The sequence below is a fragment of the Eleginops maclovinus genome, chromosome 5, assembly GCF_036324505.1.
Source record: "Eleginops maclovinus isolate JMC-PN-2008 ecotype Puerto Natales chromosome 5, JC_Emac_rtc_rv5, whole genome shotgun sequence".
NCBI lineage: Eukaryota > Metazoa > Chordata > Actinopteri > Perciformes > Eleginopidae > Eleginops > Eleginops maclovinus.
In genome coordinates this window covers 2794786-2916681 of record NC_086353.1, presented here as the reverse complement: position 1 = coordinate 2916681, position 121896 = coordinate 2794786, and the positions used below count along the sequence as shown (strand labels likewise).

General features: G+C 41.3%; 6 protein-coding genes across 8 annotated transcripts; 4 read left to right on the top strand and 2 right to left on the bottom strand.

The window, feature by feature from the left end:
- Positions 1-333: 333 nt before the first annotated feature.
- LOC134864067 (nidogen-1-like) lies at positions 334-39389 on the top strand. Its single transcript, XM_063882814.1, is given in 21 exon segments — positions 334-626; positions 12956-13258; positions 15033-15182; positions 15184-15263; positions 15483-16093; positions 16204-16344; positions 16662-16913; positions 17313-17513; positions 17631-17864; positions 20292-20429; positions 21125-21253; positions 22211-22354; positions 25718-25846; positions 29848-30096; positions 30531-30703; positions 32035-32161; positions 33045-33216; positions 33408-33565; positions 33647-33770; positions 34294-34406; positions 37176-39389. Coding segments are annotated over 21 exon segments (3957 nt in total). The 5' UTR covers positions 334-419; the 3' UTR covers positions 37298-39389.
- A 170-nt stretch (positions 39390-39559) lies between these two features.
- On the bottom strand, positions 39560-48749 carry tbce (tubulin folding cofactor E). The gene is given in 18 exon segments (XM_063882889.1): positions 39560-40411; positions 40915-40976; positions 40979-41005; positions 41090-41149; positions 41276-41344; positions 41968-42106; positions 42208-42360; positions 43065-43129; positions 43506-43570; positions 43832-43924; positions 44604-44680; positions 45409-45511; positions 45723-45822; positions 46502-46587; positions 47000-47164; positions 47509-47593; positions 48415-48528; positions 48616-48749. Coding segments are annotated over 17 exon segments (1551 nt in total). The 5' UTR covers positions 48521-48528; positions 48616-48749; the 3' UTR covers positions 39560-40315.
- A 772-nt stretch (positions 48750-49521) lies between these two features.
- On the top strand, positions 49522-54759 carry rbm34 (RNA binding motif protein 34). 2 transcript variants are annotated; one of them, XM_063882899.1, is made up of 11 exons: positions 49522-49765; positions 50553-50709; positions 51195-51322; positions 51594-51798; positions 52021-52080; positions 52759-52802; positions 53060-53143; positions 53270-53333; positions 53484-53526; positions 53611-53729; positions 53893-54759. In XM_063882899.1, the coding sequence occupies exons 1-11, from the start codon at positions 49743-49745 to the stop codon at positions 54238-54240; spliced, it is 1275 nt and encodes a 424-aa protein (XP_063738969.1). In that variant the 5' UTR covers positions 49522-49742; the 3' UTR covers positions 54241-54759. The 2 variants fall into 2 exon arrangements, with proteins under 2 accessions (XP_063738969.1, XP_063738968.1); XM_063882898.1 differs by having other exon boundaries at positions 50550-50709.
- A 975-nt stretch (positions 54760-55734) lies between these two features.
- tomm20b (translocase of outer mitochondrial membrane 20b) lies at positions 55735-71265 on the bottom strand. The gene is made up of 5 exons (XM_063882922.1): positions 71018-71265; positions 58041-58087; positions 57307-57388; positions 56969-57111; positions 55735-56333 (listed from the first exon to the last, which is right to left on the bottom strand). The coding sequence occupies exons 1-5, from the start codon at positions 71139-71141 to the stop codon at positions 56289-56291; spliced, it is 441 nt and encodes a 146-aa protein (XP_063738992.1). The 5' UTR covers positions 71142-71265; the 3' UTR covers positions 55735-56288.
- Positions 58436-62282, top strand: LOC134864107 (E3 ubiquitin-protein ligase TRIM21-like). Its single transcript, XM_063882881.1, has 2 exons — positions 58436-58638; positions 59403-62282. Exon 2 carries the CDS (start codon positions 59405-59407, stop codon positions 61037-61039), a length of 1635 nt encoding a protein of 544 aa, XP_063738951.1. The 5' UTR covers positions 58436-58638; positions 59403-59404; the 3' UTR covers positions 61040-62282.
- LOC134864108 (E3 ubiquitin-protein ligase TRIM21-like) lies at positions 63859-69739 on the top strand. Of its 2 annotated transcripts, none has more exons than XM_063882882.1 (2): positions 63859-64013; positions 67445-69739. In XM_063882882.1, exon 2 carries the CDS (start codon positions 67447-67449, stop codon positions 69082-69084), a length of 1638 nt encoding a protein of 545 aa, XP_063738952.1. In that variant the 5' UTR covers positions 63859-64013; positions 67445-67446; the 3' UTR covers positions 69085-69739. The 2 variants fall into 2 exon arrangements, with proteins under 2 accessions (XP_063738952.1, XP_063738953.1); XM_063882883.1 differs by lacking the exon at positions 63859-64013 and adding an exon at positions 65203-66511.
- Positions 71266-121896: the final 50631 nt, after the last annotated feature.

Sequence of the window (121896 nt, the reverse complement as noted above, 5' to 3'; positions counted from 1 at the left end):
TTCTGCTTTAAACCGCATAGTTATCAGCTCCTTCTGATTTATAAAACACGATATGCTTGAATGACATAATGCACAAAATCTACTCGGTATTTTTAAAAGTATTTAAATTCGTTTGACAAACTACGATGATTCAACTACTATGTTTTGTTTTTCTTTTACTTTGGTGAAAAAACCGAGTACTTTTGAGACCTTTATTTTGAAAAACAAAGTTGACCGGAAGAAGTAAGTTTGATATTTAAACGCCCCCCCTGGGCTGTTACCCCCGCCGTTCCTCCATCCACCCCTTCCTCCCGTCTAGCATTCCCCTCAGTCTGCCTCAGGCTGGTCCTTGTTACCCGCTCATCGCACCTCATCCCCGGCTTACTTCTTTTAGAAACACCGCTCTTTCTAACTTTATCTGTGGAGCATTTGTGGAGAAAATGGGTCCACGGTACCGGAGCTGGTTGTGGTTCTGGTCGTGCTTATTGAGCCTGAGTGTTTTGACCCAGGCTCTGGAGCTGGAGGAGCTGTTTGAGTTCGGAGAAGAAGCCGGAGACCAGCAGCTGCAGCCCGGATCCGACTCCACCGCAGAGCTGCCCCTCAACGGATCTCTGTACTTCTTCAGCAACACCTTCGACAAAGTTTATGTGAGTCCAACACCCCGCAGACTACGAGTTTAACGACAAAGAGACCGGATTTAATTATGAGGTTCATTCATAAAAGTTGAATAAGTGTGCAAGAACCAGGGGGAAGAGCAGCAGAAAATTGGGGGGAAATCCAAAGTGGTTTAGGCTGGGACAAAGTTGATCAACTCCAGTAAAAACTTAAATCAATGAGCAGAGTTTGCACAAATTATAAACAAGACAATAGGTAAATCAGCAATTCAGAAAAACAAAAACTCCAACTTGAATGAATGAATGCAGGGTTTCTCCTCAGTTAATAATGTTCAACCACTTCATGTTAAAATACAATGCTAATTATGTTCCCATACATTTATTTTGTAAGTGATCTGTTGTCTTCTTAGCATTACAGTAGACATTTCAACTTGTGTGACTTGGAAGCAAACATAACAAAGGAAGATCATTTAAACTTTATATCCCAGAAAATCCTGCCTTCATTTCTGTTATTTAACATTTGTATATAAAGGAAATGTTTTTATTTGAAGGCTTTTTATAAGACGTGTTTGCTTTTTATTCTGTGTCTTTCTCCTCTTCATTCACGCCACATGTAAAGTGAAGGTATTCAGTTATTGATCCAGCTGGCCTGATTGCTCTGTCTGTAAAAAAAATCCCATCTTTACTTTTCTTGTCTCTTGTTTGTCTGTTTGTTTGTTGACACCTCATGAGGCCTTCTGTTTAATCAGCGACTGACACCTCACCTCCTTTTAAATTCTTACACTTCAACTTACACTTCAAGTCCTTTCAGCTCTCACATTTTCACATGAATCACTTCCAAACTTTCAGTCTTCAGTTTCAAATCCTTTCTTTAGTTTTGTAATCGCTATCATCGTTATCAGACCCAACACGAGATGGACTGCGATTTTGCAAGCAAGGATTTTCATAGATGGTTAAAAGGACCAATTTTAAATGTTACTCTTTTAATGGTGTGTTTGTTGTTGAGTCAAAAGTCCAAATGTTGGACATCTTTTTGAAATTTAACAAGCTATTCGTTATGTTTTAGCACAGCGCAGTGAGGCTGAAGTTCATATACTTTAATGTGTACTTATTCATTGCAAGTTATATTGTTTTTTGCAATATTCAACACCGATATTGTCAATTCTTCTCATATCTAGCAGGCTTATTTTTACTGGTATCATCTCTTAGTTAGTTGGCATATTGTTAAACACTGTAACTGGTACTACAGGACTTCCATACAATCTCCAGCTCAGTATTTCTTTTCACTTTAATGATTCTGACACAATTTCAATCTGCTTCTAATTATTCCACTGCTAATTTTCCGACGTCACACGCATGATTGATTAGTTTGATGAGTGAACTGTCTCGTCTCTTCAGCCTTTGAGTCTGCTCTCTCTGTGTGTTTGTTGACACCTGATAAGGTTTTCTATTGGCTCTTAATTACCTCCAAGCATTTTAAAGCTGTTTACAAAATCTGTGTGTGTGTGTGTGTGTGTGTGTGTGTGTGTGTGTGTGTGTGTGTGTGTGTGTGTGTGTTCCCTGCAGTCGTAGCTGCTCCTTTGGTTTTAGACCCACAGCAGTCCTGCAGGAGTGTTTGACTTGTGGTGATTGCAGAGGTGACACGTTGAAGTGTTGGTGGTGTGAACAGACAGGTGGAGTGTGTGTGTGTGTGTGTGTGTGTGGTTTACTGTTTGTTCTGTTTTCTGAGAGACGGAGGTGTTGGATTCTCTGAACAGAGGAACAGAGGCTGGAATGCGAGTCAATTAAAAGCCAACACAAATAAGCCTTTCATCAAGCTGACACACACACACACACACACACACACACACACACACACACACACACACACACACACACACACACACACACACACACACACACAATGCATACCTCAGGTCATGTGACAGATAATCCAGATTGTAGCATCTACACACTCTGCGTGAAACATGTTTCCAACGTGCTCAACTTCTGTAATCTTGTTTTAATTGAGTTAATTTCAACACTTATACTTCCTTAAGGAGTTAAAGAATCAATCTTAATCTCATAAAAACTAGTTTACCAAACTGACAAGTTGAGGCAACTGCTTTGGGGCCCCAGAACCTGAGGGGCCCCTAGAAGCCCCCACGTTTTTTTGGAACTTTGATTTAATGCTAATGGTTGTAATGGAATTCGTAGAATAACAACATAAATGTCTGGCGATATCATCCCCGCTAAGGAGCTTATTATTCTCATCATGGTTTCTTTGTTGACTTGTGTAGCACCTTGATCTTTGAAGTTGTGTGACGGGCTGAAGCGCGGCCACAGAAGACTTACCGTCATTTCCGGACTATTAAGCGCACCTGAATATAAGCCGCACCCACTGAGTTTTTAAAAAATATGTATTTTGTACATAAATAAGCCGCACATGTCTATAAGCCGCAGGTGCCTAACGGTACATTGAAACAAATGAACTTTACACAGGCTTTAACGAAAATAGCAGTAAACAGTAGCCCACCAAGAAAGTCATTGGTCACTATCTTCCTCCTCCTGTGCACTGAAACCACTGAAGTCATCTCCTTCGGTGTCGGAGTTGAATAGCCTCAGAATTGCTTCATCCGATGTTGGATCGTCTTCATTGTCGCTCTCGTCACTTTCATCCGGAGGCAAATTCCCCGCTGAGCTCATGCTGCCCTCTTCAACACGCAGCAGTCCAGCCTTTCGAAACCCGTTGATGATAGTGGATTTTTTGATAATGCTCCACGCTGGCAGGACCCACTGGCAGACTTGACCATAAGTTGCTCTTCGCATGCGGCCCGTTTTAGTGAAGGATTTCTCCCCACTTGTCATCCAAGCCTCCCACTGAACACGGAGCGCCACCTTAAATGCACTTTGCATACTTTGTTGTGCCCCCAGGAATCACAGCTGGAATTGAGTTTGTCCTCTTGATGGCTTCTTTCACAGAATCTGTTATGTGGGCCCTCATGCTGTCCAACACGAGCAAAGCCTGGTTCTTGTGAAAGAATCCTCCCGGTCGCTTGCCGTAACACTCCGTATGCCATTCATGCATTAGGCCCTTCCGTCATCCATCCTTTCTCGTTGACTTTCACAACAATTCCTCTCGAGAATTTTCTTGGCATCGTCATGCGTTTAAAAATCAACATCGGTGGAAGCTTTTCTCCCGATGCCGTGCAGCTCAGAACACAGGTGAAGTGCGTTTTTTCATGCCCAGTTGTTTTCAGCGTGACTGATGATTCGCTTCAACTTGAAAGCTGCATCATACGCATTTCTCCGTGTCTTTGCCATGATGAGGTGACACAATGACTACCGTAATCAGAATGATGGGAAGTTTGAGCACGCTCGATTTACGCCACATTATGTGACGGTAATCAGTTCTTTGTCTTTTTTTTTTCAAAATCCCATTTTGGCGGCATGAAGCTTGTGAAAGCGGGAAAAATCCATCAATTAGCCGCGTCATTGTATAAGCCGCGAGGTTCAAAGCGTGGGAAAAAAGTAGCGGCTTATAGTCCGGAAATTACGGTAAGTCATTTTTCACTTTTGTGAGATAAGGCATTTGGTCCTGGTGGAGGTCTGCGCTCTCTTCGTGTTAACCAATGACTTGGCCATGTTTAGGACAGTTTCCCATTGCCAAATCTATTTTAAAACGTTGGTTATTTAACGTATCTCTAAATGCATTTATGTTGTAGTAATTGTGAAATACAAGATTTGGTTTATGTAGTAATGTTTTATGATACAGCCCCGGAAAAAATAAGAGACCACTTTATTATTTATAGACATGTCTTTGAGTTAAATGACCTTTTGGTATTGTATTCTATAAACTCCTGACAATTTTCTCTGTATTGGAATTCAACAAACACTTGACTGGCTGCCGTACCTGTGGAGATAAAGAGCTGTATATTGGAGCACTGGTTGATTTCTGGATTGGTGATTGCTTCTCGCCAGGTTTGTGCAAAAAACATAAACTGGTTGTGGGCAATCATTCCTTTTTTCATATCTTCCAATTGAGGTTACTTGGATTTAAAGGTAGGCGATCCAGAGTTACCTCACAGAAAAGACAGTTTGTACTTGGTGATATACTGGGTTTTAAGATGTATAACATATATTATATCAAGTTGTGTACCAGTGGAGAACATGCAGACAACTAAATTAATTGCACACATGCAGGTACAAAAGTAACAGAAGGGTTCGAATCAGACCCACAGACCTTTCTTTGCATTTAGTCCTGTATTTGTTAAGCTGTCCATCAAAAGCAGCAGAAAAGGCGAAATGAATAAAGCCAAAGAATACATCTCATAGCATTATCTGCATTATTTAAACAATGACTCTGTGTGTCTGTGCTTGTTGTGACAGTATCACAGCATCATGTAGCGGCAGGCGTTTGGAGAACAAAGACTATTTTCCTTTCTAACTTTTGATTAATTTGCTCAGTAAGGAATTTGCTCCAGCAGCTGAACCTCTTCACCACCCTGAATCCTCCACACACACAGAGAGAGAGAGAGAGGGGTCTTTCCTCTGAGTTTCACATCACCATTTGTTTCTCATGCTGCTGTTAAAACATGCAGACCACACAGATCTCCCTGTGTCTCTACAGGAAGTTACCGGGACATCTCGAAGGTAGTCTTCATGTTTCTCGTTATTTCAGGCGCTGCAGGCAGAATTCAGAGCAGACATTTAGATGAAGACAAAGACGTAGGTTTGTGGTTGGAGGGTAAATGTGTTGAACTGTGTGCACCTACAGGACAGGAAGTGAATGGATGCTGCAGTCCTGTTTGGGTTTAGCAGCAATGATGAATCTCTTTGTCCACCACTTTTACCCACAGACTGTTTCTGGATACTTTTGTCTTTCTGTACTCTCTAAAAAACCTTTACCGTTGAACGAAAAATCCAAATCGATCCAATTGTTAAGTGTTCTGTTAACATCAGAAGTAAAGGTTTAGATTTTTCTGATACAAAAAAGTGTTTAAGGTTAAGACCAGACCATAAAACGCCCTCTTCCAGTATCTGACAGTACAGTGTTTTGTACATTGGACCCCTTTTGGTCAGAGTTTTAGGGTTTTGCTTATATTTAATAACAGCTGGTTGTCAAATTCCATAATACCATACAGTTTTTCATACTTACTTGTAAGAATAGTCAACATTTATGGGCACGAAATCTAATGTCCAGAATCATACTTCGGAGAAAATGAACCCATTTTATTTTGAAATCTGTAATTCCATGATTTTTAAAGTGCCATGCTTCAGTATCTACCATATGGTGTTCAATGAGCGGTTTCTCAGTTGGTAGATTGATTGAATCCCTGGTCCTGCAGTCAACATGTGCTGGCCAAGAAACTAAACCTCACATTTCTCCAATTAGCAACGCTGCTGCTGTGGGTTTGAGGCCAAACAGGAGATTTAATGAAAGTCGGACTGCTCTTTTTAAGTTCAGGTACTTTGTGGGATTCCGCTTCATGGTTCATTGGTGTGAATCCGTTCTGTCATTCTCTGGGTTTCTCTCCTTTGTCCAACACGTTGCTCATTGCAGGATGTGATAAACTAAGGCTGCATGATATCAGAAAAACATGCGATATGCCTCAAAGCTGTTGATTATTGCCTGGACGATATCACTTGCGATATTTAAACACATAGTTAAATATATACGTTCTGCTTCGGTTCACTGCCAACAAAGACCCCAGACAGTAAGTGGAGTTTGCAGAAACTGAAGTAAGTGGTTTTGATCGTTTATTATTTAATAATCAATTAGAAAAAAAGGTCTTAATGCCCTAATTGTTCACAGTTCAAGCGATCTTTGCCAAACTTACACCTCAAAATGGATTTTCGATAAACTGTGCAGCCCTATAACGAACATTTCAGTAGCTTACCCGCTATAGTTCTGCAGGTTCGAACGCCAGAACAACAGAGCATGTGAAATAATGGAGCTTTTCAGAATAAAATGCATCTAAGCCATGTGATTGTCTCACACTGTGAAGCTCTAATTGGTTGCTGTGAGTCTGTAGTCCATACAGTACCCGCCCCCCTCTTAAACGTTTCTCCACCTACCCCCCTAACTTGAGTGACATCCTGCAGGTCCCCAGTAATTATCAGCCCTTCAGCGACGCTCCTCCAGCTTCCTTTTGTACGCTCGATCTGACGTCAGGTAGGAAAACACTGAAGGCTTCATAATAAAATCAGATCTCTTGGCTGGGCTCCAGCTGCTGCGGCTGAGAGGGGTTTATTCCTCCGCAGGAAGTGGAGTGTCCTCTGCAGAGTTGGCACATCTGGAAAACCAGATGGTATAACTGTGTGTTTCCTCCCTCCGCTGTTCTCACACTGATAATGGTGATCTCAGGCGTCCGACATGTGTGATGTCAGCGACGTCCTGGCAAGTTTCCACTGAGGAGTCTGTGTCCTCGAACACTGCGTGTATTATTACTTGTACAAACTGGTGTTTACTGTGGAAAATATGCAGCAGAGAATCCGACATGTAGACTTCAGGAATCTTTTTCATTTGTCTTATTGCATATTTTAAGGCCTGTACAAATTACATCATTTGGGCCGACCATTGTAATCAGGGTTTGATGGAATTTGTTCCCTTCAGGCAGCCATTAGTCTCACTTAATTCCTGACTAAATTGGCACGCTGCAGAGAGGTAATCCATCACAGTCGGTGGTTACATTAGTGCTGTGTAATGCATCCTGGTGGGGGAAAGTGTTGCGTGCATGGTCAATGAATAAGACCCATGCTGGCAGAAAATATTCCAATCTCAAACCTATTCAATTAAAACTGATATAACTTGACAAGAGCTGAACATTACCACGGTTAACAATTAACTTCTCGGATAAGTGTTGCATGCAAACACTGAAGCTAAATGTTTCCCGAGCCCGCCCGCCTTCCTCCTCCTCTTCAACCTGTGAACTTATAAAAGCTGTGGGAGTGTCGTTAGCCATTAGCTTGTTTTCCGCTCGGACAAAAGACTTCCTGTGACGAAGCTCAAGAGTCCTCGGCTCGGCAGGCGTCTTCTTCTAAAGTCAGATACCTGCTGGGAGACGCCGGCCTTTCACCCACATGCTGCTGTCATTCATGCGTTCCTCTGAAGGAAGTCTCCGCGGTGAAAAGCTCCCCTGAAGAGCTGTCTGCGCTGAGCCCCCTCGAGGCTTTACAGGGGCAGCCGAGCAGCACGGCTTTTCCTCTCGGGCTCTTGTTTCATTTTGCAGCTTCATCTCAAACGCACATAGCCTTCTTTCATGTTTTGGGAAAAGCTCTGGCCTTTGACCTCTCTGCTTGTCTGCTTGATGATTTATGTTACCTGCACAGGTGGAGTCATCTCCTCCTGTTGGTAGTTGATTCATACATTTAAAAAAACTGCAGTCAGCAAAGTCGGTCAGGATTACACTGCAGGAATAAGTCCTGAAACCTGGAAATGACCCTAACCCCAACCACTTCCAGTTCCCTCGCCTAGGAGACTATGGTTTTTTGTCGTGTTTGTGGTTAGACGCCTGAAATAAGATCTCACAAGCTGAAGAGACTTTTACATCTTGTTCTACGATACATCAGTAACTACCCCACTCGTGAATGTCATAAACATGATGGTTGCTAACAAGTGACAATAACATATATTTGTTTATGATTTTAGGAGTTGTAGTTGCAGTGCAGTACATCAGTGTTGTCCAGGAGTGCCGATAGTTTAATACTTATTTGAGGAGTTTTGGATTTCTAATGAACTTCATTAATTTGCTTGAACTGTTCCTTTTTAAAGCGTTAGGGTTTAAAGGTTGGATCGTTCCTGAGAGCAGAGAGCTGATATTCCCCTTGCCTAGGAACGTTCAATCAATAATTGTGAACTCTCTCAAAACCAGAAACCAGCACCTCTCAGGTATAAGGAGCTGCTCCACGGATCACAAACGTGAGGCTGATTCTGAGGATCCTCACGTTGATGGTTTTCCCTTATAGAATCCAAATTGGCTTTAGTCCATTGTAGCTTCCTCAGTTACGTAACAGAACATGTTCCCATACACTCAGAACATTCCCATGGCTGTTCTCATTGTCATCTGTAATATATGTCCCGGTTAGTTTTCTATGGAGCCGTTCCAGACATTTCACTTGATGACATCCCAAGAGTGGGAAAGAGACTCGTTCATGTTTGCTTATACTTGTGGATTGACTTTGGAACAACGTGTATGCATTTTCAAGAGGGCGTAGTTCCTCTCTAAAAGCCAAGAAAGAGGAGGTTTGAACAGCTGTTTTCTCTCTCCCAGACTGGATGTACATCGTGAGATAAGCTGCAGGAATGTAAGATATACAGTTTATGTCTGGAGCTGCTGATGAGCCAAACATCAGTACCTCGGAAGATCATTTTCCTCCTGTTCTCCTCCCTTATATGTCTCTCTTACTTCATCTCCAGTACAAACACTGAGGCCTACATCTCAAACAGACGAGATGAAAAAAGTGAAGAGATGACGCAGACTTTTTAAATGCAACACTTTGAAGATGAGCAAAGGCTCTATAGCATTCACTACAGGTACATCTGAGATGATTCACTCAAGAACTAATGACTAAAGCCATGTATACTTCAGCACAAAAACACCCCTCTAGTTAATATGCATATGGTGTGATGCAACACCCTAATTCAGTATTTCGCAGCATGTGGAGAACATTTTCTGTGTGTGTGTTCTTCCAATCAAAGTTAGATTAGCGTCTGATTTGACTGAATTTAGGAGAGAGCGTTTCTCTGCTAAAGTCTCTGTGCTAAGAGAAGATAGCAGACTGTACTTCGGTGCGTTTCCTCTACATTTTTGCCCTTTTTTGTACACAGTTCTGCACAAGTAGATTCATTTCTCAACTTATTTATCTTTCGTGCATGACAATAAGCTTCTTCTTGGGATCTCTGTGGTTCTTTTCGTTTGTGATTTCGCCAATGTGTCTTTTCGGAAAACCTGTGCTCACGGCGAATGGCTCTCGTGTACATTTTGTGTTTCATAGAGGTCCGTCCTCTACTGATGGCTTGCTCTTTGACTTGAGGGGCCTCTTGCACACACATTAACCTGCTGAATATGTGAGTCGTTCCGGGAAACACAGTCCCTTAATCCCATAGTAAATAATAATGAAGCAGCTTGTGTGCAGCTCACTGACTGATCCGTGGTCAACACTGACTGATGGGATATTAATGACAATCTGTTGCACACGAGGCACGTTACACTCGCTAACTGTGGAGGGTATCACCGGTATCATTAACCAGCAGCCATTTGAAAGCCATTAGCATGTTGCTAACAATGTCGTTTTTTTCCGACGGACCTGAGAGCAGCCCGAGGGTTTGAGTGCAGCCTTTGTTTTCTGGTTTGAACTCTCAAATTAGACCTTCTGAAGGGCACTTTTGTGAGATTGCTGCGTTAGTCAACTTAAAATGACAACATCCACCCTAGCTGGAGTTACCCATTAGAGTTGTCTTCCTGTGGCCGCCCAGTGACCCTCATCCTCCCAGTATCAGCGCAACATTTATGACCAAAGTCACCTTGAAGTGGAAGCAGGAACACATCACCAGGATCATTTACTTAATCAAATGAAGGACCATACTCACAGTCTGTCATGCATTCAACATTTTAAACATGGTCGTGGTAAAACAAGAAGTTGAAACCACCAAGATCTTAAAACTTTATTGTTAAAATTTGGCTCAAAAGTACATTTTTGCATTTACAAAGGCAACCAAATGACACGGACCATTACGTTGATTAGAGTTAGATTCCTTTATGTTTCGATCGATTGGTATAAAGTTACACAACTCAACAACATGTAAAATAGGTTTAGTTTACTATAGATCATTTAAGGAAGAAATGGTACGTCATATATCGTCGTGTTTGTGGCGGCAAAACAGTAAAATGTGAATTAAAAACTGAATAAAAAGGGAATTTATGGAGCATGCACATAGGCCGAATGAAACCGACCATTACCTGGATTCAAATTAAACATTCCTAAAGTCAACAGCACATTTAAAATAGCTCCATGGGGAAAACACCAATTCAGAAAAAAGATTCCTATCTATTTCATGTGATAAGAATAGCAATTATTAAATAGATAACAAGGAATTTGCTAAAAGATAATAACTTAATTTACTCACAATGGAAAAATCTAGTAAATGAAATCTATGAGAATTAGAAACCAGCTGCGTGTCTTTGAGGAAAGATGGGAACATGGCTAAAGTATAGAACAGTGTAATGAAGATTTAGAGGATGAATGTCATCGAGGATTTATCCACTGTTATGTAGTTAATTGAGGTACATTTTGTTGTGTATGCTTTGTGAATAATTTCATAAAAAAAGGTCCGTTGGTTTTAGACTTTTTCACGTATAAATGTTCCGTATTCTACCGTGGCGGTCCGCTGTTGGTAATCCAGCCTCGACATCCAAACACTAAACTGAGGATGTGCCGGCGCCTGCAGCCTCCAGCATCGTGTCTCTGTTTGTTGGATGGTTGTCTCTCTGTGTGTGTGTTTGTGTTGCTCCTGAGCTTGTTGGGTGTCGGCCGAGTCTTTGAGCTTCACATTACTGAGATCTCAATCAGGCTGGAGGGGGTGAACTAATTAAACGAGATAACGCACGTCGTTATTACCGCTACAAACCAGGGGAATTAGTCTTGTCATTAATATGGCCTACCTCTGTTAATATTGACTATGGATTTATAGTTTCAACCGTTTTCAAAGCAAAAGTCTGTGACGTTTTATACGCTTTATTGTCAAAACTCTCACGAAATAAAGTAAAAACACATGCAAAGTTCTGATTATATCTCTTAGAACATTTAAATAGCTACACCTTTGAACGATTCATGCTTTGTTATGGTAAAATGTAACTCTGACATGCATGATGCCCTGTATAACCAACACTGATCATGTTTAAAATAAATGCACACCTTCTCATTTGGGCTTGAAAGCTGTGGTGGTAATGAAAGTGACATTCAGGAGAAACAATCCTCCGAGCCGTCATTACATAAAGTCCGTCTGCCTCGGATGGATGCGCTCCGTGGTCACCGCTCACGGTGTTCTGCGCTCAAACAGTTACCGGGGCATTCAATGTAAGGCGGATTTAAGTTAATGAGGTTAAAAAGATCCCTTTTATTCCGAGTGAATGGGGAGTTATTGTGAGGAATTCCTGTGGGCTGACAAAGCGAGCAGAGCTGTAGGAGACTCCAGGATCTGGACGATTACTGGAGGGTTAACTGTTCTCTGCGAAACAGGACAAACCCTGCGTTCACAACCAGACGTATAAACCAAATATTTTCTGGATTTCTTTGTATCTTCTTTCTTTCATGGTCAGGGTCGGATCGGACACGATGCTTTAGGAGTCAATGTCCTTGAAAGCGAGCACAGATTTGGACCCATTTTTCAAAAGCCACATACAGTACCTCCTAAACTTTCTGACACTAAAATGGCATTTTCCAAGGGACACACCAGTAGAATATCAATATGTATGGAGGCCAGTTTGCCTGATTTGTCTGGAGATCTGGCAACACAGAGGATTTGCATTCAAACTCTATCAAATGTTTAGATTTACTTCAACTAACGCCATAGCTTACCAAAATCTATAATGCTAAATATGTTTGTGTGCTCGGTGAATATCTAATGTTGGCTTTATGAAATATAAATACATAAAGTATACAGCTTTGTAAAACCATTGATACGAATTGTAATGTCATCATTGGCCACATCTTGTTTCCAAGGAAAAAAATCACCCAAAAAATGTGTTCAAAATACCCCAAATAATCGTATTATTTCTCTGAGTTGCGAGACATTTGTTATTACTCATAATAGACCTTCAGGAACACTGCATCAGTTCAGGAACCCTGAGTCAGACTGAGTCTTACTTTTAAAACCTACCTCCAGATTTATGAGCTTGTCTAAGTGAGAAAATTCTAAATAATATGTTTAAGATTAGTCATGATTACCAAGTCCTACCTTAGAATAAAATAATTCTCCAGATTTATTTTGTGTGAATATACAGGTTATCTTGAATAAGGCGATTGAGACACACCTTTACCGTTGCCAATAGACCAGTATGCCTTTCTGTTCTTTCCCAGGCGTCACTGAGGGTGTTGACTTTATATTTATTTCTGTAACACAAAGCATCACGTCTCCAAAACACGTTTCACGTTCCCATTACTTCTATAAATCAGTCACTTCTTGACATTGATGAAAGCCAATTGTGACCTTTTTAACTGGAGACAAAAAACATATGTCAATGGGTGTAGTGTTTATTTTTTTAAGACTCCTAACTATAATCATCTAATATTAATAAACAATTAATTTAATGGCCTTAATCGACTTCTGTACAAAGTATATATGATCCACAGGACTGAAATCGTTCTGTCTTCTGTTCCAGATTAACACGAATGGATTTGTGTCCACGGTGGAGCCTGAGGCCGAGGAGGAGTACCTCGGGAAGATGCCCTCCAATTTCAAAATGATTTCAGCCCTTCTGGGAGACCTGGAGGACAGCGACGGACAGGGGAGGGTGCACTACAGGTGGGACAGCAGCCCGGAGATCCTGAATAAATCCGCGGAGCACATCAGGCGAGCTTTCCCCAGAGACGAGGGAGTGGATCCCATCACTGTGTTCATCGTCACCTGGGAAAACATGGCCGCCCGGGGGACGTCTGGACGAGGAGACAGGCTGGACACCAAAGTGAGGGGCTGAGGGTGTTTCTTCTATATCTGAGACCTGAATTAAGTCTTGGAAAATTGTTTTATAGATATGTCGATGTCAAGGAAGTTTTCAGATCCTCTCCCTCAGTAAAAGAATCAAAACCACAGATGAAGAAACTCCACTACGAGTAAAAGTCGTGCAGTTATCCGCAAATCATCAGCAAAATGTACTCGAAATATAAAAAGATGCTGCTATTTTAATGCATTGAATGCTTCTATACTTTAATAATAATAATAATACAAATAATAATAATAATAATAATAATAATAAAAATAAAATAATACAAATAATAATAACAACAATAATAATAATAATAAAATAATAATAATACAAATAAATAATAATACAAATAATAATAATAATAATACAAGTAGTAATAATAATAATAACAACAACAACAATAATAATAATAAAAATAATAATAACAATAATAATACAAATAATAATAACAATAATAATAATAACAATAATAATAATAATAATAATAATAATAGTAAAAATAATAATAATTAAAATAAAAAATAATAATAATTAAAATAAAATAATAATAATTAAAATAAAATAATAATAACAATAATAATAATAATAACAATAATAATAATACAAATAATAATAATAATAATACAAAAATAATAACAATAATAATAATAACAACAATAATAATAATACAAATAATAAAACATTTGATTTATATAGCACACTTTTAAAACCAACGTCATCTCAAGGTGCTTCAAGTCGAGGATATACGTTTTTTAAATGATCTACGAAACATATTTAAAAGTAAAAATAAAAAGCAGGACGTACAAAACTAGGGAGCTTAGTTTAAAAACAGCATACTAACGCTAGGAATACTTTAAACAAAACCTTTAAAAACAATTGCCTATAAATATCTTATTAGAAAAATACTTAAAGTATGAAGAGTGAAATGTACCTTATCAGTGTTTTACTATAAGTGTGCATTTAACTGTTGTTGTTTAACATGCTAATTTAAACTCTGGATATTATATATACGGTTTAATCTACAGCGATGCATCATCTTCTATGAGAAGTAGGACTAACAACATATATTATATACGTAACTATCTTAATTATAGGTTATTTGGATCAAAGTTCCCAAATGCAAAGAATGGGTGTTCCCTTCAGATATACGTGTAATCACACGCTGCAGTTTACTGTCAGGGGATCTAGCAGTAATTACCTCTAGTGTACATCAAGATAAGCAGAGACAGCACTTGATGTAATGAAAATACAAAACAAACAAACACAGGAAACACTATAGTAGGGAAAGATTAAGACCTAATGGTGGGGATTTCCATTTTTTGTGGAGCAGCAGCTCAAAAAAAGACCATTTTATAAAGTATTTAACGCTATAGTCCTTTTGCACATCATGATAGAGGCTCAGAACATCAACATCAGAGTATCAGTGGGTCAATAAGCAAACAGAAATACTAAAAAAGTAAGTCAAGCTACAATTTAGAATAAAGTAGACTGCCATGTGACGTTTTTGAAGACCATTAGTAATGGACTTAAATCTTCCTGTCTCAGTACACCTCGCCTTTTACTAAGACATACATGTTCTACAGGTGGTCATGCTTTTGCTGTCTCTCACACTCTGACCCTTTACCTGCTAAATGTCCTTCACACAATTTTCCAGCTGGTTAATAGTCCTCACGAACACGCAGAGCCCGTGAGGACTCCATATTCATTTTCCTTTAGAGTTCCTGCTCAACAATACCTCCCTTTGTTCTTTCAGAGAAACACTTTCCAGCTGGTCGTGGCCATGATGGATTTGTCCTCCTGCGCCATCCTCTTGTACCCCCAAGGCGGTCTGCAGTTTCTCTCCACGTCAGTAGGGGGCAAGACTGAGCTCCTCGAGGCGGGATTCAATGAAGGACTTGTAGACAGGCTGGTTCTGGAAGACATCGTTGGGAACGTACTTCCGCACCACCACCAATGAAGAGACCTCCATCAGGGAACTCACTGAGTATGAATCTGATGTTATTTTACCTTCTTTAAAAGGCGCATACCCTCCAAGGTGCAGATTTGTCAAGGCTCTGGTCACTTTTGAATGGAAACGGAAGAGGAAACAACTCCTTATAGAGGTGTAGAAGAGGCCTAAAGGATAAACAAAATAGATGCACATGCTATGACAAAGATTTCCTCAACTTGGGACTGATTTTTCTTCTTTCCTTTATCCAACTAGGAAGACCAACGCAGGACAGAAAGGAGTCTGGGTTTACGAGATCGGCTCCTCGCCATTCTTTGTCGCCATTACTGGGGGAGTGACCACCGAGGAAGACGAGGCCACCGAACTTTCCTCGACCGTCCTTCCTAGGCAAACCCAGGTGGAAGAGATCACACCTGCCAATGAGTACCAACCCATATACCCAGAAACTGAGACCCTGACACCAGAGTATGGGGGGCTGGATTATGAGCCAGAATACCCCGAATCTGAGACACCAACAAACACTGACGTTGAGAGGGCTGAACCCAGATACCCCGAACCATCTGAACCCAGATACCCCGAACCATCCGAACCCAGATACCCCGAACCATCTGAACCCAGATACCCCGAACCATCTGAACCCAGATACCCCGAACCATCTGAACCCAGATACCCCGAACCATCTGAACCCAGATACCCCGTCTCCGAGCCTTTGCAACCGAGGTACAGCGTCCCAGAACCCGTTGATCCTAGATATGCTCCAGTCGATCCGAGGTACCCTGAACCAGTCCAACCACTGCCACCCTATCACCGGCCCCAGCAACCCCAGATCGTCGTGGTTGACGAGGACGAAGATCTCAATGTCAACGGTAAATCCCTAAAGCTAAACATGTGTCGATTCCTCCTGTTTTTCCTCTCAAATGTCTTCAGTTATATTGATTAAACACTACTGGTTTCTTCCTCTGGTTGTTTTCCACAGTATTTGCGTACAATTCGGAGACCTGCGCCCACAACCGGAACAAATGCTCGGCCTTCGCTGACTGCCGGGATTACAGCCAAGGGTACTGCTGCCATTGTAGACCTGGGTACTATGGAAATGGGAAGGACTGTGTAGCAGAAGGTGAGAAGCATTTCTGATTTTGATGAAGGGACTGGAAATATGTACCGATTTTTACTCAACAGTCACGACTCTATCGCCGTGGAATCATCGGCTTTCATCTCTGGGGTTTTTCCTTTGCACATTCTAGGCAAAACAAGATCTACTTTTGTTCATATTGGTCCACAGAGAAAGAGATTTCAACAACAATTAGCAATAATAAACAATAATATAAACAAGGAGAGTGTAACCAAACGAAGCCCAACCCAGGAAAAGGCTCTGGTCCTTTACCATCCTTTGAACTTATTCTTTACTAAATCAAGACCCTGTTTTCCTTCCAGGCAAACCTCAGAGAATGAATGGCAAGGTTATCGGTCGAGTGTTCGTCGGGAACTCTGCCACGCCCATTGAGCTCAGTAACAACGACTTGCATTCGTACGTGGTAGCGAATGACGGACGGGCCTACGTGGCCATCAGCAACATCCCTGCCGGCATCGGTCCCTCCCTGCAGCCGCTGTCCTCTCTTGGGGGAGTCATCGGGTGGGCTTTCGCTTTGGAGCAGCCGGGCTACCAGAACGGATTCAGTCTGATCGGTAAGAGGATGTTTTTGTTGGGTAAAAGGCAAGATAGATAGATAGATAGATAGATAGATAGATAGATAGATAGATAGATGGGTAGATAGAGAGGTAGGTATGTAGGTGGATGGATGGATGGATGGATGGATGGATGGATGGATGGATGGATGGATGGATGGATGGATGGATGGATGGATGGATGGATGGATGGATGGATGGATGGATGGATGGATGGATGGATGGATGGATGGATGGATGGATGGATCTATAATATGTGCACTGACCCCAAATTGGATTTTTTTTGTTGAATGAATCACAATGTCCTTTGCTCAAAATTGTTCTAACCCTTTTGTTTCAGGAACTGTATGTTATTGTCTGATATTGAAATACTCATGTTTTTCTTACATGTCTGTACAGGTGGTGTGTTTTTCCGACAAGCCGAGGTGATCTTCCACCCCGGTAACGAGCGCCTGAACATCAGGCAGCAGTTCAAAGGAATCGACGAACACGACCACCTGGTGGTCAGCACCGAGCTGGACGGACGTCTGCCCGCCATCCCACTGGGGTCCTCTGTGCAGATCAGCCCATACAAGGAGGTCTACCAGTACGACAGAAACTGTAAGGATGATGAAGCATTGGTTTTGCATTCAAACAGTTCATTATACAGCTATCTAGACTCTCTATGACTCGTCCTGTCTGGAGAGTGTTTAATGTTTCCATGCTTTCTGCTCCTAGTGATCACTTCCTCCTCCAACCGCGACTACACCATCACCTCGTCTGAAGGCGACGTCCAGACCAGAAGCTACCAGTGGCGTCAGACCATCACCTTCCAGAGCTGCTTGCACGACGAGGCCAGCAGGGCGGCGATGTCCACCCAGCAGCTCAGTGTGGACCAGATTTTTGTGATGTTCGATCCCGATAACAATCTGATCCGCTACGCCATGAGCAACAAGATCGGCTCCGTCCACAGTGAGTCCTAGTTTATCTGCTGTGGCTTTAAAATGTGAAGATGATGTTCTTCACTATAGAGGAAGGAAAAGAAAGCCAAAAACACCCCAAATTAAATACAAAAGAAGACAGAATTGACTTACAATGTAATAGATTTCTATAAACAACCCCTACAAACTGAATATACCCTGAAAACAAATCACTTTCATTAACGTTTTCTCATTTAAAGGCAGCATATTTTCTACAACTTGAGAATGCCAGGTGTTTATTATGAGACATTCAGCCCAAAGCACCAATGTGTCAAAGTAAAACCTGTCTGACCTAGCAGCTAGCAACTAGCATAGCTGGAGCGACTGATCATATCGTCATTATTTGTTGCAAAATAACACAAATCTGTCCTTGTTTTAAAAAAGGATGTTTCAAATTTGATTATTTGTAGCCAACACAATCACACAAAAGTAAGAGCAGCAACATTTTTAAAGCTTCTCAAGGTCATCTGTGTCGTATCACAGCAACATTTGGATGCACATTTTGTGAGGTTTTCTGCTTTTGGGGAAACATTTGTTATTGACAATTGGTAAAAACCAAGAGATATGATTCCTGCTGTAATTGATCTACAACACCAAGGGCTGGTGACGACTACACTAGTGTGTGTGAAGCATTTTTTCTGAATGACAGAAGAGTGTGTCCACATAGGAGCGTGCAGGTTCTTCTAGAAGAGCGTCCGTGTCTCCTGGCTGTCTGTCAGGGACCCTCGTACTACAAAGATGTGTGTTATTACCCTGAGGAATGCACGGAAACACGCCTCCGACAGTTTAGTACCCCGGCGATGTTTGCAGTGAGACATCACAGGAAGACAAACAGTAATCTGAGCCCGGCCTTATTTCCTCAGCTGCAATCAGAGGAGGCTGTAGAGTGTTGGCAGGGGGTGAAGGTCAATGAGATACCAACCTCCACGAGACACAGCAGGGAGAGGAACGGGGGAAGGGTATCAGGAGGGTCCTTTGAGGGGGTTTGGAGGTAAGAGTGTATTCAAGGGGCTGTTGGTGGGATGCTCGGGGGTTCAGAGTTACACAAGCAAACACAACTCAGCCTGGGTTTGTTGGCAGAAAGGGGAACATCTGCGTCGTATTTCCTGTAGGGAGGTGAAGGTCCGGAGCTCCAACGCACAGCTGCATGATGGGAATGAGAGGACACAGCAACACAGTGTTCCTCGGATAATGTATTGACCATTAAAGTCAATTATTAAGCAAACATGTTACTTGATATGTGGTGTTTTATTCAATGACAACTAAAAATCCTTACTTCACATTACGTTTTTGACTGAAAACAAGAACCTTTAATGGACATTTTTTGACGATTTATTGAAGAATTTGGTTAAAAAAGATATAATAATTAGTTTTAAACATAATTACAACTCTCAGACTTTCATTCATCCGACTAAAAATGGGGCATCTGTATCCTAAAACAGTTAATCCTCCACCTCGTAGAGCTCAAAGTCCTCTCCTCTTTCTTGCTTCTCTCCTGGTTTTTCATTGTTGTTTTAAATCTAAGCATGCTCCTGCTGCTTTCACTGTCACTTTGACTGTGATTCTTTGGCTGAGACTCTCAGGAGGTTCTTCTGTTTTCTCTTCAGTCTGTAATCACACTCAAAAGTGAGTAGGGTTTTCCTGAAAAACCATGTATAGACTGGTACAAAAATAATCCCTTGCACCAATCATCCCTCATGGCCCACTTGAACTATATGTCTGCGTTCCCCTGCCAGTTTTAGTGCATTTTAGACGTTTCTTGGTGTCAACCGATAAGAAAATGTAGTATCTAGGTGTCAGATTATAAGCAAGCATCCAAAAGGAAACGACAATGCTGCTAAAATAGTGGACTCTGTGGAGAAAATGTGGACCAAGCTTGTTTCAAAACGAGGGTGGATCTGGGGTTTGATTTCACTCATCGTCGAGCTAACAACGAAACTGACTCACGGTTCCTTTAAGAACTACGGTGATTTTCCACCTCAGTGTATTTCCTGGTGTGGGGGAGTATAGGTTTAAAGCCTTCAGTGTCTCCAGAGGGAGGTGTAGAGTTAGAAAGAAAAGAGCAGACAGCTTTAGTCTGCTTCTTATCTCTGCTACAGGGTCAAGGATAAATTGCATTGTGGGTAATGTAGTTGCCTTGTTTTGACATGGAAGAACAACATGGAATATATCTCTGGTTCTGATGCAAACATTTTAACCCTTCTTTTTTTTGTTACCAATTACCATGACAAGTCCGAGAGTGTTTTCTTAGAGTTAGATTCAGCCGTCCATGGAGCAGAGGCGACTCCTTAAGAAGTTAATTGTTAATTATTTACCAAATACCTACCAGTCACATCATCCGAGTCTGAACACAACCTGGGTCACACTGTAGACATGCCACTTGTTGATTTTAACCTGCAGGGTGTGTGTTACTTTGCAGGTTCTCTTCCCGAGCAGAACCCATGCTTCACCGGCAGACACGGCTGTGACATCAACGCTATGTGCCGACCAGGAGAAGGCCTGCAGTTCACCTGTGATTGTGCCTCTGGTTTCACTGGAGACGGACGCTACTGCCAAGGTAACACATCCTCTGGATGCTTACATATTGATGGGAGGGGTTGAAGAGTAACTGAACAAACTCTGCTTTACAACAATGGAAGTGTAAGCATGCTGCGCAGGTTGAAACATTTTTAAGTCAACTCAAAATGTAATGCAGTACAATGAATCCGTTTGTAAAGATCCTCCTTATCAAACTCCTGCAGCTACAGTCCAACATGAGCCACCTGCAGGCATAGAAAAGCTGCTATATTCAACTCTTCCGCCCCCTACAGGCAACAACTGCTACAGTTTATTGTATTACAGTTCATTTTGCTGATGCTTTAATGATCCAAAGTGATGCATATATTATGCTCAGTTTTGCGCTCGGGTCCACATCGATGTAATACCATTTTTTTGGTAATCCTTCTGATTGAAAGACTATATTATATATTCTCTCTCTTGTTTACACTTTTTGTTTATCTTGACTTTGTTTCAGCCTTTATTCTAGTTAGCTTTAAAGTTACTTATTTAAGTGACGGTGGGATGGAGGATGCGTGAAACCAATTCATCTCTGCATTTTTCTCATGATTTCTGATGCAAATTGAAATTTAAATCAGTGTTTTGGCGTTAAGGCGTTTTTGATGTGCTCGGTGTCTCTAGCCATGCTAACTTGTTACTGTCTTTTAATGAAGTATAAATAAGTGCTTTACTACATATTTTGTGTGTTATTGGCAGATACCGACGAGTGCCGTGAGTCGCCTCAGATCTGTGGAGCTAACGCCGTCTGCAGCAACCAGCCCGGGACCTTCCGCTGCGAGTGTTTCACCGGCTTCGTGTTCGCCAACGACGGACGGACCTGCATTGGTACATTTAACTTTGTGTGTGTGTGTGTGTGTGTGTGTGTGTGTGTGTGTGTGTGTGTGTGTGTGTGTGTGTGTGTGTGTGTGTGTGTGTGTGTGTGTGTGTGTGTGTGTGTGTGTGTGTGTGTGTGAGTGTATTAACAGCTGTGTGGGTGGGTGGAGTGTGTTATTCCTGTGTGTGTCACTGTTTCAGAGAGTCCCTTGTTTTCTATACAGATGTTCTATAAGCCGCCATCAGACAAGAACAATAACGTTTTTGTACAATTGGACTCTCTCCACTCAACACGTAACAAACGCATGTCTTTGTTGAACACAGAACATGTGATTCAACATGAGAATACACACCAGAACTACTATCAGATCTCCAGGGATCAGTGTTGTTGATTTATGTACGGAGGCCCAGAGGTGCCAAAAGAACCAACCATTTTTCAGATGCAAGTTGATGAAAATTTGCAGTGAAAATATTGTGCATTGTCCTAGTTACAAGACTGAGAAAGAGAAAAGCACAAAATAATAAAATAAAGAAACATTTCTTTACAAAGCAAATCACCACGGTGTGTTTTTCAAATTCTTTTTTCACGGTTAAAAGTTTTTTTGTATTTGTTTTTTAAATGTTGTGTTAAGAAAACACACTTTTTAAAATAGAATAGACATCTTTTCTCTTTAACTGTTTAACATCTTTTAAACGTTTTGCTTATTTGTGTATTTATGGTAGACGACATGAAGTTGAAACCCTAATATATCAAGCAACATTTAGATTTAGCTTCATCAGAACCAAGAGTCCCAAACCAGAAAAAAGTTTGTGTCCATATCGTGTTTAAGATTTAGAATCCACTAAATGAGAGAAACATTGAAAAGTTGTTTTAAATGACTAAAAAAATGACTTTCTCTACAGCTATTTTGCAATCCACACATGTTGTCCCTATAACCTCTCTAACATGTCTCCTGTCTCGCCCTGCAGAGGAGAACCGCCCGGTGGATCACTGTCAGAGAGGAACCCACGACTGTGACGCTCCTGAGCGAGCCTCCTGCAGCTACACCGGCGGCTCCGCCTTCATCTGCTCCTGCCTGCCGGGATTGGTGGGCGACGGGCGGGTGTGTCGAGGTGAGTTTATCAGCAGCAGACCACACACTGACGGCTGGCTATCAACAAAGATGCAAGAAAATACCACTGATGCAGGCGGCGGTGGAGGTTATGGGCGACTGTTTTCAAGCTTGTTCAAAGCAGGAGAACAGAAATCTGATTAGTTTTACTTGAAGGTTTCTTTCAGACTTTAATTTTGTCTACTTCCGTACTTTATCAAGTCTGAATTCCCACTGGCTGTATACACACACACACACACACACACACACACACACACACACACACACACACACACACACACACACACACACACACACACACACACACAGTCACAGTTCAGCATCCTTCGGTCACCAAAAGACTGGCTAAAATGTTGTGGACTAACCCACAGAACGAGATATAGAATAGTTGGTCGCAGCTAAAAACTGGAGCCCTGCATCATGAAGGGAGTGAAACACAACATTGTGCTTTCAAATTCAAAGCTGCATGGGTAAATGATCAACAGTGTAGCCATGTTTATGTTTAGAAACGACGACAAAGGAGGATGATTAGAATGAATGGAGGAAGAAAATAAATCTGGATTCAGCTTTTAGAGCATTTTACAACTTTAAGGACCTAATGTTTTTAATAAGGGCTATAAAAGGGTTCATACTGGGGGGTTTATTTGGTTAAAAAATATATTCACCAATTTACAAACAAAGTCTTGCTGGGCGGGGTGACGTCACAGACTGATACAGGAGTTGTAGTACCCGCTGTTTGGCCTGTACGAATATTTTCTCAAAGTCCGGAGCACTTCCTGGGGGCTTGAGGTCTACCTGCTAATCAGATTGAATTAAACAGATTTTAGATGGAAGACGTGTTGAACTGGGATTAGTCCATAATACACTTGTTAATTTGAGCTTTTTGGAAGCATCATTTTGCTCCTGTAACCTGCTCCTATTTAAATCTGCACACATTTCGATGCCAAGCTTCCAGTTCCTTTTATCTGTGACTGCTGATTTCAGAGGTATTTTTTCTCACCTTTAATTTGTCGGAGAAAACTAACCTTTTTAACGCAAAATCGTTTATTCTTAAAGGACTTCCTTCAACCGAAACATCAGACGTATAGATTTGTATTTTGAGACAGGAGAAGCAATCAGCCATAGGGACTGTGTCGCATCAGAAAGTATTTTTCCACGTGAGCGTGCACAGTTTGAGACTCTCTGTTTCTTTACTGTAACAAACTATAAGTCATTGCGTGGGCCCCTCGGACAGGAAATGTTTCAACCTCGACACAAGATGCAGAGCCCTGCCTTACAGCTGTGCAGCTCATCTCTTATATACACACCCCCCCCCCCACACACACACACACACTCTGCAGAGACTGAGCAGAAGAATGTGGAGAGAAAACAGCAGGACAAACCGTCCAGAACATTTCTCTTTCCTTACAAAGTCTGCAGAGGCTCCTGCAGAGAGTTTGGGATGAAGTCTGACCTGTAGAGGAGCTAAAAGATCAGGATGCTGCAGGAAAGGGTTCATCCTCTGGAGAGCAGCGACGGGATCAGGACATCTGCTACCTGCTGCAGATTATGAGATGGAAAAATGTCATAATTTTACCGTAGTAGTGCAAAACAGAGCTAGTGCAATAGTTATTCCTAACAACACATGCAGTATCTTCCTTTTATTGCGGAATTATTTATATTTATAATGTCTGCCATGGAATGAGGTTCACACTCATGGCTGTATATAAAAAGATAGAGGAACCGTCTCCACACACTCCCACTTTACAAAAGTAAAACTGAAATATACTGGGCGTTGGAGCAGCAGAAAATAACTGTGGCTGCGAGGTAGTACGGTTGTCTTTCAATCAGAAGGTTGTGGGTTCGATCCCAGCCCTAGCAGTCAACATGTCGACGTATCCTTGGGCAAGACACCTTACCCCGATTTGCTCCCGATGGCATGGCCAACGGTGTATGAAGTCAACCTTATTGTCAAAATGTCACGTGTGTTATGCATACAGAAAATTGAAATACCGTTTCTGGCAGTCCCACAGTACGAATATAAACAAGAACATATAACATAAAAAGATAAGCGCCTAGAAAAAAAAGGGGGAGTGAAAAGGGGTATACAAAAAAAAGCTAAGTAACATATGTTAGACACCATCAACACAGTTTGACGGTAGTGCAAGTAGTTCTTTAGTGCAAAAAATACTTTGTGCAAAGTACATTTTCAGTAGCAGCGGAGAATAGAAAGTGACTGGTGCTGGATGAGGGAAGGGTGTGTGAGGGAGGGGGATTAATGTCCTGGTACATTTCCATTGGGGCAGAGGGGAAAGGTGGGTGGGACGGAGGGTGGAGAGGTCAGGGGAGAGATGGGAGCGGGGGTAGATGGAGATGAGAGAGGGGGAGCGAGAGGAGAGAGGGAGGGAGAGAGGTAGAGAGAGGAGAGAGGGAGGGAGGGAGGAGAGAGGGAGGGAAGGAGAGGGTTCAGCATCCTGACCGCCTGGAGGAAGAAGCTGTTCCTCAGCCTGGTGGAGCTCGAGCGGAGGCTGCGGAACCTTCTCCCCGAAGGCAGGAGGCTGAAGAGGCTGTTGGAGGGGTGGGTTGGGTCCCCCGCAATGTCGAGTGCATTGCGGGGGAGGCGGGCGCTGTAGATGTCCTGCAGTGTAGGGAGTGAGACCCCGATGATCCTCTGGGCAGAGTTCACGATGCAAGGTAGTGAAAGGTAGTTACCTAGAGCAGAAAGTGTGCCGCTCTGTATGGATGGGTGTGAATGACATGTAGCATGTAAAGCGCTTTGAGGGGTCGAAGAGACTGGATAAAGCGCTATATAAGTACAACTGCATTTACCATTTACCATAAGCAGTTATTTTGACTGCTGTTGCTGTTGCTATAAGATCCACAATATTGGAGGGATTGATTATTATTATTATACAAATATAATAAATGATCTAAAGGATCGGAAAACTCATGTGGATCAGAATCAGAATAATAATTCATCTTGGGTAAATTTAGTTTTGTGACAGTTGCTAATATAAATGAATGAAATATTACAAATTTAATACAAATAATATATTTATATATTAGTAAAAATGTGCAATAATGAGATTAAATACATTTAATTAGACTAAAGACGTTGGAGTAAAACTTCCAATAAAAGATCAATTAAAATAGAATAATATTTAAAATATGAAAAGAGTTAAATGATGCACAATTTAATCAATTATAGGACACACAGTTTATAATATATGCAGTGTTTTATCAGTATAAATAAGATATTCATTCTAAATGGCCCAGTTTTAAAGGGGTTGGGGCTGATGGTGAAGTGAGTCGTTGTGATAATGTTGGAAAGAAACGTCCTGAAAAAATAATAATCCTAATCATTTCTTCCTCTTCTCTCTGTCAGACGTAGACGAGTGTCAGCAGGATCGCTGCCACCAGAACGCGTTCTGCTCCAACACACAGGGATCCTACTCCTGCCAGTGCCATCCTGGTTTCCACGGCGACGGCTTCCAGTGCAGCCCCATTTCTACAGGTAGGTGACACACACACACACACACACACACACACACACACACACACACACACACACACACACACACACACACACACACACACACACACACACACTGAACAGACACACACTTTTGCAAACTCCGGCCTGTTGTCAGTTTTTGGACGATGCATTTTCCACTAGAAGGTTTTTTAAAGACTTTGTCTAACTTACGGAGAAGGACAGTTCTCTCAACATAAAGGAACACTTTTGTCATGATCCTTGTTTTGTGTCTGTTTCCTGTTTTATTTTGAAATGTTTCCCCCTCTTGTGTCATGTTTAGTTTCACTTCCTGTCTGAGTTTCCCTCCTGTGCCTGATTATGTCATTGTGATCACTGTTGCCCTTGTGTTTCTCCTCCCCTCTCCAGCTGTGTCTTGTCTTGTGATTACCCATGTGTATTTGGTCTCTGTTGCCCTTTTGTCTGTTGTTCGGTTGTCGTCGTTTCCAATCTGGTCATGTCCATGTTCTGTGCCTTTACCCGTCTATGTTACCTGCCTGTTCCTGTCCGTCCGTCCGTCTGCTCCTGGTGTCCCTGTATTCCCTGGTTAGTGTAGGTTAGGTTTTTCTTAGTTTTAAAGTACAGCTTTAATTGGAATAAAGCTCGCCTTTTGTTTGGACCCATACCTCTCTCCTTTACTCACACTGCACTTGGGTCCTATTTCCTCAACTCTGACAATTTATTCTTCTGTTCATCGTAAATATTCACAATCAAAACATCTGGAGATGCATAACTTTCCCGGGACAGGAAGGAAACGAAAAGTGAAATATAAAGTAACTAAAGATGCCCGAAACATGTGATCTATTATTGGTATCTCTGATTTGTACTTAAGAACAACACCTGAGAGCCTTAATGATAGAAGCGATTAGCTGCGTGTGTTAGTGTGTGTGGCATCACGTGCAGACCGCAGTGGGTCTTCCAGACATTCAGAGACAAGTGGACGCTGTGTAAACATCCAGCCGAAGTTTCAGCAGGAAGACGAGCTGACGGAGGCTGGAGCATGTTGTTGAGGTGACAAGAGAGTAAACAGATTCCATGTCAGACTCAACAGCTGAGGTGCAGATATATTCAGGGTTAGAAAATAATAATGATAACATATTAAATGTCATCATGTTGCTCGTCTCTGGGCAAGTATTCAGGCCTTTCACTCAAGTACAACTATTCATTCTGCAGTGTGCAAATACCGTGTCAAGTAAGAAGTTCAGATGTTTTGCTTAACCTTCCTATTCTGTCTTGTAAAGTAGCAGAGGATGGAAAAATAAACATACTGCAGAACATTTCTTAAATTGGCCTTAAAATGCTTTCTGGGTGTTTCCTTCCCTGTAGTTTGTCAATTGGACTCCTTTTGTTTACTTCTGTAACATAGTGACATCACTATGTAACACTCACGCTCCTATTGGCTAGCGCTCCGACACATTGTACGTGATAGGCTAAGGGGCGGGACATCTCTAAGCGGTTGAACGATCACAACAGAGCCGGCCAGCTAACCAATCAGAGCAGACTGAGCTCTGGTTTCAGACAGAGGGTGAAAAGAGGAGCTGCAGAACAGGCAGTATGAGAAACATAAAGAGCTTTCTGAACATTAAAGCATGGAGACATGTCCCAGTAGAGACACTGAATACAGATAATAATAAAAAATGAGCAGGATGTGTCCCCTTTAAAGTCAAAAGATCTGATTTATCATTGATTTTCTGATTTATTGATTTAATAACATTTCCTTAATTACTTTACTCAGAAGTGAATTACTAAAATTGCGACATAGGCAGCTGTAATTGAGAGTGTCAGGTTTGTTTGTTTGTTTGTTTGTTTGTTGTTTAGCGGTTTGGCATCGTCCCAGCGCTGCAGACTGCTCAGGTGCTTCCAGCTGTCAGCAGCTGAGAGATAATTACAGCTCGCTCCTCTGCTCTAACATTTTGTCATATTTTCGTCTCTTTTACGACCCGCCGGGCTCCGAGACGCATAATCTTTTTGTCCCCTGTCACAACGTGTCGCAGCGGCTCTCCCGGCTGCTTCCCTTTGTCCGAAGCGTCTTTGATCTTATTCCCTTCATCAGGCAGAGGGGGAGGAAGTTATCTCATTCTGTACTCAAATAACAATACTGATCAACACTGTTCAGTAAAAAGTATGAAAGCATAATCTGAAAGGATTTGACTCTTGTACTTGGTTGAGGTTGAGCTCAATTTGAACTACTAACTAATACTTATTTTATTGTGTATTAAAATGCAGATTATTTTCTCTTTTCATCAGTTGAAGTTTGGGTTTGTAAGTCAGATATACACAGAGCAATACGTGATTGAGAAAACGTAGAAAATATTACGATTATTTAAAGGAAAATTGGCAAATCTTCACATTTGAGAAGCAAGAACCATGAGACGTTTATTTCAGATTAATTTCAGAAAGATCTGACTTGTGTTGAGACATTTCACTTTTAAATCAAACTTCTGAGCATTAAAAGCACAGTATTCCCCTCATGAGTCGTGCAGTAGAAGTAAAAAAGGTGGCGTTAAAAGTAAATACTACAGTAAAGTACAAACGGCTCCATAAGTGCTACAGTTCATGTGCTTTTGGTTCCAGCTCTGCTCTGAAGGGTCCCTACATATTTGTGGTGTTTCTGAGCCGTGATTGTTGTTATCAGAGTCTGTCAGACGGCTGTTTTGACTCTCTGCGGTTCCTCGCTCAGACACCCTTGAGGATAAGAGCGTGCAGAGCGCCGGGGCCCTTCCAGATGTCACCGTGGCCCCTGGATGTGACCGCAGAGATGAAGAGCCTCCTGCTCCTCCTCTTTAGTCTTTATCTGCAGCTCAGTCACATGTTTATCTGCAGCTGCCACGTACTGCACCACCATCTGAACAGAGATTTAAAACTCTGTGAGGGGCTGTGGAAAAACTCTATTTTGAATCCAGGAAAGGCTGATATTTATTTATATTTCAGAGCATACAGTGACAATACAGATATTTTTCTTTATGAGGTTGGGTGTAGAGTACTGTCAGGAATGAGCAGCACAAGTGTAAACCGAAAACTACCTTAATTCAAGGTTATTTGATATTAACCATACAAACAAGACCTCTTTATCGCTAAGAAACGCAAAAAGGACACACAAACACCGACAGACACCAGAACTGAAATTAAAAAATCAAGAAGGCAGCTGGGGAGAGGATGGGAGGGGGGAAACACAAGGGCACCAGGTGAACACAATCAGATAATCAGACAGGAGCGGAAAGTCCTTTCAAAGTAAAACAGGAAACCGACAGACTGGGAAAATCGAGACAAACACTTGATTCTTTGTGCATTGGGAAAATAAAAGCAACGATAAAAAGTCACAATAAAGAAGAGAGTTATATTTTCTTGCTCAAAGTGTTTAAACACTGAGTTTAGTTCAGATTTCCTCTACACTGTTTGTGGCTTCGGACTTAATTAACTCATTGCTTAAATTAGTGAAAAAAGAGAAAAATATTGAACACACAATAAGCAAATATCAAATATAATATACAAAATAAATTGAGCTAATTAAAATGTCAACATTGTGATAAAATATAAACGTTTAAAATAGGTTTAGTTTGACAAAATCTTTCTTTTTTGATGAAAAAAGAAAAATGAAGAACATTGGAATAAAACAAGGGTTATAAATGAAATGTTTGTTTGTAACACAGATCCTTTTTGTGATTATATATGTATTATATATTCAACTTGACATGAAGAACGTGTCATTGCAATCAAAAAAGATGAATATATAAATACATTGACAACTTTGTGTTACATGGCGCTTTTCACAGAGTTCAGAGACGCTTAACAAGTAAATAGAGATAGAAAAGTAAATGTGTCTTAATAATGTGTCTTTGTTTATGTCCATTTTTTTAACCTTAGATTAAAATGACATCAAAAACATTTATGATGAAAAATAAAGAGAACATTTTGTAGACTTTTTCTTTTGTTTGAACACTACATCTATATCTCACTCTGTCTCTTATATTATTTTTTCCCAGAGCGTGAGAAGACGGTGTGTGAGCGTCACAGAGAGAGCGCTCAGTCCTCCTCCTCCTCCTCCTCTGGCTCCGGGATCTTCTCCTTCTTCCGCCCCCGGCCGTCCGTCGGTCAGTACGTCCCTCAGTGCGACCGCCACGGAGCCTACGAGGCCACGCAGTGCCACAGCAGCATCGGGCAGTGCTGGTGTGTGGACGCCGACGGCCAGGAGATCCCCAACACCCGCACCGGGCCCGGCAACACCGCCCTGTGTGAGTCACATCTGTCCTCCAAACATCTGCCTGTGGTGCCTTGTTCATTGTAGAGGGGATGTGCTCTTTCTCTGCCAGCTTTTATCATCCTTAACTTGCAAAAGAAACAGTTTTGAAGCTTTTCAGACAAAAAGGCAGCTGTTTACATCCCCAATTTGTTATAAGTTTATCAAATGGATGCAAATTTGGAAATGTACACAGATTTTTAAAGCTATATAGCACATCATTATCTTTTTTGTTGTATTACTTTTACTACCAGAAGGCTAGAAATGTGTTTTAAAAGGAATTTGAAAAATAATTGACTGTGAATATCTGAAAGCAACATGAGGAGCCAGCAAACACAAAACAGTTTTTTTAAATCCTTTTATTTCACATGAAAACGATCCTCATTAAACGCAAATCTGCCTCCTTGATCCCCCCCCCCCCCCTCTCAGGTATCGACCAGGCGGTGTCTCCCACTCCGGTGGGTCCGACCCCGCGGCCCGACGTTCAACCCGTCGCTCCGGGGACTCACCTGCTGTTCGCTCAGAGCGGGAAGATCGAGCGCGTTCCTCTGGACGGAAACAGCATCAAGATGGAGGAGGCCAAACCGATGCTGCACATCCCCGTAAGAGGATATTTGATCTCTTTTAAAGGTCTTTTATTGTCGAGACGGGGTTGAAACTGGGGCTCACAATATTTCCTTTGCCCCGAAGGAATGTCCCGCAGAGTTTGCACAATATATTACACATTATTTAACTGACGTTTGTGACAAATCACAACATATTTCAATATATCTCCAGGTTTAGAAAGACATGTTTCCTCTGAAATTGAAATCTTGACTTTGTGAACTTGAGTTAAAAACTGTAGATCACAAAGGTTTTTCTAAACAGACATTTGTCATTGAAAGTGCTTCAACTTTTATATTTTGTTTAAGAATAACGATGGACGTTCTTTCATAATTCTTCTATTTAATGTGGGATTGTTTCATGCGCCACCTGCCTCGAGAAAGTCTGTCATCGATCTGCGTCTAAAACAATGCCTGTAGGGTCCTTGAATTTGAGAGAATCGGTTGTGAAAAGTCCTTTAAATGTCTTTAAATATCATATTTGAGAAGGTGTGGAAGCCATGTTGAATATGTACTTCCTGACAGGCAGTCATTGTTCCAGATGTCAGCAAATTAGCTTTTTAATTTAGCCTTCATGACGGAAAAAAAAGTTAATATTTCCTAACACTGTGTCTGAGAATCAGGGCTGGATACCCATCTTTTGGGGCGTTCTTCGAAGATGGGTTTTCTTTCTTTTCTTTTGAAGAAGCTTGGCTAACAGTTTCCCCCTGCTTCCAGTCTTTGTGCTAAGCTAGGCTAACCATTTCCCAGAACTCTCTCTGCTCAGGATGCTCAGAGAGAAAACTTCTGTACTCTAATCTCATAATCTATAGTCTTCCAAAGTATTGTTTCTTGAGTCTTAACCAAAATCTCATCCTCACATCGATGGATAATTCCTTGAAAAATTGACCTTTTTTTGGTAGTTTTTGCCACCATTTTTGTTACGAAAGGATCAGAATTCAAAGTGAGGAGAAATATTCATGTTCCAAACCACATTGAGCTCTTATAGAACAAACATCCAAATGATCTTGACTTTTTGGGGGGATTTCTGATGACGACATTCAGTCTTCATATTGCACAGCTTACACAGTGTCAGTGTTTCTCACAAACGCAGTGAAACCACTTCTGAGCGTTCCTGGTTGCTGTGAAACAATCCTCTTATTGTCCTTAAACATATTTCAGCGTCTCCTTTCTGCTCTCTCATGAAGCACGCAAGTCATCAGCGTTAATGCACTGCAGCCGAACACAAAGCCCCCCGCAGACTCTCTGTCCTCTCCGCACAAAAGGCTCTTTGAAAGTGAAGCTGCTCTCGCTGAATGAAAGCGTCTGTCTGCTCCTGCGTTTCCTCTCAGGACCGGGTGGTGATCGCCATGTCGTTCGACTGCGTGGAGAAGATGGTTTACTGGACCGACATCACCGGGCCGGCCATCAGCAAGGCCCGTCTGAGCGGAGGAGACATCATCCCTGTCGTCACTACAGGTACAGGAAGTCATGAAGTCACAGCAGGACATTTGCTCCTACTGTGATCATCTCTACTGGGCTGAGTGACATGACAAACACCAATCACACTCAGTTTCAGGCCTTTTAAATAATGTTAAATGTGCAGCATCCACAGTTTGAAGAATTAAAATATTTAAAGACCTTTTAGAGTGTTGTATTATTATTATTATTATTATGTAATAATAGTTTTAATGCAAAAAAGAAAAAGTCGACATTTAGAAAAAAAGTCAGATTTTTGGGGAAAAAAGGATAATTTTGAAAAAATAATCAGTATTTCTGAGTGTTGTCAGAACTAGCTAATACAATTTGAACCAATAATAAAAACTTGCAACTTAAGAAAGCTATGAGAAAACATCTACAACAGCCCATCACTGAATGAGAAATCATTTAAATAATTGTTTCTCACATTAAAACAATTTATTTGCCTTAGTTTTTCGTCCTTTTCAGAATCTTCTTTTTAATATTTTAATTCATAATTTTCATTATTATTCAATTTTAATTAGATTTTCTTTGATTTTTATATATTATATATATATAATATATACTATATATTTAAAAATGACAAGAAAGAGATTTTTAATATTATTAAATAAAAGGAACTAGGAGGTTGCTGGATAAAAGTCTTAAATCTACAAAAGAATGAACCTGAAATTGTGTTTTTAAAGTCCGAAACAATTATAGAAATAAAGATGGCGACATTAAATCCATAAGATTAAATAGATCCTGTAGAGAACAGATGATGCAATGCTTACCTTATCCTCTGAGTCACAGGGATAATTCTTAAACGCTCAATCAGAAGTCAAGTCATTACAACTGTAAGCAATGCCCCTCTTGACTGAGGTCTTTTCCTGTCTGTCCTCAGATCTCCAGAGCCCAGAAGGCCTCGCCGTCGACCACGTGTCCCGGCTCCTCTTCTGGACCGACTCCATGCGCGACACGGTGGAGGTTTCCAAGCTGGACGGCAGCCAGCGGCGGGTTCTGTTCGACACGGATCTGATCAACCCGAGACCCATCGCGGTCAACCCGGCGTACGGGTGAGTGCTGCGGAAACAAGAGGAAACCAAGAACGTAATCAGAATTTCAATGAAAAGTGGATTGTCTTAATGAACCGGGTCATGACAGAACTAAGCACGACACAAAAGAGGAAAAGTATTCAATGTGTTGATCCACTGCGCCTTTAAGTTGTAGCAGTATTCGTCTAACTGGTTGTGTCCTGTTGCTGCAGGCGGCTGTACTGGGCAGACTGGAACAGAGACGGGCCCAAAATCGAGATGTCCAACATGGACGGGACGGATCGGACGGTCCTGGTGAGCGATGACCTGGGGCTTCCCAACGCTCTGACCTTTGACATCGAACAACAGGAGCTCTGCTGGGCCGACGCAGGTGAGACTCACCTGAGGCATCATCATGTTGTTTGAACCAATCAGAAGCCAGGTTTATTCTCATTGATTGATTGGTGTGCAGGAACTCATAAGGTGGAGTGTATGGATCCTCACCAACGGCTGAGGAGGCAGATCGTTGAAGGGATCCAGTATCCCTTCGCCATGGTCTCCCTGGGAAAGAACCTTTATTATACCGACTGGAGGAGGTAACACACACATCAACACACACCTGTATTCAGCTGCACTTATAGAGAGGTGCAGGAATGAGTCCTGAACCTGGAAATGAGTCAGCATTTCAAAACTTCTGGGCTCCTTCGTCTCAGTCAATAGTTTTTTGAACGTGTTCATGGGTAGAAGACTAAACTAAAGTCTGGTGTTAACGCGAGCTAAAGAAAGGTCCAAGTTTTGTTCCAGGTCTTTAAATACGTCAGTAAAAATACCCCACTAGCTTTTATGTTTCCCAAAAAATAGTGGTTGCTAACAAGTGGCTAAATTAGACTTCTAAACGTCATCAGGCCCAACATTAGCCGCCTTTAGCTTAGCGGTGGTGACGTGAAGTCATGCATCTCAACGTTAAGCCATTTCTTCTGCTAATTGCATTGACGCTTTATTATATAAGTGGTGTTAATATGTGGAGAATATCCTGCTCTAAAGCGTTACTGTGACCACCAACGTCCCTGAGTGGTCTGTGGTGAATCATTTTGTTTTGTTGTGTGGTTATTTTCTCAGAGAGGCGGTGGTCTCCGTGGACCGCTACGCAGAGAAAGAGACGGAAGAGTTCCTGCCGCAGAAACGCTCCCGACTTTACGGCATCACCACGACACCGACGCAGTGTCCACAAGGTACAGCTTCACTTTGATAACAGGCTACAGGATATTCAGTCAACAAAAAGGAGCATAAGACATGTAGGGGAATTATTTGGTAGCACTAACACTTCTGTGCTTAGGTATTGTGCATATGACGCATCTTTTGATCGTGAAAAATCTGGGGCAGATACGCACGTCACGTTACACTACCAAAACTCCAAATCTTGCCAAGTATATTTGTCTAATATCTAGTCAAAATATGACTTTGTACTTAATATAAGACCTAATGACTTAAGAGGTAACAGTGCAGTAGGATTTAGGGTCTTGTTTTTAGAAAATGCCTCGTTTATTTTTACATTTCTTTTGGAAAATCACCAACTATAACATCAGAAATCAGAAATCCTTTGAGCATTTCTGGCTGATTTTCTATCAAAACATTTCCTGATTCTGTTCAAATGTAGTTGAAAGTAAGTTTTCCCAGCTAATTACAAGATCAAACCTATCTAAATATCCCATCCTAATTCAAGACGTCTTACCGAGCACATTTTCATTTGTTGTATTGGCAGATGTTTGTACTTATTATAAGCGGAAACACCTTGTTTTTGTTTCTGTATTACTTGTTTTTGGAGCAGCATGTGAGACTAAATACCGTCTACAATTTATGATATCACATTTTGTGTCTTTAAAGTACATTTTATATCATTTTTTGGCACTAACCAGTCTGTTTTACCCGTTATATAACTTGCTTTTAGTCATTAAATCATCATCATTCAGTTATTCACCATTCATAACTTTCTCAAAATCGCCCATCCCTATTTTATTTAAATATCTTCCAGTCCTAGTTACCCGAGATTTGCAGGGAACCACGGAAGTAAGAGGGTTAAAGTGTAAGGTGAATAAACATCCATGTTCTATTTATCTGTACTTGTATACGTCTTTGAGCTGCTTTCCCCTCTGCGGATCAATAAAGGTTTATCTTAACTCGAGTCACTCAGTTATAGAGAGCAGCTCGGGGGAGTCCTGATCAGAGGCGTTTAACACCCTGTGAGAGCAGATGTAGCCCGCGACCGCAGTAATTGATTCCAGATGCATATAGTATGTGGATGGATATAGGCGTGGGAACTCCGGGGCAGTGACCTCAGGGGGAAGACAGATGTTAACACGGAGACTCACAGCTGGCTCTGAGCCCTGAGAAACAGACCATCATCCACCTGCTGCAACGCTGACGGGTTTTAGCTGTTCCTCGCTTCCTAAAGCCGCGCTCAGTGTTTCTATTTCACTTGGCAGCATGTTCTCGGATCACTTTCTTTCTGTCGTGTTTTTACAGACGGCGTCACAACCGGCCTTATCTCTTAAAGAGGTCCTATTCTGCTTTTTAGGTTTTCCCCTTTCGTGTTTTGCCTGCACATGGTCTGCAAAGGCTGAAATCCTAAAGTTTCTCTCTCACACAATTCCCCCTTGAACTCCTTTGTTTACTTCTATAACATAGTGACATCACTCACTCTTCTATTGGCTAGCGCTCCAACACATTGTATGTGATAGGCTAAGGGGCGGGACATATCTGAGAGGTCAACCAATCACAACAGCCGGCCAGCTAACCAATCAGAGCAGACTGGGCTCTGGTTTCAGACAGAGGGTGAAAAGAGGTGCTGCAGCACAGGCAGTATGAGAAACATAAAGAGCTTTTTGAACATTAAAGCATGGAGACATGTCACAGGAGAGACACTAAATACAAATATGAACCTGAAGAGAAGCAGAATATGGCCCCTTTAATGTATACAGCAGTGCTGAGGGGCGTTAACTCTTTGGCTCTTTGAGGAATGGGAGGAATTATTTAGCCTTAAGAATTTGGGATGTTTGGTGACGTTTAGACGCAGCTGGTTCTGCCCAGAAAATGCATTTAAACCTCAAAACTGTGGTCTGGGTTTTACTCCCAGCTTATGAGTTCCCCTGGATTCACACCAAATGTTAAAGGCAAGCTGTCAACAGCTGGACCTAGATAATTACATCTTCCATTGTGTGAGTTTTGGAAACATTGGAGAAATCTGACACTCGACTGTAAATCAGAAGCCGTTTCAGAAGTATCTGTTGAGTTACAATGTAATCATGCTTTCCCCAAGAATCTGAACACACAGTTAGCACAACTTACAAAAACATAATATAAAACAACATTGATGATGTGACGGTTTACTTTGATATGTCAAAGAGAGATAATGGATTCTGCTTTTATTCAGGTTTATATTTGTATTTAGTGCCTCTACTGTGACATGTCGCCATGCTTTAATGTTCTGAAACCAGAGCCCAGTCTGCTCTGATTGGTTCTCTGGCCGGCTCTGTTGTGATTGGTCAACCGCTTAGAGATGTCCGGCCCCTGAGCCTATCACTACAATGTGTTGGAGCGCTAGCCAATAGAAGCAGGAGTGTTAGGCTATAAAGTGATGTCACTATGTTCTGGAATTAAACTAAGGACTCCAGTGGAGGCGTCTCAGGCAGGAGAGAGAAACTCCCTCTGGAGGGAACACAGGGATTTTAGCCTCTGCAGACCATTTACATGCACTAAAACCTATAACACACTACAGGAAAGAGAAAACCCCAAAAAGCATAATAGGACCCCTTTAAAAAACGTTGTGGTTTTAAAAACCTTAGTTACTATTATTACTTGTATTACAATTGCTTTGTTTTAATTGAACTTCCTTTGCTTTGTGCAAGTTTCTGACGGATGATTTAACCACATTTGAAGCTCTCTGTATTAATGCCTCCTCTCCCTCCCCCCTCCCCTCTCCCCTCTCCCCTCTCCCCTCTCAGCCTATAACTACTGTGCCAACAATGGCGGCTGCTCTCACCTCTGCCTGCCGCGGCTCGGCGGCTTCACCTGCCGCTGCCCGGACGCCGCCTCCGCCGGTCCGTGCGAGGAGAGGAACCTGTGAGCTGCTGCTGGGACTCACGAAACAAAACACACTTAACTCGACTTTGGTGTTTCCTACATTTCTTACTTGAATTGAACATTTTCCACAATCATTTTTGTGTGTGTTTCTGGCCGTTGGAAGCAGTTCAGACTGTACTGTATTTATGATGTCACACTTCAGGTGAGATGATTTACCTTTTGGATTCAGATGTAGTTGCTGACGTGTTTGTGTTTAGACTCCTGGTTGAAGAGGAGACCAAAGTGACACTAAATCTTAAACTCTGGGAAGACCTAAAAACCCTCTAGTGATGATAATTATTTGAAAAGGTACTGAATGATAAACATAACGTTGTTTTTTATTATATTTTAAAAGTGAAACTCCTTAGTTATTTCTTATAACTGCGTGAACAATCAGATATAATTCAATCAATCTTCAATCAAGGGCCTTTGAAATGTTAGATGTTTAAATGAAATGCCTCAAAAAGGTTTCTGAAAAAGACAAACCTTGACACAAAAACCCTGAAGTAACTTAGCCATGTGTCTGAATACAAACTTTGGGAGGCAGCGCCACCTAGGGGTGAAAGGCAATCACATACACTCAAAGGCTGGTCTTACATTTCACTGAAACCACTCAAGAGTTAGAACCATTTTCACAAAACCGATGCATCATATTTAGGTTAATCCAAACAGATATATATAGTGTATATATATTGTAGCACATTAAGTGAAGACTTGATGAATATGTACTAAGAAACTACCAAAAAGGCGTAAAATATGCTGCAAAATAGTCCGATTTTAGGAAGAATTGCAAGATTTTATTATCCAAAAGGTAAAGTGGCCATGTGATGACACTATATTGTCCACAAGAGTTTATCAAATGTAGCTTAAAGCCAAAAGATAAGAACACAAAACAGACTCCATAAACGCTGATTTACTGCAGTGCATTCTCAACAATCGTACCGGATGTTTCATGTTTGTTTTTAAAGGATGGCAAAATGTTCTGACTCATTTGTAAAATAAAGCAAGCCAAGCCAATCTGAGATTACTCTATATTTTAGCAATCATATATGATCAATTAGAATTGTGTTCCCCTACAGAACTGACTTGTATGTTATTATTATTTTGTGAAGTGGACCACTAATATCCCCACAGTGATCCTGAGGTAAAGGGCTGAAAAACCTTTCACCAGATGTATGGTGTTGTTTGTACTACGACTCAGTGTATTTTTTTATATGAACTTGTAAATAATGACCTGATATGCAGACGGTGTTCTCTGATGTTTTTAATGTTGCCTGAGATCTACCTGAAGACGAATACTGTGAAGGTGTGCGGGAAGTATCCGGAGAACAAGGTGTATGTTTGTGTCATGTAAACGTCCTTTATTTTCTATTGTAGGACCATTAAGGGTTCCTCCTCCTTCTTCTTCTTCTACAATCAAACCGTTTCTAAAGTTATTCAAATGATCTTAAAACCAGGAGAAATACAAGTGTCCAATTTAAATTCTATTTTGAAGAAGCTCCGATATTTTTAAGTCTTCATTTTGGCTTCAATTATATTTTTTCAAACATGAAAAATACATTTTTGATTCAAACCCTTGAAAGACTGTTTTTACCCCAAAAATATCTTAATTTGATTATTTTATTTAATTGTTATTTTGCCCGCCGTAGACTTATATACACAGTTAAAAAAACTACAAAATTTAAAAATATCTCTCATTTGTAAAGTCTGTCTTATTTGATATAAAAACAAATTGCAAATTCTTTTTAAAAAATCCTGAAATTTGGTCGTTATGAGGCGTGGTTCCGCACACAGCTCGTGAAACAGGTCAAAGGTGACTGAATATTTTTACAGCAGCAGGAGAAACGTCTAACTGGTGCAGAAGTTTTAAGAAAGTCCCATGTTTACATGACAGGAACATCACTGTGCTCGTTGTGTTGGAGGTGAAGTGAAGAGCAGGTCAGTGCAACGTTTCTAAAATCAGCTCAGGTTTATTTTGTTGTTGTTGTTGTGGGAACTGATCCCCCATCAGGGAGGTCAACATGGTGTACTGACGATCAGCCAAAGAGGGAACACTAACAACCTGTACAGCCTCAATAAAACATTTCAAAACACAATGTCAGTGTGGAGAGTTCTGTCTCATATCACCGGTCTTCATTAGCTGGTGAGAGGCTGTGTTATTCCAATGCAATTTAGAGAAATTCTCCACTGAAAATGTGTCTCTGAGTTGTGGAACGGCTTAGTTGAATACTCGACTCTGATTGGTCAGTTTAAAGAACTACAAGCGGAAGATGAAACCCTTTTTTTTTGTCACACATACATGCACACAGTGCCATTTAACCCATCCTGGGACCAGGAGCAGTGGGCAGCTATAGTACAGCGCTCGGGGAGCAATGGAGGGGGGGGGGGGTCTGGTGCCTTGCTCATGGGCACCACAGGGGCCGGGAGGAGAACTGGGACCTCTCCATGTAGCGGTCCACACTCCATATTTTTTTAGGTCTGTTTGGGGACTTGTACCTGTGACCTGACTGAGCCAATGAGGTTGTTAATACACCGTTGCTAAGGATAACAAGACCGTTGCTCAGGAAGATCAAGGTACTATGTGCATCTCTTATCCATCGAAAGAAGTCCGGTCAATTGTGGACAACCAAACTTAAGTTTTCGTCGATCAGAAAAACACCATGGACTACTTTCAGAATATTTATTTTAACATTTGTGGAGAGCGTGAAGCTGTGGCTCCCCAGCAGAGGAAAGAAAAGCAGCGCTAAAGAAGGAAAGAGGTTCATTTAGTCGGCTGTCACTTTGACTATTTGATGATTCTGAATGAAGTCCCAGTGGACACGTCGCCATGCGTTTTTCAAAGCAGTGTTTTGACTCGGTGTGCCGTTCAAAGGTCCAGTTGGGGAGTGGTTTTGGAGTGACTCCAGCTCTCAGTGTGAGTCTGTCAGTTTCTCCAAGGGGAGACACACAGTCTGAAGTTCAGCTTCAGTCCCTGGGCTTCTGTTCGGTTCTGTCCGCTGCAGACCGGGCCGGTTCTTCAGCTTCAGGACCAGCGCACCAGCACCTGGTCTCCGTCCTCTATGGAGTAAAACTGCAGGGTCTTCAGGTCGCTGTGGATCTCATACTCGGTCCCCAGTTTCTAACACAAACACAAAAATAGAACGTCTATAAATATATATTTTTTTTCACCCAAATGTTTAAGGAACTTTAATTATTCCTGAAGTCCAAACAAAGGCCCACGGTATATAAACCAATATCCCTGTCTGTTAGTTTGCCATCACTATTAAATCCAGATTTAATCTTTGTTTGTTTGTTTGTTAATTTATTGTTGAATACTCGATTCTGATTGGTCAATTTGGACATTTACGAGGTTGTTAATTCTCGCTAACAGACCGTTGCTATGGAGAACAGACTGTGTGGCTCAGGAGGATCTTTGGACTATGTGCAGTCATATCAATCCGCCGAAAGAAGTCCGGTCGATTTTATGTTTGGTACCCAGTGGAACGGACTATTTTAAAAATGTTTTTATATCTATAAATCATTAAAATCAATAATCGTGAGCCAAATTGTTTTGTTTTTTTTTGCTGCTGGACTCCAAACCTGGCCTACATTTTAACCTCACTTTAATGTTATCGGGGTTACCTTGGGGGTGGTGTAGGTGAGCTTCAGATCTGCAGGAGGAACCTTCAGCAGTCTGTTCAGAGTCCCTTCACCTTCTGAACTTCCATGGAGGCTGCAGAGCACAACATGCATTTCACTCAACAGGAAAACATTTTTTAATTTCAGTTTAATATGTTTATATTTTCTGTTGTTTTACATGGAAGTTTCTTCTCAATCTGCTTCCGGTCGGGGTCGTCAGGAAACACAAATGTAATCTCTGGTGAGGAGTCAAAAGGAAAACAGTGTTCAGTGGTGCTTTTACTCGGTTGTGACGACTGTATGTTTATCAATGGCTTGTAGGGTGTTAGCCAATCAGAGAGCAGATAGCAGAAAGAGGACTTACTCATCAGTTGGTTCTTCAGGGCTAACGGCACCCACTTCTTCAGCATGCCTTCCTCTGGAGCGCCGTACTCTGAAACACAAGATGATCTTCATCACGATCAACATCATCGCTGAAAGGAGACGTCCAAACAATGACTTAATATCTTATGTGCCACAGCGGTGAGATGAATCTCAGGATTTAATTTCCTAAAAGCCACTGAGGGTGGGGAGGAAAAAAACCATTAGAACAGTTCTGATGTCTCGGACCCAATGAGCATGCACACTGCAGTGTCCTTAAGCCCCCCCTCCGATCCACTCAATCATGCTGCTATCTGGATTTGGCTTTTAGTGCAGGTTAAGGATTGAATTAGATCTCCTGTTGTGTTCAGGGTCAAATCAGACCAGTTAAGTACTCTCTTCAGTCATTCATATTTTATTTACATTTGATTGCCTCAACGCCTTATGATTTCCTCAGCAGTACCGGCATTTGAACATAAAATTGGTGATGATTTAAGTTGTTGGTGTTAATGTTAGAGCAGTAAACCAGGTCAAAAACACTAAAAGTAAGGGGGGGGGGGGCTAACAAGACTAATGTTAGTCAATGGGAAGAATTCTTTTTTGGCCCGATGACGTCACGGACTGACACGTAAGTTTTAGTACCAACGTTTGGCCTCTACGAAAACGAACTTTTCCCGGGTGCTCGGTGTGACTCACTCTGAATGAGGCTCAGGTATCGGGGGTGCTGACGGGTGAACTCTCTGCTGGGCTCGCTGCCCCCGCCCGCCTGCAGCCACTCCAACCCAAACATCTTGATGTAGTCCTGCTCCGCCCCCTTCCTTTCGTCAACGAGGATCTGATGGAAACCAAAGAAACGGTCAGCAATTACACACACTCTCTCACACACACACACACACACACACACACACACACACACACACACACACACACACCTACCTCGCAGTGGTTGAGGACCTTCAGTTTTCCCAGTTTGGCTATCAGCAGCTGATTGGCTGTACTGGGGTTTCCGTCGCTGCTCACCAGATGGTTCCCCCGGCAGCAGAAGATCTCCAGACTGCGGAGCTTCCCCAACTCATCGATGACGCCCCACTGTGAGAGAGAGTCGTGCCGATAAAGCTATTTGAATTTAAATCTTGAGCGAGGCAGAGGCTTATTCGTTACACAGATTAGTTGCTTACTCGATTCTGATTGGTCTATTCGGGGCATTTCAGAGGTTATTAATACGGGATAACACACCGCTGCTAAGGAGGATCAAGGGAGAGGGGGAAGAGGTGAAAAGACGGAGCGTTGGACGTCAGACTACAGAAGAACTGTTTCAGTGCCGTCAGTGGAAGCAACACGATTTGATTTTCAAGCCAATAAAGTAATTAAAGTGAATACTGGGAGTCAAGGCGTTAGTTTCTTTAGTATGAGGCGTGTTATTAAGCGAGATAATGTGCGGCACAGGCGGTCGTTATTGAAAAGGAAAACCCGACACGAAGCTCTGCACATTATCTCTTACTTAATCTACAGTTTCAGTTTCATACTTTCAGCCACTTAAACGCTGGATCTTAACCATCCTGTTGTCCTCGGTTCAAATTTGATCCGCTCCCAAATGTTTTTATGTGGGGATATATATATTTTAGTGCCAGAAAAAGAACATGTTGGCTTGTATACTACGTGTTTGACTTTACGATCACTTTCATTAGGTTTATTCAAATGTATGAACGTTGAAAGGAAGGGTTCATCGGTTGTTAACCATCTGTGGTGGAGGTGTTTACAGTGTGTGTGTGTCGGTGCAGATGCACACTGACCTCGGTGATGTTGTTGTAGTCCAGCCTGAGATTCTTCAGCGCCGGGAAGATGTCTGTCTGAGATCCTACAGAGGAAACACTCACCATTACACTCAACAAGCATCAACATGTTATCAAAACCGAGGGCTCCACCAAATCAGAGACCGCTTTATGCCGTGGAGACATGATGAAAACATGCGAGCGATCAGAAGATTAAATCAAATCAAATGTATCCAAAGAAAATATGAATTCTACAAACTGTATTTACTTCTGTACAACGTGTGTCTGTATAAGGATGACTTGAAAATGGTCACAAAAATCATAACAAATAAAACAGATTGCAATAATGAAAAGCAGCTTCAAGAACACAGTGGACGTTAACCAGTCGTGGTTGAAAGTGAACCGCAGTAATTGTTCATGTTAATGTTGTAATTAGTGGTAAAAATGAGGATTTCCTTTTACCAGGAGCAGCATCGTCAAATCTGATGTCCGACAGGCCCGTTTTGGACAAATTTAACTGCTCCAGTCTGCAAAAAACAAACAAACAAACCAACCAACAAACAAACAAACAAACAAACAACAAACCAGAGCACAATTGATTTTTAGGAGCTGCATCCAGTGTTCATGTTGAATAAAAGAAGAGGAACACAAGATCAAAAAACTATGACTGGAACATGTGAATTCAAGAGGGACACATGGGGCATTCCACATTGGTTTTCACTCGAGCAACTTATATTGTTATTTATGTTTTCAAATCAAACAGATCAGAGTCTTCAGTGTGTTGTTACCTGGGCAGAGCAGCTACACTGAGCGCAGTGTTCTGCTCCAAAGGGTTCGAGGAAATGTTGAGATTCTTCAGCGTCTGCAGCACTCCTTCAGGCCTTTAAGGCAAGATCATTTATAAAGCACCTCTCAACACAAGGCAACTCAGAGAGCTTCACAAATTAAAATATAATATAAATGGCCTTAAAAAACAGTCATTAAAAAGCAAAGAGGAGAAAATAAACTGAAAACAAGCTAGTGTAGAAAACAGGTATAAATGAGAGCAACCTGTGACCCAAGTGTTTCATTGCACAACTACACTGCAGCTATAACATCTTTAACGGCAAGAAGTTAAAATAAAAATGATAAAATGAAAGAAATTATTAAACATTAATCTTTTTTACATTTTAAGAAAAAATGATGGTTTTTTTTGTTGTTCCAAATGATATACATTTATTTGTATTTAAGTGAGTTTAACCTTCACTTTAAATCCAAAATGATGATGTAAGTTTGTTTAAAAACACCCAATAAATTGAGCTTTTTGGTAGATTTATTAAACATTAAGACTATAAGACGGCTAAACTCCTGAGCTTGCACTATTTTTATTTGTTTTATATATTTATAGTGCATTGTTGAGGAACCTGTGACCCACGTTTTGCATTGCATAACTACACTAAAGAATACACAGTTTACAATTACTGAATAAATTAGAACACTCTGCGAAACAAATCTACTGAAACAGACAGGAGGGAATACAGAGGTACTGACTGTCAGACTCATTGGGAGGAAGAACGTTACCTCTGCAGCTCTGTGATGTTGTTTTCTTCTAAACTGAGCTCCTCCAGCTGCGGCCACATGGGAGCGCACTCCAGGATCTGAAATCAAATCATATCAAAATATGTTTAAAATTGTAATTGTAAAACGTGATGAAATGTGGGGAGTTAAAATAATAGATTCCAGGTTTTTTTCAATAACTCAACATTTTAACTCAACAATAAAACAAACGTCTACATTTGATTTATTTATACGAAATTAAATATCATTTATTCTTTCTATAAAATATTTAAAACACATTACTTGTTTTAGTAACCCAGAATAAATACTTATATATAATAAATACTAACTAGTCACATAAAATGTTAATATAAATACACATGACTAATAAATAGAATAACAACATTTCCATAAGGCAGATAATAAAACACAGACATAAGAAAATAAATACCAAATATATAAAACTACTACGTGTATAAACATTTCTTTTTCTTTATAAACTGGGACATGATTTTAATTTGGATATTTTCTTAACTTGTATTAACTTAATATACTACATTCCTAATTAAAAAAATGCAATTATAAATGATATATATTGTATAAAGCATTAAATATACATTAATACCAGTCTATAAATATCTATGTTTTTTTTTAGACTTACTTACTTTTATAGAACATGTTAAAAAAATTGTAAAGGGAAATAAAAACTAAGTGAGTACCAATACAAAACACACTTTTCCTCAGACAGTAGAGATCATTTTTGGAATACACACCTTAGTGATTACTTCCACAGAATGGTTTTTGTGCCGTTATGAACAGGAAGGCGTACCTGTGTCCAGGTGAGGTTGCAATTGTTGAGTGCGAGGGCTCTGAGGTTGCAGAAAGCCTGGCAGAGAGCCGGGACGTCAGAGGGCAGACGCAGGCGGTTGTTGCTAAAAAAGTAAAACAAGATCCAGTGACCAAGGTTCAAATTACACGCACGCACGCACGCACGCACGCACGCCACACACACACACACACACACACACACACACACACACACACACACACACACACACACACACACACACACACACACACACACACACACACACACACACACACACACACACACACACACACACACACTCAGATGATCTGTACCTGAGCTGCAGTCCCTCCAGATGTTCCAGCTGCTGAGTGATGGCCGCCACGTCCTCCCAGCAGGACAGCAGAGTGCCGCACAGGTCCAACCACTGCACGTCTGATCACCGCCGTTAAAGACTCACAACCATCACCGACCGCCACAGTCACTAATAATTCAATTTGTGGACTCCTCACACACTTGTTTTATAGATAGGTAAAAAGCGTAACCCTGTCACAGTGCGCAGTAACTAACTAACAAACACTAAAAACACGCCATTAGGGCAGACAAACGTAAACAAGGGTAATAAATAATTAAGAGTTAAAAGCTAAAAAGTGCATATGAGTTAGGTATGTACAGGAGAACTGCACTTAAGACTGACTGTCCGTGGCCCCGGCCGTGGCGCAACTGGCTGGGGCACCTACACCGTACGCCGGCGACCCAGGTTCGATTCCCGGCCCGTGGTCCTTTCCGGATCCCACCCCGACTCTCTCTCCCACTTACCTGTCACTCTCCACTGTCCTATCCGATTAAAGGCAAAAAAGCCCCCAAAAAATATTTACATTCTTTTTTAAAAAGACTGTCTGTCCGTGTTTTCAAACGACTGTATCTCCTACCAGAAGGGCAGGAACAGGTTGTGATCTCCTCTACGAAGAGTTCAGATTTAGTGCGTTTCCCCGTGATCTGACTTGGGTTTAAACTAATTGATGGAGTGAGAATGCGGACAGGGTAATATATATTGATACTACCAAACATGCATTTACATCAGCAGGTGTTTTCTGTACAGAAAAAAAGATACTCGGCGTTGTTTCCCTGATTTCTCCTTCAGCCCCGGCCCCGTTCACTTCACAGCGATTCAGCAACACTGAGGGCAGGTTCTCGTAACTGTGGAGACAAAAACAACCAAATTCAGTATTTAAATGCAGCATGTTTTTAATTAACATCTGTACACTATTGCACAACATCCATGAAATAATGAATACTAGCTCCACAGTTTCATTAAACATCAGCATTAATTATTATTATTGGTGTTTGTTGACAGACATGTGGAGCTTTGTTTTTTTGACTCAATCCTGTCGCCTGGCCTGAGCTCTGATTGATAAATAGGTCAATACAGACGAGCAAACAGTTTCGACTGTAATTTATTTGTGAGTTTTCAGCTTTCAACAAAGCCAGGTCTTATTTTACATGTTGCCATGAGCTACAGGTTCATTATGTAAAGAAAGGCAGCAGCACAATCCTTCAGATAACCTCTGAGGGGAAATTAAAAACCCAGACTGTCTGAGGAGTGTCGTACCTGCGCTCCTTGGCTTTCCCCCAGTTGAATATCTTGGAGAAGATGAAGATCTCCTGACTCAGCACCTCCTCGGTGTCGAAAGTGTACTTCTGTCGCACGACGGTCAGGAAATCCACTCCAAAGCTCACCTTCCCTGGACGGACGAAGGAGCCTCCTGTGGGATGTCTGAGAGAAAACATCAGGGATTACTCGTCTCAGATAATGTTCTTAAAATGGTAAAAATAAATCATTGTTTTTATTGTGGATTGAGACATTCAATCATATTTTATTTGCTAAATCGATGTCAAAAACGAGTCAGTGACTATGTATTTTGTCTAACAACATATCATATTGATTCAACTGTTTAAAATGCCACTTAGCATCCAGAAAATATACACATGTAGCATTTTCATCCAGAGGATCCTCCCCTTCTGGCAAGGGTGAAGCGAAAATGTAGCAATGAAGTAACCCTGGATTTAATGTGAGTGGTTAATAGATTATGTTTAATTAAATTGAAAGCTCAGAATTACCTGCATGTGAAATACTGAACTCCCTCGTGGTTGCCGTCGTGTTTCCCTCTCTCCGGGTTATCCCACTCAACACCATACCACAGCCCTGAACACAACACACACTCTGTTAGTGTGAGTGTTTGAATGTTCCGATAAATAAACAACATAATAAACAAAATAAATGTATGATTTTTGAAGCTAAGCTACAATATAGATCACCACAGCTCGTATCTGATAGTCTCACTACTTTATATAATACTAAGTATAAAGTAGCATAAAAATAAAGTAAAGTGCAAGAGCATTACAAAGTACCTGAACAACTGCTGTACAGCGATTAACCCTAACCACAACTAGTGGAAAGTAACTAAGGACATTTAGTGAAGTATTGTATGTTGTATGTTGTACTGTTTTCACATATTTGTACTTAACTTGAGTATTTCCATTTCATGATCATTTCTACTTCTACTCCGCTACATTTCAGAGGCAAATATTGTACTTATTACCCCACTACATTTAGATAACAATCACAGTTACTTTGTACATATAAACACACACACTATGCTGATATGGTATCTAAATTTGGTCCACATTGACCAACTACAATCCTGAAATGTGTTACATAAACACAGGATATTATAATAACCCTAATAAAACATAATCATTTCACTTTTGATACTTGAAGTACATTTAGCTGTCTTCTGAAACGGGTCATTGTACAGAATGAGTACTTTTTGTATCTTTTGATGCTGATACTTATCATTTCACTTCAGGAACATGAAATCATGGAGTGTTTTAAGGCCATAGTATTTGTACTTTTAGATAAGTAAAGGATTTTAGAAGTTCTTCCAACATAGCTAACAACAACGGTTACATAGGGATAGTCACTGGGGGATATGTCCCTCTGACACACCCCGGTTCTCATCCTACCTGCAGTGGGGGGCACCGGGCCCACATACAGCACCGTGGCCCGCTCCTCGTCGCAGGAGACCCTCCGGCCGACTGCCTCCTCTGGATCCGGGTGGTCCACTCCCATCCCCTGTTCTGGATCATAAAACATGACGTTATCAATAATTCCTTCCCAAGCCACGAGTAGAAACAATAACTGCCAAAAAAAAAATACACAATTACCCGAGGTGTTATAAATGTAGACTTTGAAAGCGTTTAAGCTTCTAAGGTAGTTTGACACAAAAATGCTCTGTAACTAAACCGCCGCTGTTTACAACACAGAACGTCAGACGTATGCAGCTCACCGGAACGGACAGATTTAGAGGTTGCACACATTTGAAGACTTCACAACATTTTTCAAAATAAAAAAAGAATTTATTTTATAAGAATGTTCAAATAATCAGCCTAATCGTTCAGAATAATAACGATAGACAGAAAATGCAATAATATATTGGAAATGCTATGTTTAAAAAGATGTATATGTACAACAAACATTGTATAAACACAAACCGTTCATCAAACTACATACAATTAAAACATATATAGAAATAAAAAAAACATATAAAGAAAATAGTGATAAAATACAATTATTACTATTTTTAATAGTGGAAGCATATTGTTGTAATTATATGTAAAATGGTGCACATTTTGAATTAGAGTTTATTCTTGTGAATGAAAGAAAGGGTATATTTTATGTAACATTTTGAATGAAAACCTCATTATTATTATTATTATTATTATTATTGTTGTTGTTATTATTATTATTATTATTGTTGTTATTATTATTATTATTATTATTATTATTATTATTATTATTATTAGTCTTTACAATTGAGAAAAAAACGATTTCAACAAGCAACATTTATTTCCAATTGAATAATAATGCAATAACAAAAATATAAAAATAAACGTAGCTAGGAAGGAAAGTCCCTCTAGGAAAATTAGAGTTCCTTTATAATACTGGTTTTAAAAAATAAGCATTCCTTTGCATAATTAATTGCAAAGTCCTCTATATTTAACGCTTTCTGGGTGCTTAATTCTGCGGTGTCAAATGATCAAGGAACATCTAACGGAACCAATGTGCCGCTGTGACGTGTTCCCTGTGGGACATATTTCACAATAGGACAAGCAGTGTGCTGGTCGGGAAACGTGTAAACCAAACGTGTGTGTAATATTTCTCGTGTTTTGGAGTTTAGAGTCGTGGAATCGCGAGTAAATGCTGCAATTAACGTGATAAATTACGTGTTTGAATATAAGGATCAAACCGGAAGTCAGTCTTTGAGAGACGCTGGGATAATCCGGTAGAAGCCATGAAGAAGAAACTGCAGAAGAGGTTTGTTTACACATGTTTGATTTCCCAAAAACGTAAAGAAATGTAATTGCAGCACTTGTTTACCCACAGACCAGTAGTTTGAAACTAAAACGCAGTCTGGAAGACATGATTCAGGGCAAAGCGGCTCATGTTATTTATAATATAAGAAATTAAACTCTTAATGCAACAATCATCCAGCAGTGGTGAAGGAGTATTCATACCCTTATCTTTTGTAAAAGTACCATTACCACACACAAACATACACTGTTACAAGTAAAAGTCCGGCATTTAACATTTCATGTGAGTAGAAAAAGTATTTGATATCGTCTGTTGATTATACATATGATATCACTGCCCAAGTCTGTTGAATTGGAGCTCCTTTTCAACTTCAAAATGACAATTATTGTTTGTATAGTGTCATAATCAATTACACAGAGCCCAACGTGACACCTTCACTAAGTTCATTTTCTTCAGAATTATAGCGAATTTATTCCAATTGAAAGAAAGAAATGCTGCAAAACCTTCAAATGTGAGAAGCTGAAACGATTTTCAAAAAAAAAGAAAGAAATACAAGTTAGTTGAGAGAGTGATATATCCGTTCATTATAATTCACTCCACAACATATCTTTAGTGGTGCCACTCTGACCAGTTCTTTTATTAAAGATCCTGTAACCTGATGAAGAATATCCACTTTCTTACCACTGTATCCACAGAGCTGAGCCTTTAGTATTGAGTGTCTCCCTTTTTGAGTTTGTCATCTTTAAAAACTCTGGATGTTCCTTCATCACTTCAATGTTTCTGTCAGCAGTGAAGAGGAGCAGCCGGGGCAACAGCCGGCTGACTACGTGGTTGGTCAGGTGTCAGGAAGTTTGTTCCCGAAGAAATCTGCAGCCTCCGGATCGCTGTCGGCTTTATTCGGGGCTGCTGCGCCCGCTCCACCTGTCCTCTTTCAGCCTGCACCCAAGGTAACTCAAACACAAACATATCGCTTAATTTAAACCAAAACAAAAAGCAAACTATATTCAGAACACAGGAGGAAATTTGGGACTACTTCAGTGGCGGATAAACCCACATTTGGTGCTGTAGTGAGTATTTGTAGTAACTGGATGGTGTGTGTGAGAGTCAAAATAAACTACAGTGTGTGTGTTCATGGCAGTAAAGGAACATGTGAGCCAGGGGAGCGATAAGGTTTAATGCTGTATTTTTATTCACTTTAGACAATACATCAGGCTTAACACACACACATTAATCGTTTATTAAAGGAGCCCTATTATGATTTTGGGGTGTTCCTTTTCCTGTAGTGTGTTATATAGGTTTTTGTGCATGTAAATGGTCTGCAGAGGCTAAACTCCCTGTGTTCCCTCCCTCATGAGTCTTCACATGAGCAAAAATATCACCAGACTTTAACCTGTCCTGTGTGGCTTACTCTCTTTTTTTTTTATCATGACAGCCTGTTCTGAAAACCGTGGAAGAAACAGAGAAGCCAAAGGAAACCCCAGAAGTCGAAGTTCCACTTAGCAAGAAGAAGCAGAAGCAGCTGAAGAATAAAACAAAAGCCGACCTGAAGGTGGAAAACAGGTACGGAGTTTACATACAGTTCATCAATCGATTTCAGTCTTTCTTTCTGGCCTCATCCTTTTAGTTCTCTTGTCTTTCTGATTTTATTCTCAACTATCGTATATAATGCTATCATCAATATTTGTCTTGAGGGTCTGTCCTCTAAATGAGTCTTCCTTTTCCCCGTCATAGAAGAAATATCATCGTAATTCCAACAATTTGTTTTTCCTCTTTGAGTCTGTAACCTCCATCCCTTTCTTCTGTTCCCTCGCTCTTCCTCCGCTGGTTTCAGGGAGCTCAGTCTACAGTGCGCAGACGATGACGAGCAAGGGCCGGCGAAGAAGAAGATAAAGAAAGGGGCCGAGTCGAGCGGAGAGAACGATGCGGAGAAGTGGGTGATAAAGAGACAGAACGTGAGGGCCAGAAAGGAAGAGGAGGTGACAAAGAAGAAGAGGACGGTGTTCGTAGGAAACCTGCCCGTCAGCTGCACCAGGAAGGTACCAAACATTAAATAAATATTACAGAACGATGCTTCAAGATAAGAAAATAACCCCAGAGAGGAAATTCAGGCGGAAAATGAGCACAGATCGGATATTTTAGTGACCAAGCATCTGTTTTTTAAATCTATAAACCTTTTTTTCTCATTGTTTGTTCCTTGGTCGTTCAATAATAAATTTGAGAAAGGAAAATCTTGATGTTTTGGGTTTTTTGTTTTTCAGACCCTGCAGAGCCTCTTCAGGGAGAAAGGATCCATCGAGTCTGTGCGGTTTCGCTCTGTGGTAAAAACACAACACACAACTGCTACTCAGACATATTACTAACTATGAGAGCCTCTTCCTGCGTTTCTATTCTCCTTTCTGTCCTGGCTCAGTACTGTTCTTCAGCTTTATTAAATAGATCGTTAAAGAGTGGTAAAGAAAATGTCCAAAAGTTTACAGTTTACTCAGGACACATGTTTTCTTATCTATATTTTCTACTCTACTTTCTCGATTCTCAAATCCACCAAAGTTGAACTTCATTTATCTCTCTCAGAAAAAAAATACGCGTGATTGTGTAGAGATCTACTGTTGGTGTGATAAAGCCTTCAAGTCAACTTTATTGTCTATCGTTCAGTTTGTGAACAGTCACTTCAGAACGGATGTGGGTGAATATATTACAGTAAAAACGTAGAGTGTGGAAAGTGTCTGGTGCTGGATGTGTGTGTGTCAGTGTGTGTTTTTGGGGTGTTAAAGTCTAGGTCCAATAGGGGCAGAGAGTGCAGCCTCCTGATGGCCTGGTGAAAAAACAGTTTTAAGTCGGTGGGGCTCGACCTGAGGCTCTGTGGGACTCTTTTAACATCTTTTAGGAAATGGGTTTTCGTGTCCACTTCGATACACTCATAGCTCTGTAGCGGCTGCATAGAGTGATATTCAAAATACACTTTACATCTAATGATCTTCTGTGTTTGCTCCCTGCAGGTCAGAGAGGATCCCGCCATGTCCCGCAAAGTAGCAGCTATCCAGTAAGATTTAAAAACTGTGTTTCCGAGCAAAGATCAACAACTAGGCCATTAAAAGTGGTCACCCAAAAACTATAGAAGCATCCAGACAGAAGACTACATTAGAATACATTTTAAGACCAAATAGAACAAGCCTAAATAGAAGTTTAATAACAAAAGCTACAGTGAAGTGTAAGATAAAGATACTTTTTTAGATGTAATGCAATGCTAGTGTCGTTGTCATCGTCTCTTTAAGATAAATGTTGTGTTTTACTCTACAGGCGCAAAGTTCATCCCAAGAAGCAAAGCATGAACGCCTACGTGGTGTTCAAAGACGAGGAGGGAGTCACCAAGGCGTTAGAGAGGTCAGACACACACACACACACACACACACACACACAGACACACACACACACACAGACACACACACACACACACACACACACACACACACACCCGCGCACAGTTTAACTCTGTGTGTCTTCTCACAGGAACGGCATGGAGATCGAGAAAGGCTTTCACATCCGAGTGGACAAAGTGACGGACAGCTCGTCAGTGAGTCTCCGCGTCACGTGATCTGATATGTGATTCGTTTTAGAAACAGCTGCTTATTTTATTCTCTGCGTGTGATTAAAGATGTTCGGCGCTGTATAATGAAAGTTAAATCTGTATCATGATATTCATTACGTCGCTCTCGTCTTGCAGCACGATCACAAACGCTCCGTATTCGTGGGGAACCTTCCGTTTGGTGAGCATCTCTACAGATTTTTTTTAACGTTGAAAGTTGTTGTTGTTTGTCTTGTTGACGTTAACCTGCTATTTGTGTTTTTAGAAATAAACGAGCTGTCTTTCCGGCAGCACTTTGAAGAGTGTGGCCCAGTGGAGGCCGTCCGGCTGGTGAGGGACCAGAACTCCGGACTGGGGAAAGGGTTCGGCTATGTCCTGTTTGAGGTACGACGACACAGATTCCTCTTTTTAAAACAATCTTTCTTCATTTTTGCTGTTTTGCCTTTTATGCCCGGTTCAATCAGTTAGATATGTATTGTCCTAACATCTTAGGGTTATTGCTGTTTTTCCATACCAGATTTGATGATTTGGTATCTTTTTGTCTCAGAGCGCCGACTCGGTGCAGCTGGCTTTGGAGCTGGACGGCTCCAAGCTGGACAGCAGGACCATCCGCGTGAAGAGGTCGGTGAAGAAGGAGAAGCAGAAGAGTAAACCAGACGGCAAAGGAGCTCCAGGGAGGGCCGGAAAGGGACCTGTGAAGGGCTCGGGGCCTGACAGGGGAGGCGCCCGGGGGGGTTTCAAAGCTGAAAAGAAGTTCTCTGGAAACCGACCGACTGCGACTAAAAGCTCCACCTCTTTCAAAGGAGAGATGACGGATCCGAACAAAAAGAGTAAAAAGACAGGACTGAAGAAGAGCAGGAAGCCCAGGAAGCCCAGAAAGACCGTTCACATCTGATTCACATTAAAGATATAAACGTGTGTGTGAGGACAGTGTGTTAGCTTTAACACACTGTCAGGGAGAACAGGAGGAAGGTTCACTGAGATATCTGGAAAATGAAGAACCGGCCTGTTGTACGATAGTCCAAGTTCTTCTCAGTAAATGTTATTTTCCTGTGCTCCAGACTACTTCCAGTTCCATCCACTTTGTAAAACCATCAAGGTGGAGTCTGTGTTTCTGGGTTCAGATTGTAGGGATTTGAATTCTACACCAAAACAACTGCTAACACTTGTGATGGTTAGCATTAGAGCTAACGGTTATTTTCTCAATTAATCGTTTGGTTTGTAAAATATCTATCTTTTATTAGTCGATTTATCAAAAGTCGGTAAGTATTTTCCTGTGGTTGCAACTCTTCCCTTTATTATCCTTTACATACAAGTGCCACACACCACTTAATCACACTCTATGACACACACTGTTTCACCTGTTGTATTGAGTTATATTGTTCCTGTTGTTAAAATAAAATCCTTCATTTTGTGTCCGGTGCAAAATGACTTTCTGCAACAAAACCTAAATCTGTAGTTTTTTGGATAAAAATCTCACACTTCCTTCACATAAATAAGAGAAGCAATGCCCAACTGTAGAATAATCCCAGCAAGTAAAAGTCACGCATTAGAAAACCTTCTAAAAGTACAAAAAGTATAAGCCAGAAATTGTGTAGACAAAAGTGAATCTCAGAGTTCTGTCCTGGTGCTTTCGCGCATACAAGCCGTGTCTCAACTGAACGGCCGCATCCTTCAAAGGCTGCATTTGTAGACCGCTTGCATCACTTCCCCCGAGAGAATGAAAAAAGACAAAGACTCCTCCGAAGGATACATCAGATCAGAGCTATCTATATAGCTCTGCATCTGATGTATCCTCCGCGGTCCACCATATCCCAGGATGCAATGCGCGCTGGTGACGAGTGAGTCAATATTAAAGTTCAAAGTGAGTAGCGGTCAGGTCTCTGCAGCAGGTGGGTTTAAAAGCAGAAAGCGCAGTGTGATGAAAAAGACAGAGTAGATTAAAGGCATGCAGCCGTTCAATTTCTCTGGATTATGAATAATAATACGTGCTAGATTACTTTCAGGAGGTTCGTCACACGAGAGTGGCTTATTGTCATTTAGGTAAACCACTAGGGGAGTGAGGTTGTTCAATTTGACCTGAACTCACAGCTGACTGCAGAAGAGGAGGAGACGATTTTAAAGTTTTGACTGCATGGCTGGTGGGGATTGTGCTGAAGTGTAATTGGTTAAACGATAACACCAATTATGAGCTGTGGAGTGAATGGATGTACATCCAGTCGTCCTGCTTGAACTTGCCCTGAGCTTCATTTGTGTTGAACAGCACCCGATAGGCCACCTTGTTTTTGTTGTCTGTATCTTTTTGGTTTGGGAATTTACCTTTTTGTGTTGCTTCCCTTCCCCCCAACGACGTTCAACGAAATAAAACAAACTCACAAAAACAACGTCCTTGTTTGTTACCAGTTTTTATTGTATTTTCTAAAGAGGGTCGTCCTCTTTAAAATGAGCAAAACATTTCGTAACCTTTTTTTTTTAAAGCGTTTCCAAGACTGAACAGAAAGACGACTGATAACAAAAAACAATAAATAATTTGTGGAGCAGAGAGAAGATGTGTGTAACTTTCTATCGCTGATAATTGAAAAGCAGTAAGATCAAGGGCTGCAGTGTAAACCTGAAACATGATGCGGTCAGGATGAGAGCTACACCAGCTCCCAGTCCAGTCTATCAGAGCCATGGCGGAGAGGGGGACGGGCACTCTATATTTCTCTGGCAGTTATGATAAGGAAACTCTTCATACCCCAAAACGGGTAGTTTAAGTAAAAAAACAAACAGACACTACTGTCATGGATAAAGCTGGAATAAAAAACTAATTCCCTAGAGGACACCTCGATGGGAAGTGATGGACGTCGGCCCGAGTGATGTAGGCCGAGGCGTTGGAAGGTCGTCATGAGAGGAGGAGGAGGAGGAGGAGGAGAAGGAAGGGGTTGTTTCCTTTGGATCCTCTCACTCTATATCGTCCTCGCTCAGACTCTGTGCACTCACGATACGCTGCAGGACAGGAAACACCAAGAGTTAATAGAGAGGAAGCAACCAATCAGGATGAAGATGGAGTCAGGGAGGGGTTTCTGTGTTATATTATGCAGGTTTTTGAAGTATAACTAGTTGTGGAATATTGCTCTTTGTGGTTTTCCCTTTCCTTGTGTGTTCTATAGGTTTTGATGCATGTAAATGGTCTGCAAAAAGGCTCAAATCCCAGAGGGAATTTCTCTCTCCTGATCTCATACTGGCTTGTTTGACCTTTAATTGTGTTGTTTATTTATTTTAAATTGCTCGTAGAACAGGAAGACTATCAGAGGTCCAAAAACAGTGTTGGCGCTAACGAGATTTGTTTTGTATTTAACAGTTAAACATAAAAAAATAGTTTCAGTATTTTTATGCTTTTGTCTTGAAGGTTGAACCAACCGGTGATTTGGTGTTTATGGATAGACAGGTGGAGAAATAGCATATGTTTTATTCTATACTGAGGCAAGAGAAGATGTTAGAACATGATTCCTTTCTTTTTAAATTGTCCAAACCTAAGACATTTTGCCTGGACAAAGGACGTTTCCCAGCGGGTAAATGTGCTACCTGGTGCAACAGCAGCAGTTTGATTTGGTTTAGTTAAGACTTTGGGTCGGGTTTACCTGGCTGATGCTAGGCAGCTTGGTGAGCAGCATCTGGAAGACGGGTGGAGGCAGAGTCTGCTGCAACACCTGCAGCAACTGCTGGGGCTGCCCACACACTGCGATGGCGTTGGTCAGGTGGTCCACGCCTTTCTCATAGTCTCCTGTGGAGAGAAGACAGAGCTGGATGAAGTACTCCGACACCTTACTTAAAACACAGGTTAATTAAGTAAAAATGCAGAAGTATTATCAGGAGAACATACATGAAATATCAAAAGTAAACAAAACTTTGCGTGCAAATGGCTCTTCAAAGAGGTTTCAATTATTATAGGTTGTGTGTAGGTGTCTGTGGATGTTACCTTGAGCCAGCAGCTCCTCCCCCAGCTGGATCTCCTCCAGGAAGAACTTCTGCACCGCCTCAGCGTCCTTCAGGTCGGGGAGCTGCGGGACAGACAGCAGTCAGCAACAGGAAGTAGAACTGTTTCTGAGTGAACAGTCACCAGCTCAAACTTCTGAAGATGCAAACACTGACTGTGAAATGCACACTCAATACAGAACAGTTTTGGCAAAGGGAATCTTAGAGGCCCAGGCTCCTCCAACAATGCAACACAATAAAGAGGAGCAAAACTAGGTAAATCATAATATAAAATAAAAGACTAACAGAGGAAGTAAAGAGATTATGCCTTTGAAATAAAAACCTAAAAAAAGCTTCTGCTTCCACTTCAATATAATAATAATAATAATAATAATAATAATAATAATAATAATAATATTATTATCATTAAATAATAATAATAATATTAATAATAATAATAATAATAATTGGATAATTCAAAAATAATAACACATCATAAAAATAATAATAATTAATTAATAATATATTTATTAGATATTTAACTAAGTTATTAGAATAACTTTTGTAATAATAATAATAATACTAATAATAATAATAATTAATGTTTGAACACTGAGAAATATTTTAATATATTTCGCAACTTTCCTATTTTTGTCCTCTTACCATGAAGCCTTCTGTAAATGATTGACAGGAGATAACAGGAAGAGTTACAACACGCTAACACTTGTTTGTGCTCACCTTTGCCATGCCCGCCCTCTCTTTGGCTACCTTCTGCTTTCTCCTTCCTGCCACAGAAACACAAAAAAGTTGAAATTCAAATTAATTCACCAAGAAATGGATTTGGGATGGATTTTGTACTTGATGCAGTGGGAGACAGGAAGTCAGTGTAGTTCAAGTCCATTAAGTACCATGGAAATAAGTCTTTAACTTTGTGGATTATCACATGATTATGGACATGAGTGTCCAATAAATGTGACTGAACTCTTCTGATTAAAGTAAAACGGAGAAAACGTTCCTCATAATGAAGATGAGAAACAGCTTTTAACCCACCCAACTCCTCCCACTTTTAAAGCACCACCTTTAGTCCCTCTTACCATCAGAGAAAACCTGGTATTTTTCAATACCCAAGCAGATCAGAGGGAGGGAACACAACCAGCTGCAGTGAGAGGAGGAGCAACACCGGGAAAAGACACGTCACACTCGGGAAACGAAAGTTAGGTGTGTCAGAGAGGCAGCCACACTGCAGTCGGGACTAGTCTCTGTTTCTGTCTAAAGAAAATACAAACTGAGTTCATCAGATCTTTCTCAACAACACAGCACAGTCTGTCAAACACTGGTGAGTACAGCTGATCATATTTACTCTGCAAACAAGCAGGATTAACACACAACTTCAGCTCTACTCAGGCGAGGGCTCCACCATTTTTGTTTTATGGCTAACAATATAACTACGTTGGCCACAAGTCAACTTTAACAGCTATAAACTGTCTCTTTGTGTCAGCTCTATTACTTTTCATACCAGTTAGTGAATCTGAGACTTTTACATATGCTTTACTTGTACTTCCCTGCTATCTTTCATAATGCTTTTACTCATTTCCTCCTTTGATAAAGTATATTGATGATTAGGGCTATATCTGAGATTAAAGACAAAATTCGGAGAAAACTGTCGGCTCGGTTTTCAACGTTTCCTAACATTATTCTCAGGGGATTAGGATCAAATGTGACCCTTGTTTTTGTTTCGAACTCAGAATTTAGAATAATTTTCTTTCTAAAGTCGCAGTTCTATTTTTTTCTGACTTTATGCCATATGATTGGGGTCAAATGTGACAATTTGTTGTCACATTTGACCCCAATCATATGGGAATAAAGTCAGAAAAAATTACTGGCTAGATTTCTTACTCAGGATTCAGACTTAAAGTCCAAACTCCCCCCCCAAAAAATTGAGATTGAATGGTGGTGCTCATGGTTTGGTACAAGAGAAAAACAGAAAAGAATTCACTTTAATAAGAATATGTTTTAATAAAAATATAGTGATCAAAACATGTATAATATGAAATGATGATTCAGATGTTGTTTTTCTTTTCTTTCTCATTATGTCTGCAGATATGGCTAGCTACCTGCCGTCTGAAGATCAGTTCCTCTGCTCCATCTGTCTGGATTTGTTCACTGATCCAGTCACTATACCATGTGGACACAACTTCTGCAAAAACTGCATCACCAAACACTGGGATAGAAGTGACAGGTGTCAGTGTCCCCTGTGTAAAAAAGAGTTCAACACAAGACCTGAGCTGTACATCAACACTTTCATCTCTGAGATGGTTGCTCAGTTCAGAGAGTCTGCTCAACAGAAAGCCAGCAGCAGCAGCTCAGAGCAACACGTCTTCAAACCAGGAGAAGTTTCCTGTGACGTCTGCACTGAAACCAAACTGAAGGCGCTGAAGTCCTGCCTGGTGTGTCTGACCTCCTACTGTGAGACTCACCTGGAGCCTCATCTGATAATGTCAGGCCTGAAAAGACATCAGCTGATCGACCCTGTGGAGAACCTGGAAGACAGGATGTGTCCGAAGCACGATAAACCTCTGGAGCTGTTCTGTAAGACCGACCAGACATGTGTCTGCATGCTCTGCACTGTTTCAGAACACAAGATGCATGATGTGGTTCCTCTCAAAGAAGAATATGAAGGGAAGAAGGCTGCGCTAGGAAAGAAAGAGGCTAGAATTCAGGAAATGATCCAGAAGAGACAACTGAAGATTCAGGAGATCAAACGATCAGTCGACGTCAGTAAGGAAGAAGCAGACAGAGAGATAGCAGAAGGGGTTCAGGTCTTCACCGCTCTGAAGGAGTCTGTTGAGAGAGGCGAGGCCAATCTCATCAACACGATCGAAGAGAAGCAGAAAACAACAGAAAAACAGGCTGAACATTTCATCAAAGAGCTGGAACAGGAAATCTCTGAGCTGCAGAAGAGAAGTGCAAAGGTTGAGCATCTCTCACGATCTGAAGACCCCCTCCATCTTCTCCAGGGTATCCAGTCCCTAAACATCCAATACCCATCACCCACCAAGGACTGGACAAAGGTCAGCATCCCTCCATCATCATATGAAGGGACTGTGATGAGGGCTGTGGCTCAGGTGGAGGAGACGTTCAGTAAAGAAATGAAGAAGCTTCTTGAGGCTGAGCTAAAGAGGGTCCAGAAATATGCAGTGGAGGTGACTCTGGATCCTGATACAGCAAATCCTTACCTCATCCTGTCCAGTGATGGAAAACAAGTCCGTGATGGTGATGTGGAAAAGAATCTCCCGAACAACCGAGAGAGATTTTCTGATAGAAATAGTGTTTTAGGAAAGCAGAGTTTCTCTTCAGGTAGATTTTACTTTGAGGTTCAAGTTAAAGGAAAGACTGAGTGGGATTTAGGAGTGGCCAGACAATCGATCAACAGGAAAGGAGATATCACACTGAGCCCAGAAGATGGTTTCTGGACTATATGGTTGACAAAGGCAATAGAGTATGATGCTATGGAAGATCCTCCAGTCCGTCTCTATCTGAAATCTCGGCCTCAGAAGGTGGGGGTGTTTGTGGATTATGAGGAGGGTCTGGTCTCCTTTTATGATGTAGATGCTGCAGCTCTGATGTACTCCTTCACTGGCTGCTCCTTCACTGCGAAACTCTACCCATACTTCAGTCCTGGTTCTAAATATGGCCGTAAAAACACTGCACCTCTGATCATCTCTCCTGTCAGCTAAACACTCATCTGATTTCATGTATTGATTCAAGGGAACACATGTATCAAAACTAGGGATGCACCGATACATCGGTGAGACATCGGTTGATGTTAGTCCTATTTACCACCATCGGCACATCAGCAAAATAAGGCACCGATGTTTATGTTTTGCTACGTGACCAGGAGAAGTCGCATTAGCGTCGTTGTTTTTAAATCTGACGGACCAAATCTGAAGTCAGGGCATCATTTTAAAGGATTAGAAAAGTGACTGTAGGTCTGCCGTAACTTTAAAGTCATTCGGGGGGGGGGGGGCCTCTCCTCTCCTCACCCCTCCCCTCCCCTCCCCTCCCCTCCCCTCTCCTCTCCTCTCCTCTCCTCTCCTCTCCTCTCCTCTCCTCTCCTCTGTGAAGAGTTGCTGCTGCACGCTGCGCATGCTGCAGGACTTCTGCCCCGTGTAGCGGGTGTCTGGAGGATCTGTAAATTAAATCCATTCTTCAGTGTTCTTGGGAGGCCGTCGTGTATATTTGTGACTTTGTTATACTTGCTGCTACTCCCGTTAACTTCCAGAAACTTACTATGGCTGGCTCAACCGCTCTCTCGCGCTTACACACGCACACACGTATCCCCCAATCTCTCTCTTAAAGGGATAGGCTGCCTTAGTCTGCATTGTGCTACCGTTACAGGTTACATAGTATAACATCGGCAAAAATGTTATTCTTAACATCGGTATCGGCTTTCATCTTATTTTTCTACATAATAAGTATACTGTGGTGATTGATTTACATATTGTTGGATTCTTTGTGTATACACCACATAAGTGGAGGCATTAATCTACTCAACAATTATCTCTTCAACACTTTATTCTAACACATATGGAGAATATCTGTACTAACGTTTTTATAAAGCCACAGATATTTAGTGTAACTTCAAGAAGGAGCCATTGTTTCACCACATTTGTCGAGCTGAAGTTTGAATCGATGAGCAAAACACATGTTTAATGTCGTGTCATAAAGGTTGATTTAGGAGAAAACCCCATTACGTGCCCCTAGTGTCTACATAATACATATGTGTGATAGTTATACTGCTTGATAATATGATACATCCTCATTTGAGTGGAAAATTGTTGGTTAATAACTGCTTCTTTGTATTTTCACATGCCAGGTTTTATAGTGAATACTGGTAAAATCTCTTATGAATCAAAGAAACCTGTAAATGTGTGATTGTGAGTTAAAAAAACTGTCAAATAAACTGAATGTTGAACACAAGGTCTGAGAAGGCATCATTGGACATCATTTGTGTTTCATAAACTTCCTGAGGGTATTCACATTCAAAAGATAACTTACATTTCATCTGTTGATGGCTTTTAGTGTGAGGAGCTTGTGGGATAAACTGTTTGTTTCCACTAGGACTGATTGGATATTGAATAAGAAACCAGTGGGGCTGATATCAGTGAGATCGACTTCACTTATAGGGAAGGCAGTCACTATCACAACTACTACTCTTTAATAATATGCAACTAACTACTGAGTTTAAATACAGTTAACAACTACTCATACCAACAACTATAAAAGGAAAAATGGGGTTTGATTAAAGGACAATTTTCCAGGATATCACAGTTTGACTTGAGCCCTACCATTTACCGTATTTTCCGGACTATAAGGCGCACTTAAAAGCCTTACATTTTCTCAAAAAACAACAGCGCGCCTTATAATCCAGTGCGCCTTATATATGGATTACGGTAATGCTGGTTGTGCTTACTGACCTCGAAGTGATTTTGTGTGGTACACAGCTCTCACGGCGCTCTGTCAAAATGTTTTAGTACGACTTTGGTAAACTACAAAGCCGCACCGCTTGCAGCATTACGGCTACCGTAGTCAGGAGCGTCGCGGAGTTGCACCAAATGGCACCGGTCAAGAGACACGCTTACGACGCGGACTTCAAACTCGAGGCTATCAGTCACGCAGTAGAACATGGGAATAGAGCAGCTGGGAGAGAATTCAACATTAATGAATCAATGATACGTATTTTACGTGTTATAACTGAACTTATTACTGACTTATCTGACTGTTTTGTTTCTGTTATATAATTAATAATTATATAATATGTATCCGTTTTACGGCATGTAGAAAAGGAGTGTGTAGGAGAGCGACATGCGGGGTGGGCGTGTGTGTGCGGAAGAAGTAGTTTTGGGAAAGTGAAGTTGTTGCCAGGTTGGCTGCGTTGTCGGTGAAGACAATAAAAAAGCATTACTCCAGCTCCGCTGTTTCCCCCTCCTCTTTCCTCAGAGTGTCACATACCCAGCTGCTCTTCACTACGGTATAGAGCATAACAACGCTGGAGGTAACAACATTTCGCTTAATGCGCCTTATAGTCCGGTGCGCTTTATATATGAAAACATTTCGAAAATAGACCATTCATTGACAGTGCGCCTTATAATCCAGTGCGCCCTATAGTCCGGAAAATACGGTACTTCCTGTAGTTTTGCCATATTCTTATAAAACTAGTTGTGATACAAAACGCTGAATCAACATCATGTCCTACGTTTGAATCGATTGCAGTGTCTTTAAATATACTTATGCAGGGTTTTTCTACAAAAATATAGAATGAGGGTAAAAACTGTGGCGCTGATCTTGTATATAATACCAATTCTGCCGAGAACATGACGCCCATATACAAGCTGGCACCACGGACTTAAACAACAACAACGCAACGTCAGAGTGTATACATATTGTACATTTGATGGTGGTATGTTATCTTTACCTTAAGTACTACAATGGAATTAAGTCTCAATACCCATGCAGATCAAAGGCAGGAAACACAACCAGCTGCAGTGAGAGGAGGAACAACACCGGAAAGACACTCAGGAAACGAAAGTTAAGTGTGTCAGAGAGGCAGCCACACTGCAGTCGGGACCAGTCTCTCTTTCTGTCTAAAGAAAATACAAACTGAGTTCATCAGATCTTTCTCAACAACACAGCACAGTCTGTCAAACACTGGTGAGTACAGCTGATCATATTTACTCTGCAAACAAGCAGGATTAAAATCTTTCTATTAGAGGAACAGTTGGAGGCTTTTAATGTGAAGCAGCAAGAGGAAGTGAATCGATATGGTCGCACAGTAAACAGAGCACTGTTATTTTTCAATAAGAAAATGATCGGCCAAAATACACTTTCATTGCTGGTTTGCCAGAGTGAAATGGTCACAGTGGCTCATGGCTTGTTACGAGACAAAACTCAGAGAATATAATTCAAAAACACGTCATCAAACTTTATTGCGCGGTTTAGTTGAATACTCGATTCTGATTCTAAATGTTCGTGTAAATTCAGAACATTTGACACGTTGCAAATAGTAGAACACACCGGCCGCTGTCGAGGACTGTAATGGCCGTAGCTAAGAATGATCAAGAGAGGTTCGAATACGGAGCGCTGGACGTCAGATAAATCATCAGAAGACAGTCAGGAAGTAAACACTAACAGGAACACGGTGTGGGCTCTGCAGCATTTAAGGACTTGTTATTGGATCAGAAACTGTAAACAGATTTGAACAGTTACAGAAAGCGTTGATCAGTGCTGCCGTAAAGTTGTTGTTCTCGTAGTCCCAGCCGTTGGTGCGTCGCGGAACGGAGTTTGGTTTTTTCTCAGCGGAAGAAATACGATCATTTTTGAGTCAATAATATCATTCCAATTAGGTGGTAGAAACAGCTGGGTGAAATGTGATGAGGGTCACATGAATACAAGGGTGTGCAAAAAGCTAGAATACACCTCTTCCAAGGTTCTCAATTTAAAACTCATGCATACACAAAACCCTCTTTTCTTCGTTTGAAAAAATGCCTTCTCAAACGACCATGACCTCCGAGCACATCTTCAAAAATCATTGAACTAAAATAGAAGTCGATGTGAAACGGATTATATATATTTTGCCTTTTCATCCAAAACAACAATCTTGACAAACACAATTTTGATTAATAAAATAAATACACTAGGTCTTTGTTGTTTGTGTGTTCAGTGTTATTTCAGCTGACAGGAAACAACAGGGAACATGATGGGGTGTTGTATGTCAGGGATCAAAAGCAATTTATAAATCAGGCAAGTTTTACACATTTAAAAACATGCTAAATAGCCTTATTTTTTGTTGAAGTGGTTTAAAGCACAGTATTTGTGTATATTAAGGTAAGGATGATTACATTGATCTGATTTTAGAATCTAAACCACAATAACTGCTGTTTTATTTGTTGCTCAAAGTAATGAATGAAAATCCTCACAAGGCCGTTCAAGACAAACTTAAAAATAGTCAATAAATGGTATTGTAAAAATAATACTATGGTATTTAAAGCCGTTCTAACAGGATACTACCATATAAGGCTGAGTTCATTGTCATTTTGCTTGTTGTACTTCAGTAACACCAGCGTGCACGTACACCACTTCCTGGTGTTACAGCACATAGTGTCCACTGGATGGAGCACGACACAAAGGAAAGGCGAGCACGGAGTCACTTTGCTGTAAACCATTATTTGTGACATAAAGGATAAGCTCTCATGTAGGACAAATGGGTTTTTGAATGGTGGTCTATTGAATAGGTCAACAATGACCATGCTCCCTGCATATCTCTTTGTCAAATATGTCAAGGGGTTTTAGTTGGAGGTAAAAAATACACCTGGTAGAACAGTTTATATTTTCTAATGACCCTCACAATGCTTCCATTAATGATCCTCATTATCCAGTAAGATTCTTTGGGCTAAAAGGTACTGGTGGAGAGGGAAAATACCAATGTGTTTCCCTCAATAGGAACCTAAAACTAACTGCGTTCATCAGGTTTTCTCTACAACAGAGACTCTGCCAAACTCTATCAGTACAGAGGATAATGTGAACAGTGTTTCAGAAAGCAACATGATATTTCAATTTTCCTTTCTTCATATTAAGAATAAACTATAGCCTATGAATGTTGATGCAGCAGCTGTGTATCCTTTAAAAGTCTCAAAATAATGAATAATAAAACAACAGACAGACAACTCTCCTCTGCTGAAACTAAGCGTCAGGCCTCTGGGTGGGGCATTTACAGGTCAACTATTGTGCAAAATGCACCTTTTGATGTCTTTTATATCTAAATATGGTGTAAAGAAAATACAACCCTCTCTCTTTACCTCCTTACCCACATCTCTAAAAACGGGGGTACAACGGAGCTGATCCAGATTTGCTGCGGACTTGACGTCATATCGGAAATGTGGGCTGGCTTTTCATTATGTGTGAACCAAAAATTCACATCTTACAGCTCAGGGGAAAATGTGTATGTCACTTTAATAATGTCTTAACATGAGGAAGATAACACTTAACCAAAAGAGCTGCAGTAAGAGGCGGGGCAAACTGGAAGGGCTACATAGCAATGTGATAATCGTCACATCAAACTCAAGGTCTGCAAGTGTTGAAGTGTTTCCACAGGAGACGTTCTCTAAATAAATATTAGTGTTACTCAACACATCAGGGTCTCCGCTGCACGGGTGAGTAGAGCTACAGTAATAACGTTTAACTATATTTGTATTTTTTAGTTTGAAGTCAATCCTGATACACTTGTTGTGCATTTTTGTAATTTATCAAAAGTATACAACCATTAGCTTTTTATAGAATATGTCAGACATATTCTAACCCAATCTCCTACAGGTAAAATACAAGCTTCAGCACACTGGGAGCGGCCTTCTCTATGGCAGCGGTTGGCATTTGAAGTGTTGTTACTGGTAGACGTTGGACTGGCTGAGTGAGTTTCGGCCTGTTTAGCCTACAAATATTGACACCATATATTTTTGTCTTTAGCTTGGTTATGCATCATTGGCAATTTATTTTGTCCCTACAACATTAAACATTTAGGAGGAACAGAATCACGCTTACATGTTTGTATTTTAAACTTGGCTAGATGGCAGTTTGCTAAAGTAAACATTGATTCCAGCTAGAAATCTGCATTAGCCATCACTCTTTAGTGGGACCGGTTGTGGGGACTGCATTTACTAAACTATCAAATCTTAAAGCAACATGTAGTCCTGTAACCACTGCACTATCGCTCGGTTTGAATCACAATGTACATTTGCTTACTTAAAGAATTAAAGAGTTAACAGAGGGCTTTCAAATCGCAGGTAGTCAAAGCAACAGCTAACAAGTGAGCAGCCGGATCATTTCCAATTTCTTGAAATCAACTCTACCTGTGTTAGACAGACCAGAAAGAAGTCTACCCTGATGTTGGGGATGCCCTGATCCACTACACTGGATTCAATACACTGCTTGTTTGTCTATTCAGGCATCAGGAAAGCGTCAATTATCCTCATTGAATGCAGTTTTATGATTGTTTTACATTTATTGCATAAAGCAATTCCTGCATGTGCCTTGAATGATCAAGATGTCTGCAAATAAAACATCTTCTTCACTTTTTTCTCAATGTGCAGATATGGCTAGCTGCCTGCTATCTGAAGATCAGTTCCTCTGCTCCATCTGCCTGGATGTGTTCACTGATCCAGTCACTATACCATGTGGACACAACTTCTGCAAAGACTGTATCACTGAACACTGGGATATAGGTGACAACAAGTGCCAGTGTCCCATGTGTATGGAGGTGTTTACCATAAGACCTGGTTTGACAGTCAACACTTTACTTTCTGAAACGGTCGCTCAGTTCAGAGAGTCTGCTCCCCAGAAAGCCAGCAGCAGCAGCTCAGAGCAACAAGTCTTCAAACCAGGAGAAGTTCCCTGTGATGTCTGCACTGAAACCAAACTGAAGGCCCTGAAGTTCTGCCTGGTGTGTCTGACCTCATACTGTGAGACTCACCTGGTGTTTCATCTGACAATGTCGGGCCTGAAAAGTCATCAGCTGATCGACCCTGTGGAGAACCTGGAAAACAGGATCTGTACGACGCACGGTAAACCTCTGGAGCTGTTCTGTAAGACCGACCAGACATGTGTCTGCGAGCTCTGCCATGTTTCAGACCACAAGATGCATGATGTGGTTCCTCTCAAAGAAGAATACGAGGAAAAGAAAGCAGCGCTGCTGAAGACGCAGGCTGAAAATCAGCAGATGATCCAGACAAGAAGAAAGAAGATTAAGGATTTCAAACACTCAGTCGACTTCAGTGAAAAAGAAGCAGACAGAGAGATAGGGGAAGGTGTTCAGGTCTTAACTGCTCTTATGGAGTCCACTGAGAGACAACTGAACCAACTTATTGACACGGTAAAGAGGAAGCACAAAACAACAGAAAAACAGGCAAATACTTTCATCAAAGACCTTAAACAAGAATCCTCTAAGCTGCAAAAGAGAGGCGCTGAGATAGAGCGTCTTTCACAATGTGATGACCACCTTGATTTTCTCCAGGGTGTCCAGTCCCTAAAAATCCAACACCGACCACCCACCAAAGACTGGACAAGTGTCAGCTTCCATCCATCATATGTGGGCGCCGTGAGGAGAGCAGTGGCTCAGGTGAAGGATTCACTAAGTTTAATAATGAGGGAACTGATGGAGGCTGAGCTGAAGAAGGTCCAGAAGTACGCAGTGGACTTGACTTTTGATCCCGACACAGCAAATCCTGAAATCTTCCTGTCTCCTGATAAAAAACAAGCAAGTCCTGGTAACGTAAGGAGGGATCTCCCAGACAATCCAGAGAGATTTTCTGATTGTGTTTGCCTCCTAGCAGAGCAGAGTTTCTCTTCAGGAACATTTTACTACGAGGTTCAAGTTAGAAGGAAGACAAACTGGGAATTAGGAGTGGCCAGAGAGTCGATCAACAGGAAGGGAAAAGTCCAACTGAGCCCTCAGTGCGGTAACTGGACTATATGGTTGAGAAATGGAAAAGAGTACAAAGCTCATGATGGGGCCCAAGTCCTTCTCTCTCTAAAGTCTCAGCCTCAGAAGGTGGGGGTGTTTGTGGATTATGAGGAGGGTCTGGTCTCCTTTTATGATGTAGATGCTGCAGCTCTGATCTACTCCTTTACTGGCTGCGCCTTCAATGGGAAAATCTACCCATACTTCAGTCCTGGTGGTTTTGACAGAAAAAACCATGTACCTCTGACCATTTCTCCTGTCAGTGTAAACTAATCACTCATCTTATTCCATGTATTGATTTGTTTTTCATTCAAGGGAACAAATTTACATATTTAGTGGCAAAACTGTTTAGTTTCCATTTGATTTTTTACACAATAAGTTTCAAGGTTTCAAGGTTTCAAGTATCCTGTGGTAAATGACCTATCCTTCTTTCATGTATTGAATTCCAAAATGGAACTTAATGTTAATATACATCTTATTTTCTACCTAATCTATTCACTGTGTTGATTGATTCACACATTGTAAACATTGTGTTTATCATATGCATCACAATACATGGGCAACACATCATTTTGATCAACTCTGCATTGTGATACACATGTTGAGAACATCCGCTCAAACAACAGACATTCATTTTCACTTCTAGAAGAAATGACTCTTCCTAGAGCAGCCCAATATGTCATGCTGAATTCAATATGTGTCATTTGTATACCAGCTATAAAAGTAAATGGAAAATGTTATTGAAGATTGCACAATTTTCTATTTTGTCTGTATTGTTTCCATGCATTATTTGTCATCTTTTAAAATATTGAAATGGATTATGCGTTGAAGAAAAAATGAATATGTGATTTGCTGATGCATTGTGATTCCTAAAGCTGCTTCACAATAAAAGCTCCTCTGTGCTCCACCTGTTGGGAGGCTTTTAATTTGAAGCAGGAAATGTTTGTGTCCACTCGCTTGAATGAAACAGTGAGGATGATCTAGGGCAGTTTGTTCAACTTGAGGGTTTTTTAAGCTTTAAGGGGAGATTATGAGTCCTTGATCCAGATAATATTTCAGATACTTAAGAGAAATCTCACAGGTTAGGGCGTGCTGAAGACCTGAACACAAGCTGTGTACCTTCGCAGTCAAAACCACTAAAGGTCTAAAACTACAACAATCTTCAGAAAGGAGTCAAAAAGAAGCATCTTAAGTAACATCTGAAAATAAAATGTAAAAACATAAGTATTGTGTGTTTGACATCAACAAACTCTTCATAAATAGGATTTCAATTCAGAACCAAACTCCAATTCTCATATATTAAATGCATCTCAAATCAACATCAGCTTGCTAATATCTACAAATTGCATACCAGAAAAAGAATCTGGAATACTTTATCAGTTCAGCATGTGTCCTCTTAACTTAAATCTTTTCATTCAATGTTCAACGAAACAATATTGACAACAACAGAGTGTGGATGCTAGAAAAGGTGAGAAACAAGCTGTCCCTTTAGAGGACTCAAATGACATGTGTTCATTCATTCGACATTTACGACCCTTTCTTACAAGCGTGAGACAACATGGTGTGATTGTAGCCACAAAAGGACAGTTTGTCCCAACCAGAGGACATTTGCATTCTAGGGTTGTTTGCAAGTTGCATGAAAGACCAAACATTTGAGTTTATGGCTGACACTAAAATGGTGCACATGTGGTAGTTTGTTCAAGATCAATTCAAGATTCAAGGCTTTATTGTCATGTGCACAGTAGCTTAAGTGTAGTTATGGCAAATATTTGGAGAATAATAACTTCTCCATGTTTAGTTCTGACTCTGGAGACAGAGAGCAGACCCGTCCCAGAGGACCTGAGATTTCTGGATGGTTCGTAGCTTCGAAACCAGCAGCAGAAATCAGACAGGAAGACAGTGTAAAGACCTCAGATCTGCACTGATGTGATCCACTATCCACAAGACACTATTGCAGTTAGTCGAGTATACTGAAGATAAAAGCATGGACATTAGTCGAAACACACTGGACCGGACCGGACCTCGTAAGCCTGATGAAGATGAGGAAAACAAGTAAATGTCCCCCTATGTGTGACGAATAAAGGCCCTCTGATTCTGAAGAACCTGAACAAGGAAGTTCTGTTTTTGCTGATTCTGAATGAAGAGTCCATATTCTGAATCTGAATAACGGTATTCTGATTGTGATTCTGAAGAGGTCAACACTCACGCTCTCTCAGCCTGTTCTTGAAGTTGGGGTCACTCCGTCTCTTTTTGTCGAAATAGATGCAGTAACCGACGAGCAGAGCGCCGCACACTCCGGCCGCCAGAGCACTGGTCCTCCCGCCCATCATATCTCCAGGTACCCGGTCGGTAAGTGGAGGATTTCGGGTTAATTTACGGTGTTTTCTCCGGTGGTCGGTAACCGTCAGAGGGACTGGTGGAGCGGCTCAGGAGAGGAAGGACCCGTGAGGACCCGGCCGTTTGACAGCTTGTAGTTGTCTGGAGTAACGCCTGACTGGAAATATGGGAAAATAAAAACGTTTTCACAGATTAAAAAAGCTGTAAAGGAGGTAATAGTGGAGTACTAAAGGAAGGGTTGGTCTGTAATCATTTCTCAATGTATTTTTTACATTTTTAAGGGTGATTTTAAATTGCAACTGTAATTATTTCACAGTTTAATCTGTAATCCTGCCCTGTGTGTTCTGGCGTTGATGTTGCAAAACAATTTTTATCATGTTTTTATTGATCTATTTTTGTACATTGTCTCAATTTATGCTATTTATGCAGTGGTGTAAAGTAACTAAATACATTTACTCAAGTACTGTACTTATGTACAATTTAGAGATACTTGTACTTTACTTGAGTATTTCCATTTTATGCTACTTTGTACTTCTACTCCAAGTCAGAGGTTACATTTATTTAAATACCTTTAGTTTCTTTACAGATTTGGATTAATGATCTGAAAATATAAACAACACTTTAATCAAATTTAAGTTACACCAGGAGTAAATTCACAAGCTGCAGTATACAAAGTCATTACAATTAGGTGCACCTTTACCAGCTTTGATAACACTAATGCATCAATAATTATAATCAAAACACTTCATATATATGATTGAGAAATGGACCAATCAGCAGAATGAGCACTTTTAGCTTTGGTACTTTAAGTATATTTCGATGCTAATACTTTTGTACCTTTACTTAAGTAGGCTACATCTGAGCACTTTCTACCTCTGCTTCCACCCCACTAAAATTCAGATTTTATGACACAGTATTAAAAAAACTGTATTAAAAATTATTAAAAGGTGCATGTCATACACCTTTTAATTATTCTTGCAAAATTGCATTTACAAACGTGTGGATTTACCGTTGCTGCCTTTATGTTGACCTCATGATTGTTTCAGCAACGAAAGGATGAATGTCAGCCACTAGAGGGCAGCAGCTGTGCAATTCAATTTGAGAAAGTATTCACTCAGTTATAAAGTGGTAGTAAATTATTATTGATTTCATTATTTAGTATATATGTCTTAATTTAAGCTCCGGTATATATTTATATTTTACGTATGTTTAAGGCCTGTTTGTTATTGACAAGTAAGAGTAAGTGCGTTTGTTTTGAAGGCAGTTTTTACAGGCCTCTACAGTAATTAATAGGATAACGTGCGTCGAAGTCAAACCTGTGGGCTATCATAACCGTGTTTCCGAAGTGGTGGCTGGCTTGACCGCAGTCTTTTTTCGTCCAAAATACCACAAATGTCCGGTAACCTTTATGTCACCAAGACATTTCAGTTGTAAGATGTACATGAGATGAACTGATTTAATGGCAGATAAGATGTTTCCGCCTGGTCTCGAACCGGGGACCTCGCCCGGTCAGTGACAGGGGAGGGTGCGTTCACGGACAACGAGTAAAGTCGTAATCAATATTCGCCATCACTGAGTTAGTTAGTTTTTTTAAGTAGTATTTTGATGGTCACTTGTCAGAAGAGATGAACATAACATAATAATAAGAACAAATATCACACTTTTTTCTCTTAAAAAAATAACTAGAAAGATCCTCAGGCAACAGTCTACGGAAAGGTAGGCTGTAAAATGTTGCGTTCGTGGAGGAATCAGAAAACTTAAATTCACAGTTTTACGTTTTTCTTCCAGAATCCGGTAACATTTATATCACCAAGACATATCAGGTGAATGATTTCTATGACACGTGAGCGGATTGAGGGGGTGGATGTCATCGTAGTGAAAAGTAAACACTGTTTCCTCCTGTTCTTGAATCGGTGACCTTCAACAGTTAAGTTGCATTCACATATGCATTGTTGCAGGAGGGGATTCAGCTCTCAGACTGTATATGGGGGACGATAGGTTGAGGTGTCACATGGGTGGGACGTTGCCAGGAGTTCAATTTATGGAATTCATTTTTATTATTTTACCTAATTTATTTCAAGTTTCTCTTAATTTCCAAGTTGCAATTGTCAATATGCATGTCTATTAATTTGACTTGTTGATGGATTTGCATCACTACTGTTAATCCAGGACATGCATTGACCTCCAGAGACTATCTTCATAAATAATGGTTAATTTCATCACAAAACACTTGGTACCTCGCAAAACCTAAACTGTAATCAAGTGAGAGAATATTTGCTCCTTATTGAGGTGAACTGGCCCTTTAAACAAATAAGATTCATTCATAAAATAAATAAATCATTCATGCATCTCCATGTACTTTTTGTCGGGTCAAGCAAAATGTGCAGCAGTCCACGTCTTCGCTGCAGCAGCTGTTGGTTGCTCTCAGGGATCACCCCTGATAAAAGTCAAAGTGTTAAATATGTTCCTGTGTCACTGATGCTGAGTCACACCGACACAAACACACTGATACAAGCATCATGCCCTGTAGCATTATGGGTACAGTAGGATAAACACAGCTGCAGGGACTCCTATGTGTCTGCAGGGGTAGCTGTTGGTCCACAGCAGCCTCCATCAAACACACACACTCTCAAAATACACTCAGTCTGTCACAGTCCAACACACACCAACACGTCCACACACAGTCCAATGGTGTGAGTGTGTGTAAAGTCTGTATCCTGTCATACTGTGATATCTTGATATTTGTAGGCCTGATGGTTTAGGATTTGAACAGTCAGAGCTCGTACTGCAGCATGAATGAACTACTCTGAAATGTGTGTACTGTATGTGCAGCACAGCAGAAACACACACACACACACACACACACACACACACACACACACACACACACACACACACACACACACACACACACACACACACACACACACACACACACACACACACACACACTGCATGGGTTTAACATGACTGTGACTTCACCTCACTGACACAGGTGTGTGCTTGAACTACAGGAAGGGCCAATTGGTTCTAGACCCTGAATCGTTTTTTGGGGGGTTTTCCCTTTCCTGTAGTATGTTATAAAGGATTTAATGCATGTAAATGGTCTGCAGAGGCTAAAATCTCAAAGTTTCTCCCCAACACACCAGAATTTTTCAACTTTGCTGATGACCTTTTAGCATGCAACCAATCAAATAACTAAAATATATTAAGCCTAGCAGGGGAGGTTACCATACCATACTGCACCTTACCTCCAGAGCACATTGTGCATTATGTAAGTGCAGCCGTACATGGGGTCTTCAACAGAGGATCCTTAAATGTGGCTGTTCTAATTCACTTCACCTATAACCAGTTTTTTTGCTTCAAATGTATTGTTTGTTGAATGCAATCAACCAATAACATTCAGTCATGGTCATGTTGTGTGTTTGTTGAAGGTATCTTTCAGGCTGTTCTGGTGTGTTTGTGTGTGAAATGTGTGAAGTGTGTTTGCTTTGGCAGCGTCCTGCTCTCTGCAGATGGCAGCTCTCTGTGTGAAGCCCCCTGTGAGGACCGTTAATATGGCCAAAGCTACAGAGACAAAGAGGACCAGAGTGGTATGATCCAGAAAAATAGAGCGAATCAATGACAATAATAACAGCAACACAAAAAGTAAACTCCATAAAGTTGTGTGTTTCACTTCCGGCCTGCAGACTCAGCGGTTGTGATTGTGTGCCCTTACTATTTGTTGTTGCGTCTGTCTGTGTATTTCAGCCTCCTTTATGCACTGTGGGAAACATGGGCTCCTCCCATTAAAAACTGGTCATGTGACTGGTTGGTCAGGAGGAAGATGATGCCTGGGTGAGCAAGAGGTGGAATTTCCTTCCTGAGGGGCGAGTGAGCAGTCGAGCAGAACAGGAAAACATGAAATATGGGTGGGCCGACTGCAGAATGTGGGGCCCTTGCTTCTCACACACACACACACACACACACACACACACACACACACACACACACACACACACACACACACACACACACACACACACACACACACACACACACACACACACACACACAGAAGAACACAGTCCTGAGCTGTGAGGGACTCAGGGGGATTAGTAAGAAGTTGGCTGAGCTTTGGCTGAGTTTCCCACACACACACACACACACACACACACACACACACACACACACACACACACACACACACACACACACACATTTCCTGGGGGTGCTGGGGATCTCAGTCCGTCTGCGGGGGAGAAATAAGGAGTAAATAAGGATTTTAAAGAGAAGGTGTGTTTTATTAGGATGTGATGGAATCTCCTCAAAACAAGCTGTGTGTGTGTGTGTGTGTGTGTGTGTGTGTGTGTGTGTGTGTGTGTGTGTGTGTGTGTGTGTGTGTGTGTGTGTGTGTGTGTGTGTGTGTGTGTGTGTGTGTGTGTGTGTGTGTAAACAGACCCATGTGGAGCTGCAGGGCTGACCATGTTATCTTCCCTCTTTGACTCAGGAATGACCTGAAGGAGATCAGAACCTCATGACATTCATGTTTAAACACACACACCTTACACTCACACTACACACACACACACACACACACACACACACACACACACACACACACACACACACACACACACACACACACACACACACACACACACACACACACACACACACACACACACACACATTGAGGGTTCATTTTTGACATTGGATGCAGCCTTGATCTGGTCTGTTTACTCCACAGTGCGGAGGTGTTTTTAATAGCTTGTAAAAAAAGAACAACAGATCAAATAAAGCAATAGGAACAACACAACATTGCAACACAGGATAATTGCTCTTTGTCCTCGTTGTCCCAGACTAAAGATTCTCTGTTTGAAGGGAAATGTATTGATGGTATATTTTGGGATTGCTGAGGTGATTATTATAATTCACCCAACATTACAATTTAAATAAACTTCAGTCAAATTGTAAACTAAATAATATGAATTTAAAAACAACAGATTCAAAAACATAATAAAAAATCCAAACTACAAAAAGAAAGATCATGCATCTTTTAAACTTAAATCAGAAAAATCTGAATATCTTGGAACAGTCAGACTCTCCTATGATCTATTTCTAGTGAGTTCAAGTTATAATGATAGAGTTCATTTACCCACATCACTGACTCTGAGATGTGACGGAAAATTATTCCTGCCAGCCACAGTGTGTGTGTGTGTGTGTGTGTGTGTGTGTGTGTGTGTGTGTGTGTGTGTGTGTGTGTGTGTGTGTGTGTGTGTGTGTGTGTGTGTGTGTGTGTGTGTGTGTGTGTGTGTGTGTCATCATAGAGTTCTTATGAGGAATGCAGCTTGACTTTTTAACCTCCAACCCAGATTTACCCCGAGAAAGGGCTTTGTGTGTCAGTGTGTGTGCGTGTGTGTGTGTGTGTGTGTTTGTGAGCACACATCCAGTGGACCTTTGCTAAGTTACACATTTAGGGGACTTGTGAGTCATATAATTTATAATTTAAATTAATAATCCAATAAATTATTTTCTGTGTTATTCTGCGTCGATACAGAGAAGTTTGGGGGATCCATCTCGGCAAGACTTCTAAGTGATAAAGAACAGTAAATGATCCGTACATTGATATGTGATTTAAAAAATGCCTCAAAGAAGATAAATTCAATTTGATTATTATTATTAAGAAATAGTTGAAACATACCTGGTCATTATGCAATGATGTGTCCACTCTTGGAAATATTGCAAAGTATCTGTATGTTTGTGTGTGTGTGTGTGTGTGTGTGTGTGTGTGTGTGTGTGTGTGTGTGTGTGTGTGTGTGTGTGTGTGTTAGTCACTCCTTGGGAAACACATCGATTGAGGCTGAAGGAAGACAGGATACTCACCCTGCTCTTTGACCTTTGACCTTTTAGGAGCAACGTAGAAAAAATACACGCAGGTACATTCTGTCGAGTTCAGACACCATCACTGTCCAACTCTTTACCTCCTCCTTACCCACAATCCTCTGGGACAAACCCAACCTTTCTCTCCCACACGGCCGAGCTGACCTTTTCCTAGCTAATGAGAACCCGCGAGCGTAGCGTGCTCACATCTCAGTGACCTCTGATCTCTGTGCTGCACATGGCAGTGATTACGGGGGATGGCAGTCGATGCTTTTGTGTGGTTTTTTTCTTTCTATCTAATAAAACCAGTAGTCTTCCCGTACCATCAAATCCTCCAAATTCAGTTGTTTTGTGAAGCTGCAAGTGGTCGGATGGACCTGACTTTGGATCCTGATGTCCCTAAAAAAGAGCCATGTGTCTAAAAAACAAAACAGATTTTTGTTTTAAATAAATCATTAGCCTTCCTTTATCAAAAGTTGAAAGTAAAAGTGAAAATGTACACATTTGAACAAGCCAAAATCTCATCTTCAGACAGACAATAAGAGTATTACACAATGTGTTTGATTGGAAAGCCTCCTTCTTGGACCATGTGACTCAGCTCTGAAGGCGGAAACATTAGTCTGTTGTTTAAAAACATCAACAATAATTTGATAGATTGCCATTTAAAGTTTTTGCAGACATTCAAAGTCTTTAGAGGCAAGTTAAATGTCTAACTTAACTAATGCTTCAGTTCAATAAACTCTTAAAGTAATACTTAAAAGTATGCAAGTTAACGCTTTTTCGCCATATATCAAACGTCAGCATGCTAACATGCTAAAACCGCAATTGCTACTGCATTAAGTAATGCTGTTTCAATTGCTTCACCATGCTAATCGTAGCTAAAATGTTAGTTAGCATGTTAGCCACAAGAAATTATATTATAATGATACAGGGCATACGCACATAGAAAATATGATGCAGTAAAATACCAACCAATAAATCAGGGGGGAAGGAGAGATTAAAAAATAACTTGGTCTTAAGGTCAGGAACTTACCAGGACGTCCCTTTAAAAATATCATATTGTGATTTCATATTGGTGGTGTTCTGCAGGTGCGATAACCTTATAATAATCACACAGTTGCACATCAGACTCAAGCTCAAAGTCTAGTTTAAAACTGAGCTAACTCTGAGTAGAGCAAGAGTCTGAGATGTCCTAAACAGGCCACCATACCAGAAACCATCATGAATCCAATCTCATATTTTTGCTCCCCCAGGATGAAAGAAGTTGTCTCAATTTATTCGAGCATTTTTGGGGGGTTTTGAGTCGAGAAATTAACATCACAGCATCGGACGGTTTCATCAGGAGCAAAACCCTGAATACAAACACAGTAATTCCTCATCAAACCAGAATAAATCACAGAAAATGAAACCTTCAACACGTTCATGTGATGATGTGATGCAGGACGTGGGCTGTATAACGTGTGTGCTGAAACACACATGCTGCACCCACGCTCAGATTGTGTCACCGCCTGAAGCAGCGAAATGATTCAGCTGCCAAATCACATGCAACACGAGCTGATTCTCTCCTCCCAGCGCTTCATGTTAATAATGCAAAACAGACGCAATCGTCTAATCAGACATGCAGAGCGACTCGCAGGCTTCCTGCAGGGACTCCCGGGCCTAGATCAGTATTTGTTTTTATTCAGGAGGAGCTGGGAAGGAGGTTAGGTCAGTAAAAAGTGAGCGAACAATATAAGATGATGTAGTTGTGTGAATAATCTTATTATTGTCTGTGATTAATTATCCCCAAAAGTCCAGAAATGCTATATTTTTGGACACAGCTACACCATTAACAAGATGCTTTAATTATCAATTTCTTACGTAATTCAAAATATGAATGCCTAATTATTTATTTTAGCTAAGAATTTTGGGTTTTCCGCAAACACACATGACTTACACACATCTTCTTAAGTCTGTCACACAAGGTAAGCAACATTCATATAGCCTCAAAACTCTCCAAAGATCAAAAGAAGGGCCACATATTTATATATCATGAATCTTTAAGTGTTATTCAACATTTCGAAACCATTCTATAGTCAAAAGCGAAGGTGTACTACCACATTGTCTTTCATCAAGGGATTACTTTACCTTCACTAGCTAACGTTACTAGCCAGAGTTAGCTTTTAACATAGCTAGGTAGCTGCCTATCCTATGCAGCTGTGACTACCTTGCCTTACATTAGCATAACGTTAGCTGATTGAATAAATCTGTATCAAAATAGTGGGTAACAAAGCAATGCTCCAAAGCTATCATATTTTTTTTCCCTGGCAAGACGTGCCCTGCATTCCTGGTAAAAGTTAGCCGTTGACATTAAAGAGTAGGCGGGTCTTGCCAGTGGAAGAAGCTTATTGATAATAAATCGTATACAGACACATATCACAGATACACATTAAAACACAATGTATTCACTGTAAACACAATAAGATTGACAAAGGTCAAACTGCTATTATTGGAAGGTAAATATTTTTGCAATGGTTTATGGGCGAGTAGTTTATTTACTCCAGGATTAAAACTCAATGCATAAGAATTTGATGTAACAGGAATGGAAAATTCTCTCCTGAACCCAGACTAGTCCAAATGTGGGCGGTCACTGTCTGGCTCTACATCTTTGGTAAAATGACCGTACAACAGGGACTCCATTATCTCCGAATGTGTACAGATGATACCCTGACAACTGAAAGCTGTAGCTCACAGAAGCTAACAGGAAGTTGGGCTGTAGTTCTCTTTAAGTGATCAAATTGTGAGTCAAAGGAATTCTGTTTAACACACTGGCTGGCCTCTGATAGGTGACTCACAGTGAAGCTAAACAAACAATCAGCGGACTGCTTATAAACTCAAATGGGCTGCTATGGCTTCTGTAGAAAAACAAACAAACAGACACACACACACACACACACACACACACACACACACACACACACACACACACACACACACACACACACACACACACACACACACACACACACACACACACACACACACACACACACACACACACACCGACACAGTGTTCTGTAAAGTTCCTTTTAAATCAAGGCTGAGTAAGATTATAAAGATTACATGGGATTATTTTGTATTCTTACTCCACTGACCCCTGTGCAACACAAATACAAACATAAACACACACACACACACACACACACACACACACCTCTTATTTTCAGTTTTTTATCACAGTAAACTAAAGTAGTTAGAAAAACAAAACATTTATTTGGTGAAATTGTAAACTAAACTGCTGATTTGTTGCAGTAGTTGTGTAGAGAGACATGTGCTGAATTACCATCTGCTTCTTTTAACCACTGTTTCCCACTTACATGATCCCTCACTGGCTTCCCTCCTGGATGTGAACAAGCTTAAAGCGTCAATGAACTGGGATCTGTGGTGATGGGCAATTGGTGTTACCCAACGTGCCATCTGTGCAGTGGTAAACAGTCCTCGTCCTGCTCTGACCTCATGGTCAAACCTTTGATTTACAACTATCAAAAAAACTTATTTTAATTCACATGGCCAGAAGCACTGATGCGCTCTTTGTTTTTAGGAAACAGCTTGTGTTGATGTTGCTGCTGTTGTAGGAGAATTTGAGTTCAAAGTAGTTCAACCTTTCACAACGAGCAAACAGACCCTTAAACCACCAAAACAAAAGAGCAACATTAAAAAGGATACACAGGCGAAAGCTCTCTTTTCTCTACAGTAGTATAAGTCTTTTCTCCCTCTGATTATCCAGAACTGAGCTTATTGGTTCACTCAAGGTCACGGTAATCAGCTAAACCAAATCTTTCTTCAGCATGCAATGTTTCCCAGTAGGCTGTTGGTCAAACACCACAGCTTTGTGCAACCCCAGAGTCACTATCATCATCCTCATCTGAGGTTTTGAGTTACATTCACGTCTTTTTCCTTTGCTGAAAACACGCTGAGGTCAAGAGGACAGGAAGTAAGAAAATGGTTGTGCCTCTGAAGTGTGGATGTCTGGATTTTGTCAAATGCTCAAAGAATGCATCAGATTACACAACACAGTAAAGTGTGATGAGGTTAAAATGGGAAAGACCTTCAGTGTGCAGGAAACTACCAGCATGGTGTTGCCTTAAGAGGGGGGAAATAGTTTCATTGGGTTTTGTTTCCTTTGCCAAATCGCTTTTGGTTTGTTTCTCAGCGGGATAATGCGGGAAAACTACCGGCCCAATTTTGGTGGAAGACTGGGCCAAGGAAGAACCAATTAAATGTTGCAGAGGATCCCAAACACTGGACACATCTATTATTGTTCACTTATCTAAACGGCTTTGGCAGAGTTCTGCGCTCTCAAAATGTACTTCTAGTTTTGAGGGTGTAGCCCGGGGGTGTCCAAAGGGCCACATGCAGAAAAACATACGAACATCTGGGCCATTCACTAAAGGTGAGGTATATTGCCTCACATGTTAAGTGATAAGTTATTATGTCATATGTAATTTTCCTCATCGTGATGGAAGATGTCGCCTGTGTCAGTGGCTGTCAGGCGCTCAGGAGCAGCTCGGCTCAGTGACTGAATGAATGTTAGAACTACAGATTTACCAGCCTGCTGTCGAGGGATTCCTGTCTTTAAAGGTCAGCGTTCACAGTGAGGTAAGACTCTTATAGCGAGAGTACTGAGGCTCCGTGTTCGCTCATCCAGCTCCGGTCTTAAAACACACCGGTGAAGTAGGTCAGGTTATCTCAGGTGATGGAAAAACCCATGGAATCGCCTGATTGATAAACCCTGTCGGCCCTTACTGTGTGCACGACACCCCTCCTCTCCACCCCACCCCCCCCTCTCGGTTTCCAATGAAATGAGGACATTCATCTGTGATGTTGCTGCCAGAGAAGCTCGCCAGGCATGAAACGAACACACCCACATGGCTCGCTGAAGTCTCTTATCTGGCCGTTTCATTCAGTCGCCCAGGGAGGAAACGCAGCCAGGAAAAACTGAAAGCAGAATCAGTTGCATGAACTGTCATCTCCTCGTGACTCTGAGCGGACTTCCTTTTCGTTCAACGGTTTATTGTTTGGGTTTCCTGTCCCACACGACCTTTTGACACATCATAAATAAACATTTCTGGTGGATTTCTTCTAGCTGACAAAGGGAAACATGAGGTAATTCTTGAAATCCTCAGGACAGCGTGACCCTGTGACCTCTGACCCTTGAGAAATCCACCAGACGGTACCTGCAGCCTCTCAAATCAGCTTTAGTCGTCATGCTGCCAGCATCGTAATAAGCCCTCTGATTGTCGGACCTGATTGGCTCTCGTGTCAGTGAAGGTCGAGATTTGACCTCCGATAGCCGTCTGGCCTTGTAAATCCAAAATAAGTGACTATTTTTGCCCCTGATTCCAAAAGGTAGTTTACTGTCCATTCACAGGTGCACATTTTAGGTCTAAACTTTTAATGTTCAAAAAGCTCTTTATTTTTTCTCAAACTGCCTGTGCTGCAACACTTATTTTCACCCTCTGTCTGAAACCGGAGCCCAGTCTGTTCCGATTGGTTTGTGATTGGTCAACTGCTTAGAGATGTCCCGCCCCTTAGCCTCTCAAGTAAAATGTTCTAACCAATAGGAGCGCAACTTTCTGATAGCCTTACTTTTCAACTAATCTCGTACTGTGAAGAAAAGGTTGTTGTGAAATATTTTGGTCATAGTTTAAGCTGTCAAAACCAACACTGGTCCAAAGGTCCAAACCGACAGTGAGTCGTCCTGTTTTCTGTTTTATTCCCTACTTGGTCTTGGCAGGACCTGAAGAGGATTAGATGGACTCTACCTGATAAAGTCGAGTGAACGCTTGATGTGATGCCTTAGAAGAGTATTCAGTCTTTCTTTATGCTGATGGGGGGGTTTCTTTTCTGTTGTTGAAGTGAACAGACACCAGTCTCGAGAGGACAAGGAGTCCGGGACATGAGCCAGCAGAGAAGGCTAACAGAGAGGCAGCCATTTCTTTCTCATTTCGGCCTTGCAGAAAAGCTTCAATGACCGCGTCTCTCTTTTACTCCAGTTACACAGCTCCGTTCCTGTTGTCGTTTCGTGCCAGAAAGATGAATGCTTTGAGCTCTAACGCACACACAAAAGTCTAAACCCAGGAGTTAACCGTTCCTTAAGAGTGGGGAGAAGCAGGGGGGAGGGAGGTGCTGAGATTTCGGATAAATTGGGAGGTCTGTCAGATTGAAGGAAAGCTTATGGTTTACGGCTGAAGCCTTTCCAGCCCACCTCGGAGGTGCCAAGTGTAATTCTTGGACTTTGTTTGCTCTGCAGAGATTTATTAAAGAAAAAAGGGAAAAATAAAAGTCTGATTTCTCCAACGACCGTTAGTTCTGGTTGCTGGCAGGCGGGACGTGAGATTTTCCCCCCTTCATCGCTGGGAAGCTCGCCAAACTCCAGTCATTGGCGATGGTTAAAACTCATCTAAATGTGAATGTGAGCTGATCCCCGGGCCAGATAATGAGGACACACACAAAGCTGTTGGACTGCATGTAAGTCAGGACTTCAGGTTTCACTATCACTGAGGGCGGGGTTTTTTTTTAATCATGCAGGTGTGAAATGAAACATTAGTCAAAAAAGAGAGACTTTGCTAAAGTTTGAGCGATGGGATGTCAGATCGAAAATATCCCTCTGTTAAAGGAGAGTAAAGAGTGTAGAGGGGTCTTTCTTACACTAGTTGACACACTATAGAAGTTTTAAAACCTTTAATATAAATAATACTTTTTGAAGATTACTTTATTCCTATGGATTCTCAACAATTGTTGAAATGTGAAAAAACTGTTCCTTACACAGACAACAAATTGGCCTAAACATAACACTTTCGGAACACCAGACAACACAGAAAGTAAAAAGTAGCTTCAGCGCGCAATGCAAAGAGACGTCAAAGCTTCACCACCGCAACCGTTATACCAAAAAACTAAACTCTCCTTTTTTGTTTTTCCTTTCCTGTAGTGTGTTATATAGGTTTGTGTGCATGTAAATGTTCTGCAAAGGCAAAAATCCCCGTGTTTCCATCCACAGGGAGTCTCTCTCCCACACACTCTCACCCCTTGCCTGAAACACTTCCTTTGGACTTCTTTATTTACTTCCGGTACATAGTGACATCACTACGTAACACTTGCTCTTGTATTGGCTAGCGCTCCAACAGATTGTACGTGATTGCTATACTTTTATTTTCGTGTATTTTGCAATTGTGTGTTTCTTGTATATATTTTTTTAGTATCGTGCTGTAACATTAAGCTGTCTGTGGCTCTTTCTGCTGTAATAATGCACATTTCCCCTCTGTGGGACTATTAAAGGTATTCAGATTCTGATTAGGGGCGAAGGGGCGGGACATCTCTAAGCGGTTGTCCAATCACAACAGAGCAGGCCAGCTAACCAAGCAGACTGGGCTCTGGTTTCAAACAGAGGGTGAAAAGAGGAGCTGCAGCACAGGCAGTATGAGCAGTTTTATTTGGAAAAGGTGTGTGGTTCTGTGTGGATCTGTGTGTGTGTGTGTGTGTGTGTGTGTGTGTGTGTGTGTGTGTGTGTGTGTGTGTGTGTGTGTGTGTGTGTGAGGATCTCAGCTTTCGAGGAACTTGAGTCCACATCCTCTTCTCGTTATAAAACACTGAAGCCACTTATTCACCGGGGTGGAATTGAATAACAGAAGAAGAACCGCCAACTGCGCCACACATCTGACATCCATCCAGAGCGCCGTGGCGTCTTATCGAAGAAGCCAGCGCTGTGTTCAAAGTCAAGTCTTTCAAAGGAATACAAAAAATAAAAACACACACCACCAACGCTCCTCTCCCAGAGCAACACGAGGTTCAGATGTAAACCACAGGCCTCTCTGCTGGAGGAGGACAGAGTCATGTGTCTTCCCTCCCTCATTGTCCTCTGCTATTTTTATCCTCCGCTCTCTGATCCATTATGCATTCTCGAGGTGCAGCGCCCCCTTTTATTCTCATCTACCCACCAACAGAGAGAGGGAGGATGAAATTATGGCTCTCCACTGGCAGTAATTGTATAAAAGGCTCCCCTGGTCAACGCTGGAGGACAAGGAAGAGAGGAGGAGGAGAAGAACGAGGAAGAGAGGACGTGGAAGTAACAGCGTGAGCAGAGGGAACAGAAAAAGGGACATGAGTAAAGTCAGAGATTAAGCCCCGAGTGGTTCCTCTACAACATGATGTCAAACCATGTGGGAAACGTGCAGAAAGCCAGCGTTCCTAGAGAGGCAGGTGATGTGATATTGCTTAAATTTACAGAAAATTGAACACATTTCCATACAGTCTACCATAAAAAACAATCATAGTCTTGCAGTAAAGGGAAAATAACCCAGAAAAATATTCAAAGAGAAATACTACATCATTAAGTTTTTAGAGGGAGGATTTTTCTAAAGCTGTCCGACAACACATTTCCTCCGTAGTAAACCTCTAAATAATCTGATTAATGGAGTGTTATTCCAGTAAAAAACAAAGAGTGTTATCGTCAGTGTAAAAGCTATCAAAGGAAATCCATTTTTAAAGAAGGAAAGCATATATAATAAACATATAATTCAATATATATGATCAAATCTTTCTTGCAACAGGTGAATGTGTCATTTGTTTGTATTACATCTGCTCTGTCCCTTTGCTGTAACTCTGTACATTTTCCCTAATGAGGAATTTCTGAACAGGCTATTTGTAAGAAATATATTTATATCAAATACAAAACTAAAGTCTGAAATCCAATGGAAAGAGGTAATTACTTTTCTATATCAATTTGGAGCCCATGATATATGAGATATATATTTCAATATAGAATCTGATATATATTTATACAATAGAAGAATTAACCTGTCATCTTTTGTGCAGCCCAGCTGATGTTGCACATGGACAGAATAATAGAAACAAGGAATCATCACAACATTTGGACCAATAAAACAGGTTCATATCACTGTTCTTATTTGAGTGAAACACATGCAACACCTCTGCATGACATATTGAGCTGCTGGTGTGGAGCTTCTTTGGGCTGAACGGTTGATTGGTTATTTGTCCGTTTATTTCAGCTCCCACAGTTCAACATAATAATGAAGCTGCTTCTCACTGAGCCGGAACAAAACAGAGAGCTGTTATATAACACAGTTCACTGCCTCACTGTGTTTCCATCGTCTGACAGAACACACGCCACACACACCTCCAGCTGCAAGTCTCCACCAATCACAGCGCAGGTGTCTTCTCCATGACGACGGGTTACCGAGCAGAATCTCCTCACCTGCTGCCAGCCAGACGCAGAAAACACCACAGAGCTGCTGTCTACTGCCTGTTGCCAGGAGGACACACACACACACACACACACACACACACACACACACACACACACACACACACACACACACACACACACACACACACACACACACACACACACACACACACACACACACACACACACACACACACACACACACACACACACACACACACACACACACACACACACACACACACAATGACGTGCGGACATAAGGACAGTGTTTACAGCTTGTGTACCTGATCCACAAACAAGCAGGATGAACTGTTTACAATATGCTCCAAGATAAGGGGAGGTCATTGAACGTAGCACCGACCTGTTGATCTATGTGTTTTTATGCAGGAACACAAACATTCATAGGCCTACATTAGTGCAAAAACAAGATGCAATTTTAGATTTAATTGCATCAATACAAGAAGACTGTTTTTGCTAAGTTAAATAAAGAATCCTACATTTAACTTTTTGCCTCCACGACACAGGTTGAGTGAGTGATGCTAAATTTGATGTTAAAGATGCAAAGGCTTAATTTCCTTTGCACAACAGCTTCTACAACCACTTCCTTTATCGTCACCTTTTTATGTTTATATACATGTTTAGTTATTTTATATTAAAACGGTGCAACTGTCACAAAACCTAATTTCCACACGGGATAGATAAAGTATTCGGACTCTGATACAGCTTCATCTCGGCAATGAAAGTCCCAGGCTCCTCCCAACAATGCAGCATTCATGTACAGAGTACGTAAGACATCTCCAAGAAATAAAGAAGTACAATAGTATTAGAGTATGTGGCTTGTGTAGAGGGTTGCGGGTGATTCTGTTGAATTTGTGGTCATTATTTACTACAAAATAGTAAAGGAATGGACTGCAACTTGAGATTGCATTTAAAATAAAAGAGCACTATTTTCTCAGTATTTCGAGGTAGTATTGAACCCCAGACCCCCTCACAACAAGCTCTTATTGTACTCTCACGTATCCTTCACACACACACACACACACACACACACACACACACAGACAGACAGAACCCCCTCCATTGAGAAACACTGAGTCTGATTGTTGTCTCTTTATGAGAGCAGCAGCACACCTGAGAGACATTAGTCAACAGCTGACCGTCGGCGCAGCGTTAGTGATTAATTCCTGAATATCGGCCGGTGTCGTTTCGGGGATGTCGGTACAGAGCATGTGGTGTTTGGCTGGAGGGGTCAGCGGGGACGCAGCATAAAGCCGGCTGTGTGAACCCCTCTGACCTCCAGGGCACGAGGAGAAGCTCACAAGGGAAGTCCCTGTTTAAGAAAAGTGACATACGAGTGCAGTGATATGAACTATTATGGGCTGTATAACCTGGACAATTATTCAACACTGCATTATCTTAACTATTCTTAGTATCTGCATTATTCATATACTTTGGGATTATTATTATTAGGCTGTTAATTGTGAGCTTTAATCTGGTTTTCAACATGAACATCAATATTATATTAGAAGTACACTACTATATATATTGTACTATACAGGTTTTTTAGAAATTTGACCCAAATATAAGAGGTGACTTATTGTGTGTTAACTGGATAATAAAGAGAGGGATTTTAGAGTCTGGGAACATGGGTATTCTCGGGTTTTGTTGACCATGTCTTAAAAATTAGGAACAAAAATTGAGCCTAAAATATGGAAATCCTTTTTGCATGTTCTCCATTTCACCCAGCATGTCACACCGCTGAGGGATCCTCTCCCTGTGTCGAACATAAAGATGCTTTGACATTTCCCCGCTCACAGTTTGTTTGTTTAATTGCTTGTTACTGCTGCTGTTGGCACGGCAACCTGCTGAGGTCACAGGCGCCTGAGATTTGAGCCAATCAGGGAATCGGTCTGACGACACGCCCCCCGAGTGGGCACATAAACAGGAAAGTGTGTGTGTGTGTGTCTGTTTACTGTCAACACTAACCACACTGCTGTTGACATGAACAAATGATTGATGTCACGAACAAAATGCTGATACAAAAGAAGCAATGAAAGTATATATAATAAACATATAATACCATATCAGATACAAAATATTTCCTGCAACAGGTGAAACTCTTTACTACTTTATTTGATTGAATTATAACCAGGTTTATTGCCAAATAGGTAAACAAATACCAGGAATTTGCTTTGGTGTTTAATAGTCGATACAGAGATAATAGTTCATATGATATGAGGAAGTGAGCGAACACTTCCTGCAGACACTGAGAGGCTGTGTGTGTGTGCATGAATCAGCGCTGAGTCGTCCTTTATCTGCACGTCACTGCTCCGGATCAAATAACCTGCACACAGCTGAATGAGAGGATGACCCCGAAGGTCCACAAAGTCAAAGACCGACACACCGAGGAAACTTTGTCCAACTTTACACAGCCAATCAAAGCAAAGATGACTTACTTGTTTCCTTCAGTGTTTGTTACACCAACTATCATGCAAGCAAGGGCGTCCGTTTGTGCTGAAAAGTGTTGGGAACAGAGAGGTTCAGAAGATGTGTGTAATATAGGTTTCTGTGTATGTAAATGGTCTGCAAAGGTGCGCTCCAACACATTTCACCTGATAGGCTAAGGGGCGAGACATCTCTAAGTGGTTGACTTATCACAACAGAGCCTGCCAGCTAACCAATCAGAGCAGACTGGGTTAAAAAATGTAATAATACAATAAAATTCCAATTTCAACATAAACTTAAATTAAATAAAGTAAAATAAAATATTATAAAACAAAATAAAGTAAAATAAAATATGATAAAATAAAATAATATACAATACAACAAATTTCAATAAAATAAAGGACCCCGGAGGATGCTCGAGGCCTGAGCCAGCCCTAACCATAAGCTTTATTAAAGTAAAGCCTTGAACCTTAACTACGTTACTCGAAAACCATAACATATAAATTGTGATATGCCTGTAAATAATTATGGTGAAGTCATATTTCTCTTGCACAATGCTCAATGTATGTCCGATGTTTACACAGCTTCTGAACACATGCATGTTATGAATCAGTCGCTGCTGCGGTGAAAATGTCCATTAAGCGTGGGTGGTTCTGTGATTTATAAATGCTGCCATCATCAAAAAATTCAGAGCTAATGTGTATGTACATTACTGATCAACACACTGCGGCGGGGTATCAAAGAGCAACAGTCATTCTTCACATACTGTAAACAAACATGGCCGCCGAAAACGGTGCCAGATGACTGCAGGGAGGCAGTCATCCGCCCGTGAGTCACGAAACATGAAGAACCAAAGCTTTGTGATTTATTTATTTTCTAACCATGTGGGGATTCCTACGTTTTCTCAACTTCAACGTTAATATTTACAAAGGGTCAGACATCCAAAATATGAAAAATAACAGACTGTACTTCCCCACTTTGTCTCATTTGTTTCAGCCATGTGGATAGTTTATGTTTGACTGCACGGTCATCGACCATTCATCTAATTCTGACGCACAAAGTATATTAAAGAGGCCCTATTATGCGTTTTGGGGTTTTCCCTTTGCTGTAGTGTGTCGTATAGGGTTATTGTGGATGTAAACGGTCTGCTAAGGCTAAAATCCCAAATATCATGTCAAAAGGAGTTTCTCCCCCCATGTCTAAAACGTGATCTGACTCCTTTGCTAACTTCCTGACCATAGTGACATCACTATGTAACACTTGCACTTCAATTGGCTGGCGCTCCAACACATTGTGCATGATAAGCTAAGGGGCGGGACATCTATAAAAGTCGACCAATGACAACAGAGCCGGCCAGCTAACCGATCAGAGCAGACTGGGCTCTGGTTTCAGACAGAGGGTGAAAAGAGGTGCTGCAGCACAGGCAGTATGAGAAAAATAAAGAGCTTTTTGAACATTAAAGCATGGAGACATGTCCCAGTGGAGGAAGAAAATACAAATATGAAGATGACATATCACGATAAGGCTTCTTTAAGAAAATGCAAGAACTTTTATTTCTCTTTCTTTTTACAATAATATCTATGAAAAAGAATAAGGCGAGGATAATCACGCTGCTCCAGCCTTGTCCCTTCGACAATGTTTTCTTTGGTTGCCTTTGGTTCATAAAAAGATTCATTCATAGAACTAAAGGGCCTTTAACTCCCTTTCATCCTATTGCAGTCTTTTGCAACACATCAGGCGAGCTGAGGACACACAGATCCATCTTGACACTTTCAGATTAGTTTTTAAAGTTGTGATGAAAGAGACGCTTGTCCTTGACTTCCCCCCGACAAAATCATGAGTCCGCCTGCAGCAGCCGGAGATAACCAGTGGTGGAACGAAGTACTTTGAGTCAAGATTAGAGGTACTGTTACTAGAGTTATTCAATTGTATGCATACTCGCCTACATCCAGGTGATAAATATTGCTCCTTTACTTTTCAGATGTCATTCATTTCCTGTACACTGAAACCGTGTATCTCTTCCCAGTAGTCTCTCTTTTAAGTTGACATCTTAATGGCGGACATGTTACTCAAAACTGGCAACTACAATCAGCTGACTTGTTACACCAAAATACACTTTTTGATGTCTTTCTCTTATGCTAAGGTTCAGCTGTATTTAACGTGGCAAGCCGATAGCTTTGGGAAACTGAAGTTAACTATGGAAGGTGTGTCTTTCTTAAGGTAGCTGAGCCTCCAGGACAATACAGTAATACATGCTGTCAGGATCAGATCACGCTGTTTTACATAAGGAGTTTCTGTCCAGAGGAACTCCATACATACATGTCATAGACCTCTCTTTAAAGAGTAAAAAGCAGTGAAACAGCAGGTGAAATCTACCTGCGTGGTGACACAATGGATCACAACACATGTGTGCCACGCCCTTCTTTAGCCGCGCCCCCTTTCCACACACCCAGTATCACAATGTAATCCAGCCTGGAGAGAGAGACAAGAGAGGAAGCGATGGAGGTTAGCTGAATCACCCGTGATCTCTCCGCTGCTTTAACCCCTCAGCATCTCGTCTGACACAACAGTCTGCTGGAGACAGGAGCCGAGATGTGTCTGTTTCCACTTAAAAGTTTAATCTGTGACGTGTATCTGTCATGGAAATTGTAGTACTGCCGTTTAGCCACTACAAACTTTTACTTCAATGTCCAGTGCATTTCCTGGGGGCTTTGTTGAAATGCCTTGATTGGACTCCTTTGTGTTTGCCTGTACCAAACTGACATCATTATGTGATGCTCCAAGACATTGTATGTGATAGGCTAAGGGGCGGGACATATTTAAGTGGTTGTCCAATCACAACAAAGCTGGCCAGCAGTGCAGACACAGGTAGTATGAGAAAAATAGAGGAATTATGAACCTAAAGATGAGAATATTAGGGCCTCTTTAAACATTAGAGCCAGGGTAAAACGGCAGCCATCTCTTTCTGGCTCTACTTTTTTGGAGCAGGCATGAATGAGAGCTGTAGAGGGAGATTGGCAATGACATCGTACAATTTCACAGGAGGAGAAAGAAAGTGCTTTTAGATTTTGGCATGAAAACAACAAAAAAAAGCATTCGAAGGTTGAAGACAAAGCCTGAAAACAAAAGCTCAAATTCTAAATAAAACGTAGCAATAAACTCTATACAATCTGTATAGTCTCATTTTAAGATGTTCCATCCCAAACAAACACAGGATAAGGAACAGTGTAGCAGCTGTGAAGCTGAATGAAAACTGTTTATAATTTCAGATCTATAAATGTTCCTGTTGGAACAAAAACACTCGAGTGTAAGTGGAGCAGAAACCGAAGCGAGGCTATTTATAGACGTTTACAAATGTACTCCCACACAAGCACGGAGCCTCCAATCGGGAACACTGTGTTCAGATTGAATAGTAAATGTAGGAGTGTGTGTGTGTGTGTGTGTGTGTGTACTGATAAACAAAGAGCAGAAATACAGTCACTGAGGAAATAAAAAGCTCCTCATATGATGCTGCTCTGAAACTTCTGTGCTGTTCATCTCAGATTTACTCAGTTATGACTTCCTATTTCACTCGATTGAGTTTTATCAAATCCATTTGTGTTTGCAACCTTTCTGTCTGTGCTGTTTTATATGTGGTTTATATAAATCAGGGTTGTCCAAGCTACGACCTGCGGGCCAACTGCGGCCCGTTGTCCATTTTAAATTGGCACTCATTCATGAGTTAATAGGCCCACTCTTCAAATAAATTCAGTCAATTAAAGTTGAAAAAATGTTCGAACAAATCTTAGTTGAATAAAAAAAAAAGGCCATTAACTTCTTAGCATAACAAGCTTGAAATATACCCTTCATATGTACCCTCATTATAAACAATCTGAGGCTCTGTTTTAAGGAATTGTCAGGATTGGGGGAGACATGACCCAAGTGCAGTAAGGAGGAGGGAGCTTTATTCTGATGAAAAGCTGTTAACAAAACACAAAACTAGGGAAGCAGGCAAAGTACAAACCAAAGGTAAAAGTATCAAAACAAAACTATAACAAACCACAAAGGACAAGGGAGGGCAGACGATAGAGATCAAGGCATGACATGAAGTCCAACTCATGGGAAGGGTGACGAGGGAAAAGCAACAACGAACGAACAAGGAGTAAAAGGAAAGACCAGACTAAATACACAGAATCACAGGACAAGACACAGCTGGGGAGGGGAGGAGAAACACAAGGGCAACAGGGGATCACCATGAGGGCAATACATTTCAAAATGAGTTTTTTCTTAAAGCATATTCAAGTATCACGCATAATTTGATTGATTGAACTTATCACTTAACTTATGAGGCAGTATACCTCGCCTTTAGTGAAAAAAGTTTGGAGACCCCTGATATAAATGCATCGTCTCCGGAAACCACGGAACCCTAAGTTTCATTACGAACCTCAAAACCTTGACGCACCACTGCAACATATATGTGTTGGATGCTCTTCCCAGACCAAACACGGGCACATCCTTACAGTATATATATATATAAATGAAAGTGCAGAAAGTCTGTTAAAGCAGAAGCAGAGACAAACTTAGGCCATGTTGTCAGTTACACGACACGCATCTTAAATATGAACCCAGCTGTGAGTGTAGGGATGCAGGACCAAGAGTCTGACACTGACGGATGATGTCTGCACGTCAAACTGAAGCTGTCGGAGCCGAGTGAGGAGCTTCAAAGAACACATTAGCATGCCGCTGCTCTCAGAGGACCTCAAACTCAGCGAATCATCAGTTATTGAACGCGTGCTTTCACCAAGGCTGCCATCCGTCAGCGTGAAGACAGATTCTCATCGTATCAAGTCCTCGCATCAACGACGGCTGCTCGTCAGAACGTGATGCAGTCACAGAGACATGGATCTCAGTGGAGTATTCGTCATAGCGCTTCTGTCAAAATACTCACTGTCATAGGAGACATTGAGGAGAGAACTTTCCCAGAAGCAAGCTCTGATAAAATGTGGTAACACCAGAAATTGGAGATGAAGATTGATCTCGAGGTTGAAGAGTGCAATGGATGAATGACTTGAAGAACTTGAAGGAGGAGAGGAAACTTTCTTTACATCTTGTTCTGTTTTCTTTTCCTGTGATGGACTAATGGAGATTCCTTCCAAATGAAGTGCAGCATTTTAATTATTGCTCTTCTATTAAAAAGGTATAATATGTAACATTTCCACTTTAAAATGTCTCAAAAGGACTAGAACGTATCCCAAATATTTCCAAAAATGTCTAAATCTAAACAAATCTTTGTCCTTAGCACACATGTGGTGACTATTTCCACTCAATATCACCATGGATTGATACTGGGATTATTAGTTAGACGATCTCCAATTACAACCATGACATTCTTGCTATTAGAACCATTTATTAAAGCAAAACCAGTGCGCGTTTTCCATCACGGTGGAAAACTGTTTGCTCACACAGCATCAATCACCTGCACCTGTGCCGATGAGGTCACCTAAATACCCTGTGCCCCATTGCGCAATCCACACACAACAACACAAACATACAGATGGGCACAACATACGTCGTCTTTGTGGTTTTCTGCCAGAAGCTGTCGTAATTGACAATTTTATTTTTCAAACAAACACTTCTTTTAGATCTTGGTGGCTTCAAACTTATTGTTATTGGATGTCTGGAAATGTGGGTTTTTTGGTTGGAGAAATGTATTATTTTGACTTTACTCAGGGTCTGGTGTGTTTGTTTTGGCGAAAAGAACTCCTGTGATCTCACACACTTTGGTAATTTGGCCTTTTTGGTCTAATATTTCTGCTCTTTTTATACTAGAAAACAAGTGAAAATGCACTAAAGGTGATCTCACATGCTCATGCTGATAATATGATGTGATGATGGAAGTTGCATCCTCGCTCAAACATTCAGACGTCGATACAGAATCATCCGGATGACCGAAGACGCTCCCAAAACCACTGTTTTTACAGCAGTGTTGTCATGGGGACGACATTGATTTCACTGCGAGGCATCTGCTCTTTTCTTTGGACAAGATCCTGGTTTGTTTCAGCGGTTGGAAACATGCAGGAGACATCAATACCGACTGTTTCTGTTCACAGCCTTCTGAGAAAATCAATGCTAACAACCGGTCGCACACAAAAATGAATACATGTGAAAGTTTGAGTCACATGGCATTACATAGAGTGTATATCTACGGGATATCTTCTAAGGAGACTGAACGGCATCCAATTTGTATTTGTATATGATTCACGTGATTGCATTTTGATCAAATCTGAAAGTCTGACTTCAGAGAAAGTATACGTAAATTGTTCAACACTACATCATCATCATCATCATCTGGGGATCATGAATATCTGTACAGAAATAATGACAATCCCTGCAGCATGCTAAATGTTAGCATCGACTGGATAATTGTATTTCTGCTTTCATCATATCAGAAATATAGAACAGAATTCCAGTAAACAAACTTCAGAATCCATCAGAAAGCTAAAGCAAGTGAGATATGTGGTTCTGGACCAAAGTATTGGACTGATTTAAAGACCGTAATTGCCCTCAGTAGAGACAGGATGCCAAAAAAAGTAGAATATTTTGTTGAATTTGTGACAACAACTAACAACAGCTGCTCAGCTTTTCCCCACTCGGTAAAAAACACACATGGATGACAGGTAAACAGACACTAAGAGCTGGTATTATTTGGATGAATCTCTGAGTACATTGTAGCAGAACACGGACTAAAACCACCTACAGGTAAAGGTCAAAGGTCAGCCTGTCAGCGGGTGGTTTCCATCCTGTCTCCTGACCTCCGATCGACCTCATCAGAGAGACTCCGACTGAGGCGCCTCTGATGTGTCCTTGTTACCTCTCCTCCTCCCTCCTCCCTCTTCCTCCTCGGGCGCCGGCAACCGTCTCACGATTGGGTGTGATCCCCGCTGGTAACCATGGAGACAGTTGCCGGGGCCAGCAGAAGAGGAAGTCAAACGTGAGGACTGCTGAAGGACGGAGAAGGGGGGGGTAATGGTAAGTGTGTGTGTGTAGTGTGTTTGTGAGTGTGTGTGTATGTGAGGAGGGTGAGGATCAGTAGGTGAATACAGCCAGCTGTGTCCTGGGAGGCAACCCACAAGTGTTTGTGTGCGTGTGCGTGTGTGTGTGCGTGTGTGTGTGTGTGTGTGTGTGTGTGTATGAAATAATCGACCTAATCCACAGGAAGGTGTAACAGCAATGCGGCTCATCCCTCTTTATTTTTTTAGGCTCTCTGTCTGCAAACTAGGGCTGTGAAAGATATAATAAAACAACACGTTCATGAGACTTCCCTTATCACCACACATTTGTCTCTTACCTTGTCCTTCGGTCTTCCCGGTAGTTGGGAAAATCAGCAAGCGATGGAACAGTTGTGTAGTCGATAGTGGGCATAGACAAGCCTCAAATGGAGAAAGGCTTCAAAACCCAGCCTCACTTTACAAAGTGTGACTTGAGGAGAGATAAAGCTATATTTAATGTGGATTAAACTGAGTCCTACACACTATTTCCTGACCAAGCATGCTCAGCATTTAGAAAACAATCAGCAACAGGAAGAAACATTTGCAGCGTTTACTAAAAGCGCTGCGAAATCATATCGCTGCAAACACCTGCTGCTGCAAGAAGCTCAAAACACAATGGAAACGGGGACACTAAAAAGTGACGCACACAGCAGTGCTCCGGACTCTGAGGACTGTCCAAACGGCGGTACTACAACTTCCGTGTCAGTCCGTGACGTCACCCGGCCAGGAAGGACTTTTTCCCATTGACTTACATTGGGAAAACGACTTCTGTAAATCGGTGGATAGATGTTTTTTAAACCAAATACACCACCCTTTTATATCCTTTATTAAATACATTAGGTCCTTAAAGTTGTAAAATGCTCTAAAAGCTGAATCCAGATTTATTTTCTCTCTCCATTCATTCTACTGAGCCGAAGCCGGAGATCGGGGGCGGGGCTTAAGGGGAATCCCAACTGCGCATGCTCTATGCTCTTGACAGCCAGGCATGATGGGTAATTTGTGACGTTTTGCTCTCGAGAATCTGAGGTCATTGTGAGGTCATGAGCAGCTCTCATAGGGATGAACGAGGGCCCGCCTCCAACTTGCATCCAGTTCTTATTATACATCCATGTGACCAGAGCGCTTGTTGATGTTCGGGGATTATAAAGTTGGCAACTGTTACCTAAAACGTAAATTCATTCCAATATTATGGCCAACTTTATAATGCCCGAACATCGAAGTGTTCCATGTTTCATAAAGTTGGTAAATGTTTTCTAAACACTGCCCATGGTTTGGAGTTGGTGAAGATGGTCCTCATTTGCATGTGTTTGGGCACGGTTGTGTTTTTGTATTGTCATGGTTTTGAATCTGCAGCTTCTTCTCCTTATGTAAGTGTTTTGGGTTTCTGTTTGCACTTGTTGGCCACTGTGGATTATAAACATTAAAGTGAAGAAGAGCAATCAGTGCGTGGTGTTTAAATTACCCAAAGTGTGTGATGGGTTCTTCTAACATCAGTCTGAACTGTCTGTGAGTTCAGCTCCCACCGTTCGCTCTGCAGAGAAAAGATTCACAGTCCTGCAGGATAAAACCAGAGCATTTCTATCTGCACACGGAGCGTCCAGGAGCAACAGAATAATAACTTGAATAACAGCTACACTCACGCTGATGGAGCTCGGATGGAGAATATTCGGCTCCTGAGAAGATGAAAAATTAATCTCCATCTGTCTTGTGTTTGTGAGAAAGGGAAAAGAAAAAACGTTGTTTGCTTGACAGCTGACCTCTGACCCGGCCTGTAGGCTCTTCACTTTCTCTCCACAAAACACAAACAACATGGCAGCTGTGTTGTGTTTGTGAACCCTCCTCCCTGCGGAGAGAAATCGTCTCTCCAGCGAGCGGCGTGGATCGAGTCCAAATGTTGACTTGGCTCGGTTTGGTGGAAGATCTCCTCTGAGCCGGAGCTTTCCTCAGAGCGCTGACACAGTGGAACCATGGGTATGTGCCGAATGCATTTGGGAATTATTTCAAAAGATATTTTAAACCTGCATTGTTTACATCGCTCGCAGTCTTTTTCTGCCTTGCTTTTCCTACTACATTATTATGTTTCTCCCGCAAGGGACTGACACCAGCAGTATACTGAGAAGTGACATGCTCATGCATAAACATGTATTATTCTACTTGTGGGCAAAAACTCCACAAGTTACCTTAAAGTTGCAACAATAATCATTGATCATTTATACACTGCTTTATCGAATACCTCGATTGTGATTGGTCAATTTCATCATTCCAGAGGTTGTTAATACTCCCTAACAGAATGGCTGCTAGGGATAACAGACCGTTGCTAGGGATAACAAACTGTTGATGAGGATAACAGACCGTTGCTAGGGATAAAAAGGCGAGTGCTAGGGATAACAGACTGTTGCTGGGGAGGATCAAGGCACTATGTACCAATGTGTACTGTATATCAATCTGCAGAAAGCAGTCCGGTGGATTTGATGTCAGATCCGGACAACAAAAAATGGTCTTTGTCCATCAGAGAACAAGTGGGGGATCAGGTCGGGTGTTCTTCTTTCAATAATGGCTGTTCATTACATTATTGTTTTGGCCAGACACATAAATGTCACAGCTTCTTGTTATTGTTGTTTTTGATCATCTGCGTCACGCATTTCGATCTTTACTAACTTTCTCTTTATAACTTGTGATGGAATATGAAGTGAAACGTGTTTGTGAAACGTTTAACAGTTTAGTATAATATTATATATTGTCAAAAACATGTTGAATCTTGTTCTAAATACAGTCCTCTGCTCCCTCAGGGTCCTCCACTTTTCCTGCCAGCAATGATGGGATGTGACAGTAGAACAAACAGCAGATAAATAACATGAAATAAGGAATACATTTGTTCATCCCGTGAGAGGATGTGCAGGAGATGTGTTACACGGAGTGCCAAAATATATCGTGCAAATAAAACCAGCTATAATAAAACTAGGAAGGCGCTTAAAAACCTCCACCAAGGCAAAGAAATATGTCACAATGATAATGAATGTAAAACATAATTTGTGTATCCAACCTATGATTTAATGGATCGTTCCTTGTTGGATTCTACACCCTCCCACCAAGCGAGATGAAAATCAGGCCAATAGTTATTCCGTAATCTTTCTGAAAATTAACCAAATAATAAAACAACACCTAATCCAAAAACATATCCTCCGATGTAGAAGTATATTTCGATAATTTAAGTCTAGAGTCCAGTGCTTTGAGCTAAATGCTAACAATACAGGCACAATTACTGTTCACCTATTTAAGGAGCTTAATTAAAAGTTAAGAATTACCAAAATGTTCTAAAATTGTATCGTGAGGGGAACAGGAAAGTCTTCTTAATATTCCTTTGGATGTAAACAAAGATTGTCCATAAGGTACAAAAACCAAAGTGCACAATGGAGAACTGTTAACAGAAATTGACATAAAAACAGATAACAGCGACGTCCAAATTATTTTATACACACGCTGAAAAGTATCCACAGGAAAGCATCTGAATGATTGAATGTGAAACGACTTTTCAAACACACTGTCTGACTACACGTGTCCAGATATGTTCCTCTGACCTCAGCACGACACAGGAAGTGACACTCTGTAGCAATCGTGAAGGTGAACTCCTGCAGCATCAATCACCGGCTGATCGGCCGCTGCAGACCTCCAACAGAAGGCTGCAGCAGGCGGACGGTCGTAAAGCTGCCAGCCGCTGCACCGCCGACACATCTCGCCCCTCGCTTTAAATCTTCCGCGTTTAAATTCGAGTTGTTTGGGCCGTGGAGCCACTTCCTGCGGTAGCGGTGTGTCGTTCAGATTTATGAGCTCGTTCCATTTTGATGAACTGCAGGACGGCCAGAGGACGCCCCACACACACACCCAACCCTCCGTCCCCACCACCTCCACCCGTCACAGCGCTGTGCTCCAGCAGCCAAAGATCAGCTTCCATCATTCACCACTGAACACAACGACCACGTTTTCCAAGCCGTTTACCATCGTTCAAGGGCCAGAACAAAGAGTCGAATAAAGTTGTGTTTATGGACTCTCTCAAAGAGCTGTTAAACTTCCACTTTGAAGAAGGACGGATGCAGCAGGTACCGGCTTCAACCGGAAGTTTTCTTCATCATCATCACTTCAGTGTCACTAAAACAAAACACACTACTAAAATTAAAGAGGCCTCATTGTGCTTTGTGGGGGTTTCCCTTCTCTGTAATGTGTTATATAGGTTTAATGCATGTAAATGGTCTGCAGACGCTAAAATCCCAAAGTTCCCTCCAGTTTCTGTATTTAGTGTCTCTCCTGGGACATGTCTCCATGCTTTAATGTTCAAAAAGCTCCTTATTTTTCTCATACTGCCTGTACTGCAGCACCTCTTTTCACCCTCTGTCTGAAACCGGACCCCCTGTCTGCTCTGATTGGTTAGTTCTGTTGTGATTGGTCAACCGCTTAGAGATGTCCCGCCCCTTAATCTATCACGTACAATGGATTAGAGTGCTAGCCAATAGAAGCGCGATCGCTACATAGTGATGTCACAATGTTACAGAATTAAACAAAGGATTTTAGCCTTTGAACACCATTTACATGCACTAAAACCTATGTGACACACTACAGGACCCCAAAGAGCATTATAGGGCCTCTTCGAACTCTTTCCTCCTTATGCAATAAACACTTTACGTAGCTTTGAACAACTGTCTTTGGAAGTTTGTGCTCTTTGATCTTTTTTAGTTTCATCAACAAAAGCAAATTGAACAGATTCACTCTGCAGCTGTTCACCTTCGCTGACCGCTCGTTCATTACGAATCTGCTTGACCTGCTGTTCTGTCATTCTCTGTGTGCAGTATCTCTAATTTTTACTGCCACACATTTCTGCAGGGCCGACAGAGCTGTTGTCAATCACTGATATCAACAAGGACTCCATGATTCCCGCTGCTCAGCTGTCTAACTTTCAAAACTCTTTCAAAACGTTTAAGGCACAGTAGTTTGAGTACATGTGATTCCTATAATTTTATCTTGGATTTGATCATATCGCTTATTTTATCATCCAAATCCTTAAATACAAACATGTCAGGACAGTAATCACACACTTCCTGTCTCTTACACCGTGGCTGTGAAGATCTGTCAAGAGTGATGCGTCCTACAGCGTGACCCTGAACGCACCACGCCAGCACCTTCACATAAAAAAACTTGAAAAAAGACGTTTTTTTCTTTGGGAATGTGACCCACACACCACCATACCACCTGCTGTTAGAAACACACACACACACACACACACACACACACACACACACACACACACACACACACACACACACACACACACACACACACACACACACACACAGGGTGTCAGGAGGTGATGCTCACAGGTCGGTGTTGCGGGTTCATCGAGGCGTCCAGCCGGCCTTTCATGTCCTCTGTCACCCTGCATCTGAACAAACACACTGCTCAATGAAACACACAGACACACAGACACACACACACACACATACACACAAACACACACACACACACACACACACACACACACACACACACACACACACACACACACACACACACACACACACACACACACACACACAGCCCTTTGAAGTAGTACTGAGCAGCCAAAATATCTTCACTTTCCCTCATGAGTAGGTAGGAAGGAAGCTAGTGAAAATAGGAAAGGGAAGCAAAACTCAATAACTTTTTCTATGTGTTTCTCACAACAGTTGTCAGTGGAGCTAGGTTTAATTACTCTATACACTGCTGCTGGATATCCTAACCTCTAGTTTTATGTCAATGTTTATTTAGTAATTGATTCATGTTTTAAATTACCTTCTAATCTCAATCTAAAAAGTAACTAAAGCTGTCAAATCAAGGTAAAAAGTAAGAGTATTTGCTCCCAAACTGTAGTGGAGTAAAGTAGAAGTACCTCAGAGTTGTACTTAAGTACTATACTATCACCACTTACAGAGAAGCATAGAGCTGGAAGAAGTGTAGGAGTAAGTAAGGCATACAAGAGTATGAATAAAGATTACAGGGCGCAGAAAAACATGCATGATGATGGTGAGGAAGGATAAAAGCTAAAGGAGGAAATAAGGAATGAAGTGTAAGGAGAGCAGGAATCAAAGAAGATAATGTGATGAACTGTTTCAATCTGCAGCTGTAACAAGAGAGGTGACAGTGTGACTCCCCCACTCTCCCCCCCTGCAGTCCAGTCTGTCGCTGGGGGAGTAAATGGCTTGTTGCTTCACTGTAGGAAAAGAGAAAACATGAGAGAAGTTTAGAGGATGGTCACGTCTCCCTCTGAAGGAATGACTTTACAGCAGCTTAGCGACACACACACACACACACACACACACACACACACACACACACACACACACACACACACACACACACACACACACACACACACACACACACACACACACACACACACACACATAAAATGGAATAGAATAATATAAGATTTTTTGATCCAAATTTGTGATTTCTTTTCATCACAGCAGCGTGTCAACAAGGCATTGCGCAAAAGAGTAGAAAATAAACACACATGCTGTTAGTGTTCTGTCCTGTGTGTTTTCTTTACTCTATTGAAGCCTAAACATGAGCATAATATATCCTCTTCATGTCATGATGGCTTTATGATGGATAACTAGAGCCAAACTAAATGCAGGACACCTGGTTGCCCTCGTTGAACTCCAGCCTAAATAAGTCTCCAGTGGTTTTGTGAGCCGACTGGAACTGAATGGAAGTGAACGAGCCTGAGAAGTTTGACTAAACTGATTAAAATGATCTTAGGTCGGGGAAAGAAAAAAACATTAAAGGAGTGCAAATGAGTAAACACCCGAGTCACACTGGATTTTTTGCATTGGAGCATGTCGGCATCAAACGCGTTTTTTATTTTGGTGAAACATGTCAGATGAGACATAGACGCCTCTCTGTAGTGGTGCCAGAGCAGCCTCCAGCAGCAGCGAGCAGAACATTTGCATCAGAGTTTCGTCAGGTGTTTCCAATTCATTCCCAAATCGGAAGGAGAAAGACAGACACACACTGAAGCACATGAAACCCGGGGGGGGGGGGGTCGTCATCACTTAGAGGACTTATCTGTCGCGGTCTTTCTTCTGTCTCGTGATGTATTAAGAGCACACACACACACACACACACACACACACACACACACACACACACACACACACACACACACACACACACACATATAAAAAAAGAACAGAGAGGCCTTAAGAACTGGACATGGTGACATCACAAACAGAGACCACTCCGATTGGACCATCTGGAACGGATGGAGGAATAGGACATAAGGAGGCTGTGGCTCAGTGGGAGCACTGGTTCCATCCCCACTGCAGTCAGCATGGGCAACACACTTCACCCCCCAGTTGCTCCTGTGGGGATTGTCCACAGTATTGAGTGCTCACATTTCCTGACCTGATTGACCCTGATTGCTGATGATTTTTGGGATAATTACGGTGTCCAACATCCAAAAACATTTCCACTAAGAGAAGTGCACAGCAGTTAAAAAAAACGAGGCACATACAAGAAAAAGAAAAGCACAAACATGCCTAACATGTCTGTATATTTTACAATACCTGTTTTTTGTGTGGACGTCCAAATGAAATAGTTTTTTTACATTATTTTTTGTAAATATTGTTGCGACTCAAGCGTCTCACTTTTTTTGTAGTTATTTGACCCACAGTTGGTGTTTTCTCCATCTGCAGCGATGTCTTCATCATCAACCATATATATTATCTAAACTATACTATCATCCTTCCTAAAGAATATATCAGATATTTCTTAATCTCACTTAAAACTTTGCACTGAATTTCATTCCAAAATAAAAATGTGCGATATTTTCTTCAAACTAAAAACCAGACCCTTCCTGTTGGAGTTAATGTAGTTTGCTCCAGCATGTTCCTCCCTTCACATGCATTAAATAATCTGCTGCAGTGCTTCACACGCTGATGTCATCAGACTGCTCTGAGCCCTTCCTCGCCCTCGACCCAAACAGGAAGTAGAGTGCAGATGATTTATTTAAGGTGAGAGCGCCGAAATCCATTATGAGCTCAGCTTTATTAACCCGACGCTGTGATGTAGTATCTGCACTGAGTGTCAACTTTCATCACACACACACACACACACACACACACACACACACACACACACACACACACACACACACACACACACACACACACACACACACACACACACACACACACACACACACACACACACACACAGCAGCTGCATTTGGAAGGATGAGGGCACCGAGTGGGTCATTTTCCGGGTCAGGACACGGTTAAAGTGCTTGATGTGAGCGCTTACAGACCTGACCGTTAACAGCTTCATTAAATATTTGAATGTAGTGTATAGTCTGTTTTATTAGTTTCCTCTCTGACAAATTAACTCCTCCTTTATTTGTTTTTGTAACCAGTGATGTAATCTTGTAAAGAGTCTGCTGATTTTTCCTCTAGCGCCACCCTGACGTTGACATTTCAGTCGAGTATCTTAAAATTCATCTCACCCTCAAGATTTGATAAATAAATTGACTCTGGACAATATTCCTGCAGAACAAAAGACCTTCCCATCAACCTCAGCCGTACCCTGTGTCTACCTCTAATTAGCAAATGTTAGCACGCTTAAATGCTAATAAAAATGGTGAAGATTATAATGAATAAACCTGCTAAAGATCGTCATTCTCCCAACGTGAGACACTAAGTAACACATTGAGTTTTGCGTCCATGTCACTCGTAAAGGCCCTGACACAAGGGAGAAAAACTCCCTATTTGTTCTTACTCTTTGGGACGGTGAGAAATGGCATTTTGATCTCCAAGGCTAATCAGCTACAACATTTGGCCAAAACCAAGTCAATAAACATGACTTTGGTCACTCTGAACATGACTATTGGCATTTGGATTGGGATGAAATCATGTGAAGACGTTAAGGTGCCTGGAGCCTGCTGAAGCTTCCTCTAGCGCCACCCTGACATTGCCATTTTTTCATCCGGGTATCTTAATAATTGCCTGACTGATTGTGATGAAATCAGGTTCAGACATTGACGTTCCTGTCAGGATGAACTGTAAAAACTTTGTTGATCTTTTTCATCTATTCCTACAGACATTTGTGTCCAATACATTTATTCTAGACAAAATTCCTGCAGAACGAAAGACCTTCCCATCAACCTCCGCTGTCTTCTAATTAGTAAATGTTAGCAAAATAACATGATAAAGAAAGGCATTCTCTCAATCATGACTGTCTTTCCTTGTTCTGACACAACGCTCTGCAGACCGGAATCCTTTTCCTCCAGCTTTTTGTTCCAAACAGGCAGGAGTTTTAAAGCTGGCACCGTCTGTGAAATCTATTAGCATGTCAGATTTACACAAAAACCAAAATTACAGACGCTCTTCGGTGACGATTCCTCCGCCTCCTGGCTGTAACACTAATCCCGTCCGAATGGGGCTCATGTGAAAGCTGAGGCATGTCCTAACAGGGATTAGTGAGGTCAAAGAAGAGAATCAGTTCTTCTGCAGAGTAGATGAAGCTATCAGGCGGCAGGTATTAGCCTCGGGTGACGGCACGCTGCTGTCATCCGGTGCTGGGAAGTCGTGGCGGGAGGGGGAAGGGGGTTGCAGACGAGTGAGTCAGAGCGACGGCCTCCAGCTTTGTTATGGCGGGAAGACGGTGACGGTGTGCGGCTCAGATGTTAACAAGGATCAGACGTTAGAGCTCTGCAGCAGCTGTAGAGGGGGGAGAGGACGGGGGGAGTAAAGGCATGATTGTTTTTTTAACCTCACCTTTACCATCATAGAGAAAAGTGATAGCGCGAGGAAACTGGTGAATGCAACAACGTCCTCATCACACTTCAGATCAGATCTATGATGCACAGATCTTCTGAATGTTCTTCAAATGGTTGCAAGGTCCAAATTTGTAACGGTGTTCGCCATATAGAGCCTTTCCAGTGGACCACCATTTGACGTGTAATGTGCGAGACCAGAGATGTAGTTCATCGAGCGGTTTCACACAAAAATAAGTGTTACTTAAGTTAAGTATAAGTTTTACGACAAACTTTTTTTTTCTTGACTTGCAAAATTATCTTTTAAATTGACAAACATCATATGTGTAATTCATGGCACACTTCAAACGGGATCAAACAATAATTTCTCTCTCACCATTGCCTACCATACATATTTTTTCCGAAATAAAGTCCCATGGGTCGGAAGTAAAAGGACGGGCTCTCTATAGGCAGAAATAAAAGGCCAACGCTCGGCTATAAAGGAACAACATCACGGTCACATGGCTGCACATCACCACTGCTAAGCTAAAGGCGGCTAATGTTTGGTGTGAGGATGTTTAGTAGTCACATTTAGTCCTGTGTTTGTACGACACACAGAAGCTTTGGACATCTTCTAGAGGAGCATTTTGTGTCGCAGAACAAAAAGTGAAAATCTCTTTAGCTTGTGTTAACCTGGACTTCATTTCACCACAAACACACATCTAAAGGGAACCGGAAGTGGTAAAATGCTGAGTTTTCCCGGGTTTTAGGACTCATTACTCCTCCGTATCATAATATATAGTATACACAAAACAGGGGGACATTCTTCTTCATATGTTCTTTAACTTTTAACGTGACATTGTCGAGGACCTTTACTTGTATCAGAGTATTTTTACAGTGTGGTATTAAAGTAAATGTGCAGCCTGTGAATACTTCCCCCATCACATTGTACACTGGTATTACAATAACTGAGCCGAACAGCCGCCATCATACAGTAGAGTACAAACGCTGTGATGGTGATCCAAATCTCTCTCTCTGTTTGGCTATAGGATTACCCTAAACCCCCCTCTGCATCCCACATCAGTTGCTCTCTCTCTGGCCGGCGGCGAGGCTCTGAAGCCGCAGGAGAGAGATCAGGTTGTTCCTCCTCTCCTCTCTGGAGCCGATCTGACCACAGACGTCTTCATCACCATCGGAGAGGAGGTCACAGAGGACAAACACCGAGGTGCGGTAACTCTCAGCAGCGGCGGAGACGTCTCTGAACATCCACAGAGTGTCGAGAGGCCGCTCAGAGATGACATCATCTGACATGTAAGTGGGACTGTATGTGCGCTGGACAACACACAAATCATAACCGCATAGGGGTAGAAGTTCTCACATCTTTTAGGGGCTCTGTCATTTTCATTTCCAGGGTTCATATTTGTATTTAGTGCCTCTTCTGGGACTTGTCTCCATGCTTTAATGTTCAAAAAGCTCTTTATTTTTCTCATACTGCCTGTGCTGCAGCTCCTCTTTTCACCCTCTGTCTGAAACCAGAGCCCAGTCTGCTCTGATTGGTTAGCTGGTCTGCTCTGTTGTGATTGGTCAACCCCTTAGAGATGTACCGCCCCTTAGCCTATCGCGCACAATGTGTTGGAGCGCTAGCCAATAGCATGCGAGTGTTAGGTAGTGATGTCACTGTGTCCCGGAGGTAAAACAAAAGAGTCCAATGGAGGCAAATCAACTTGAAATTTCACAAATCAGTTTTTAAACCTAAAGGAAATGTGTAATTAATGAAAGTTTTGGTCCTTATTAATTGAGTTGTATCCCCTTTGTACAAGCATTGTGGTATTCTGCTAGAAGCTGAAAAAAATGTACTTATCTTATCCAGTTTTGAACAACTTTTCAAAACATGTTATTGGGAGTGAACTACCGATCTTTTGTCTCTAGGTTAAAACATCCTGAATGTCTCAAATGTTAAATAATCAGGAAAACTAGCTGAGAAAACATCAGTCGCAGCCCCTCGTTGTCTGGAAAAAACACTGATTTGATTTAACATCTCTTATCTAAACATTGCTAAACAAGTAAATACACAACTCTGAACCCATTCCTGCGCTCCAGAGGATAAACTGTTTACATTTCAGAGAGCTTCTGTCCTTTCCTCAGGAAAACATTGACATCTTCAGATTGAGTTCAGGTCAAAAAGTGGTTTGTTGTCCAACACTTTATTACACTTTTTTGCTTCTAGATTTCTTCTCATCATTTTATGAGTTGTTCTTGAACACGGTCTAGCATGTGAAGCTCATTATTCTTGTTCTTTCCATTTGTTGTTGCCAGTAAACAGCCTGAACATACGACTGAGTCTTGTTCCTCTTTCATGTTTGTGTGGATGCTTTTCCTGCAGTAGTTGTTGTGTAAGTCCTCTGTGGTTCGGGTGAACAGGATGCAGCAGACAGTGTGTAACCACCACCCTGTCATCTGCACAAAACACAAACACTTCACTCGGAGAGACCCTGCAGCGCTGGGTCTCCGAGGCGGGAAAACCCTCCAACCGTCAAATGTGATCTGAAGTCATCGGCTCACCTCAGAAACACTCACTTCTTTACTACGACTCTCACTTCCTCTGTGTGACGAGTGAGAGGAGGCCGAAAACAAAGATGATTGAAAGCCTTGACAGTTATTCTGATCCCACAGATGTGTGGTTTGGATTCTAATGTAATGAAGAGACTTTGAATTATAAATTAGAACCAGCATTTTGTGTTTCTCACAGATCCAAATACACTTTTGACATGATGTTTCGTCCTGTAGATTTTATTTAATCATTTGTTTACTACACACATGGCAGTTATTTCAAAGCGAAACATGTACACTTAGCACATGGTGGAAAAGAGCAGGGGAAAGAACATCTTATTACAACTTCTTAAAAAAAAATTAACAACAAAAATGAAATAACCAAAAAAAGGATAAGTTAAATAAAAATAAATAAATAAATGAAAATGATCTGAACAAGAGTGACATATGTGCCACCTTACAAAGATCCTGGAACAATTATTGACTTAAAATGGAACAGATTGTGAAGCTGGATTCAAGAGCGGTCAGCAGCGTTAGTTTTGTTTTAGGAAACTGCTTTAATGTCTTTTTCTTTAATGTCATAGTCTTTAAAGATGTGTGTGTTGTCTGTGTTGTTTTAAATGTGTGTCGCAATGGATTTAGTCTTTTATCTGCAAACACATCTACCTAGGGGTACAAATAAATACCCTGAACCTGAGTGTGTTAATTGAATCATTAATTAAACAGATATATTTGTTGCCCCTGTATACAATAAAGTGATGTAACCTGGGGTCATTGGGACTCACACCTACTAGAAAATCCCCCAAAGTATGTATTAGTTAAGTATTAATGTACTGTGTTAAATCGTACAGTAGTGTTTTGTTGCGTAAATACAGTTTGTTAATCTTTTGCTTTGTCAACAACATGTTTTTGTCAATGCCAATAAAGCTAATTGAGTGAAGAGAGGGAGCCTAAGAGAAAGATGACCCCAAACTCATGTTTACATGTACGTCTTCACCCATTAGCACAGGGAGGTGACACACTGACCTCCTGCTGACCTCTCCTGCAGGTAATCCCGGCGGGTTTTACGAAGGATAACACGGAGCAAAGACGCCGCTGAAGCTAATCCGTCCTGCAGCAGCTGCACTTCTGTCAGACCTCAGACCGTGCGACCGGGCCAGCAGAGGATTCACGATCAAAACATACACATCGAACATCCCAGGGTCCAATAATCCTACATCATCATACACTCGTTTTTCATGGTGTCATGCGTTAAAGGTCACAGCAGCATGACGTTCGATTATTGGATCAGAATTAATGCTTTTCTTTGACGTCCATTGCCAAACCAAATTGAAAATGCTCGGCAGCTATCCCCCGAGAAGAGATCTTTTCTTCTGCTTGTTGGTTTCTAATCGCACAAATTGACGCTCCTAGGAAAGAAGAGACAGATTAAGGAATATTTTGAGAGGGGCACAATAAACGCAGGGGTTAAAAAGACAAAGACTGTGTACACAGTAATTGCATATAGTAAGTAAAAAATACATGAATTGGTATTTGTTTCTGTACAGGTACTTATTTCAGTAACTTTAAGTGTCAGTTCTTTGTTTCAGTAGCTATTTTGTGTTTGTTTTATAACTAAAACAATTGTATTAAATCACAGAAACAGTATTTGCTGCAACTCTGAATATAAGGCAGTGAACATCAGAGTCTCTGAAGTTTGAATTTCACATAACAGGAAGAATATCCTGCGATTTCTGGTGATTTTTAGTCTCTTAATGTCTAGGTTTGAGTCTTACTTTAAGTAAAAAGGGAACAGCCTCTGGTCCGAGAGAACAAGTGTTGTTGTTATTTCTGCCCCTGGATATTTGTAATTACAGACATTACTGACACGACAATTATTTGACTTTAAAGGACTACGAACAAATCCAAAATGGCGTTGAACTCCTCGTGAACGTCTTCAGGGTGTGGATTGTAAATGTGCATGCATCCAGATGGACGCAGAGCCTCAATCGTAGTATAAATGAAGTATGAACGACTGGACTCATCAAGCTGAGGGCCCCCAGCCAGCCCTACTGTTTGACATACTATTGCAAATATGTGGGACTTCCTTCTGCTCTCTACTGCGTTGAACCAGTACTTCAAGTTCTTCACTGTTCAGGTATAAGCTGCAGCATTTAAACTGAAGATAAAGTCATAGTGAGTAAAGACAGTGTAAACAGTAAGTCGAGGAAGCATAAGAAGCTGTAATACAACCTCCAGAAATAACAGCTTTAGTAGTTGCCTACAAAGAAGGAGAAGAAGAAGTGAGTGCACAGTAGCTCTGAGGGACGTCACATGACACAAGACAATAACAACAAACCCAACGGACACTTCCTCTGTCACGCTGTGGTTTGAGAAAGAAAAAAAAGAAACTGGAAGACACCAGCTCCTGTCTCACTTCCTGTAGTACAACGGTCATCTGCTCAGCCGTGTGACAGCGACCACGACAGGAAGAGAGAGAAAGAGCCGAGTGACGAAGCACATCAGAAACACAACAGCATGTAACATGTGGCGGAGCTTCATGACCACAGCTCCTGCTGACACATGTCAACATGTCCTCTAAAACTGATATTTCACAAGCCTGAGCAGGAGAGGAAGTATTCAGATGCTTCACTCTAATCTGCGAAGATATGATGTGACAGGGTAAAGACATGCATTCACAAGGTTTATACATTAAAATGACTTAAAGCAGGGTTTCATCTCTCTACTGCTTATGTGTTCTGTTCTTCCTTGGTCAGACAACCACCAGGGCCCGGTTAGACACCAACACACACATCACAACAAAGACTATAACACACTTTTTAAACTTTCACCTGGCTGCTTTATCGCTAAACTGTTATTGGTTCTGGGTGTGTATTTTGTTAATTGTGTAATTTCTAGTTTTTTATCTTTAATATTTCTTTCTTATGCACACTTTTTGAGAGTTATATGTATATATAAAGCTACATTTGGCTATTTGCGGTACTGTAAAGGTCCCCTCTGTGGGACAAATACAGCTGATTCTGTTTTTTCTATTTTTTGTTTTAAGGTATGCTTGCAATTATTAGATTTTTGTTATTGTGTGTGTGTGTGTGTGTGTGTGTGTGTGTGTGTGTGTGTGTGTGTGTGTGTGTGTGTGTGTGTGTGTGTGTGTGTGTGTGTGTGTGTGTGTGTGTGTGTGTGTGTGTGTGTGTGTGTGTGTGTGTGTGTGACAGCCTTACAGTCCACATTTTTATCATATTTAAAGAACAGAAATTGTAAGTAATTGGAAAGCTTAAAACCCCCATTTCCAAAAGTGTGTTTCTGGTCAAAGTGACTGATATGATAAAGCACATATCAAACAAAAACACCAAATGTTGGACAGTGAGTTGGATTGGTTAGTGACTCACAATCAAAGAGATTTTTAGGGTCATATTGTGTATTGTTCAGCTCTTCACTTTCTATATAGTTTTGAGGAGTGAAATATCCCCCTCAGTGATTTACAGTCGGGTCTCTCGGGCGTGGAGTCCATGTTCAGTTATGTTTCCGTCTCTAACCGGTCAGCCTGTTGCACGGCTGGTTGCTTTTTCCTGTCTTACTTATCGACGGATTGATAAATTGGGCAATTGATCCGGTGCGGCCATGTCAGCAGGACTGGACGTTGCTGTGTTGTGAAACATGAGCGGGGAGCGTGCTCTCCTCTCTGTCGAACAACATGAAGCTAATGAGGCAAAGATTTACACGTCTGCCTCCTCTCTGCTGAGGCAGCAGCTAATGGGCTCTCACTGACCTTTGTAACCCCTCTCTCTCTCTCACACACACACACACACAAACACACACAAACACACAGATAATGACCACATATTTACATGGTGTCCACTGTACTCAGAGCGAGGGTCACCAGCTGTCAGGTTTTCCACTCAGCAGATATGCAGCTCTTTGAGATACAGCCTGTGATTTACAGTCCAACTTCATTTTGTGAATCAGGAACCATTGAAGTGAGAAAAGAAAGGGTAGAGATAAAGAAAATAAAGTAAAATATACTTCATATGAAGGGCAATAATGGATTAAAGATTTCTTTATTTTCACATCCAAATTAAACTACAAGGATATGAGACTACCTTTTATTATCTAGTTATTAATTCCCATTGTTTTAATTACATATTATGCATAACTTAAGAGTATTTAACCTTTTGTGCATCTCCAAAGACATTTTGGGCTTTGTATTTCTCTATAAATGTTGCTGTGTGAATGTGAATAAGTCTTATTGTTTGGCCAGGCTGTAAGTTCAAATGTTTTGGAGGTTGAACTTCATCTTATATACTGAGGTGTAGAGCCAAAGAAAAGACCCTTAGACCACTAAAGGACAAAATATTTCCCAATTGAACCGCCATTTTTTTTATCCTTACAGCCATTAGAGCGTCAAATCATCTCATATGGCTTTAAAAGGAGAAACCTGGCTTTAAACATGTAGTTTTCACTTTTCTTAAACTATATGTTAATTGCAAATATGCCCCAGTTCAGTTTTCTTCCTCTGTGCTTACATTTAGGAGGTGTGTTTTTACTGATCTATAATACTGAAATGATGGTTTTGAGTCTCTTTTTTGAATCAGTTTGTTTCCTGCATTTATTTAAAGTTCCTTTTGAACAACTTTTTCTATTTTCAGTAGCTGTGACTGACAGTACACTGCTCATACGTCCAAATTCCAGTGTTTATTGGGAAGTGGCTAAATACATAAGCACGTAAACCCCCTCAGTTTTGGCAAAAAGTGGAACAGAAATAGAGTTTTGTGAATCTGGTGAAATGTTGTTTTATGGTGTGACTCATAATCAACACTCTCACAATGAATGGACAAATATGGATCAGAAATGCTCCCAATGATCCACGTATATAATAATATAACAATAATATATATTGTTTTACCGTAGCTCTGTTAGGGCTCTTACTAAAGAAACCCATAGACGCAACAGAGGGGTTAGCTTGATGCTTTCTATTTCATGTTTCCCTTTTACAAAATGCCTTTCTGACTAATGAGTTTGGCTAAGGTAATGAATTCTCGTTATGGGTTTGGCTGGAGTTGCTGGAGTATAATTAAACAGAAGCCGCTAGCATTAGCCTAAATTCGGGTAAATTAGCATTCATGACCTGGTTTCCCACGGAGGAAAATACTTCTGGCTTTTTCCCAAAATAAATGTAGTCTAAATATGAAATCGTCCCTGAAATTGACACTGGATGATCTAACAGTACGCATTAGTGACGCCACACACTCCCAAATATCCTCGTTCCTTTTTACAATCTCATTTTTTCATGTCGGAAATTTCACCACGAGATCTGAAACGGCATCAAAGAGACTGTTTGTGTTTCATCACATTTTCAGAGCCGTCTGTCACATAAAAAAAAGAAGAAGAAGAACAGTTGTGGGGGTTTTTTCATTCTGGATGCAAGAATTTGAGTGGATGAGTAATCTCACAACATATGAGGAGAGAGGAAGAGATGGAAACAGGGAGGGGAGAGTCAGACGTGATGGAGGTCTGGGCAGGAAGATAAAGGGGCAAGCCTTCACTCGCTTCCCATGCCCAGCAACCCCCCACCCCCCCCACCCCCCACCCCTTCCCCGACAACTTTCATCCAACCCTCGCCAAAGACAATTTTTCAAAGCTTCCAAAAAGTAGGCCAAAAAGTTTGGAAAGATGCAGAGAGAACGGAGGGAAAAGAGAGGAAGAGAGAAGAGGAAGTTTCTCTCTGCATGAGGAGAGCTTAATCCCTCATCTTCACACTTAACCAGATCTCGTCCAAACTGCAGTCGATCGCATCTACAAATCCCCGTCTGTAAAAAAAAAAAAGTATAACAGATTATGAGTCGACCCCCGGGCACAGAGGTGTAGGACACGGTGTTTGTGGGGCGTTTGGGGTCTCATTGTTTGTGTCATTTGATGCATCTCTGTTTGTCTTTGTTGTATTTTCATTTCTTTTGCTGTTTTTTGTCTCCGTTCTTTGGCTTCGGTTGAGTCTCTGTGGTCTTTTGCATCACTTTGTGGCCTTTATTTAATCAGTTTTTGCTTATTGTAAGAATAATCAATACATTGAGACGGAACATTAAAGGACACAATTCACTCTTGGGTCAACGGACCGGTTGGTGGGCAAAACGTTGAACTTCCGGCCACACGGGTTGTTATTGTTTTAGCCTCACGGTAGCACGTAGCTAATAGCATATCGTAGATGTGAGTATAAGGAGAATGAGGCTTGGAATTACATACATTACTATTATTTATTATGTGTTTAATGACCAACAAACCTCAGAAGAATTGTATAGTAAAATATCATAAGAGACCAGAGAGCGACAGAAGAAGATGACCAAACAGAATGCGCTGTGGACCCGCCCCGGCCGGCGTCAGCCAATGGAAGAAGACCAAATACGAGAGGGAATATATAAAGCACGATGGTAGATAAAGGAATGGTCTCTTTTGGATCAGTGAATTGGGTAAGGAACCACAGCTGCGTTCCCTTGAATACCCATAAATACTGTTACAGAGAAACCTTCCTGGTCTACTTCAGACCAACTCTTGGTCTTCAAACAAAGAATGTATCCCAACATTATGCATGTTGTTTTAGAGTCTCTGAGGTCATTTGTGTGTCTTTGAGGTCTTATCTGGTCATTTCTCATTTCATTTTGGCAGTTATTGTTTCCATTCTTTGGTATGTCTGAGTCTCTGGGGCATTTCTTAGTGCTAATGCATGTTGTTTTGAGTCTTTCTGGCCTTTTTCTCTCTCTTTGTTGTCGTCTTCTGGTCTCTAAGCGGTTGTTTTGTGTCTCTTTGTTGGCATTTTTGCAAATCTACGTAGAATATTTAGCTAATCTTTGTGGTCATTTCAAGTGTCTTGGTAATGCCTTTGTGTCTCTCTATAGTCTTTATGGTTGCATTGCGATTCTTTGTGGTAGTTTTGTGTCTTTGAGGTTCTTTTAGTGTCTCTTCTTGGTTGCTTTTGGTCTGTTTGTGACAACTTGTGTCTCTTTGCTATCGTTGTTCCTCCCTCTGTAATTGTTTTGCGTCAGTCCGTCAAAGATAACACGACTGTCTCCCTCAATAACGATCAACTCAGCGCGGCAGGGTCGCTCAGTTTTGAAAGCGACCGCCTGTCGGGGGGCTTGTGGGATGTGAGGCTGGAAAGACGAGGGAAGATGGCGGAGGAGATTAAAGAGGCTGTTTTTCGGAGGGAGACGGGGATGCTGGCAAACTCAGTCTCTTATCTAACCAACCAGGAACACAGAGATTTGGCAGCACTGGATGTCTGCGATCGAGGGAGGAGATAAAAAAGAAAAACTAGTGCCAGATCGAGCCAGATCCCAGAGGACAAACAAATGCAAGAGAGACAGGAAGGAGGTGGAGGAAAAAGTTCACAAAGAATGGGGGAGCGACTAAAGACAGACAGAAATGATAAAGACACGGGAAAAATATAAGCAGGAACACATTAACAGTAATGTAGAAGAGAAAAGGAAGTAGTGTCAAAGGAAGAATATGATGTCAACAGGTGAGAAAAAGGAGTAAAATAAGGAGAAAGCAACAGGATGGATGGAGGGTAGAAAAGCATGAACATTTATAGACCCATAGTGGACGTTACAAGGTCAGGTTTTGTAAAATCACTTCGAATTATGGCCTCTCGTTGCTTTTTGCTTAAGTATATTTCTTTTATTAGACTTCAGTTAAAATATTCGGAACATTTCTAATAATTTAGGAGTGCTGTGAAGAAGAAAATACACTAAATTACAAGAGGAAGAATAATGTATAGGTTCATTGGTTTACATTAATTCAAACCTTTCTATCTGCTGAAGTATATCAGTGGTTGACCTCTGACCTCTAACCTCTGACCTCATTGTTATTACCTCTTCATTCTCACCATGACGTTATTTTTATCCAAAAGTTCACTCAAACAACCTCAGAAAAGAGTTTTCACAGAGAGCTCACCTGATCTTTGTGTCTGCTAACTTCCCAAAAGGCCTCGGGGCTGTGTGTGTGTGTGAGTGTGTGTGTGTGTGTGTGTGTGTGTGTGTGTGTGTGTGTGTGTGTGTGTGTGTGTGTGTGTGTGTGTGTGTGTGTGTGTGTGTGTGTGTGTGTGTGTGTGCACTCATTTTGTCACCATGTTTATTTATGGCTCAACACGCAGGCAGCTGTTAAGACGCCTGCAAGGTGATTGTCACACTTCTGCAGTTAAGGACGTGGATCGCATACATGCGTGTGTGTGTGTGTGTGTGTGTGTGTGTGTGTGTGTGTCACCAGGTCATGTTTCAGCCCAGCAGACTTCATCTGGATGTGTGTGTTTGTGTACATAGGTGCGTGGAAGGAGTGTTTATGTTTCCATGTGTGGTCTGACAGGTTTGATCATGTTTGCAATGCAGGCATTTGTATATGTATGTGTGTGTGTGTGTGTGTGTGTGTGTGTGTGTGTGTGTGTGTGTGTGTGTGTGTGTGTGTGTGTGTGTGTGTGTGTGTGTGTGTGTGTGTGTGTGTGTGTGTGAGAGAGAAGGGTAGAAGGAGGGAAGAAGGGTAATGTAAAGGTCATCGTCAGGCGTGCGAGTTGTTTGCGTGTAAACACCGGGCTGTTGCTGGGTCTCTGATTAGGAACTGATGGCTATTTTAAGTTGAACACCAACCACTCTGTCCGCTCTGCACCCACGCGCCCTGCGAAAGCATCCCAGCTACGTGCGCTGGTTTCCAGGCTTCAGCTGCTGGTTGATCCCCTGAACACCGCATCCTCACTCCCCCTCGTCTGATATGGCAGCGTGTCAGTGCTTTCATTTATTGCCCTCACTGGAGGTTACGTTAGCCTCAGTTACCTAACTAGCTAGCTAGCAATGCTATCGTTCACGGTAGCAAATCGCTTCTGCTGTTTTTTAAACTAATAAATATGAGTGGCTTGTTTTTTGTGTAACAGTACATTTATTAAATACTGAAAGTTTTGTTTTTATTTATTTATTTATTACTCATTGTGCTTTTTTGTTTACCCTAAAAAAAATGATGATGGTGATGAAAATAATAGATATAATAATTATGGTGAATGATCTTAATTATCTTATTTTATATAAAAATAGTTTATACTGTCTTGTTGTTTGAACATGAACTTGTAGGAATTTATTTTGTACCTTATTATTTTCTTTTCACCCTGGAAGCTGGGTGTATGTACAGTGTATGTGTATGCAAATATAGAATTTGGTTTATTTGTGTGCGTATTTTCTGCAACTGGATGATTAACGGGAGGGCTACTCTCTGTATAAGCTATGATTTCTGCCCTCCCGCTTCTACGAATTGTGTTTGTTTGTCGGATTCATAAATTGTCTGTATTAATATTGTAAAGGTAGAATACCCCCCCCCCAAAAAAACAAACAAACACATGCATAACATCAACATGCAAAACTGACGTATTGATATGAAGACAAACATGGTATCAACTCAAGGGAACTGACAGCATGTCCGTGCTCATATCACTACGTCAGTTTTGCACACGCCACTTAATGCTTGTAACATGCATACAATGTCTTCAAAATAAACATTAGTGTTCACACAGAACTACTTAAATCAAAATGAAGTAGTTTGGGTGAGGACTGATATGTCCGAGGTATGAAATGACACGAAGAAAGAGATAAATGTTTAGTTTTTAGAAGCAAAGATAATTAAGAAATGTGCATTTCATGTAAACAGAACTCAACTATACCAGGCTGATCTTTGGGGTCAGAAACAAAAATGGAGGATCTGATAATTCTGATCAGGGCTGGTCCAGCTTTCATGACGCTGTAAATGTTGATTTTGTTTCCGTTCTTCTTATCTATGTCGGTTTGACATTTGGGATTCATCATTCATCTATCCAGAACAGATACTAAATGAACCTTGAGGTGAACAGGTTTTCACGTTTGTTCTATGACATTATACAGCTTCTAGAACAGCGGTTGCTCACCTGTTGAATGACAGGACTAAACACCGTCACGCCCAACATAAGCCGCCTTTAGCTTAGCGGTGGGGACGTGAAGTCCTGCAGACACGGAATCATCAATGAATACTGTGAGGAAGCAAACACTCCCTCACCAACATTTGTTTCTTTGTTAAGAAAGGTAGGGAAATGTTCTAGAAGAATAGTCTTTATTTAAGTTAAAGTTCATAATATACATAGGAAAATAATACTGTGTATTTAAATGTATTTCATTTAAAAAGCCACACAATCACAATATCATTTACCATCTCCTTGACCTGGAGGCCATCTTGTGCCAGTGCTCAGAGGGGGAGCACGCCTCCAAGCTGCTGCTTATAGGTGTTCTGAGTAGTTGCTGTCTTGTCCGTGGTTGGTCTAAAAAGTGTGTGATGTAAGGTGTGCCAATTAAGTGAAAAACTATCCGTTTTGTTAAGATCTCGTTTGTTTTGAATGTACAGTGTTTTGTAAGGTCAGATAATGAATGTACTTAGGCCTTGAGGGTTTTGTTAACTGTTGAAAACAATGTTTAGTTTTGTTTAACTCTTCACTACCCTTTCAGAACCATGACCCGATTGGCCAGACTAGTTTGGGAAGGCGGGCAATCAGCTATAAATGACCGGGAAGCGAAAGGAGAAGGGGGCATTTGTTTCGTGGTTGGTGAAAGAGCAGCACCTGTGGAAAGAGCGATTGATGTTATGTAATTTATGTTCCGGTTCTCCTGAAAGGCTAGGGAATAAAAAGGCCTGTTTTTTGTTGAAGGAAAACCTTTTCTTGTCTTGATGTTTTATCACCTGCATCGCCAACATCGGCCGCCTTGTTGAGGATACAAGATTCGATCCACACTGAATGAAATCTACTTTGGCAAGACCAAGGACATCGTCAACGGCCTAGGGAGTGTTCAGACTCTGGCTGACAAGTCAAAGCAGGAGGCTCTGAAGGTCGACCTGATGGAGGCACTCAAACGCAAACACAACAGCTAGAGTTGCTACTGTTTTAGTTTTTTTTTCTGTCTCTCTCACTCTCTCCGCCTCATCTCCGCCATCTTTTCTCGGTTTCTCTTCGTCTCCCCCTCCACGCCTGTTTCAGTGCTGCACTCTTGTTTATTTGTGGAAAAAAACAAAAAAGGAGAAAATGTCCTCGATCTGTTGACGAAGACCGTGTGATGTTATCCAGAGCAGATACTAAATGGACCTTGAGGTGAGACTGTTTTGTCAACAGATCATCAAGTTTGCATGAATGCATTGAGCAGATCTCCTGACCTGCTGTTGTGTTCACTAGTTTAATACCTAAAACACACACAGCGTTTATACATTTCTTCTTGAGGTCATAATTGACACATTTGTCAATGCATCATCTTCTTAAGTCAAAGCCAATATATGATTTATCTAAAAATCTCATCTCATTAAAATAATTATTACCAAGCACATTTTTCTGAGTTTTTAACTTATTACAAATTAAAACTACTTTCTTGTTTTTAAAGCAGCACATTTTAAAAGTGTGGATGCAGTTTTGGACCAGATTTTGGCAAGAACTACCAGTAAATATTTGAAACTCATTGCATGTTATCCAACCATAATCCTCCCATGTTTGTGAATGACTACAGAAATATTTATGTGTCAGTGGTTGCTATAAAAACTCAGTTTATTGTCCTTTCATACTTCATCTTGTTGGCAGCAAATATGGCAACCAAACCCCAAGATAATCTGTCCCTCTGTCTGCCTCCCGCCTCACTCATCACTTTGTCATTTTGTTTTAATCACAGAAAGGTTTCGGGTTTTAAACGCTAATCCTCTTTGTTTCTGCTTCAGTAAAAAAAAGATGCCTTCCCTCCATGTTTCACGCTCTGTCATTTCCTATCCTCGCTGTCATCACACCTTCCCCGGCCCAGTTTAATTAGAATAATGGCAGCTTCATCCACAGACTCTAAGGGATAACATCAAGTCTGACAGCGCCGGTCAATTCTCATTTCAGAGATTACATGCTTTCATTCCGGCTTTGAGTCGCGTCGTCGGCACGCCATCGGCTCGGCCCTGGACGTCACCGCCAACCGGACTGAACCTGAGGCTAATCACAGCCGTGCAGCAGCTGCAGACTTTACTAATCAAACACAAATACCTGGGAAGATATGTAGAGTCGTGCAGGAATGAGTCCAAAAATGAGGAAATTAGTTAGCGCTATAGCATGTCTTGTTCGCTTGTCTGGAAGTTTTTTGGTAAGATGCCTAAAATAAGGCCTGTGGTTAACTCAAGCTGAACAGGTTTTCACATTTAGTTTCACGACATGATACAGCTTCTATGTGTCATGCAAGCGGCGGTTGCTCGCAAGTGTTTAAATGAGAGGACTAAACTCCACCACGCCCAACATTAGCCGCCTTTAGCTTAGCGGTGGTGTGAGAATAATGAGTATATCAAATGTTACGATGTGCTTAATTATGTAATTTGCCTCGGCAAAGAAGTGTTTTTAAACATGTTATAAAGGATGTTATTTGGTTACATCTATCTTTGAGGGCGACTGAAGATCTGATTAAATCATCTGAAGATCTGATTACATCAACAATGCGCTAAGAGGCATGGACGTGCCTATGCACATCCAACCAATGGGAGGAGACTACACCTCAAAGCGAGAGGGAAGGAGGCTGTTGGAATTGAGAGATTGAGGCCTTTCCTATGAGCTGTAGACAGATAACTACTTAGATGTGGACTGTGGTCAGTGACACAGGGAAGGACCACAGCTGTGTTTCCTTTGTAAACCTATCATCGTTAATATTTATTAATAAACGCTGTTAACCTTGACTCGAAGTACTCAGTGTGGATGCAGTTTTGGACTAGCCTAAAAATCTAGGCGCACACTAGCGGTAGCAAATTTAAAAATCCTAACTCTGGTTTGGTCAATCACTTCGTGTGATTGTCGTTGGGCGGGCTTAACATAATGACGACAGCGTTGCGACCGTTCCGCGTGTTGTCCCTGCGGGTCTGTGCTACATGTAGATAAAGAAGATGGCTGTAACTGGCGAACAGCAGTCTTTTGAAGCGGCCGGTGCCAGTTGATATATTGGAGTCCTGAATCCTGGCTTCTTCAGAAACAATGGCGAGACATGTTGGCCACCAAGGCCTTCCAAGAAAACCTATTTGGGATTGTGGTGGATGAGGTTCATCTCACATACAAATGGTAAGTATGTTTTAGTGATGAAGTAGATATTCAACAAGTAATCTGAACTGAATGAGTTACGCTACAACCAAAGCTACAACAAACTACAAAGATGCTACAGCAGTGACATCACAGAACAATTAACTAATGGATAGTTTGATTCAGACCCAAACATTTTTGGTTGTAGAATGTATTGTGCTACTTTTTCCGTCGCTCTGACTACGTCACCTTCTCCGTTGCTCTGATTGGTTGTAGCGCTATCCCTTTGCGTGCAGAGGGAATTTGAAAGACAACCGTTTATCCCGCCCCTCGGATTGAGCCCTGCCAATTGTGTGTGCCCAGACCAAACATCTTGATGTAGGTCTGGTTTGCCAGGCTAGTTTTGGACCAGATTTTTGCAAGAATTATCAGTAAATAGTTCAAACTCATTGCATGTTATCCAACGCTGTTAACTTGACGAGAAGCGTCTTGGATTCCTTTCGCCTATTCCTACTTTAAAAACCCTACACTGATTATACTGCTGAACAAAACATATAGGTATCATAATAGTTTGTTTCCCAAAGAGATCATCCTTTGCTAAATTCCAAAAAGGAACAAAAGGACTCCCTCACTTGACTTTTATGTAAAGGGAGTCCTTGTTTCGTCCCACAAAAATATAAAAAACACATGTAGAAATACGTCATAAAGCACCACTTTTTGATGGAGTCACAGTGTAGGCTTTACGCCGGCCCACTGAAATGAAATCTGTCAGCTC

Bases quoted from the DNA above. Each gene is read 5' to 3' on its own strand.
- rbm34 (XM_063882898.1), top strand. From the start codon at position 49,743: ATGAAGAAGAAACTGCAGAAGAG. The intron at 50,710-51,194 runs GTAACTCAAACA...TTATCATGACAG, and splicing joins TCTTTCAGCCTGCACCCAAG to CCTGTTCTGAAAACCGTGGA. The intron at 53,730-53,892 runs GTACGACGACAC...TTTTTGTCTCAG, and splicing joins TCGGCTATGTCCTGTTTGAG to AGCGCCGACTCGGTGCAGCT.
- LOC134864107 (XM_063882881.1), top strand. From the start codon at position 59,405: ATGGCTAGCTACCTGCCGTCTGAAGATCAGTTCCTCTGCTCCATCTGT.
- LOC134864108 (XM_063882882.1), top strand. From the start codon at position 67,447: ATGGCTAGCTGCCTGCTATCTGAAGATCAGTTCCTCTGCTCCATCTGC.
- tomm20b (XM_063882922.1), bottom strand. From the start codon at position 71,141: ATGATGGGCGGGAGGACCAGTGCTCTGGCGGCCGGAGTGTGCGGCGCT. The intron at 57,389-58,040 runs GTGAGCACAAAC...TCTGTCCCGCAG, and splicing joins AGAGGGCGGGCATGGCAAAG to CTCCCCGACCTGAAGGACGC. The intron at 56,334-56,968 runs GTAAACCCGACC...CCTGTCCTGCAG, and splicing joins AGCTGCCTAGCATCAGCCAG to CGTATCGTGAGTGCACAGAG.